This window comes from Somniosus microcephalus, chromosome 7 (genome assembly GCF_052327205.1).
Source record: "Somniosus microcephalus isolate GS21.2 chromosome 7, FLI_Smic_1.0, whole genome shotgun sequence".
NCBI classification, from domain to species: domain Eukaryota; kingdom Metazoa; phylum Chordata; class Chondrichthyes; order Squaliformes; family Somniosidae; genus Somniosus; species Somniosus microcephalus.
This window is the reverse complement of record NC_140993.1, coordinates 140,428,348-140,572,526: the sequence shown is the minus strand read 5'-3', so window position 1 is coordinate 140,572,526 and position 144,179 is coordinate 140,428,348. Positions and strand designations below refer to the sequence as shown.

The following is a 144,179-nucleotide window of genomic DNA, read 5'->3' as shown; positions in this document are numbered from 1 at the left end:
TAGTGAACATAACCTGGCGATCGAAAAAGGTAGACACAGACAGACCCGGCTACCAAGAGAGGACAGGATGTGCTCTCACTGCAGTCAGGGAGTAGTGGAGACAGAGATGCACTTCCTCACAGCTTGTAGAAAATATCAGGGCATAAGGGAGAATTTCTACCCAAAATTCACAAAAATATGCCCGGAATTCAGAAATTTGAATGACGACCAAAAACTCCCATACCTACTAGGGGAAGAGAGAAATTGCGTAACACTAGCGGCACACTATGTTACAGCTTGCCATAAACAGAGGGACAACCACTAAAGATAAGAAAAGAGTATATATAAATAATATGAAAGTATATTTATACACTCAGGGATATATCTGTTTATACACTGTATGGATAGATCTGTATTTTTGTGAACAAACATGAATGTTTTCCGATGCTTTGGCAACATAAGGTGTAACTTGTCATGCCAATAAAGCGATTTGAATTGAATTGAATTGAGAGAGACAGGCAGAGAGAGAGAGAGAGAGAGAGAGAGACAGGCAGAGAGAGAGAGAGAGAGAGAGAGAGAGAGAGAGAGAGAGAGAGAGAGGGAGAGAGAGAGAGACAGGCAGAGAGGCAGAGAGAGAGACAGGCAGAGAGGCAGAGAGAGAGAGAGAGAGGCAGAGAGAGAGAGGCAGAGAGAGAGAGGCAGAGAGAGAGAGAGAGAGAGGCAGAGAGAGAGAGAGAGAGAGAGAGAGGCAGAGAGAGAGAGAGAGAGAGAGGCAGAGAGAGAGAGAGAGAGAGGCAGAGAGAGAGAGAGAGAGGCAGAGAGAGAGAGAGAGAGGCAGAGAGAGAGAGAGAGAGAGGCAGAGAGAGAGAGGCAGAGAGAGAGGCAGAGAGAGAGAGGCAGAGAGAGGCAGAGAGAGAGAGGTCTCCGTCTCCTGGATGGAGAAGTGAAATCCCTGTCCTATGCGGACGACCTGGTTCTGCTGTCTCCCACAGAACAGGGATTACAGCAACAACTAGACCTACTCGACAAATACTGCCAAAATTGGGCTCTAACAGTAAATCTAAAGAAAACCAACATCATGATTTTTCAAAAAAGGCCCAGATGTCAGGAAAACAAATACCAGTTTACCCTCAGTGATACCACTATAGGACACACTATGAGCTACACCTACCTTGGTCTAACTATTACAGCATCAGGGAGCTTCAGCATAGCAGTGAATGCACTAAAGAAAAAGCCCGAAGAGCCCTATATGCAATAAAAAGAAAATTCTACAACATCCAAATCCAATCAAAATCTGGCTCAAAATATTTGACAGCATAATCCTGCCCATTGCACTGTACGGTAGTGAAGTATGGGGCCCGCTAAATCACCAAAGCTACACTAAATGGGAAAAACACACAATAGAAGCCCTACATGCAGAATTCTGCCGAAGCATCCTTCGCACCCAAAGAAAAACGCCAACAAATGCATGCAGAGCCGAACTAGGCAGATACCCACTGATAATAAACATCCAAAAAACGAGCACTAAACTTCCTAATCACCTCAAATCTAGCTCCCCAGACACCCTTCATTTCAAAGCCTTTCAGACCCAAGAGCTAAACCCAGAAAAAGGAGTCCCCTGAGTCAGCTGCTACTGAAACTAAGTACTCAGCCTGACCCGACCAGCCCCAGACCAACACAGCGTCCAAACACCAATCCGAGTGAACCAAATCATTAAAAAATGCAAAGAAACCTACCTGGAACATTGGAACAAAATAACCGAAAGCCAAGCAGATAGAATGTTACCGGGCCTAAAAAGAGAATATAAACTGGCAGACTACCTCACGACCATCAGAGACACAAAACAGAGACAGACCCTCACCAGGTACAGACTAAGCGACCACCAACTGGAAATTGAAAAAGGCAGATACAAGAAATCCTGCAGCCTAGAGAGATAGAATATGCGATCAATGTCTGGCCGGCGAGGTTGAAACAGAAATGCATTTCCTCCTAAAATGCGAAAAATTCAACACATCAAGAAACATATTATTCAACAAGCTAAGCCAAACAACCCCAGATTTCAAGGAATTGGATGATCTGTCAAAATGAGATTAGTCCTAGGAGAAGGAGACAGACCATACCTTGGGGCCAAATATGTAACAACATGTCACAACCTGAGGACTGTTTAAAATTAAGACTTTTTAAAATTTAATATTGAACGTACCAAATGAAGTACAAAGACTGTTTAAAATTAATATTGTTTAAAAGTAATATTGTATGTACCCAACAAATGTCAAATCGATTGACACTACAGAATGTTGGAAAACTGTACCTTTTTGCTATGTAAGCTTTGGCAATATGGTCTCTGTAAACTTTCATGCCAATAAAGCATTTGAATTGAATTGAATTGAATTGAGAGGCAGAGAGAGAGAGAGAGAGGCAGAGAGAGAGAGAGAGAGAGAGAGGCAGAGAGAGAGAGAGAGAGGCAGAGAGAGAGAGAGAGAGAGAGACAGGCAGAGAGAGAGAGAGAGAGAGAGACAGGCAGAGAGAGAGAGAGACAGGCAGAGAGAGAGAGAGAGAGAGAGAGAGACAGGCAGCAGAGAGAGAGAGAGACAGGCAGAGAGAGAGAGAGAGAGACAGGCAGAGAGAGAGAGAGAGAGAGACAGGCAGAGAGAGAGAGAAGAGAGAAGAGAGAGAGAGAGAGAGACAGGCAGAGAGGAGAGAGAGAGAGAGAGAGAGAGACAGGCAGAGAGAGAGAGAGAGAGAGAGACAGCAGAGAGAGAGAGAGAGAGAGAGACAGGCAGAGAGAGAGAGAGAGAGAGAGAGACAGGCAGAGAGAGAGAGAGAGAGAGACAGGCAGAGAGAGAGAGAGAGAGACAGGCAGAGAGAGAGAGACAGGCAGAGAGAGAGAGAGACAGGCAGAGAGAGAGAGAGGCAGGCAGAGAGAGAGAGAGGCAGCAGAGAGAGAGAGGCAGGCAGAGAGAGAGAGGCAGGGCAGAGAGAGAGAGGCAGGCAGAGAGAGAGAGGCAGGCAGATGAGAGAGAGGCAGCAGAGAGAGAGGGGCAGGCAGAGAGAGAGGGGCAGCAGAGAGAGAGGGGCAGGCAGAGAGAGAGGGGCAGGCAGAGAGAGAGGGCAGGCAGAGGAGAGGGGCAGGCAGAGAGAGAGGGGCAGGCAGAGAGAGAGGGCAGGCAGAGAGAGAGAGGCAGGCAGAGAGAGAGCAGGCAGAGAGAGAGAGGCAGGCAGAGAGAGAGAGGCAGGCAGAGAGAGAGAGGCAGGCAGAGAGAGAGAGGCAGGCAGAGAGAGAGGCAGGCAGAGAGAGAGAGACAGGCAGAGAGAGAGAGACAGGCAGAGAGAGAGAGACAGGCAGAGAGAGAGAGACAGGCAGAGAGAGAGAGACAGGCAGAGAGAGAGACAGGCAGAGAGAGAGAGACAGGCAGAGAGAGAGAGACAGGCAGAGAGAGACAGGCAGAGAGAGAGAGACAGGCAGAGAGAGAGAGACAGGCAGAGAGAGAGACAGGCAGAGAGAGGAGAGACAGGCAGAGAGAGAGAGACAGGCAGAGAGAGAGAGACAGAGAGAGAGAGAGACAGAGAGACCGGTTTATATATATATCTATATAGATAGATGATCTAGATGAGGGAATTAGATGTAATATCTCCAAGTTTGCAGACAATACAATGCTGGGCGTGTGTGCTGTGAGGAGGGTGCCGAGAAACTCCAGTATGATTTGGACAGGTTGGGTGATTAGGCAGATGCAGTATAATGTGGATAAATGCGAGGTTATCCACTTTGGTGGCAAAAACAGGAAGACAGATTATCTGAATGGCAATAGATTGGGAGAAGGGGAAGTGCAACGAGACCTGGGTGTCCTTGTGCACCAGTCGCTGAAGGTAAGCATGCAGGTGCAGCAGGCGATTAAGGAGGCAAATGGTATGTTGGCCTTCATAGCGAGAGGATTCAAGCGCAGGAGCAAGGATGTCTTGCTGCAGTTGTACAGGGCCTTGGCGAGCCCAAACCTTGAGTATTGTGTGCAGTTTTAGTCACCTTATCTGAGGAAGGATGTTCTTGCCATGGAGGGAGTGAAGCGAAGATTCACCAGACTGATACCTGGGATGGCAGGAATGACATAGGAGGAGAGATTGGGTCAATTGGGCTTGTACTTGCTGGAGTTTAGAAGAATGAGAGGGGATCTCATTGAAACTTATAAAATTCTAACAGGACTAGACAGACTAGATGCAGGAAGGATGTTCCCGATGGCGGGGGAGTCCAGAACTAGGGGCCACAGTCTAAAGATAAGGGGTAAGCCATTTAGGACAGAGATGAGGAGGAATTTCTTCGCCCAGAGAATGGTGAACCTGTGGAATTCTCTACCACAAAAGGCAGTTGAGGCCAATTCATTAAATATATTCAAGAAGGAGTTAGATATATTCTTAAGGCTAAAGGGATATGGGGAGAAAGCAGGGACAGGGTATTGAATTTGGATGATCAGCCATGATCTCATTAAATGGCGGTGCAGGCTCGAGGGGCCGAATGGCCTACTCCTGCTCCTATCTTCAACGTTTCTATGTTAAGGTGGTAGATGGGGTGCCAATCAAGTAGGCTGCTTTGTCCTGGATGGTGTCGAGCTTCTTCAGTGTTGTTGGAGCTGCACTCATAGTACTCCATCACACTCCTTACTTGTGCCTTGTAGATGGTAGAAAGGCTTTGGGGAGTCAGGAAGTGAGACACTTGCCGCAGAATACCTAGCCTCTGACCTGCTCTTGTGCCAGTTAAGTTTCTGGTCAATGGTGGCCCCCAGGATGTTGACGGGATATAAAGCTTTTAGTTTCCTATTTCCTTACTTGCAACAAAAAAATTCTGTTGTGCTGATGTCAGTGCCTAGTATCAATATTACTTTGCATAAATGCTCAAAGGGGAGCATGTGCTGTGGATTTTGGTTGCCTTTGCCACAAAAAATAATTTGTGTTGCTCCAGTATCATATAACTAGCCAGAGTCGCTGATAGGACAACATATGTTTTACGTCCCTGGAATATGAATTATTTGTGGAGCTGCTTCATTTTTACTTGCAAGGCCTTCCCATAAGCTACTTCAACCTAGAAGGTGAAGGGGTCTGGGCCATGATTCTGCCATGATTCTCTATAATCACTGTTCATGTTCTTCCATGATCATCTGACAGTAAGCAAGCCTGTGACTGGTAATGACTCAGCTTTGCCTTCCAACAAAATAGAGCACTCCATTACTGAACGGTATTTTTAGTTCCGAAATTAATAAAACATATCCTCTCGTCTATGAATCTGAGTAACAGACCACCCCAGTCTCTAACCTGTAACTAGGAAGGAAGCACACTATTTACACAGCCACACTTTGCATATTTGGAACTTTTATAGGCTAAATCCATCTATTACTATATCCCTACAAAGGATTACTCCATAATTTGATAGGAGTGATAATGTTGTTAATGCTTACCTACATAGTAAAGAAAATTGTTCAAATATACATGAAATTAATCACTGCAGTAGGTTTCTTTTAACTAGGTAAAACAGTTACAGTCCCTCTTCCGTCGTCAATATTTTGCTGCTAATAGTTATCCAAGTGTCTGATTTTCATTCATTAATTAGACTTGCTATTCAGTGGCATTCTGGTCATGAATCATGCTTTATATGTAGTTTTATATGTTAATAAAACACTGACAGATGGAAAATGAGAAAATTAGTGTTTGCCTAGAAGTATTTTGTATAGACAGATGGTGGCGCTGTCACGCCACGTGGCTAATTTTTCTGCGTCTAAATAATTCTTTAAAATAAGAAAGAATTAATCTGTATTAAATAAAAACAAAAACAGAAATCCAGGGAGGTGTTAATGCAGTGATTCTCACCCTATTGACCCATTAATCACTTCTCTGTGGCATGTGGAATATGGAGACATCCTGAAGTTATGTACATTCATACAAATCTGTAAGTTCACAAAATAGAGAAAAGCTGAAATGCACTTACGGGTAATACACTGGCTGACATTGTTTTCTTGCTCGTGTGCTCTTCACTTCTTTTGGTTGGTGACACGCTGACCCATGTTGGATTGTAAATTGAAAACTTCTATTTCAATGTATCAATAGCATTTTTAGATATTCTCAGGCTCAAGAGGATTAAAAAGTGGTGTTTTTCTAAAGTGGAAGCTACAGTTATATATGCAATCATCTATTAGTCGTAGTGATCAATTAAATACGTGACATTTATAGAATGTCCTTCTCTTTCACTTTTATCCTCCAACTTACAAATCACTTAAAATGCTCTGTTCCAGAAACCTCCATTAGTTCCCTGTACATCCTTATTAATACTTATAATGAGAAATATATTTTTTATTTCATATGTTTGGCAGAGCAGAAATTTCATGGCCTCCATCCAACCAGCTTGACTTTGAGGTTTATAAATGTAGAGAAATAGAGTAGAGTTAATTAATTCAAATTCAATTGATCCATATACTGATTTAATTTGCTGTGTAAATGAGATTTAAGACTCCAGGCTAATTTTAGAATGATTTCATAATGATGTTTGACATACATCTCACTTAATTACTACCATTTAGCATTTGTTTCAGAAGGAAATTCCTCACAGCTCTTACTCTAATCAGTCATTTCACTGCTACTAACTAATTATTCTGGATTAATTTGCCAATAGTAAGACTGATTAAGTAAGAATTTGATGTAAGACCAAGTGTTTGCTGCACAATAAGAAAATAGTATTTGTGATGCTCATTTTTATTTCTACATTGTGTATTTTTTGTTTTACCCATATATATTCCTATATATATTAGTGTCAGATGCTGAGTATATTTAGGTATTTACACGAGTCCTGAGACTGACATCTCAGGAGTAGTATGCTAACATGTAGACCATCTGGTTGATTATCTGTTTATAGAACACCATTTCAGGCACTCGCTTGTGTTCATCAAAGAATATCATAACATATTCTCAGGACAACCAACATAAAAAAGAGTTTTAATTAGATTACGTCATTGCCTGAAATCACCCACTACATACGCCACAGGTGTTAGGTTTATATTTTAAGGTGAGAATTCCCATAACGACATTAAACACCACAGCAAAGTTTAAACATGAACAGAGTAACACGTGTAAGTGTCAAAAAAGTCACAAGAACCTAAGCAAATACTGTCAGATTTAAGCAAAGCCTACACCTATATACAGCAGGAATAACACTATAGCAAGTTGACCAATTAATCAAAATGTAATTCAAAATAAGGATGTCTGGAGGTAGATTTCAACCTTCTGAGCAGATTTATTCATTTAAAACCTGTGCAATCTGCCTTCTAGTAATAGTGTTATTAGGATACATTGATGTGATTAAGAAAATTACTTTTTGCCAGGTTAAAGTTCCCAGTTTACTGGGCTATGATTGAGTTAATCATAATTACAGTTGTCACTTTAAACCTAAAATAATCTTTCTCCTTATTATCCTGTCAAAACTTTGACAAAGTCCTTACCTCCTATGACTGTAGGTTTGTTTAAAAACTAATGATTTCATTCAAAATCTAAACCCAATCACTGGTCTTTTGAAACATTTAATTTGAACCAATTATTGTAGGAATAGTGGCCACTTCATTGTCAGGCCCAACAGTTTTCTATAACTTAAAAGAAATGTATATTTTCATACATACTTGAAATGTTTAGTTTAAGCAATAAAATTAACAAAGAACTTTCTGGTTGTTTAAACATCCCTCAGCCAGTGAAGTTCAATTCAGGAGCTAAACCACAAATGGGCTATTTACTTTGCGACTAAGCTATAATTACAATTCCCTTGCTCAGTGCCAGGGTTAACAGCTGCCATTCACTAGGAGAGGATGAGGATATGGTCTGGTGGTGCACCATGTTAGTGTATAATCGTGATGCACCGGAGTGATCGGATGTGGATATTTCTATAAATCCCAGTACAAGGTCCTAATCTTGGCTGAGCCGTCAGAAAGAGGTACTAACTAAACCTAGGTGCCTCACCTCAGAAACGGTGGGGAAAAAAGGCATCTTGTTTATTCATTCAGCGCCTAGTGGATAGCTACAAACTAGAATGGTAGCGCATTACCTAGCTGCCTTTACAGCTGTGAAATGGATTGCATCAAGTGGGATTTAATGGAGAAAACCATTCTGGTCAAAAGGGTGGCAGCTACTGCTAAACCTCTCCGAAAAGCTTGGTGGTTAGGAAGATCGTCTCACCTTACTGATTTTCCCTCTGTGGTAATGGAGGTGCTCAAGTTGATCCACTCCCTTTGTTGGCATGGCTCAGATTGGGAACGTATTGTGTGGGGAATTATGGATGTAAATCTAAACCTTACCTCCCTGTGACACACCACACTGGAACATTATACACCATAAAACCAGTTACAACTTTTTTTTGAGTAACTAATGTGAGTCTAAATGCCATGCGGACATCTTTGTTCTACACTTACACTAACTTAGGAACTTCAAAATCCTATTTCCAAATAGTCATTTATCAGGAGTGTAGCCATGGCTATGTGAACTAATAACTAATCCCTAAACTCTGCACTGAATAATTATAAAAAATAAGATATGGACTTCAAGAACTTGAGAGCCAGTGCTCACATTTAGAAGCAAATAATTACTAATTAATCAATGCATTTGATCAGCCAATTACTTATATCCAAAAGAAAAAGGGATTCTTGGTGAAACCCTAAAAAAAACTGTAAACTCCTTTATTGACCTACTTAGCTTGAAAAGGAAAGCTGAAATCTGCTAGGGGGATGACGATAAACCACTAAGTAGAATTCAAAAGGAAAAGTCCGGGAGTAAAAAATGGATGAAATGAGATACGGTAAGTATCAATTGGATATCACAGAATCACAGAAACCCCACAGTGCAGATAGAGGCCATTTCGGCCCATCGAGCCTGCACCGACACATATCCCACCCGATCCCCGTAACCCTACACCAACACATATCCCACCCCGATCCCCGTAACCCCTACACCAACACATATCCCACCCTATCCCTGTAACCCCATGTATTTAATCTCCCCCTAACACTAAGGGTCAATTTATCATAGCCAATCAACCTAACCCGCACATCTTTGGACTATGGGAGGAAACCGGAGCACCCGGAGAAAACCCACGCAAACACGGGGAGAATGTACAAACTCCACACAGAGTATAATTCCCAATTAAACACAAACCGCAAATGTGACATTTCTTTGGATGTATAAATACATTTAATTGAAACCAAATTAACAAAAAGCAATTTTAAAATGTCATTTTTGCTGTATATTCAAATTGACAGCTTGCAACTTTGACTGCTGCAAATGCATAATTGAAAATGGTTCCAAAGTGCACAAGTAAAAAAAAAAATAGACCTTTTATTGAGGAGCTGTAGAGAACAGGCCCAATTTTGGGGACCAATGTCCTGCACCCCAAGGATGCTTGAAAAACATCCAACCAAAAATTGGATTGAGCTATTTTACACCTGTTTCAGGTGGTCGCCTAAAACAGACATTAGATCCCTTAGATATGTAAATGAGGGACCTGATGCCAGTTTTAGGTCCCCTCACAGAAATTGGGCTACAATGGGGTAGATATCAACCAGCCAATTGAACACAGCAAGATCCCACAAAGAGCAATGAGATGAATTGCCAGGTAATAGAGTCATAGAGTAATACAGCACGGATAGAGGCCCTTCGGCCCATCGTGTCCATGCCGGCCATCAAGCCCTGTAATGTTTTTGGTAATGCTGATTGTGGTAAACCACTGTTTGTATTCCACTGTGTACATGCCTGTACATGTACATCACTGATTGAGGGATAAATGTTGGCCGGCACACTGGGAAAACTCTTTGTGCTTCTTTGAGTTATGCCTTGGGATTCTTAGCATCCATCTAAGCAGGCAGTTAGAACCTTGGTTTAACAGTTCATCCAAAATATGGCAATAAAGTACTCCCTTAATTACTGCAATGGTGGGTCTAGATTACATACTCAAGTTTTTTCTCCTATTCAGTTATTAGTGAATTTTTGGAGTGATAAATGAAATAGAAAAACAAAATGTCTCAACTGCTACACAGTTAACACAGATTTAGATGGAGCAGTAATTCTTCCTTTTAAAAAAAATGTTCTTGGGATGAAGGAGAGGCTGAGAAGGCTGCATTTATTATCCATCCCTAGTTACCCTTACGTAATGATGATGGGCCTTCTAATAGAACCACTTAGTCCTTGTACTGATGGTGCTCTCACAACAGATGTTAGGTAGGGAATTCCAGGATTTTTACCCAGCAACGATGAAGGAACAGCCATATATATCCAAGACTGGATGGTGTGTGATTTGGAGGTGTGGGCCATCCCATGATAATGCTGCTATTGTTCTTTTTAGTAGTATGGGGACCCTGGGGCTGGGAGGTGCTGTTGAAGTGAGCTTAGCAAGTTGCTGCAGTACATCCTGTAGATAATAAAAATTTTAAAAGCCTTGCATTTATATAGCACTTTTCACGACCACTGGACAGCCCAAAGTGCTCTACAGCCAATGGAGTACTTTTGAAGTGTAGTCACTGTTGTAATATGGGAAACACGGCAGCCAATTTGCACACAGCAAGATCCCACAAACAGCAATGTGATAATGACCAGATAATCTGTTTTTGTTATGTTGATTGAGGGATATGTAGGATATTCAGGAGACCGGGGATAACTCCCTTGCTCTTCTTCGAAATAGTGCCATGGGATCTTTTACATCCACCTAAGAAAGCAGATGAGGGTCTCGGTTTAAAGTCTCATCCAAAAGACGGCACCTCTATCAGTGCAGCACTCCCTCAGCTCTGCACTGGAGTGTCAGCGTAGATTTTTGCGCTCAAGTCTCTGGAGTGGGACTTGAACCCACAGCCTTCTGACTCAGAGATGAGCATGCTGCCCACTGAGCCATGGCTGACATTGGACACACTGGAGCCACAGTGTAATGATGAAGGGGAGGTGAAAATCTAAAACTGCTTTTCTTGAATATCATCAAGCTTTGAAGTGTTTGTGCAGCTGCACCCATCCTGAAATGAGCCTGGTAGATGGTGGAGAGGTTTTTAAGGAGTCAGAAGATGATGATCCATCCATCGCAGAATACCCAGCCTCTACTCTGCTCTTAGTCATTTTGTGGACATGACTGCTCCAGTTAAGCCTCTGGTTAGTGGAGACCACCCCTCCCCACCCCCGCCAGGATTTTGATAGTGGGAAACTTGATGACGATTGCATCACAGGTCAGGGAGATGGTTCGGCCTCATCTTCAAAACCGTTAATACCTGGCACTTAAGTGGCATGAATGTTACCGAAAACCTGTCAGCTTAAACTGGATATTGTCCAGATACTACTGTAGGCTTACTTGAGCTACTTTGTTAGTGAATGGAACTGAATACTGTGTAATTTTTGATCTCCCAGCCATTTCTAGCTTTTTATAAAATTCTAACAGGACTAAACAGACTAGATGCAGGAAGGATGTTCCCGATGGCCGGGGAGTCCAGAACCAGGGGTCACAGTCTAAGGATAAGGGGTAAGCCATTTAGGACTGAGATGAGGAGGAATTTCTTCACCCAGGGAGTGGTGAACCTGTGGAATTCTCTACCACAGAAGGCAGTTGAGGCCAATTCATTAAATATATTCAAGAAGGAGTTAGACATATTTCTTAAGGCTAAAGGGATCAAGGGATATGGGGAGAAAGCAGGACCAGGGTACTGAATTTGGATGATCAGCCATGATCTCATTAAATGGTGGAACAGGCTCGAGGGGCCGAATGGCCTACTCCTGCTACTATCTTCTATGTTTCTATGTTTTCACACTCTTCAGAAAAGGGAAAGCTGTCCAGCGTCAATAGCATTTTGTACAATGTCATTCACAGTATGCAAAAAGCACACAAGATGACAATTAGCACTGCTTCACCATGTTGAGATATAAAAGTCCTTACAAACCAGATATTTTAACTTGCAAATAAAAACAAATACATATGAAGAACATTGTATCATTAAACAAACAAAAAAGCTAGTGTAGCAGTTGTGGAAATCAGCCACTAATCATTGGTTACAATTAAACTATAAAAGCATTTTACAATTTCTTTTGGGTCAAATTTAATGAGATCAAGGAAAGGTGACTAGAGCAATTCAAAAATGTTGGTAATTTCTCCTGAGAACACTTCGACTGTACATCAATCACGGAGCTCAATTTTATAACATTTATGCTGCCTAAAACACAGCTACTATCATGGAAAGAAACAAAAGCCAATTTTCAAAGACTTCAAATGCTGGCAGAACAAATTTGAATCCAAATGAAATGTGGCTACACAATTTGGGGTGAGATTAGCACTAAATGCTAATTGTGCATCAATGAAAGAAGATTCACTAAGGGGTACAGATGTGGTGGTTTGCCACATTTTAAAAAAGATATTGGAGGGTAACATTCCACTTCAGCGGGGACGAAAAACTGGTAGTACAGGAAACTTTGTTACATCCGGCACCGACGGGACCGAGCTGTTGCCGATCTATCAAAACTGCCGGACATACAAAGTTAATGTTGAAGCATACGGAGGTTTTCATCTCCGTATCTGACAACAAACACTGTTGCTTAGCAACAGTTTGTAAACAGTCGGCCCGTACCTTGGAAGCGTCTCTGTAGCTTAGCAACAGCTTCAGAGAGACTTTCCAGAGCCCGACTGTTGAAAACAAAGCCACGAGAAGAAAAAAAATCTAACAAAACGGCTCCTGATTTCTGCCGGTAGATCGAGGTTTCCGGACATACAACCTCCGGATAAACCAAAGTTTCCTGTATCGGGTTGGCCACCCGTTATACACCCTGCACGATTTTCCTTTTCACTGAAGCTGAAAGTTACCCCTAGAATTTTCACACAAGGTGTTTAACACTGATGGGACAAGATTTGGGAGCAGAAAACATCTCCTTTACAGAAGATAAGGCCAACTTTACAAAATCATACACAATGGACAGGAAGATGTTGGCAGTACATCTAGGATTTCCAGATATGTGTTCCTGGAGGGGCAAGCCTGAGCCTAATGTTGCAAAATGGCTCTTGTATACCAGAAGCAGAGAATGCAATGGTCTCCAACATACAGGTGATGTGTAGATCTAGTCTTCCCCAGCACTGAACATAATAAGCCTCAAAAATCAGCACAGAAGAAAATTCATATTTTTGTGCTGCAGCAGAGTGAATATATCAACGTGACTTTCAAATGATGTACCTAATTTGAATGTACTCAGGAGAACAGTACTCACCTATATTATGTTTTTCACAGCCATAGTTCCCTGACCCCCCCTCCAACCCTACAATAATTTTCCAAACACAGGAATATAAGAAATAGGAGGAGTAGGCCATTCGCACCTTTGAGCCTGCTCCACCATTCAATATCATCCTCCCAGCATCTACCCTATCAAGCCCTTTAAGAACTTTATGTTTCAATGAGATCACCGTTCATTCTTCTAAATTCTATGGAATATCGGCCTAGTCTCCTCAGTCTCTCCTCATAGCACAATCCCCCCATCCTAGGAATCAGTCTGGAGAACCTTTGTTGCATTCCTTCTAAGGCAAGTATATCCTTCCTTCAGTAAGGAGACCAAAACTGTACACAGTACTCCAGGTATGGTCTCACCAAGACCCTATATCATTGCAGTAAGACTTCTTTACTCTTATACGCCAATTCTTTTGTAATATAGGCTAACATACCATTTGCTTTCCTAATTGCTTGCTGTACCTGCATGTTAACTTTCAGTGATTCGTGTACGACACCCATGTCCCTCTGAACACCAACATTTCCTATTTTTCCTACCAAAGTGGATAACTTCACACTTCTTGTTATATTCCATCTGCCATATTCTTGCCCACTCATTTAACCTACCTATATCCTTTTGCAGCCTCTTTGCATCCTCAACTTATTTTCCCACTTAGCTTTGTATCGTCAGCAAGCTTGGATACATTACACTCGGTCCCCTCATCTAAGTCATTGATATAGTCTGTAAATAGCTAAGGGCCAAGCACTGATATTTGCGGCACCCCACTAGTTACAGCCTGCCAACCCGAAAATTACCAGTTTATTTCTACTCTGTTTTCTGTCCGTTAACCAAACCTCAGTCCATGCTAATACATTACCTGCAACCCCATGTGCCCTAAATTGTGTAATAACTCTTGTGTGGCACCTTATCGAATGCTTTCTGAAAATCCAAATTAACCACATCCACTGGTTCCCCTTATCTACCCTGCTAGTTACAACCTCAAAACTCTTGGATTTGTCAAACACTATTTCTCTTTCAGAAATCCGTGTTGACTCTGTCCAATCATATGATTTTCTAACTGCCCTGTTACCAGGCCTCTAATAATAAATTCTAGCATTTTCCCCACTACTGACGTCAGGCTAACTGGTCTATCGTTCCCGGTTTTCTGACTAAAGTAGTAGACAGGGGAATGTCTATGGATGTTATTCATATGGACTTCCAGAAGGCATTTGATGAAGTCCCACATAAGAGACTATTAACTAAGGTAGAAGCCCACGGAATTGAAGGTAAATTATTGACCTGGTTAAGAAATTGGCTGAGCGGCAGGAAACAGAGAGTAGTGATGATGGATAGGTACTCAAATTGGCAGAATGTGACTACTGGTGTCCCGCAGGGATCTCTGTGTTGGGGCCTCAACTATTCACAGTATTTATTAACGACTTATATGATGGCATAGAAAGTCATATATCCAAATTTGCCGATGACACAATCATATGTGGCATTGTAGATGAAAGCATAACATTACAAAGGGATATTGATGGATTAACTGAATGGGAAAAACTGTGGCAAATGGATTTCAATGTAAGCAAATGTGAGGTCATCCACTTTGGACCTAAATAGGATGGAATGGGGTACTTTCCAAATGGTGAATGGCTAAAAGCGGTGGACGTCCAAAGAGGCTTGGGGATCCAGGTACGTAGGTCATTAAAATGTCATGACTAGGTACAGAAAATAATCAAAAAGGCTAATGGGATGCTGGCCTTTATACCTAGAGGACTAGAATACAAGGCGGTAGAAGTTATGCTGCAGCTATACAAAACCCTGATTAGACCTGGAGTACAGGGCTGCCTTGAGGATGAGTTCATTGAGTGTATTAAGGATGGGTTTCTTGAGCAGTATGTAACTGAACCGACCAGGGGGCAAGCAACCTTAGATCTAGTCCTGTGTAACGAGACAGGATTAATTAAAAATGTCCTAGTAAAGGATCCCCTTGGAATGAGTGACCATAACATGGTTGAATTCCATATTCAATTCGAGGGTGAGAAGGTTGGATCTCAAACAAGCGTGCTAAGCTTGAGTAAAGGAGACTATGAAGGTATGAGAGTGGAATTGAGTAAAGTGGATTGGGAAAATAGATTAAAGGGTAAGACGATACATGATCAGTGGTGTACATTTAAGGAGTTATTTTACAACTTCCAAAAAATATATATTCCACTGAGAAGAAAAGGGTGTAAAAGAAAAGACAGCCATCCGTGGCTAAGTAAAGAAATTAAGGATAGTATTCGACTAAAAACAAGGGCATATAAGGTAGCCAAATCTAGTGGGAGGAGAGGATTGGGGAAACTTTAAAAGACAGCAAAAAATAACAAAAAGATTGATTAAGAAAGGGAAGATAGATTATGAAAGTAAATTAGCAAAAAATATAAAAACAGATAGTAAGAGTTTTTATAGTTATATAAAAAGAAAAAGGGTGGCTAAAGTAAATGTTGGTCCCTTAGAGGATGAGACCAGGAAATTAATGGTGGGAAATATGGAGATGGCAAAAACACTGAATGAATATTTTGTATCAGTCTTTACAGTAGAGGACACTAAGAATATCCCAACACTGGACAAACAGGGGGCTAAAGGGGGGGGGGGGGGGAGGAGGTAAACACGATCAAAATCACTAAGGAAGTGGTACTCGGTAAAATGATGGGACTCAAGGCGGATAAATCACCTGGACCTGATGGCTTACATCCTAGGGTCTTGAGGGAAGTGGCGATAGGGATTGTGGATGCATTGGTAATAATTTTCCAAAACTCCCTGGACTCGGCAAAGGTCCCGGCAGACTGGAAAACTGCTAATGTAACACCCTTATTTAAAAAGGGCAGTAGACAGAAGGCTGGAAACTATAGACCGGTCAGCCTAACATCTGTGGTAGGTAAAATTTTGGAGTCCATTATTAAGGAGACAGTAACAAGACATTTGGATAATCATAATTTAATAGGACAAAGTCAGCATGGTTTTATGAAGGGGAAGTCATGTTTGACAAATTTGCTGGAGTTCTTTGAGGAAGTAACATATAGGGTGGATAAAGGGGAACCAATGGACGTAGTGTATTTAGACTTCCAAAAGGCATTTGACAAGGTGCCACACAAAAGATTATTGCTTAAGATAAAAAATCACGGGATTGGGGGTAATATTCTGGCATGGATAGAGGATTGGCTATCTAACAGAAGGCAGAGAGTTGGGATAAATGGTTCATTCTCAGACTGGCAATCAGTAACTAGTGGTGTTCCGCAGGGGTCAGTGCTGGGTCCCCAACTCTTTACAATCTATATTAACGATTTGGAGGAGGGGACCGAGTGTAACATATCAAAGTTTGCAGATGATACTAAGATGGGAGGTGTTGTATCCGTGTGTTAATGGAGACACGGAATGCAGGACTTGGTTTAACAAGTGTTTACTGAACAAAGTCTGGAGGTGAACTAAAAGATACAAGACGCTATACAGGCTTATATACCCGAGTGGTCACTACCGGTATTACAGTACACAGGGGCTCTTAAAGGTACATACACTACAATTCCTCCCCTTTTAGATAATTAGTACATAACATTTTAAGTAATCATTAATTAACATGTTTACAAGAACAATAATCTACACATTTGCTGCAGTTAATCAATTATAAGTCAGTCTCTCTGGAGGCTTCCTGACTCGGTCCGGATAACGCCTCGGTGGTGTAGTAGTTTTCGGTGGTGTAGTAGGTTCTTTTGGCAAGGTCGATTCGGCTTGAATGCCAGTGTCGGGTTCATCTGGTTCCAGTATCACCGGATCGGAGGTAGATACTATGGGTATCTCTGCTTCATCATTAGGAGTATAGAGTTGTGGTGTAGGTTGTCCCTTTTCGGATGATTCTATGATCTGGTCAGTATGGCGCCTTATTATGCTTTCTCCAATGTCCACGGTATACATCAGCGGTCCTAGTCGTGTGCAAATAGTTCCAGGCTGCCATTTCTCGATACGGTAGTCCCGGGCCAAAACTTGTTGACCTATCTGGAAGGTTCTAGTTGGCCTTTCATTCATGCCTTGAAATTGCCGGTTCTCTACGTCCCTTCTGATGTTTGGCTTGATCAAATCCAGCCGGCATCTTGGTCTTCTATTGAAAAACATCATGGCGGGAGTTTGGTTTGTAACCACGTGTTGCATTCCTGTACGCAAACAAGAAGTTATCTACCTTATGTTGTAGATTTATGTCTTCATTACCCATGGCCTTTATGGCCTTCTTGAAGGTCTGGACAAACCTTTCAGCTAATCCATTGATGGCGGGATGGTATGGGGCGGACGTGTAGTGCTTAACCCCATTGTTTTTTTAAGAACTTCCTGAATTCTTCGGACACAAATTGCGGTCCATTATCAGAACAGATCTGTTCAGGCAGCCCATTCCTGGCAAATATGGGCCTTAATACTGTGATGGTTTTTTCCGTGGTGGTGGAGGACATCTTTATTACCTCCGGCCACTTGGAGTGTGCATCAACCGCGATTAAGAACATTGAGTCCATAAATGGACCAGCAAAGTCGATGTGTACCCTTTGCCATGGAGATGAGGGCCACTCCCATGGATGTAGAGGGGCTTGTGGTGGGGCGTTTTGGACCTTCTGGCATCCTAGGCAGCTCTTGGTCATTTCTTCGATGTCTCCATCGATACCTGGCCACCACACAAACGCTCTGGCTAGGTTCTTCATTTTCACTCCACCCAGATGCCCCTCGTGAAGCTCCTTTAGCACTTTATCCTGGAGTTTGGGTGGAATCACCACTCTGGATCCACACATCAAGGTTCCTCGGCACACTGACAGCTGTTCTCTTCTTTGCGAGAATGCTGGCAACAGTGGTTCGCCATGTGCTGGCCATCCCTTCACCGTTAAATCGTAGACTCGAGAGAGAGTCGGGTCATTTCTCGTTTCCTTTTCAATGGTAGAATTTGTTACTGGTAGACATTCCACTATGGTTGAGTGGAACATCGCCACTGGGTCCACTGTAGGTGCCTCTTCTACCGTTGGCAACGGTAGGCGCGATAAACCGTCAGCATTCCCATGCTGTTTTGATCCTTTGTATTCTATGTCATATTGGGGTGCCCCTAGGAAAAGGGAACACCTCTGTAGCCTTTGCGCTGTCATAATGGGAACGCCCTTTTTAGGGTTGAATATGGAGACGAGGGGTTGATGGTCAGTCAACAAGGTAAATTTTTGTCCGTGTAGGTAATGGTTGAATTTCTTCACTCCCCATACCAGGCTGAGTGCTTCCCTGTCGATCTGGGCATAGTTACGCTCAGCTGAGTTCAATGAGCGTGACGCAAAAGCTATCGGCCGCTCCGAGCCATCAGGGAATCTATGCGATAATACCGCTCCTACGCCATAAGGGGATGCATCGCACGCCAGTCTGATTGGCAGCGATGGGTTGTAATGAGCCAACACTTCCTTGGACGTGATCAAGCCTTTGCATTTATGGAAGGCACGTTTACAGTCTTCGCTCCATTTCCAAATTACTCCCGTTTGTAGCAGTGCGTTAAGAGGGTGCAGAACAGTTGACAAGTTCGGTAAAAATTTATGATAGTAATTTATCAATCCCAGGAACGACCTTAATTGTGAGACATTTTCAGGTGCTGGGGCTTTTATGACCGCTTCAATTTTTTCAGGTGACTTATACAACCCTTCTTCGTTAATTATATGGCCACAATATATTTGTTTCTGGAAAAATTCGCACTTGGGGCGATTTGCTCGTAGGCCCCGTTCTCTCAGCCTAGTGAGCACCTGCTCCAAATTGGCAAGGTGCTCGTTGTCATTTTCTCCTGTTACAAGGATGTCGTCTAGGTAGCATTGAGTCCCCGGAATCCCTTGCAGGACTTGCTCCATAGCTCTTTGCCAGATAGCTGGAGCTGATGCTACTCCGAAAACCAGTCGATTGTACTGGTACAGGCCTTTGTGTGTGTTTATCGTGAGATACTTTTTAGAGGCCTCCTCAACCTCCATCTGTAGATATGCCTGTGCCAAGTCAATTTTGGTGAAACGTTTCCCTCCGGATAGTGAGGCGAAAATATCTTCTATCCTCAGAAGAGGATACTGTACCATGTGAAGGACCGGGTTTACAGTCACCTTGAAGTCCCCACAGATGCGAATTTTTCTCTGTTCTTCAGATTTATCATTATTCAACGTTTTCTTCATGACCGGGACGATGGGTGTTGCCCACTCGCTCCAATCTACCTTGGATAACACGCCTGCCTTTTCCAAATTCTCCAGCTCTGCCTCGACTGCTGGACAAATTGCGTATGGCACCGGCCTTGCCTTAAAAAACTTGGGAATTGCCGCATCTTCCACTTTTATTGAGGCGGTGACGCCTTTCAAGGTTCCTAGTTCCTGTTGAAACACTTCCTTGGCGTTGGCCAAGATGTCTTTTAATCGTTCAGGTATGACGTCATCATCATTTTTTTTCTTACTGGTCACCGTCAGTGCCTGAATGGAGTGCCAGTCTAAACGTATCTTCCTGATCCATTCACATCCCAACAGCAGTGGACCACCATCTTGCAGAACGTATAAATAAAACTTCTGTATTTCCTTGCCGTTGTATACAACAGGCACCCTTATTTTCCCTCTGGGGTATACTTTCTGCCCCGTATATGTCTTCAAGATAATAGATGTGTCTTTCAAAAGGTATATGCGGAAGTAGCCGCTCGTAATCCCGTCGACTTATGACGGTCAGAGCTGATCCTGTATCTAGCTCCATTTTAACTGGGGATCCCGCTATCGTGAGGGTAACGCAAATGGTCTGGTAATCTTCTTTGGCAATTACATTATGTAATTTGAGACAGCTTAGTCTCTTGTTTCCGGAGTCGCTATCGCTCTTCTGGTCTTCGGAGCTACTGTCCGTCATCATTTGTACCTTTCTGTACTTTTCCTTATTGATTTTTTTTTCTGTCAGTGGATTTTTTGTTTCCAGATCGGCATACACGTGCAATGTGTCCCATCTTTCCGCATTGCCTGCATGCTTTGTCCTTGAACCAGCAGTCCCTCTGGTCATGGGTGGATCTGCCACAGCGATAACATCTCTCGAAACCCCATGTCATTTCATGGGTGCCGAAGTCCTGTGGCTTTTGCTGTATCTCTGCAGCTCCTCTTGCTGCTGCTTCGTATGATACAGCCACACTGAAAGCCTTGTCCAGTGTCAAATCTTCCTCAGAAAGTAGCCTTTTCTGTGTTCCTTCACTTAGGAGACCACAGACTAATTTGTCTCGTAGAGAATCTGCCAGTCCTGCCCCGAATTGGCAGTGCTTTGACAGCTTTCTTAATTCGGTGAGGTAATCAGCGTTACTTTCGTTCTTGTGCTGATTCCTCCTGAAGAATTTGAATCATTCCGCTATCAGCGGCGGTGTTGGGTTTAAGTGCTCCTGTAGGGTATCAACAATCTCCTTAAAATTCTTGTCCATCGGTTTGGCTGGAGTGATTAAGTTTCGTAACAGCCCATATGTCCTTGTGCCCATCAGATTTAGAAGTACTGATGCCTTATCATCCTCTACTTCATTCGCTGTGCAATATACCTCCACTCTTTCCACATATGTGGTCCAATCCTCTATATCACTATCGAAAGCAGTAATATTGCCAGTCTTTGGCATCCTGAAAAACAAAAATGGCGCCTCCCGCGCTTTCCTTTCTTCCCTGCCGAGAAAAAAATGGCGCCTCCCGCGCTTTCCCGCCGCTGCCGACAACGCTGTTCTCCGCGGTTTTTATTTACAGATATTTTTAATAGTTGGAGACTCGTTCCCGCCGGACTCTCTGGGACTTTTCCCTCCCTCTGCTTGGTCCGAACGCCGACCTGCTTTGCAGCGCCGGCCGTCTCCCAAATGCTCCACCCTCCGTCTCTGTTTGCCTCCGCCTTCCGACTCGCTGCTCGGCCCCGCTGCAGAGCCACCCGATCGAGCCCCAGCCCGCCGCCCAGGAAGAATTAGTGCAGTACCTGCCACCAGCCCAGCCAGCTGTTCAAACCAGTTTTTTTTTTCTTCGACCTTCGTCTGAGGAATCGATCTTCTTGAGGTGCTGCCGAATTGCAGGTAAGTCCGTTTCCAATTCGTCGCCACTGTTGTATCCGTGTGTTAATGGAGACACGGAATGCAGGAGTTGGTTTAACAGGTGTTTACTGAACAAAGTCTGGAGGTGAACTAAAAGATACAAGACACTATACAGTACACAGGGGCTCTTAAAGGTACATACACTACAGGAGGGAAAGTAGTGAGTGAGGAGGACATAAAAAACCTGCAAGGGGACATAGACAGGCTAAGTAAGTGGGCAGAGATTTGGCAGATGGAATACAATACTGGAAAGTGTGAGGTTATGCACTTTGGCAGGAAAAATCATAGAGCAAGTTATTATCTTAATGGCAAGAAACTGGAAAGTACTGAAGTACAAAGGGATCTGGGGGTCCTGGTGCACGAAACTCAAAAGGTTAGTATGCAGGTGCAGCAAATGATTAAGGCGGCCAATGGAATGTTGGCTTTCATTGCTAGGGGGATAAAATATAAAAATAGGGAGGTATTGCTTCAGTTGTACAAGGTATTGGTGAGACCGCACCTGGAATACTGCATACAGTTTTGGTGTCCATACTTAAGAAAGGACATACTTGCTCTCGAGTCAGTACAAAGAAGGTTCACTCGGTTAATCCCGGGGATGAGGGGATGGACATATGAGGAGAGGTTGAGTAGATTGGGACTCTACTCATTGGAGTTCAGAAGAATGAGAGGCGATCTTATTGAAACATATAAGATTGTGAAGGGGTTGGATCGGGTGGATGCGGGGAGGATGTTCCCGGTGATGGGTGAAACTAGAACTAGGGGGCATAGTCTTAGAATAAGGGGCTGCTCTTTCAAAACTGAGATGAGGAGGAACTACTTCACTCAGAGGGTGGTAGGTCCATGGAATATGCTGCCCCAAAAAGCTGTAGAAGCTACATCATTACATAAATTTAAAACAGAAATAGACAGTTTCCTAGAAGTAAAGGGAATTAAGGGTTACGGGGAGCGGGCAGGAATTTGGACATGAGTCTAGGTTCGGATCGGTCATGGCCCTGTGGGTAGCGGAGCGGGCCCAGGGGCCGTGTAGCCTGATTCTGCTCCTATTTTGTGTGTCTAATTCTGTTAGATTCAGGAGATAGTTCTGTGATAGTAGATTGGCGGTTAGGATCAGATCAGCCATGATCTTATTGAATGGCGGAGCAGGCTCGAGGGGCCGATTGGCCTACTCCTGCTCCTATTTCTTATGTTCTTATGTTCTGGGCACCACTCCTTAGGAAGAATATATTGGCCTTGGAGGGAGTGCAGCGTAGGTTTACCAGAATGATACCCGGACTTCAAGGGTTATGTTACGAAGAGAGGTTACACAAATTAGGGTTGTATTCCCTAGAATTTAGAAGGTTAAGGGTTGATCTGATCGAAGTTTACAAGATATTAAGGGGGACAGATAGAGTAGAGAGAGAGAAACTATTTCCGCTGGTTGGGGATTCTAGGGCTAGGGGGCAGAGTCTAAAAATTAGAGCCAGACCTTTCAGGAGTGAAATTAGGATACACTTCTACACACAAAGGGTGGTAGAAGTTTGGAACTCTCTTCCATAAACAGCAATTGATGCTAGATCAATTGTTAATTTTAGATCAGAGATTGATATTTTTTTGTTAACCAAAGGCATTAAGGGATATGGGCCAAAGGCAGGTATATGGAGTTAGGTCGCAGATCAGCCATAATCTCACTGAATGGAGAAATGTGCTCAAGGAGCTGAATGGCCTACTCCTGTTCCTATGTTCCTCTCTCTCTCCTTTCTTGAATAGCGGGTTATATTTGCTGGGACATATGCTGACTACACCCAGCTATACCTCTCCACCGCCTCTCTTGACCACTCCACTGCCTCTGTGCTGTCAGACTGCTTGTCCAGTCTTGGATAAGCTGCAATTTCCTCCAGTTAAACATTGTAAAAACTGAAGCCATCGTCTTCATCCCCCACCACAAACTCTATACCCTGAATTCTATTCTCCTCCTCAGCCACCATCTCGGGTTGAACCAGGCTCTTTACAACCTCAGCATCCTGAACTTCTGGACGCATATCCTCTCCATCACCTCCTGCCAACTCTGCTTCAGCTCTTCTGCTGCTGTAACTCTCATTCATACCTTTGTCACTGCTAGACTTAACAATTCCAACAATCACCTGGTTGGCCTCCCATCCTCCACCCTTCATAAACTACAGCTCATCCAACACTTTGCTGCCCATATCTTCTCCCACATCAAGTCCCGCTTAATCCTGCAGTCGCTGACTCCCGGTCCTCCAAATTAAACTTGTGTTTAAATCCCTTCGTGGCCTCACCCCTTACAATCATTCTAACCTCCTCCAGCCCTAGAGCTCTGCGCTCCTCCATATTTGGTCTCTTGTGCATCACTCCCTCTCTTTGCCCTACCATTGGCAGCTATGCCTTCAGCGGTCTAGGCTCTGCACTCTGGAACTCTCCCTCTCCACTTACCCCTCCTCCTTTAAGACCCTCCTTAAGATCCATCTCTTTGACCAAGCTTTTGGTCAGCCTCTAAATATCTCCTCCTTTGACTGGGCATCCATTTTTGTCCGAGTTTGCCTCTAAAGTGCCTTGGGATATTTTTCTACGTTAAAGGTGCTATATAAATTCAAGTTGTTATTGTTATGCTAGTTTATAATTAGATATTGGGCAGTACAGTCACACTCCTGAAAGTAAGACACTTGGGGCGCTTACAGAAGTGACCAGTACTGCTGAATTTGAGAGAATATCTAAGGCAGATTTAAAATTTCTAATAGAGAAAAATGGCCATGAGAAATGTCAAGATTTGTTCAGCATGACAGCAGCATCAACACTGCATTAAAAACTTTCTTTACAAATATATTTATTAGTAAAACTGCTGCTTACAATCTAAAACAGGAAATCTGTCAGTAAGTAGGATCAATGCCAATAGCATGATTAAAACATAGTCCATTATCTGAACCTCAACTTCGTGCTACCACCTTAATTGTTTAACCACTAGTTGATCTGATATTTTTGTCCATTGGTAATCTGGGTTTCGTGCACGATTATATTGCTTAGCATGGTGCCATTTGTACCCGAGTGTGGAGCACATTAGGGAACTGGAGAGTAGAGCATGTCGGGGGGGGGGGGAGGGGGAAAGAGATGGGGATGGCACTGGGACACATGGTACACAATTTCAAAATTAAAACCGCTGAACTGAATTTCGTTCAGATAACTATTACATTTAAAACCAACTCATAACTCACCAGAGCAGCAAGAAACTTAGGGCTAGATTTTCAGTATAGACAGTTTTGGGGCGCTAACCTTAGCGCCCGCCCCAAAGTAGCGCCCCGTTGCCGGAAATTCAGTGGCTTCGCCCTAAGAGGTTGGTGGAGCGCTAAAAGAGGCGTTCCACTACTATCTTTAGGCGCTAAGTCGGCGGTGCAGAGCGCAACACCCAAGCTCGGGCGCAGCGCACGGCAGACAGTCTGGTGCCAGTGAGCTCTTAAAGGGGAAGGGTGCATGTGTGTTTTTCAAAGGCAGAGTCTGGGGGAAATGAGGAGGAGGATGAGGATGAGGATGAGGACGGAAACATAAATACACCGTTCACAACAGCACACTGGATCCTTCCACACAACACATGCAGACTGCCTTATATAGTGCAGGAGGAGTGCCCTTTAATTTGCGCTCCCCAGGGTGTGTTGCGTTCCATTTTACAAACGCTCTGGACGCCAGCCGCACAATGGGGCGGTCCTACTGAAGTTTGGATTCGGGGCGGCCAAAGGGCGTTGCACGAGGATGTGACGTCATTTTCTGCGCGCGCATCCGGGCGGCCGCTAAACTTTGCGCCGGCGCTAACGGGCAACTTAATTTGGGGCGGGGCGCAAACTGCGCTGCGCCCGGGCGCTACACGCATAGCGCCCGAAAATCACTTCTCTTAAGGCGCTAACTGCTGGCGCAAGCAACTGAAAATCTAGCCCTTACAGTTTATTCAGTGCAGTTCCACAATCTCCAATACAGTTGCTACCCAGAATGCTCCAAAAGCCTCGATAGTAAAATAATCATTACTCGTTAGGCAACTAGTGCTAGTCCGCTTTACTACAGGACTTACCTTTTAATAATGTCAGGGAGACAGCAAATAGTGATGGCAGCTGATTTTGAATCAGAAGACTGTATCTAGGAGAAAAGGATTTGGTTTGTCTAATCAGAAAATTGGGATGCATCATTAAAGCACCAATTTTTGTAATATATGATTAAAGTTCACACAGCATGCCACTACTTCCTGTTCTGGGATTGGTGGTCCAGCAGAGTAACACTTGTACATTCTAGGATTTGTGGCTTGCTACCTGACTGAGCCTCCATATCGGCAGAAAAGTCATTGCAAGTTCCAGAAACAACAGAATTTAAGTTCCAGGCCCCATACAGATAGTCAGGTCTGCGGAGAGAAATGTTTCCGAAATTTCAAACACCGAAAAGGTAATTCATGATTTTGTTGGGAATTTTTATTTATGGGTTTATGTTCAAAATGCTATCTGCAGTACTATATCCTTGGGTTACCAAGAAAGCAAGATGACAATAGTAGACATTTTGAAAAAAAATTCAGCGATTTTGTGGGTTTCCAGTCTCCAGGCTGGAAATCTGTCAGTAAGTAGGATCAATGCCAACAGCATGATTAAAACATAGTCCATTATCTGAGGTATTCATTATTTAGTGGTAGCTTATTTTTGTTGTTTTCTGATTCTTCACTAGTGGCAGTCCAACCTGGTTGACAATCCGTTAACAGTGATTTTTTTTACTTTTTTTTGAAGAGACAAGCACTTTCAAAAAGTGACACCTTCCCACGCATCACATTTGCATGCTGGATGCAAGACTCTTAATTATCTAGGTATGTAATTTGCATGTTTAGTAGGTATGTAAGAATCTGCAACAAAGCAGAAGTGCATGACATGAATCATGTGACTGGTGCAAGATGTGTCTAGGTTCTTTTTGCACTGATACCAAGTTACTGACTCCCTTGCACATGTTTAACTAAACAAAACCGTGGAGTCAGATGCATGTCTCCTGAGATCGGATTATAGGTACTAATGATAAAAACACCAAGATATTATTGAGGGAAGAAAGTTACTGTTTTAAGAGTTTTAATTAAAAATGTAAAATATAAATTATATATTCACAGCAAGGATAACATCCACAAGTTATAGAAGCTGTACTGTAATTGTTACATTAATGTGGAGAACAAACCAGCTTTTAATAAATGTATTTATGAAAGCTGGTTAAGTCTCATTTGATAATCTTAACTGTCGCTACACAGGATCCAATTCAGGCAAAGAATGTTACTGAATATGTAGGGTACATCATATAAGTTCGTTGAAAGAGGATTGTCTGACTGAGTATGCACTACAAATTACATTTAAAATGTACAGGAAACTCTCGTTTAAACGGCACCTAAATATCCAGAATTCTCTAATAACCGGCAAAATTCTCACTCCGAAAACTACAGTATACAGTCGTTTATAAATGTTGTTTTACTGTTAAGTAATTAAAGAGTTATGGATTGCCCTCAACTGGCAGTACTGTACTTAATCAAGCATCTTCCACCATCCATTTAACCCAATTATACTGCACATTTCTTGATTTTATTTTTGTTTATTAAAAATAGCCTTGGTAGATATACCTCTCCGTTATCCGGAATTTTTAATCAACCGGCACCATCCCAGTCCCGTCGGTGCCGGATACGAAAGAGTTTCCTGTAACACAAATATAATGTCAAAAACTCAATTATAGCGCAGGACTTTTCACAGATTTTTTTAGGCAAGGAAAGATTTCCAGTCATGGAGTCCAGAGACAGGAAATGTTTAATTGTGTTCACATCAAGGACAATTATTTATTTTACAGTTTTGGAAATACTCCCAAAAGGTTAGATTTTGGATATTGTCTTCACTGTATATCTTATTACATTACAAAAATTTGCACTATAAATACAGAACTGAAGGACATCAATTCTAGAGATAATGGCACCAACATTATTTTCTTTATATAGTGCTAAGAATTAAAATCCAAACAATTTTGCTTGAAGTTACTCAGACATAACAATGAAGATGTGATTCTGACTTTAGCCCTCACTTCCTTTAAAAACAATGTCAGTTGCATCATACATTTGAGTCGATCACTGCCTTCAGTAAGGCCATAAATTTACTTCATGTTGCTGTTTGTAGTTTTGTACTCAGACAGAAGCACTCGCAATGAAGAACTAAGCAAACTCTAAGAGTAATTAATGTAATGTAATCTCTAAGAAACCAGGTACTGTAATCTACAGATCCTCCAAATATTTTAAATGTTGCCTTTAAAACTCCTCAATCTTGATGCAAATGGTGTTAGTACTTCTGCATGGGTAGAAAATAGATTCAACGGATAAGAAGAAAATATACAAATGCTAAAAGAAACAGACTGTGTTCGTGGAATTGTCTGTTCCAAAAACATTCATGAAATGCTGCCATGTTAGCTATTGGAATATATAAAACTGAACCCTAAACACCCTGTTAATAGTTGATTTTTAACATTTATAGCAGATGTGATCAGCTAAAGATTAGTTATTATTGTTTCACTGGTTGCATTATGCACTCCTCCACCATTTAAACCTGGTAGAGGTATCCTGCAGATATTTTACTAGAACACAATATCCAGCCTGTGACTTTCAGTATTAATCAACTGTGAGGCATTACCAAACTTGAAGCTTTTTCACAATATAGGAAATAGAGGCCTAGAAATTGGGTATAGCCCCGCTTGAGGCGTTAGAACTGGCGATGCGCAAAGTTTATAGCCAGACGAAACGTATCGTCGCCTGGCGCGATATTGGGTTGCATCGCCCCCAAAGGGGATTGAGGCGCTAAATCAGCCGTTGCACGGTGCTCTTAAGGCACAAAAGGTCAGGCGCTACTCAATATCGACACGGACGGGTGCAGCGCAGGTGAACTCAATTACGGGAAAGCACAAGACCTCCAGGCGCCGGCCGGCTCTTAAAGGGGTGGGTCAGTCAGCCTGAGCTTCAACACCCAACGCCCTGTAGGTCTCAGATTCGGCACTCGCCCTTGTCTGGCGGTACAAACTTGTTCATCATGGAGAAGGTTAGACAGAGAGCAGAGCGCTTCAGCACTGAGGCTCTGGACCACTTGGTGGCTGCAGTTGAACACCGTCGAGAGGTCCTGTATCCGGATAATGGCAAGAGGCCGAATCAGAAGGCTTACCGACGATCTTGGAGGGAGGTTGCTGTGAGGGTCAACTCCAGCAGCATGGCGACCAGGACCCCTGTTCAGTGCAGGAAGAAATTCAATGACCTCACACGGATCGTTAGGGTGAGTGATGGTTTACCAAACTTGTGCTTCCCTCCATCTGCAGCTGACTTCGGGCACCCTGCTGCAATGATGCGCCAATGGCCATCTGTCAGTATGCACCCATGGCCCTTTCTGGGCACACACATGGACAGATGTCTCAAGGCCTCATGTAAGGGCTCTTGCACCATGGGGGGCATGCGATGAGGTCTCAAGGCATCATGTAACAGAACCTCCCCTTCTTTCCCCTGCAGTCCAAGCTGGCGATGATTCGAAAAGAGCAGCGTCGAACCGGTGGCGGACCTGCACAAGTGGTCGCTCTCATGGATCTGGAGGAGAGAGTGCACCAGATACTTGGAGGACGTCTGTCTGGTCCTGTGACCACTGCATCTGCCGACCCCATTGCCGACAGCGAGGGTAAGACTCATCTTTTTCACCTGTTGCCTTCCACTTGGTCCCTCCGCCAGCATGCATCCTCAGTGTGCAGCCATGTCAGAGACTTGCCGCAATCTGGCATGCCTTTCAGCAAAGCTGTCCTTTTGCTAAAGCCACTCTTCCACCTCCCACTTTCAGATGAAGCAGCACCAACTCGGGCTCAACGCGCTGAAGCTGCCAGTGCCACCGGAGGCAAGGACCAGGAGGAATCCGGACCAGCCGTTGCAGAATCCGCGGAGCTGAGACATCTGCTGACTGGGGATAGCAGTCCCCTGGAGGGGAGGGGGGGTGGGCTCGGAAGATGAACCAGTTGCCGGACCAAGTGGCATGCAGCAACACACGGGGGATAGGCAAGTTCGGCCACCGTCTCCCCGCAGGGCAAGGCAGGTCATCATGACTGCTGCACAGAGTGCAGATGAGGTCCGTCGCCTGGCTGAGATGAGCAAACAGGCCCGGGTCAGACACACGGAGCTGATGGCTGCAGTGGAGAAGATGGCTGAGTCAATAGATTCATTGGCTAGGAGTATGTTGGACTTCGGGGCAACAATGGAGAGGACTCTGCAGGGCTTTGGGGCAATGGACAGGACTCTCCAGGTGTTCGGGGAAACAATGGACAGGGCTATCCAGGGAACAATGGACAGGACTATCCAGGGCTTCGGCCCAACAATGGAGAGGACTGTCCACGGCTTTGAGTCGGCTATGGAAAGGACTGTTCAGGGCTTCGGACAATCCCTGGAAAGGTCTGTGCAAGGCTTGTCCGAGGCAGTGGAGCGGTCGGCACCTGCCTTGTCCGAAGCAATGGGAAGAACTGTCCAGGCCTTCTCCGAAGCACTGGCACCTGGCACACAGGTCCTCACTGTTGCCACGCAGTCACTTGCTGGGCTCCTCCACAGCCAGATTGACGCAACGCGATCTCTCACTGTAGCCACCCTCTCTCCATCAGTTAGGACCACCCCGGGCCCTTCCAGTCCCATACAAGGCCAGGAATCAGTGGAGCATGCGATTGTGGCGGATGAGCCGAGCCGCTCCCTTCAGATAGCCAGTGTGTCGTCCGACCATGGTGCAGGTGTCCTCTCTCGGCAGGAGACCATTGCATATGCCAGCGCTGGGACGCCTGCATTGCAGCTGCCACCACCTGCAGGCCACACTGCTTCCAGCCATGGTCACATCAAGCATCCTGCGTCCGCATCCTCCAAGCCCAGAGGTCGGCCAGGCCGTCCCTCAGGGGCTTCTGCGCTTCTAGACAGTCAGCAGGCATCCCCCAGCCTTGAGCCCGCCACTGGGGTCCAATTACGTCGGAGCAGCAGGGAGGGAAGGGGCCGGCCGCGAAAGAGAAGTCGTTCTCCCTCAAGGGGCCAGTTGTAGAGGGAGGTGCTGAGACGTTTTTGTCCAAATTCAAGGACACCCTCACCTGTTGTTATATTTGCAGAAGGTTTGTTGAGTTTTGCGGCTTTGCCTAACAGTTCACAGTTATTTTGAAAGTTATGGTTTCTGTTGACATTACATTGTTTAGCTGTAATGAAAGAGTTTTGTGCCAATAAACAGAAGTTTCAATGTGGCATGGTGCATGTGACTACTTTCAGTGATGCTGGCATTCAGAGGCCCTCAAACATCCAAAGTGCGCATGAGTTAAGACTCTCATCATTCCGCCACAGGGGTGTCGACAGGAGTCCAGATGAGCCTCTGACGTATGGACCTTCCACTTTCAGCAGCCCTTCCATCTTCCTCCTCCGCCTCCGCCTCCTGCTTGTGCAGGGTCCGAGGGAAGGTAATGAATTGACGCCTTCACCTATAAAGTGCATCTGTCACTTGCCAGATGCAACAGTGGACTGCAGCCTGAGCGACAGTCGCATTGTCCCCAATGGCTGACTGAAAGGATCCGTTGGCATAAAAATGGAGGCCATCAGTCAGTTTAGCCATCACGGACAGAGGTTCTGCAGCGTTCACGCGGCTGCAGATCCTGACCAAGCAGGTGGCACAGATCAGTAACAATGTCCCTCCAGAATCGGAGCCTTCTCTAACACTGCTCCTCCGACATGTCAAGGCTTGTCACCTGCTGCCTAAAGACCCTCGCAGCATCCCTTCGGATTGGCCGACTTCCATTGCCCCTCCTCCTTCTGGCCAATCCCGGCCCTCTCTCCCGCCGTCTCTCTGCCCCTTCACAGTGTTGGGCGATGAGCCCGTCGCCCTCCAACCAAGCTCCCATTCCGATGCCAGTTGGTCAAAAGGCTTTTAGGTGTAGTGCTGAAAGTGCTTCGGACAGGGTTGAAGGTCCCAAGTACCGTAAAGCTAAATTACCAGAAATCCACTCCACATTAGCTCGCCAACTCTCTCTAGCAACGATCGCAATGAGCAGGCCAAGTGGCAGAAGATTCTGCAGTAGAGCTGTCCCCTTTAAATAGCGCCCCCCTACTCCGAGAAGGTCCTGTTAGCCCTCCCTCGAACTGTCACTAATAGCGCTGGGCGCTAAGGCTCCGGGCGCCACCCAATATGCGCTCAGGCGCTCCTAAAAGGCGTTGCACACTGAAATGACGTCATGAGCTGCTTGCGCTCGCGGGCGCGCGCAAACACTTAGCGCAGGCGCTAAATGTATAGTCAATATCCGAGTTGCGCTATCTTCATAGCGTCTGCCCCAACGTAGGGCTTCGCCCCAATTCTAGGTCTCTTTAGGCGCTCAGCGCCGGCGCTACCAACCCAATTTCTAGGCCAGAATATTTCCAATTTATAGGAAATGTTGAAAACAAATTAAACAAGGATTTCCAGTTTATTATGAAAATAAATAAGAATTTCCACTGACTCTGATAAATTGCTCAGGTCTTCAACTAACTTGGTTTGGTTTGTAGTTTTGAACCAATTGACCCTACACACTTTCTCACAGCAAGCACTCTCTCAGCAAGATTAGCAATTTATGCCTATCACAGCCCAATGGAAAGGAGAGAGAAAAAAAAACTTTGAAATAAAAATAAAGTGGCACTCAAACGAAACACAAAACAGGAAATGCAAATAAGGGAGAAATAATAATTATGGTCTGTGTTGTGGACCCATTACATTTTCAAAAGTTTGAATTCACCACTTTACAAAGAAACTTCATTGATACGATAGTTCTTACATTAACTTTAACGAGTCGTATATGACGAGTTGTCAGCAAAAGTTTCAGTGATTAGTCTTAAATTTTCTTGAGCTTTTTACTTCAATTTTTCTTCACATTTGTCATGTTTCCTCCCCCCAACATATTCAGAATGAAGTTGCATTAAAAATGATTGGACTTGGCACATTGAACGTACTTACGTATTCCAAATGTACATCCAGTTGAGGCTAAGCAAGGTTCCACTGCTAGTTTAATAATACAAATAATCAAAGCTTACTGAAACTATGCATTAGAGAGAAAGTTTGGCTTATTACCCCTCTAACCTGGTTCAGCAACATTTACTTCAAAACATATGCTTGAAAGAACAGACAACATCACAGTCAAGCAGGGCATATTTGCAATTACTAAATTAGTGCATTATTCAGGAGCAGACTGGTTTAATATACAAGACTTTTCAAACTGATTTTAGCTTCTCAAAACCAGAAGCAAAATCTACATATTACAAGCTTATTCATTGCAGAAGCTCTCTCTTGTAAAAAAAATAAATAAATGCAGGATATAGCTCTTCCTTCCAGGTAGACATTCAATCTACAGTAACTTCAGTTTATGAAGCTCACCAGAAAATGTCAAAATATAACATGCTCAGAATTGGCCAAATTAAATTGTTGCCTTTGTAAACAAAGTAAACCAACTGGCTACTGAAATCTTTGTAAGGACTGGCAAGTTTTTTATCCCCTTGCATTCAATGCAGTTTTGTTCAGTCATGCAGGTAACCCTCGTCACATTGGTTTTGTCCAAGAGCAAACTTCTTTTCTTTTTAATACCGCTAAACCACAGTATGCAAAGTCTTATTTTTCCAAGCAGCAAAGAGCTAGCAAACACTTTTCAAATTTCAAACTCAAACTTCAGAAATACATCACTATTTAAATTATATTAAATATATGACAGAATTTTTGCACCAATAAAATGTTTAACAAATAACCTTTTACAAAATACAAGTGCATAAACAGCCTACAAAAACAATTATATGAAGCATGGGGGCACCTAAAATGAACTCTTGTTCTTGCGCATCAGCTCTTTTTTCTGGAATATTTAACAGGACTATGAGAACAAGCCAACTGCCACAGCTGCTTTTCAGGACTGCATTAATTATAGAAGGCAACACAAAACAAGCTTTGTATTTTGAAGGAGCAGCAGCTTCAGAAAGATCCATTTCTCATACAGTGGGATACTGTGGGTTCATTGTCTTCACCCTGTTAAAAGAGAATGGCACATTCATGCCTGAGAAATTCCTTAGTGGAAGGTTCACCCTATTCATTTGACTGATCAGACAGATGGAATAACAAGAAAACAGTTCTAATATATCAGTGGCGTCTACCACTGTACAATTCTTGTCTTACAAATTACTCAATAGAATAATTTTATCTATGTGCTATTCAACTGGGTTTGAAACAATCACTGTGCTGCATATATTTCTTATAGCTTTCAGAGTTATGCATCACATGGTGTGTCAGCACTTCCCATCAGGTATGTATAAAATGCTGGTGTTGAAGTAGCCACTCCACTTTAATCTCTTACTTCAGTACAATAAAAATTCCAAAACTTCCTTCTGGCTTCAAGAACATAAAATCAGGGGCAAGAAATAGGTTAAAACGTTATTTATTTGGTTTAAAGCAGACCAACTCAAACCAATTAAACCAACACCACTTCTGCTGTACAAAAGGGCATTGAACAAATTAATATATAAATTTGGACAAATGTGGTGTTTGTTTCAGGGCAAAAATGATCAACCCCCTGAATTGGCTCAAATTTTTAATCTGAGTTCTGGATAAATTTAGAGGGAAGCAAAGAAAACACGTTACCACGAACCTCACTCCCAGATCCAGCACACACTCAAAAAAGACTGGTGCTGCTTCCTAACCAGCTGCCCTGCCTCACAATCAAGAAAAAAATATGTATTTTACTTTGCTGTGCACAAGTTGGCTACTGCATTTCCTAGATTACCACAGTGATTACACTTCAAAAGTACTTCATTGGCTGTAAAGCGCTATGGGACGTCCTGAGGTCATGAAAGACACTATATAAATGCAAGACTTTCTTTTTATTTGGAGCTTTTTCTTCTGGGACCCCTGCAGCAAAGAAAGTAAAGGGTGGGATGCTATACAAGAGAGATTGTTACTTCAGGAGCGCTGAAGCGGTTGTTTATTTTTCTATCTGCTATTTGCACATTATAGTATAAACAAGGTGGCTTCATGAAGCAATGGGAAAAGGATGTTACACTCAAATGTACATTTAAGTGAATCTGATGTCCATTTATATAGTAAACACGTTGTTCCAAGGTTATACGCTACAACGCTTCCTTTTGACATCAGGATAGCTTTCCTGTGGCTTTGTTTCAAGTTTGGAACAATCAAGTTAAAAGTTACTTTTAAACAAATGCAATACTCCTATCTGTGCCTACATTTCCCGCCCCCCCTCCCCCACCATGAGATATAAACCAAATATACAAGAGGGGTGGTTCCACACACAGTAGGGAGCGTAGACCAGAGAATCAGGGCTACAATGTTATCTCTAATCGTTTTTTCTACAAGCGTTGCTCTTTACTGACGGAGCAGGAAAATGAAATTACCCCTAACGAGTAAACTTTGTGATAAGGAGGAAGAGGTTTTCTTTCATGGGGGAAACAAACTACATAGAGTAACTTTTCCTCTCTAATATGAAATTTGTCCATGAGGAGGTAGTTACCCATAGTTTTCTTCCATGCCAGCCATTTGCAAGGCCCAGGGAAACTCCAGAGACTGGGCCTTGCACCAAAAAAGACAGAAGCAAATCTGAGCAAAGCTGCTGGAGCCTCTCAGGCCTGTAGCTGTGTCTCAAGCCAATGAAATTGTAGCCAACTGGATGCATTTTATTTTAAATATTTGTTCTCAGAATGTGGGCAACGCTGGCAAGGCTACATTTTTGGCCATCATTAGTTGCCCTGAAAAGGTGGTGGTGGGCCTTCTCCTTGAACTGCTGCAGTCCTCGTCAAAGTGCTCCCATCACAAGGGGATGCCAGAATATTAACCCAGTGATGATGAGGAACATCAGTATATGTCCAAGTCAGGATGCCATGTAACTTGGAGGGGAACTTGAAGGTATCGTTTAATACCTTTGTTAAAGTTTTAACCTGAAAACCTCAGACTGTCTTAAGAACCTGTGATTCAGTTGGATAATTTTTATTAAACTCACAACAGTTGGACAAAACTTTCAACCACATCCGTGTGTTGTGAGCAAGTGCAGTTTCAAAACTTTACCAGCATGCAATCTGTGCCTTCCTAGCCTGTGGAGTATGCAGAAGTGTCCAGCATGCAATATGTGCATCAGCAGAACTTGACAGGCATAAGGGTGTGCTCCCTCATCCTGTGGGGGATTGAGTTTCCTTTTTTGTAAAATAAGCTAGAGATTGAATTCTCAAAGCTTTATTTCAGGCAATTTTGTCATTAGTCAATGCTTTCTTTTCTATTAGGAACTGCTCACAGACAAACACCACCTGTGATTGGAGCAGGTGTGGTTCCTTTCTTAACAATAAAAGAGACTGTTTATCAAGAATGGGTTTTTTTTGTCAGTAGTTGCGTCAATTATTGTTGAAAAGTCAGTAACAAAAAATTCTCTTCTAAACCATTTTTGAGCTTTTAGGAATTTTAAATATATAAACTTGGAAACTAATAAACAATTACATTTGAGTGCTTTGAGTTTATTTTTGTTTTTTTAATGCAAATTTTGCTTTATTAAAGTATGTGTAAGTTGACAAGGTCGCTACTAGTGTACAAAAGGTAGTTTTCTGGTTGCACAGTAATAGGCTCAGGCCTTCAAGTAAAAACTTCATTCAAGGTATTAAAATACCTTCTTCATCTGAACAATCTTATGGGTATACTGATTTTTAGATTTGCTGTTTGTTGTTTACAATGATGTGCACAATGTTAGTTATTTGAGTATCCAACACACCACCACTGAGATTACGTTTGATGAGATTCTTTGCTAATCTTAAGGACAACTGTTATGGATGAAACAATTTAAAGTACTAAAAATCTAGGGATATCTAAAAAGTTGGTGAGAGATACAAAGCCCAATTTTAACTGGGAACGGAAATCAGGCTAATGGGGGGGGGGGGGGGGGGCGGGTGGTGATGAGGTAAGCAGCAAACCCACCCCACTGACCTCGGCTGCGAGAGGCCTGGCTGATTTTAATTGCTGGATTTCATCAGCATCCCGAAATGGGTGGGAAGTGGTAACTGGCTGGCAGGCAGGAGCAGAATTTTGGGCACAGGAGGCCCCCAGCCGGCAGCAAAAATCACGATTTGCAGGTTTCTAGAGGGTCTCTCAAGAAGGAAGGGAGGTAGCCCTGGGCAGGAGAGGCCTAAACTTTCCTCATGGGGCCAGAGAGCATTCCTGCTCCTCCTAGCTCCACAAGTAAAAAAAAAATACCTGTTTGGGTCTCTTCTGGTTCCAGATCCTCTTCCCGCTGTCTTCGCCTGATGGGAAAGCGAGAATGCTTCCCTGCTCAGGCCATAGGTAAAAGTGCAGTTGGAGCCTGATGACCCCAATCTGCAAATTTAAAAAAGGTCCCCACCTGCTTCAGGTGGATTAAAATTGAAGAAGTCAGTGGGTGAGTCACCCAGACGATTTTAACCTGGTTTCAGCCAGGCGCGTAGGGTTAAACTCATCCCTGCAATTTTTATGGGAGAATAAATAGAAAATTGTGTAGGATTGCAAAGAAGATCTGGACACAATTTTCTGGTTATAATTACCACTAAAATTATAAATTTCAAATCAAAATTTTCTATTTCACATGTAAAACCATTATTTAAGCACTAATTGATTGCTACACTTGTGCCGTTATGCAGCAGTAGTTGCATGCTTCTGCCCAAAATTTCTCTGAGTTTGAGCTCCAGTTCCACAGTAAGTTTCATCTGACTCTCAATATAAATGTTATTTAATAAAATTGTGCTGTCCTTAGCTAATGTTTTCTTCTATTTTCACTGGCAAGGACATATGATTGTATGATTTTAGTGGAAATAAGCAATTCGGTAATGAGAAATAATATTCATGCAGACAAAATCATGCACCTGATAACTTCTGATTTTACTTATTTAGTGATTTGGAAATCTGTGCTGCTCTATTGCTATGGATATCAGTCATTATGTTTGTAACACAGAAACAGCCTTGAAGCAAATAAATGGACTGACCTCCAATGGAAGGTCAAAACTTGGCAAGTCGTGCACTGCTGAATGAAATCAGTTTAACATCTCATCTATTTACAGCCTATTACATCCTGGTATATGGGTAAAGAATAGTAGATACATAGAAGACATATCTTTGGACAACTCAAACAAAATACATGCTGTGATTGTTAAAAATGCAAGAGTAAAAAAATCATAGTTACTGTGCCAAAGTAAAACATTTTAAAATGTTTCTTTTAGATTACCACCACTGCCAAATTATCCCTATGCTTCCTTCTTCAGATAGAAAATCTGGATGTGCTTCTGAATAGATGTATTTCTAATGAGCGAGACCAGTTCCTCCTACATCTTGCAGTTTGGACATGAAGTGTCATAAAAGTTATTTAGGTCTCCTATGTTTGCTCTTTAGTACAAAGGGACTGTGGCCTGTGCACAGCTCCCCTGTCTTCATTACCACCAGGTCTTCATCAATGCCAGCTTTATCAGTACATTTCAACTAGTCCCATCAGTATTAAGATGACACCACATCGATATTCTCAGCGTTTTCTGTGATCCTTGCATGGTGTGCTGCTGCACAATAACAAAGGCTGGGACGTGCTGTTGGCAATACTAACGGAAGGCTGGTTAATGCATTCCCATGATATTCCGCTGGCCATTACTTTAATGTAGACATTATCACATTTAAAATAAACTGATTGATGCTTCCATTAAAATAGTGGGCATTAATCCGTTGTTCTTGTTCTGTGCCTGAATATCATGCAGCAGAACTTCATGTATTTCAGGTGGTTGAACTTGACCATGCCTGAAGGGCACAATATAAGTTAATGTCAGAGACATGTGCACTCAGATTTCCTGCTCTAGTGCCAGGTGCCTTTCAGGGGCAAACTATTTATCTGGCGCTATAGCTTCTAGGGCTGTTATTTTAGTACTACGTGTCTTAAGGGACAGACTGGTATTGTCCACATATTTACATTTGGCTTTTTGACTACAAATTGGTTTTTCTGCTTCTACCACTAACAGGCAATTCCCCAGCACAGTAGAAAATCCCCCTCGCCCTGAGTATACACCTGTTCCATGTCACCTACAGTAATGAGAAGCCTCCCAATCAAACCAGCACCATTATTATTCATTCCTACTCTTGATTTCCTTGTCTCTCTACCTACTACTTGGTGCTGCCCTGTTACAAGTTCCCTTCAAGGCAGACTGCAGAAGTGCCCAGACTGGGGTTCTGCTGCCAACCCACCCATAGCACAGCAGCACAAATTCATTCAGAGCAGACAAGTCTTTAAATTAACATAAAGATCAACATTACAGCTTCTAGCGCACGTAAACTAAATTAGAAACTTACCACAAATCATCTTCGTGTCTAGATAAAAATCTTGTCTTCATATCTGGCTCTCCCATGGGACTTTAACTGTACCTGCCCTTTAACAGTAGTTCCATTCCTTCTATCCCTGTGCCCAATACAACACTTCCAGCAGGGCCGAATGTCCACCCCCAACATGTTAATGAGGACAACCAGGAAATACAGGTGCTCCAGTGCATCTTGGTACACTGTGATTACCTGAGGACCCACCCAGGACAATCGCCACTATAATTTTAAGTGGATGTTAAATATAAACAAATAGCTCAAACATATTGAAAACCAAAGGAATTGTTGCTGAAGACCAAGTCTGTGTGAGGACGTCATTTTATAGAACCCAACACCATATTTACTCATCTCACATGTTCTTGCTAAATTCCATAAACTGCCCACTATGTAAGAGAAAGGACAGGTTTAAGTTATACTAACTATTCCCGAGAGAACTGACTCTAATGTAGCTCACTGGGGGCAGTTTGATGCTGTTTACTTTTGGAAATTAAAGAAAGTTACTATTAACACACCAGCTGTCACAGGAAGTCAAACACAGCAGATGTATAAAGCTCTCCTAATGGCTACACAAAGTAAACATGCAACAATGTTACTAGAGTCTTTCGCACATTACCAACTTCAAACAAGAATGTTATTTTTCTAAGGTTATTAAAAATGTATCTATTTATATTATTATATTAGTAGATCTCCCATGGTGTTGTTCACACTGATTATGTCTTATAACTCATGGGGTGTTATGCCACGTATTATCAGAGGCACTGACTTACTGTGAAAGAAAAAAAGACTTGCATTTATATAGCACCTTTCACGACCACCAGACATGTCAAAGCGCTATACAGCCAACTAAGTACTTTTGAAGTGGAGTCACTGTTGTAATGTGGGGAAACACGACAGCACAGCGAACTCCCACAAACAGCAATGTGACAATGACCAGATAATGTGGGGTTTTTTTGTTATGTTGGTTGAGGGAGAAATATTGGCCGGGACACCGGGGATAACTCCTCTACTCTTCTTCGAAATAGTGCCATGGGATCTTTTACGTCCACCTGGGAGAGCAGATGGGGCCTCTGACAGTGCAGCATTCCCTCAGTACTGCACTGGAGTCAGCCTAGCTTTATGTGCTCAAGTCATTGGAGTGGGGCTTGAACCCACAACCTTCTGACTCAGAAGTGAGAGAGTGCTACCCACTGAGCCACAGCTGACACTTGTGAAAGAGTAAATCAAAATTCCATTTTTATTACAATGTAATCTTTTACTGGTGCTTTGTGGGTTGAATTCCATGACTGTCTATTTTTGCATGAAAACAGTAAATAAGTGGCCTCAATTATCATTGCATTGTTCTTTTACTTTTGTATTTGATTTAATGGGCCATAATTTGCGGCCGCTACGGGTGCATACGAGGTGCACATGCGCCCATAGGGGCAGCGCAAGTTCCGGGTTTAGGCGAAGAATTCTCTTGACAGATCATCCGCATCCCCGGGAGAAGGGCCTCCGTGGGCAGAGAGTCGCGGGAGGAGAGTTGCGAAAGGCCTGCTTTTACCAGCGTAAGACTTTTAAAAACTGGAAAAATAAAATGTTATCACTCATTTATACATTAAAAACCCTGTCCAATAATTTTAGCACCGTTAAAACAAATTTTTTTTCCCAAAAAATTAGATTTGTTTAAAATATGTAATTAAATGGCATTTTAATTCATTTTAAATATATATTTAAAAATTTATTTCATGTGTTCATGTATTTTTTTTTTTTTTTTTAAAGTGATCCCCATTCATACTTATGGGCGTTCTGTACATATAGCATCATAAGTATGAATGGGGATTCCCCTTCTTTCATTGGTTGGGCCGGCCCATGTGATCCCAGGGGCACTTACAAACCGCATGCACCCCTGGGATACATGGGCCTCTACCCGCAGGTACCCGGAGAGGCCTAGGAGCGCGAATCTACGAACCTCCCGGACCACCTGGTAAATTCGTAGATTTTTTGCATGTCTGAGACATCCGCCCGCGAATTTCGGGCCTTAATCTCTTACTCTTTTTTAAAGCCCAGGATACACAGGAAGAAGGTAGGCAACATGCAGCAGATTGGAGTGGAGGGGACTATGAGCTTTTAAAACAACGAAAAGGATGTTGGGCACTGATTAGCTTTGGGGATGGTTCTAGGGTATGGCAGTACTGTGGAGGAGGAACTGCAGTTTGATAGGGGTGCTGGAATGTGGGGTCTGATTTACTGGATGATTCTCTGGGTCTGACAAAAGCATTGGTGTTTTGGGGGGGGGGGGGGTGGTTACAGAGTTTGGCAGTGGGGGAGAGGAACAGGTTCCATGGTATGGCTGAACTGTAGAGGGTCCAGCTATTTGGCAGGTTGGTGGAAGGTACATGGGTCAGTCAATATTGGCTGGGGGTGGGCAACACAGCAGTCACAGGAGGTAGAAGCACTGGAGAAGGTTCTAATGTGTGAACTACTGAGATGACCCTTAGGATAGCATAATAGGGATAAGGGGGAGGGGGGGCGGAGGCGGCAAGATCTAGCAACACTGGGGGATCATAGCAGTACAGCTACACTGGGCAAGGTCTCCAGATCTGGTAGAACTAGGGGAGATGTCAGTGTCTGGAAGCACAGGGAGCAGGTTACTTTATTAAATATGCAGCTAGGACTTTAAACGGAGGCCTGCGCAGGGAAGCCAGTTGTTGTTTCCCCACTAGGCGCACCTGGCAACATGAGGAGCCCAAAATGGTAACTTAAAATAAAACTCCTTGTGCGACCAGGAGTAGCAGTAGTGCACCTCTGGGAACCACAAGGAAACCTAGGGCTCCCTGGCCTAGGCTTCCCTCCCTCCAAAGCTTTCTAAAATCCCCTCCAACCATTTACCAGAGCGTCAGGGGCCATTCCTTTGGGTCCCTGGCAGCCACCTCCTGCTGCTTGATATCTCACTCCCACCCAATGAGTTCAGGTAGGAGGTTAATGGCACCTATGCAGATGATAACCAGCAGTTAAAATCTTTACCATCCGCCTCTGCCCACACGACTCACTGGCCCAGAGTTAAAATCGGAGATTCTAAGTAAACAGTTATATTGGGAATCCCTATATAAACATCCATAGCAATATAAAAGCCCCATCTGCCAGTCAAGCTGGTCCAGATTTTGCAATCAGCAGCAAAGGCCCGGCACTTGCCTTTCACCTCGCTGACAGCTTCCCACAATGTTTTTGTGGGATTTTGAGTGCAGACTTGTTCAAATCCAGTGTGGCACCCTCTACAGAGCTTCTTTGGCGTCTGTGAGCTGGACAGGAAACAGTGAAGCTCTTCAACCAACCAGATTGAAGAATCCTCAAAGACACACGGGGTGATTTTGCCAATGGGGGGCGCGTTGGAGGTGGGACTGCTGCTTGGCGAGTCGATGTCCCGCCTCCATCGATTTGTGGCCAACCCACGCTATTTTCCCTTGATTTACATTGTTAAGCCCGCCCAGCGTGATTAGCAGGCCAATTAAGGGAAAGCCGATTGCAGAGAACGTTAAAAATCTGTGAAGCTATCAAACAGTGACATTCTCTGTAGTTTGAGGCGGTCTTGAATTCAAGACCTCCTCAAACTTCTTTCTTTTATAGAAATGAGCTTGTTGCATCGGAGAATGCAACGGCCATCTCTCATCTCCAACACAGAGGTCCGAGACTCTCCGCATACACACCAAATGAAGCCTGCAGCAAGAAACAAAGGTAAGTACACTTTTAATAACACTTTGCACTTACCTCAGATACTCACCTCTCCATTCTTGCACCCATCAATTACCTTCACACCACACTTTTGCGCACCACCCCCCCCCCCCCCCCGATCCCCGCAGGCCTGGTACTCGCCTTGCTGACCTAGCGGGTTTCGGAGCCTTCGGGAAGCCCGCACTTGAGGGCAAAAAGGGGATAATCCTATTTTCTGCCTGTTTAAAGCCTATTAACAGGCAGTTAATAGGCTTTAATCCCTTCCCACCTCCAAGGAGACGGGACCTGGCGCGTGACGGCTACCCACCTCCTAAGAAGATGGCATGGAGGCAGGTTGGGGGCGGGTTGGGCACCCGCCCCCAAATTCTGCTATTTTCCCGGCAGTCCCGCCTCCATAGTGCTGGCAAAATCGCCCCCGCAGAGTCTAAACTATGAAGTAAAATTAGATTTAAATCATGTACAGAAAGTCGAGTAAAGATTGGGAAAGACAGATGGGATTGAGAAAGAGAGAGATAAGAGAGACAGACAGAAAAAGTAAAAAAAAAACTCCAACACTAATCAACTACTGAAGGAATGAGACTCCACACTTGTAAAATTACATTTTCAGGGCCAGAGAGGTTTTTTGGCAGTAATTATCAATTATCACGGCGTTAAAAATTCACTTACTCTGAATGCACCAGCCCTAACTTTTTCTGGCATCTTCAGTGGGGAATAATGGGCAAATACCCAAAGTTCACGGCATTGCATTGATTTCAGTGCCGAGTCGATCGGCGAGGACCATTACAGCGCTCCCTGTGGAGAAGCAACTTCCGAATTTACGTGTTTAAATGCACATGTGCGGCCGCTGGAAATTGCTGTTCTGTTTTCTCCACAATAATGGTGAGCGCTGATAGCCTCACCGTTATTCTCCACCCAAAATCCAAGCCACTGTAGTTGCAGGCTTTCCACCAATGGTGGTGCTATGGCACAATGTGTCTAGGTGGTCTCCTGATTTCACTCATGCCCATGTCACTCCTAAATATCACACCTCTTGCTCAGACTATAAATTAGTTTTCAGTCTCTTTTACAAACATTTTAAAATACCAACTTGGCCTATTCTTCCCATGTGTCAAAGTGCCTCCTTACTGCTCCTACATCTGTCTCCCAACTCTATTCAAAGCTGAAAACAATTTTGCCAGCCAGTTCTTTTCCCCCTCAGTAAACTGAAATTTATAAAAGCAAGTTGAGGACTTCCACATCTATTTTCTGTGTAGGTGGGAATGTGGAGACCATCTTCCAGCCTTAGGTGAGATTTATTTTAATTTTTTTTTTTTTTTTTACAAAGCAAGCCATTTTTAATGGGGCCTCTCAATAATCTCACCACTGCTGGGTTCCCACTGGTTCCGAAGTCATATATTCTCTGGTTTCCTGGTTCTTATACTTAATGCACTCTATAGTTGTAGAGTCAGTAAATATACTGTAAAGCACAGCAATTGCTCTTAAAGAACCAGTTTCTCAGTTTAGGGTTGGGAAATGAGTGAAGGCAAGGAGGAAAACAAGGGCAGGTGGTGGGATGTGGGAGAGGGGAAACGATCAAATTTTTATAGCACTTAAACATAAAGCCATTCCTGGACAAAAGCTGGCTTTTATCCTTCTTCTTAGGCAGTCCCTCGGAACCGAGGATGACTTGCTTCCACATTAAAAGTGAGTTCTCAGGTGACTGATGAGTCCAATGCGGGACCTACAGTCTCTGTCACAGGTGGGGCAGACGGAGGTTGAAGGGCGAGTGGGTGGGGTGCTTGGGTTGATGTGCACTCCTTGCACTGCCTGCGCTCGGCTTCCGCGTGCTCCCGGCGAAGAGACTCTAGGTGTTCGGCGCCTTCCCGGATGCTTCTCCTCCACTTTGTGCGGTCTTGGGCCAGGGATTCCCAGGTGTCGGTGGGGATGTTACACTTTTTCAAGGAGGCTTTGAGGGTGTCCTTGAAGCGTTTCCTCTGCCCACCTAGGGCTCTCGCGCCGTGCCGGAGCTCCGAGTACTGCGCTTGTTTTGGGAGTCTCGTATCGGGCATGTGGACAATGTGACCCGTCTATCGGAGCTGATTGAGCGTGGTCAGAACTTCGATGCTGGGGATGTTGGCCTGAGCAAGAACACGGACGTTGGTGCGCCTATCCTGCCAATGGATTTCCAGGATCTTGCGGAGGCAGCGTTGGTGGTACCTCTCCAGTGCTTTGAGGTGCCTGCTGTACATGGTCCATGTCTGAGTCATACAGCAGGCTTTTATCCAGACCGCTGATATCCAGACCGAGGGTCGATCCAGGGAAGGTGATGGGGTTGAACAAAATGCGGTCAACGTTTAGTGAGGGCTCATGGCAGCTCAAGGTCCAAACAGGGGTAGGAGACTGAAAACAGCTGGTGGAGATCAGAGTCCTCGCACACCTAGGTGCCACAATGGAGTTATTTTAACTATAAAAAGGTGTCTGTGCTGACTATTGTACTTGCCTTTCATTTGTCCCAACACTAGGTGGAGCTGCTGTACCTCCAAGCTCTGACTCGCAGGTCCATTCATGTAGGTGGCACTGCAGATAAGTTTTATTTATATTTATTTAACTCCTCTGCAAGTAAATTTTTTTTTTTACTTTTATTTCTTACTGCCACAAGTCAAGCTTGATTTTAATTTATTAAATATATTTATGCTGCCACCACTCCATGATCCTTGAGCCTCTTAATTTCCTGCATGCTTTCTTGCCATAATAGGGCTTCAGGACTCAGGCCACCCACCCACTCGGCACCACCCATTCTCTATGTACCATTGCCCTGCTTGGGTCGAGGAGTCTGAGCTCCAATTAGCAATGCTTGCCCTCCTGTCCTGCCCCCCACACCCACCCCTCCCCAGGTCTCTAATGACTACATCATCATATACTTTAAGCTGAATTTGTGTTTCTAACTAATTTGTTGTACTTCATATGCTACGTGCATTCGTGAACAAACTTTTATTTGGGTAACTATCCCCACCCTGCCCACGTGCCCTGTTGGTGTTTTTCCTCTCACTTTGACATTGCTATACAGGAAATTTAATGTTTTTAGTTTTCATCACTCCGGTTTTATTTTTAACGGGTATTTTATTATTACTTCCTACAACATTTTATGTTCCGAGAGTATGTGTTATTTTTATGACTTTTTGTATTCTGACCTTTGCTGCTATCACTTTTTCTTGTCTACTATTTCCACTCGGATCCTCTTCCTCCTCCTTCCTGCCCGCCCCGCCCCTCACCCCTTTTTAAAAAAAACTGTTTTAAATGGGGAAAGAAGGTCTGGGTGGAAATAATAGTAACCTAAAGATAAGAAAAAAGGGACAAGAGCAACTAGGGGTTGGCACTAAACGTGGTTTTGTCAGCATTACCCACATTCAGAGAATACATTTAAAAGCTCTCCATTCAGAGCAGTTTCATTTGTGATTAATCATATTTGGTCTGAATTAAAATAGAAAATGCTAGAAATTACAGTAGGGCTGTCTGTGCCTGGAAAAATAAAATGTTTGTCTCTTTTCAGATGTTGATAGATCCCCTGTATATTCCAGCATTTTCTCTCGATTTCAGATTTTTGTAGTTTTTCTTTTTTTAAATCTCTACTATTGTCCTAAAATTGTGTTTGACCAAAATGTATGTAAATGCTGAGCTCTGTCAGTAATTCATCATAACTGCAATTCCTTGCAATGGTGGATGACATTTTGCAGATATGAAACTTTTAAGTAACAGCATATAGATACTGATTTCAAACACTTCCAAATTAATAGTCATACTGATGTCCCATAAAAAAACTGCAGCTGGGGTACATTTCTGAAAAGTTCTGGTTTGTGTATATGCTTCCACAGAAATGTTGCAAAAAATATATACTTTTAGAATAATCTTAGAAATATACTCTTTTGCTGATTTGTAATACATCTGGAGAATAGAATTGGGATTACTGTAGTTTGTCTAAAAGTGGGGCAATATCAGAGTTCCTAGGTTATTTACGTACGCTTATTCCTTTTGTAAAAAAGAACGGGTTCATGATCTTCAAATGTAACTTTCATTTTATGTTTCAGAGGGACATGGACAAATGAAAATTCTGTTTTAAATACAATGTTTAGATTAACTCTTATATAGGTCATCCTGTTGTGGACCCAAGTACACATCTGCATACGCACGTACAAAAAGAGAAACAAACAAACATATGAACCGAGACTTCTACTGCCATCTTATCATAGAAATTACAACACGATATGCCCATGCCAGTGCTAACTCTTCAACTGCAGTTATCCATTCTATCTTTTTCCATGCCCTATATTTCCTATATCCTTTAAATTCTTCCTTTTCAAATACTTATCAAATTTCCTTTTAAATGACATTATAGCCGCCACCTCAATCGACACTTGTCGTAAAGCAGTCCATGCTCCAATAATTATCTGTGTGAAATATTTTTTCCCCAATATCCTCCTTTCATGTTTCTAATGATAATTCTGAATCTATAGCCCCTTGTTGCTGATTCACCAGCCAGTGGCAACAACGTTTCACTCTTCACCCATTTAAATTCTTTTGAATTTTGAAAATGTTAAGGCCCTGTTAATCTTCTCTGTTCCAATGAATAATGCTCCAATTTTTCCATGCCTTTCTTCATAGCTATAGCTACTGATTCCTAATAAAATGTTAGTTGTTTTCGCAGTATGCCTTTTCATTGCTCTAATACCCTTCCTATAATGGGTGCTCAGAACTGTATATAATACTCCCAATAGTGGCCTAATCAGTATCATGTACTAATTCAACATCACTTTCTTTTAGTTAATACCCTAATATGCGTTTGCTAGTGCTGTTGGGAAGGGTTTAAACTAAAATGGCAGGGGGTTGGGAACCTCTGCAGGGAGACAGAGGAAAGGGAAGCAAGGATAGAAGCAAAAGACAGGAAGGAGAAACGCAAATGGCAGTCAGAGAACTCAAGGGTGTAAATCAAACAGGGCCACAGTAAATAATAATTCTAAAAGGACTAAGTGTTAAAAAAACAAGTCTGAAGGCTTTGTGCCTTAATGCGAGGAGCATTCGTAATAAGGTGGATGAATTAGCTGCGCAAATGGATGTAAACGGATATGATATAATTGGGATTACGGAGACATGGCCCCAGGGTGAACAAGGCTGGGAAATCAACATCCAGGGGTATTCAATAATCAGGAAGGACAGGCAAAAAGAGAAAGGAGGTGGGGTAGCATTGCTGGTTAAAGAGGAGATTAACACAATAGTAAGGAAGGATATTAGCTCTGATGTGGAATCTGTATGGGTAGAGCTGAAAAGTACCATGGGGCAGAAAACGTTAGTGGGAGTTGTATACAGACCCCCAAACAGTAATGCTGAGGTTAGGGATGGCATTAAACGGGAAATTAGAGACGCGTGCGATAAGGGCACAGCAGTTATCATAGGTGACTTCAATCTACATATAGATTGGGCTAACCAAATTAATAACAATAGTGTGGAGGAGGAATTCCTAGAGTGTATACAGGATGGTTTCCTGGACCAATATGTCGAGGGACCAACTAGCGAACAGGCCATCTTACACTGGGTATTATGTAATGAGAAAGGATTAATTAGCAATCTTGTTGTGCGAGGCCCCTTGGTTGGGGGGGGGGGGGGCGGGGGGGGCGATCATAATATGATAGAATTCTTCATTAAGATGGAGTGTGAAGTAGTTGACTCAGAGACTAGGGTCCTGAATTTAAATAAAGGAAACTACGATGGTACGAGGCGCGAGTTGGTTAGGATGGATTGGGGAACGTTACTTAGTGTTGACGGTGGATAGGCAACGGCAAACATTTAAAGATCGCATGGCTGAACTACAGAATTTGTTCATCCCTGTCTGGCATAAAAATAAAACAAAAAAGGTGGCTCAACGGGGGATAACACGGGAAATTAGGGATAGCATAAGATCCAAGACGAGGACATATAAATTGGCCAGAAAAAGCAGCAAACCTGAGGATTGGGAGCAGTTTAGGATTCAGCAAAGGAGGACAAAAGGATTAATTAAGAGGGGGAAAATGGAGTATGAGTGTATGCTTGCAGGGATCATAAAAACTGACTGTAAAAGCTTCTATAGATGTGTGAAGAGAAAAAGATTGGTGAAGTCAAGCGTAGGTCCCTTGCAGTCAGAATCAGGGAAATTTATAATGGGGAACAACAAAATGGCTGACCAATTAAATACATACTTTGGTTCTATCTTCACAAAGGAGAACACAAATAACCTCCCAGAGATGTCAGGGAACATAGGGTCTAATGAGAGGGAGGAACTGAATGAAATCAGTATTTGTAGGGAAATGGTGTTAGAGAAATTCACGGGATTGAAGGCCGATAAATCCCAGGGCCTGATAATCTACATCCTAGGGTACTTAAGGAAGTGGCCCTAGAAATAGTAGATGCATTGCTGGTCATCTTCAAAATTCTATAGACTCTGGCATAGTTCCCATGGATTGGAGGGTAGCTAATGTAACCCCACCATTTAAAAAAGGTGGGAGAGAGAAAACGGGGAATTTTAGACCGGGAAGCCTGACATCAGTAATGGGAAAAATGCTAGAGTCCATTATAAAAGATGTAATAGCAGAGCACTTGGAAAACAGTGACAGGATCGGACAAAGTCAATGTGGATTTACAAAAGGTACATCATGCTTGACTAATCTACTGGAAATTTTTGAGGATGTAACTGGTAGAATAGATAAGGGAGAACCAGTGGATGTAGTGTATTTGGACTTTCAGAAGGCTTTCGATAAGGTCCCACATAAGAGATTAGCGTGCAAAGTTAAAGCACATGGGATTGGGGGCAAGGTACTGACTTGGATAGAGAACTGGTTGGCAGACAGAAAGCAAAGAGTTGGAATAAACGGGTCTTTTTCCGACTGGCAGGCAGTGACTTGTCGGTGCTAGGACCCCAGCTATTCACAATATATATTAATGATCTAGATCAGGGAACTAGATGTAATATCTCCAAGTTTGCAGACGACACAAAGCTGGGTGGGCGTGTGTGCTGTGAGGAGGATGCAGAGAAACTCCAGTATGATTTGGACAGGTTAGGTGATTGGGCAGATGCAGTATAATGTGGATAAATGTGAGGTTATCCACTTTGGTGGCAAAAGCATGGGAGAAGGGGAAGTGCAATGAGACCTGGGTGTCCTTGTGCACCAGTCGCTACGGTAAGCATGCAGGTGCAGCAGGCGGTTAAGGAGGCAAATGGTATGCTGGCCTTCATAGCGAGAGGATTCGAGTACAGGAGCAAGGATGTCTTGCTGCAGTTGTACAGGGCCTTGGTGAGACCACACCTTGAGTATTGTGTGCAGTTTTGGTCACCTTATCTGAGGAAGGAGGTTCTTCCCATGGAGGGAGTGCAGCGAAGATTCACCAGACTTATACCTGGGATGGCAGGAATGACATATGGAGAGAGATTGGGTCGATTAGGCTTATATTCGCCAGAGTTTAGAAGAATGTGAGGGGATCTCATTGAAACTTATAAAATTCTAACAGGACTAGACAGACTAGATGCAGGAAGGATGTTCCTGATGGCAGGGGAGTCCAGAACCAGGGGTCACAGTCTAAGGATAAGGGGTAAGCCATTTAGGACAGAGATGAAGAGGAATTTCTTCACCCAGAGAGTGATGAACCTGTGGAATTCTCTACCACAGAAGGCAGTTGAGGCCAATTCATTAAATATATTCAAGAAGGAGTTAGATATATTTCTTAAGGCTAAAGGGATCAAGGGATATGGGGAGAAAGCAGGGACAGGGTATTGAATTTGGATGATCAGCCATGATCTCATTAAATGGTGGAGCAGGCTCGAGGGGCCGAATGGCCTACTCCTGCTCCTATCTTCTATGTTTCTATTTATAAATTCCAGAGTCCCATTTTCCTTTTTATGGCCTTTTCTACCTGCGCTCCCACCTTTAACTTTAATTCGCTCCAACCGGGATAAATGGAGCAGTAGCGGCCCAAAAATGGCGTTGCGTCACTTACTCCCCATTTATGCTGGGGCTCCAGCCACTACCATCTTGGGTAGGGTCCGGAGATGGGTGGCTAGAGCTCCTGTCTGTTTCAGGCGGGAGGCAAATCAGGGTCCTATGCCATACATCGGGATCCTTAAACTGGAGCGGAGGCTGCTCAAACAATGTGTAAATTTATGGTTTGATGGGGCCAGAAGGAGGAAGACACAAAAAACTCGAGCTCACTGCCAGCCCATCCATGCCTGCCCCCCCCCCCCCCCCTCACTGCAAGCCCATCCATGACCGCCGATCCCCCCAAAGACTCCAACTATCAGCTGGCTCAGTGTGGGAGCCAGCCTGCTCTCTAGATGCATGTAATAGAGTCATAGAATAGTACAGCACAGAAGGTGTGTGCTGAAAAAGTCAGCCCTTGTGTATCTCCACCCCTAGATCTCCCTGTTCATCCACTGTGTTTAAGAATTTTACTATTTCCCACCCTCCCACAACTGGCGAGCTGCAGTAGGTTGCCCACTTGTTGCCTGCAGCTTGCTGGTGGCATGTAAACAAATTAAAAGCTCCAAATCACTGCTCAGCTCTATATTTCATTCTTCCTCATGGGAAATCAAAAATCAAAAGGTTTGGAATGTTTAAATACATTACAAATACAGGAAAGTCCAGAACAAACCAAGAAATATAAAGAACCCACAACCTCCAACACCTGGAAGGACAAGGGCAGCAGGTGCATAGGAACACCATCATCTCCAAGTTCCCTCCAAGTCACACACCATCCTGACTTAGACATATATCATTGTTCCTTCTAGCTAGCAATGCCCATATCCTAAGAATGAATTAAAACATAAAAGTGCAAGTTTCCCCAAAACATTACAAAGTGCTATGTGTACAATGGATTACTTTGAAGTGGAGTGACTAATTTAAAATTAAATTTCAATACAAAATACACAAGCAGACAATGTACTTACTAGTTTAAATACCCGGAGGTTACTTACACATAAAAGCATAAATATTTTGATTCTCATGATAAAGATTTATACGCTAATCTTTCAGATTTCTGACGATTACAGTTCTTTTTCTTTTCATCTGTAAAATCAACATTATTGCAGTTGCGTCCTGATTAACCATGTTGCTGTCAGTTGGCATCATAAAGTTAACAAAATTCTACAGGAGCAAACTCTCCCAGTAGAAAACTAAAGTAATTGGTATTTCGATTCATTACCATTAAAATAAAAAATATTAATGTCCTGCTTTCTAAAATTGGATAACATTCCCTCAGGACTGAACTACCTATTTAGGAGGTGCAGGCAAAGTAATAAAACCAGTATGAAATTTACCTGCTCTATATAAAATGTTCCTGCAGAATTTATATTGCCATGGGCATAAATTTAACATGAAAAACTTTGTATAAAAGGGACATTAATGTTACAAAAGAGGTACCCCTGCTCGAGCGTTCAACAAAGATGACGACATTTTCCTTAATTTCAATTTATTCATACCATTTTAGTAAAAGAAAAATGGATTGCAACAACAAATAAAATGTACTGCTGCTCAAGTTAAAGACAATCACATCTGTGTATACATCAAACATGTCTAGAAGTGAAAGGGTTTTCAAAAATTTTAATAAACCGAGAGCACGGCAGCTTGACATTAGACTCTTGACATATCTTTATGATCACACATTTTATTATTAAAGTATGTTTGTAGAGCAGATAGAAACATTTTGTTTTATGATTACCTGAAATTGATTCTATTCATTATTACTGTTTCTTATTGGAATGCAGCTCTGATGATTCGATCACTGAGAGGCTGAGTTGGCCTAAAATTGTCTCCTAAAATCCCATCACATCCTTCAGGTAGTTCTGCTCCTTTTATGTGGGACCGTACCCTTCTAAACTCTTCTATCTAGGATGAAAAATGATATCAGTATGCAATTTTATAAAGCACCATTTTATAACTGACGAGATTATTTTATGCAAGTGCTATATCTATATATCACAAATATATTTCAATCTCAGTGTATTATAAGGGGAATGATTTACTACAGCAATTTAATTTGTTCAGATGTGTAAATACAATCAGTGTAATCTTCGTCAAAAAACTACTCTTGCATCATAACTACTTTGGCATTGATTCAATACACCCAAACAATTGCTGAGCTATTTTAATGCCTTGTGCTACACTTCAATCTCCTTTCTTACACTAAAGAACACATTTATTAAATATTAATGAACAGTAAAATGGGGCGACATTTATGCAGTATAAGCTGAAGGTTAATGATCAATTTTGAATCAACTATTAAAAAAAGAAAATAAAGCCTCTAAAGATTGCATTATCCACAAAGATAGAAAAGACAAGAGTATGCAAACATGTGCCTGCACCTCTAAATTTAAAATGCTTCAAAAGGCAAACCTCAAGATTATTGTACCAAAAATTAGGCAAGTACTTTATTATACAATTTGTTGCCAAGTTACAACAATATGCAAAACTTATCCATATATTGACTTTTTTTAAATGTAATTCCTACATTGAGCGCTCAGCCAGATATTCACTTCTGAGTAATAAATAATAAAGGCTCACTGTAAAGAGAAATCACAAGTGCAAACATGGTTTCTAACTGTACTTGACAGTGTTTTAAGCTGCAATTCATTGTGCCAAGTATTCAATTTAATTCCATTTACTCATTTTTAAAGCAAGGAACTGCCTCTTAATCGCATCACCAATTATTATAGTTCATAGAATCTCATTAGCAGAAACAACAAAGCTAATTACTCACATTACTTGCACTAGATTTTAGAATCTAGGAGAGGGCGGATGATTAGGGACACGATGACCTTTTTAAAAACTTTTAGTGCAGAAGTATATGATTCTCCCATTTCTACACTATGTAAAGAAGCTCCATTTAGTCACATCAAGTTCCCGTCAACTGGCGGGGGTCTTTTGAGATAAGCAAAGCACCTCAAAGGATCTGATACTTCATTGCTGAAGGGCGAATAAAAACTAAAGAAAATACACAGGTCATTCAAAATCTGAAAAAGAAATATAGGCTAAGATTTCAGGTTCTTCCAGCAGTCTTTCAGATGTTAGCTGAGGTGCTATGTAATTCAGCATTGTCCCTTTTAATTTCAGATTTCTAAACAAAAGTTAAAGAATATCATTAAATTGAGTATTGAAATGCACCATTAATTTAGCACCTTGCAAGTAAATAGATAATTACCAGTCTAGATGGATGCTGGGAGGGAAGTTTAGTATGAGCAGTTTATTTTAACTGAAGAATATACCTAAAGTTGAGCAATTGCATTACTTTTTTTTATTAATTCATTCTTGGGATGTGGACATCGCTGGCAAGGCTCCAATTTATTGCCCATCCCCAGTTGCCCTTGAGAAGGTGGTGGTGAGCCTTCATCTTGAACCGCTGCAGTCTGTGTGGTGAAGGTTCTCCCACAATGCTATTAGGCAGAGAGTTCCAAGATTTTGACCCAGCTTCAATGCTTATATTCCACATCGTTAGCAACATATACCACAATACAGATTGCTAGGAAGCAGAATGACCTAATTGATGAGTTCTGAAGAATGAAGTGAAGTTTGCCCTGCTAAACTGTGCATCATTTGTGGCAGTATATCAAAGCTGCCATGGTTATTGAAGAGTCTTTGGCCGCAATTTTATTGGCAGAGAGGGCGGGTTTGGAGGCGAGTCAAAGGTTAAAATCGCTTTGATTGACGGTGGGTTCTGATCCCGCCGTCAACCCGCCTCCAAACAATTTTCCCAAGTGTCAGGTCCCCGATTTGTGCATGGACCCAACACCTAGCGGCGGGATGAGAATTAATGCCAATTACCTGCCTGTTAAAAGGTAGTTGATATTAGTTGACAGGCTATTTTTTAATTTTGCCGCTTCTACCTCGGGTTTCCCGACATCCGGGCACCACGCCAGGTAAGTGTGGCGTGTTGAGTCTGCTGTAATGTTTCTGGATTGATGACAGCTGCAGAAGTGGTGTGAAGGATCCAATGGTGCACTGGTGAGTCTCAGAAGTAAGAAAATGTTGGGAAATTCATTTTTAATGCATTTATACATTTCTTTAGGTAACAAGTTTTGAAATCCATGTCCAGTGCCACCTCATTGGGAGAACCCCTCTCACCAGTGACAGATCGCTTCTGTCACCTCACCTGCAGCTGCCATCGATTCCAGCCGATGGAGGGAATGACTGGAGAGCCTGGGTGCAAGAGCTCATCTTTGTGCAGTGATTGTCAGTGTTTGCAGCACCTCAATGCTGTGAAACAATAAGAAATCAACTGTCAAAAAAAAAGAAAACCGGCAGATGACACGTCATCAAATGAAGTAATCTGACTGGCTTCTTCCTAATTGGCCGGCAAGCCCGCAAGACGGGCTTAACAAGGTCAATCAACGTAAAATCACATCTGTGGGCTGGATGCAGTTGGAGGCGGGACTGGAAGCCAGAAACCACCTGACACACACCCAACCCGCCTCCAATGAAAAAATCGAGGCCTTAGAGTCCATAAATTTGTCTGCTATGCAGTTACCCTTCAAAACTAAATGGGACAATTTACTCCAAGAGAAGGCTACTGTTCTGCTGGTCATAGAGGGCTATATTTCTCACTAATTTGGAAATTGCTACGAAGAATGGAGAATTCCATAGTACAGAAACTGTGAAACTTTCGCATCAATGCCAAGGATCCCAATGTCCACATTAGGGGAGTAGCTTTTCCTTGCCAGACCTACATGAGAGGAGGAACAATTACCTCATGGGTTGGATAAAATTCTGGCATCAGAATGGACACAGGACTATCCTGTCTATGCCACATAAGACAGTGGACATCCAGAACTAAGGATTGGAGTTCATCAACTGTTGGCTGAAGCCACAGCTCAAAAAAAATGAATGGTGAAAATTTTCTACACCAAAGTCCTGCTAGCCACGCTCCAGAATTCTCTCTCCAGCTCTCCACCTCCCTCTCCTCCTTTAAGACCATCCTTAAAATGTCTCCCAATATCTCCTTCTTTGGCTTGACATCCATTTTTGTGTGATTACGATTCTGTGAAGCACCTTAGGACATTTTTCTATGTTAAAGGCACTATATAAATGCAAGTTGTTGTTGTAGCATTACTTTAAGACAGGAGTTAACTAATTAAATCTATAGAAGAACAAGGCCCCTTTGTCAGCTGGGAAGGGTTCGTTTCCACCGACAGGTAAAGGGAAAAAAATTGTTGTCATGCTTATCTGGCGGAACTGGAGTGAAGTCTTGTATCCAAATGTTCCTGGTTACTTGGCAACCCTTGGGGTCCAATTGTTTATTCACACACCAGTTCACAAAATGTTAACATTGGCAATTCTAACATTTCTGTGCACTGCAAATAATGACATTTAGATGAAATTTAATGCAGAAAAGTGCAAAGTGATACATTTTGGTAGGAAGAATGAGGAGAGGCAATATAAACTAAAGGGTACAATTCTAAAGGGGGTGCATGAACAGAGAGACCTGGGGGTATATGTGCACAAATCGTCGAAGGTGGGAGGGCAGGTTGAGAAAGCAGTTAAAAAAGCATACGGGATCCTGGGCTTTATAAATAGAGGCATAGAGTACAAAAGCAAGGAAGTTATGATGAACCTTTATAAAACACTGGTCCAACCTCAACTGGAGTATTGTGTCCAATTCTGGGAACCACACTTTAGAAAGGATGTCAAGGCCTTAGAGAAGGTGCAGAAAAGATTTACAAGAATGGTTCCAGGGATGAAGGACTTCAGTTACGTGGATAGACTGGAGATGCTGGGGTTGTTCTCCTTAGAGCAGAGAAGGTTTAGAGGAGATTTGACAGAGGTGCTCAAAATCATGAGTGGATAGAGTAGATATAGAGAAACTGTTCCCATTGGCGGAAGGGTCGAGAACCGGAGGACACAGATTTAAGGTGATTGGCAGAAGAACCAAAGGCGCCACGAGAAAAAAACTTCTTTACGCAGCAAGTGGTTAGGATCTGGAAAGCACTGCCTGAGGGGGTGGTGGAGGCAGATTCAATCGTAGCTTTCAAAAGTGAATTGGAAAAGTACCTGAAGGAAAAAAATTGCAGGGCTATGGGGAAAGGGCAGGGGGAGTGGGACGAGTGGAAGTGCTCTTACAGGAAGCTGGCACGGGCTTAATGGGCCAAATGGCCTCCTTCTGTGTTGTAACCATTCTATGATTCTAATGAAATAAGTATGTCCCAAATTTAAGAGCACTGTGTTCCATAACTTTTCAACGGTGCCATAGGGCAAAATTTTAAAAGAGGTGCAACATCTATTGTATTCCAGGACCATCAAGAAAACCACTTAAAAACGCTTATTTATTCTTACTCTTTCACGGTTTTCAAGAGGACGGGAGGAAAGTCAAACTTTATTTCAAATTATTTATTTTTTGACACTCGGGGCTGTTCATGCCATTAACATTTCCAAACACTGCCAATACCACTCATTGACAAGCCTCTAGGTTGTGGCTCATCAAGACTTGCATTTACTCCCTACTTTTGGTGAGGGGGGTGTAATGTATGTACCTTTAAGGGGGAGAACTACTTTTTACAGCTCCTGTATCCTGTAGTACCGGCAGTGACCACACCTGTATATAAACCCTGAGTAGTGATCTGCACCTTATGCGATCCGCCCAGCCGTCGAAGGAGAGCTGGAAGGTTTGGAACGTTCAGGAGTACTGTCCAAAGTGGACTGGAGCGAGTGGGCTACACCCATCATTCCTGTAATGAAGAGGTCATTGAGTAATACGCCTGGGGAACCAAAGAAGGTTCACATCTGTGGGGACTTTAAGGTGACAGTGAACCCAGTCCTTCACACTGTACAATATCCGCTTCCGCGGATTGAAGATATTTTCGCCTCACTATCTGGAGGGAAACGCTTCACTAAGATTGATCTGGCCCAGGCGTATCTGCAAATGAAGGTAGAAGAAGCCTCGAAACAGTACCTCACGATCAACACTCAAAGGTCTCTACCAATACAACCGGTTGGTGTTCGGGGTAGCATCAGCTCGGCTATTTGGCAAAGGGCAATGGAACAAGTCCTGCAAGGGATTCCAGGGACCCAGTGTTACTTGGACGACATCCTGGTCACAGGCGAAAATGACAGTGATCACCTCGCCAACCTGGAGCAGGTGCTCACTAGGTTGAAGGAATATGGGCTCCGAGCTAATTGCCACAAATGCGAGTTTTTCCAGAAGCAGATCTCGTATTGTGGCCACGTTATTGATGAAGAGGGGTTACATAAGTCCCCTGAAAAGATTGAGGCAGTAGTCAAGGCTCCAGCACCGGAAAATGTGTCACAACTGAGGTCGTTCCTCGGGCTGGTGAACTACTACCATAAGTTCTTGCCGAATTTGTCTACCGTACTACACCCACTGAACACCCTACTGCAAACAGGGGTACCATGGAAGGGGAGTGACAAATGTAAACGAGCTTTCCAGAAGAGCAAAGCATTGATCACATCAAGAGGTGTTGGCTCATTTCAACCCAGCACTACCAATTCGGTTGGCGTGTGATGCATCACCCTATGGCATTGGAGCGGTGCTGTCGCACAAATTCCCGGACGGCTCGGAGAGGCCAGTAGCCTTTGCGTCTCGGTCACTAACCTCAGCATATTGATTTTGCTGGTCCATTCATGGACTCAATGTTTTTAATAGCCGTGGATGCGCACTCGAAATGGCCTGAGGTGATCAAAATGTCCTCCACCACCACGGAGAAAACTATTGCAGTCCTACGGACCATTTTTGCCAGGAACGGCTTGCCAGAGCAGATTTGCTCCGATAACGGACCACAGTTTGTGTCCGAAGAGTTTCGAAGATTTATGAAAAGGAATGGGGTAAGGCATTACACATCCGCCCCATATCAGCCAGCCACAAATGGATTGGCTGAGAGGTTCGTACAAACCTTTAAAAAGCAGTAAAGGCCATGTGCGATGACGACATTCCACTGCAGCATAAGGTGGACAATTTCCTGTTAGCCTACAGAAATGTGACACATGCAGTCACCAACCAGGCCCCGGCCATGATGTTCTTTAACCGAAGGTTGAGATCTCGTCTGGATTTGCTCAGACCAAATGTACGAAGAGATGTTGAGAGTAAGCAATTCCAGCACATCAATGAGAAGCCGACAAGGAGCTTCAATGTCAGGCAACCAGTCTTGGCCCGCAACTACCGAACAGAGAAATGGCAACGGCCACTAATGTACAGAGTGGATGTTGGGGAGAACATTGTGAGACGCCATGCTGACCAGATCCTAGAGTCACAGGAACGAGTCAACCCCATGTCTCGGCCATACGTACCTGGTGAGGAACCCGACGTACAGGTCGCATCTACCTCAGAAACAATAGCATTGGAAGCTGATGAATCAACTGACGACAGGGTGTTAGAATCGCCTCCGCACCAAGAGCGAGACACTCGGGAAAGGAGTTATCCAGAAAGAATCAGGAAGCCTCCCCAAAGACTGAATTTATAAATAGACTATTTTCAGTTAATGTTGCATGTTAAAAGTGTTAATTGTAATTAGTTTGATATTTAATTGTTAAATGAGTGTTATGGTACGGTTAATCTAAAAGGGGAGGAATTGTAATGTATGTACCTTTAAGGGGGAGAACTACTTTTTACAGCTCCTGTATCCTGTAGTACCGGCAGTGACCACACCTGTACATAAACCCTGAGTAGTGATCTGTACAGTCAGTTGCAGTTTGAATCACGTTGAGTAAACACCTGTTGTACCATTCTCTGCAGTCCTTTTCTTATTACACGAACGTAACAGGGGGGGGGGGCGGGGGGTGGTGGAGAAAAGTCACCTGCACTTGCCCCAGCAGAGCATTCAACTCGTAAAAGTAGTAGCAAAGGTCATTAAGGCAGTTGTGGCCCAAAGCATTAGTTAAAAATATGCCTAATCAGTGAATTCGCTAAGCCTGCTTCACTGCCACAGTCACTGAAATGACAGTCGATCGTGCAGTGGAGAGAAAGAAAGATCTGCATTTATATCGCGCCTTTCACGGCCACTGGACGTCTCAAAGCTCTTTACAGCCAATGAAATACTTTTGGAGTGTAGTCGCTATTGTAATGTAGGAAATGCGGCAGCCAATTCACGCACAGCAAGCTCACACAAACAGCAATGTGCTAATGACCAGATAATCTGTCTGTTATGTTTGTTAGGGATAAATATTGGCCAGGACACCAAGGATAACTCCCGTGCTTTTCTTCGAAATAGTGCCGTGGGATCTTTTACGGCCACCTGAGAGAGCAGACGGGGCCTCAGTTTAACGTCTCATCCGAAGACGCCACCTCTGACAGTGCAGCACTACATTGGAGTGTCAACCTAGCTTTATGTGCACAAGTCCCTGGGACATGAACCCACAACCTTCTGACTCAGAGGCGAGTGTGCTACCAAGTGAGCCACAGCTGACACTTCGGAGAAGGAATAATCTTTAGAAACAGACGGTTAAAGTACGTAGCAAAATGTTTGGGGCTGGGTAAACTCTCAACAACAATCTCAACCTGAAAGGAGGTCTGGAAAAATCTTGAGGAACTCAACAATAACTCTAAAGCCAATGACATAACCAAATCTAGCAAAAGGCAAACATGCAAGGAATACTTATATAGAAGTTAGATTATTTTTTTCTACACAGACTATAACAGTTAAAAACAGAATTTGATAAATCTCTGAAAAAGAATGTACTGTACAAGGTTATATATAGGGAAGGGAATTGGGATTAGTGTAGATAACTCCAGTTTAAGAGCTAAATACGGTGGAATGAAAGGCTTCTATCTGTGCTGCAATTTCTTTGATTCTATAAAGGCAAACAAATTATGAATAAATCTTCGATTGTTACAGCATTCTTTCAATATTCTTGCAAGCCATACATGGAAACAAGTTGAAGCACTTACTTTCCCAGTTTTTCTGTGTTGAAAGGGCACGTAAATAGTGACCTAACATCTCTGTTCTTGAAGCTCAACAGTGGGAACTGCCGGGCCTTTCGGGCAGATTCATGTTACAGTGTCAGATGTACTGGCTTGTATCTGTAATTGCAATATAACTCCAAACAACAGCATCTTGTAATAGAGCTATAGTTTGTGGCTGGTTGAATAGGCTGTTTTATCTGAGATTCGCTTTAACTCCCAAGGTGAATTTCAGTGTAAGGTTTCTTGCCTTTGTCCCTGGAAAAATACTGGGAGAACTAATATTCTCTAGTGGTTGGAACCCTTCAATAAATTCTAGTTTTAAACTATCTATGCTCAAAAATGAAGAACAGCCTTTTAAACTTTTTCATTTCATGGCTGTTCATGCAACTCTTGCTTATCTAGAGACTAGCACCAGAGTCGATGTAGTTGGCGGTCTGAAATGGAGAAGCGTTTTTTTCAGATTCATAACTTAAAGTTCAGCTTAGAAATATTGAAAATAAATTAAAATCTACCAAAACAGTGAGGAAAAGTAGTACCGCACCATACAAAATGATTGTTTTATGCAGCACATGCAATGATTGGTTATGATGGCAGAGAAAAATAACTAAAATTAGCCACTGGGAACAACCTTCCATGCTGCAGTAAGGGGAAGATGGGACGGTTCCACCCAAAGTCTCCTTAAGGTACAGGCTTCCCCTCATTCTTGTAATTGGATTGGGGGGGCTACATATATGTGGAAAATTACATTTTCAATTCTTGATTTAATTATAAACTAAAAAAAAAGTGATATAGAATATCAAATGGGTGTAATATGATGAACAATTCTATTTGTGATATCTCAGCAGATTTATTTAATTGCAAAATTACACCACTCTGCTCTATTCCTAATCTACCTTCTCTAGTTGGGAACCTGTGGTTTCGTGTGTTGGAGCTTCCGAATCAATAAAAAATCAATTTTCTAACCAATTAACAGTGAATATCAATACTACAGAATTATAATTTCCTGCACGGTTGCAAGTACCAGCACTGTATTTATGTGTTTATTCTATTTCTTATATTATCCAGTATTGCACCACTTAAAAAAAGTAAGCTTCTAATAATTAGAAATGTATATTTCACTTGACTTAATCTCTTAACTTTCTCTCAGTCGTTCAGATCCAGTGATTCTGCTCTGTATTTAAAGAGAACACTGACTTCCATTCTACCATTGCCATGTCACTGCTGCTGGAAATGGGAGGCAGAGCAGGAACAAAAAAACAATGTTGTTGTATCACATGCACACAGGTGCATCAACATACTCAGTTTTCACTAAGAATGGATGAAATCTGTTTTAAAAATAACTTTAAAAATTAAATTAATGGTAAACTCAACCAACTTTTCATTCCTAAAAAAATGGAATTTGTTGTCCCTGGTTTCTTTTATTTTTGCTTAGTCCAAATAGTAGTTTTAAAACATCATGCTTAAAATGGAGGTCACACTATGGGCAAGATATCTGGGTTACTGCCATAGTACCTCTTAATAGGACAAAGTGTGTTAACGTGATCATGTATTGAATAGGACCAGCTGTGAGAAGAGAGCTACTGTACTTGCTTTTGATGAGAAATAAATCAATTAAGTTAAAAGATGATTTGAACCAAGCATGAATGGAACACAAACATCTATTGTTGGTTTGCATTGAGTTAAAAGATTATCCATCTTCTGAAGTGCTGCGATGTACTGACGAGAAGGATATGAGAAGAGAGCAGGGCAAGTGGAATTAATTTTGGACTGCACTAGCAAAGAGTCGGCATAGACACGATGGACCAAATAGCCTCCTTCTCTGCTGTAAACTTTTATGGTTCTAATGGCAAATTCATTGACGTACACTAAGTTAATGAGGGAATCTAGTGACATTAATTTAATGTGTTCTTTCTGTTAGATTTCAGAACTCTTCACTAACAATGTCTTTAATGGAAGTCATCAATGTTCACTATTAAGAATTTTAAAAACCTGGTGTAAGTCAGGTGGACGTATTATGGCACTATTCAAAGAAGAGCAAGAGAGTTACCCCCTGGTGTCCTGGCCAATATTTATTCCTCAACCAACATCACAAACATTATCTGGTCATCATCTCATTGCTGTTTATGGGACTTTGCTGTGTTTCCTACATTACAAGTGTCTACAAACTATTTACAGGAAACTTTGGTTTATCCGGAGGTTGTATGTCTGGAAACCTCGATCTAACGGCAGAAATCAGCAGCCGTTTTGGTTAGGTTTTTTTTCTTCTCCTAGCATTTTTTTTTTTTTTATAAAAACACAGGCTCTGGAAAGCGTCTCTGTAGCTTAGCAACAGCTTCAGAGACGCTTCCAAGGTACGGGCCGAGTGTTTACAAGCTGTTGCTAAGCAACAGTGTTTGTTGTCAGATACGGAGATGAAAACCTCTGTATCCTTCAACATTAGCGCTGGTCTATCCGGAAGTTTTGATAGATCGGCAGCAGCTCGGTCCCGTCGGTGCCGGATATTGCGAAGTTTCCTGCAATTGACTGTAAAGCATTTGGGATATCCTGAGGTTGTGAAAGATGCTATATTAATGCAAGTTCTTTCTTTCTAATCGGGATAAATTTTACAGGTGAACTATTTACATAATATTACATAGTTAAGTAAACTGTATTGAATTAATATTCAAATTAACCTGGGTAAAATTAAGAAAAACAATGACCATATGGCTCTTTCTAGCTCACATATCCAATTTTGTGTTTAAAAAGTTCAGGCTAAGCCGTTTTTCTTTTTATCAAACATCACTACACAACAACTTCAAATGGTGACATTTAACAGCTAAACCAAAGTGGAAATACACAACATGGTACGTTTATTCTCTTATTGATTGATTGATTGATCTCTATGGTTACCCGACTCCTGTTGACCTGTTTAGCAAAAATGTGATAAAAAGCCAACTATCATTTCATCTTTGACCTTTGCTCGGGATTCTGTTGCCTATATGAATTCCAAGGCTTTAACCTTTACTTAAAAGACAAAGAAACTTTAGAAAAGTGGTTTTCCAAGTTTTCTCTACAGAGGCAAGCTTTGTGAAGTTCATTATGTACCTGCAACTGAGAGATTGTTAAAGGGTATCGGAATAATACCCAGGTCACATTTTCACAGCACGGAGGGATGGTCAGAGAGCCTTCATATACCCAGTAATCTCGAAGGAGCGGATCTAAAACATTGACAAAATGTGAGGAAATTAGAAACATTTTTTAAAAGGTTGCAAATTGTCCTATTGAATGGTTTATTAATAATACTGTGAATGTCATCAAGGAGAAAATAATACTTACCAGGAAGTAGGGTATTAGGATTGAAACATGGTATGGTTTTCAATTTCCCCTAAAAAGATACACAATTTTTTAAACAAAGAAAAGCTTTATATCCATGAAGAATAATTACACAGTACAATTAAGTGAAGAAAATTATAGATATGGTCTTGTATCATGCCACAACCTTGACCTATTCTTCTCAAACCAATAAAACTGACCTTCTAACATTGATATCCTAACATTGTTCCTGATTCACAACCAATATTTTGAAGTTAATCCAAGTAATTTCATATGCATTTTCTTCATTAAACTACATTTTAAATTTTTTAAATATATACCATTTTCACATATCGTTGCCTAATTCTGATAACCAGTGTATTTTTTCAACCAATTTTCACCCCTTTCTCTCCTGAAGATGTCAATGCCATGCACAGTATGGTCAATCTTCATGTGTGACCTTCGAGATAAGCGAGTGTCCGCAGGATATTTGACTGGAGCGGCATCATTGCCAAGCCCCTATCCTCATCCTCACCGGACGTCCACACATACACACTTCTAGTTGAAGTCGGTTATGATTATCTAATAATTAATGTTACATGGTTTAATTTACTGTCACTCACATTTACTTTATTTTTTTCCTCACAATAAGAAAGATGATTGATCACAGGGCTAAAGAAGAGGAAAGAGGGGAAATTAGCCTAATTGCTACACAGTGACCCCGCTAGAAAGTGTGCATTTGTGGAAAACAAGGCAAGAGTTTTGTTGTGACATTTTCTGTGATTAAACGGTCAATGGGGCCAGTCTTCTAACCAGCAGGATTATTTTCTTCAGTGCAGTTCAGACGAGCAAAGGATGTAAAACAGTGCAAATTTAAATTTCACCAGTTTCCCACTGGACTTGCATGGTGTGTTATTTTATGATTGGCATTTTGCCACTGTGCACTTTGCTCTTCCATATAAAATTGATGTTAAATTCTCTCGCCTTTCTGGACCGGTTTCTGGAGGATTTTTCCCCTAATTAGCCTGGGTATTTATCTGTTTTCTCGCCTCTCCCAGGAGAGTACATGGTTTTTGGGTGGGAAGTGTATATATTGTGATGACAAGGCATTACAGTTGTGGGGGACAGGCTGGATGGACCAGGAGGTCTTTTCTTGTCCATCATTGTCATATGTTTGTATGCAAGTAGCATCTTAAAGCTGAATGGCTGGAATTGAGATTGCTGCAATTAACATTGTAAAAATGGGTTTAACATTCAGTGCTCCAATATCACAATGTTTTGGAAATGAAAGAAGAGGATAAACAAAAGGGATACAACCAGGGACAAACTGCCCGCACCTATCCTTAACCACTAAACTGTGTTTACAGTCCCAGGTGCAGCTTCCCGAGATTGTCAGAAGAGAACGGTTTTCACAGCCTAAGGTTCATCAAGGAGAAAGTGACAGAGCTGGGTATCTGCTGCAAGCTGATCTGCAGGCAATCTCAAGCAGAAAGACAGCTCTGCCAGGTCACAACTGCCCCCAACTTCTATGCCGCCTTCTAAACTACCACAGAGAACATCTATAATAATATCAAGCAATCTGCAATATACAGATTCATCCACTGATGTTTTGGTTACCAGGTAAATACCTTAATCATTTTCACCCTGGAAAGCAACAGTGAAATGAAACATAGAAAATAGGAGCAGTAGGCCATTCGGCCCCTCGAGCCTGCTCCGCCATTTAATGAGATCATGGCGGATCATCCAAATTCAGTACCCTGTCCCTGCTTTCTCCCCATATCCCTTGATCCCTTTAGCCTCAAGGAATATATCTAACTCCCTTCTTGAATATATTTCATGAATTGGCCTCAACTGCCTTGTGTGGTAGAGAATTCCACTGGTTCACCACTCTCTGGGTGAAGAAATTCCTCCTCATCTCTGTCCTAAATGGCTTACCCCTTATCCTTAGACTGTGACCCCTGGTTCTGGACTCCCCCTCCATCGGGAACATCCTTCCTGCATCTATTCTGTCTAATCCTGTTAGAATTTTATAAGTTTCAATGAGATCCCCTCATTCTTCTAAACTCCAATGAATATTAAGCCCAATTGATCCAATCTCTCCTCATACGTCATTCCTGCCATCCCAGGTATCAGTCTGGTGAATTTTCGCTGCACTCCCTCCATGGCAAGAACATCCTTCCTCAGATAAGGCGACCAAGACTGCACACAATACTCAAGGTGTGGTCTCACCAAGGCCCTGTACAACTGCAGCAAGACAGCCTTGCTCCTGCACTCGAATCCTCTCGCTACGAAGGCCAACATACCATTTGCCTTCTTAACTGCCTGCTGCACCTGCATGCTTACCTTCAACGACTGGTGCACAAGGACACCCAGGTCTCGTTGCACTTCCGCTTCTCCCAATCTATTGCTGTTCAGATAATAATCTGCCTTCCTGTTTTTGCCACCAAAGTGGATAACTTCGCATTTATCCACATTATACAGCATCTGCCACGCATCTGCCCAATCATCCAAACTGTCCATATCATACTGGAGTTTCTCGGCATCCTCCTCATAACACACAGGCTCACCCAGCTTTGTGTTGTCTGCAAACTTGGAGATATTACATCTAGTCCCCTCGTCTAGATCATTAATATATATTGTGAATAGTTGGGGTCCTAGCACCGATCCCTGCGGTACCCCACTAGTCACTGCCTGCCACTCGGAAAAAGACCCGTTTATTCCAACTCTTTGCTTCCTGTCTGCCAACCGGTTCTCTATCCAAGTCAGTACCTTACCCCCAATCCCATGTGCTTTAACTTTGCACGCTAATCTCTTATGCGGGACCTTATCGAAAGTCTTCTGAAAGTCCAAATACACCACATCCACTGGTTCTCCCTTATCAGTTACATCCTCAAAAAATTCCAGTAGATTAGTGAAGCATGATTTACCTTTTGTGAATCCATGTTGACTTTGTCCGATCCGGTCACTGTTTTTCAACTGCTCTGCTATTACATCTTTTATAATGGACTCTAGCATTTTCCCCACTGCCGATGTCAGGCTTACCAGTCTATAATTCCCCATTTTCTATCACCCTTTTTTAAACAGTGGGGTTACATTAGCTACCCTCCATTCCATGGGAATTGTGCCAGAGTCTATAGAATTTTAAAGATGACCAGCAATGCATCTACTATTTCTAGGGCCACTTCCTTAAGTACCCTAGGATGTAGATTATCAGGCCCTGGGGATTTATCGGCATTCAATCCCGTGAATTTCCCTAACACCATTTCCCTACAAATACTGATTTCATTCAGTTCCTCCCTCTCATTAGACCCTATGTTCCCCGACATCTCTGGGAGGTTATTTGAGTCCTCCTTTGTGAAGACAGAACCAAAGTATGTATTTAATTGGTAAGCCATTTCTTTGTTCCCCAGTGTAAATTCCCCCGATTCTGACTGCAAGGGACCTACGTTTGACTTCACCAATCTTTTTCTCGTCACATATCTATAGAAGCTTTTAGTCAGTTTTTATCTTCCCTGCAAGCTTACTCTCATACTCTATTTTCCCCCTCTTAATTAATCCCTTTGTCTTCCTTTGCTGAATCCTAAACTGCTCCCAATCTTCAGGTTTTCTGCTTTTTCTGGCCAATTTATATGTCCTCTCCTTGGATCTTATGCTATCCCTAATTTCCCTTGTTAGCCATGGTTGTGCCACCTTTTTTGTTTTATTTTTATGCCAGACAGGGATGAACAAATTCTGTAGTTCATCCATGCGATCTTTAAATGTTTGCCATTGCCTATCCACCATCAACCCTTTAAGTAACGTTCCCCAATCCATCCTAGCCAACTCGCGCCTCATACCATCATCGTTTCCTTTATTTAAATTCAGGACCCTAGTCTCCGAGTCAACTACTTCACTCTCCATCTTAATGAAGAATTCTATCATATTATGATCGCTCCTCCCCAAGGGGCCTCGCACAACAAGACTGCTAATCAATCTTTTTCTCATTACATAATACCCAGTCAGATGGCCTGATCTCTAGTTGGTTCCTCGACATGTTGGTCCAGGAAACCATCCCGTATACGCTCTAGGAATTCCTCCTCCACAGTATTGTTACTAATTTGGTTAGCCCAATCTATATGTAGATTAAAGTCACCCATGATAACTGCTGTGCCCTTATTGCACGCATCTCTAATTTCCCATTTAATGCCATCCCCAACCTCAGCATTACTGTTTGGGGGTCTGTATATAACTCCTACTAATGTTTTCTGCCCCTTGGTATTATTCAGCTCTACCCATACAGATTCCAGATCATCAGAGCTAATATCCTTCCTTACTATTGTGTTAATCTCCTCTTTAACCAGCAATGCTACCCCACCTCCTTTTCCTTTTTGCCTGTCCTTCCTGAATATTGAATACCCCTGGATGTTGAATTCCCAGCCTTGTTCATCCTGGGGCCATGTCTCCGTAATCCCAATTATATCATATCCTTTTACATCCATTTGCGCAGCTAATTCATCCACCTTATTACGTAAAAGATCCCATGGCACTCTTTTGAAGAGGAGCATGGGAATTATCTGGTCATCATCACATTGCTGTTTGCGGGACTTTGCTGTGCACAAATTGGCTGCTGCCTTTCCTACATTAAAACAGTAACTACACTTCAAAAGTACTTAATTTACTGAAAAGTGCTTTGGAACATCCTGAGGTCATGAAAGGCATTACATAAATGGAAGAAATTATGAAATGGGCTTGCAACAGATTCTGCCACATCAGGTGCTGCTGAGGTCTTTCTTTCTTTCTGGCACATCTTCTGTCATTTGAGTAGTGGAGGCTAGATGGCCCAAATGTAGTGCTGCCTGAGAAACAGCAACCTTATCTGTTCCTACTCTGGCCATGCCCCTGCTGCTGGCACTCCTTCATGGTGTCTACTGATCTGTGTGGGGACAGGCCACTGAACAAGAGAGCTTGCTATTATGTACATTAGGTACATCAGCAACCAAGACCTTCACTTAAGCAGTGTCAACAATTATGAGACGCTCCCTCTCTGTCACTGGGGGCTGTGCTACACAAGCGAGTGATAAGCTTTGTAACGTAAATGACGTGAGTTGAACTTACTCGAAGCATTAGTGTGTCAATCTCTTTTGTATTATTTTTATACCACCAAGTGCTGCTTCCCTCTTCCCTATTTCTGAATACAAACATATGTAAAGCCAGTTGGCTGCGTTAACTTCCTTTATCTTATTTACATTATAAGGATGTTGAGTCACCATAAGGGAGGCAGGTATTGTTTGTTCTACAGGAAAAATGATTTATCGCTTACCTTGTACTGAATTTCCTGAAGGATTTCAGTAACAGCCTTTAGACCCAAATGCTCCTTTCCTATCTGTGACAAACAAAAATAGGCATTTATTTATCTTTACCATTTTGTCATCCAGTGTGTGAAAATAAGAGGTATTAAAAACTTAACAATCAATCACTCACCCAGCAACAAATGGGTAGCCCTGTACTTAAATATTGCTTTGGTTAAGAATACTTGAACATGTTACACAAAATGACCTTGAATCTTGTCTGAAACTTGTACTATCTACAGTAAGTCATCATATATCAGAGCTGCAGAACAGTAGGTCACTGAACAAAACTGAAATTTTTTTTTGAAGCTGCCACACAGATCCTTTTATAAAATTTAAAACATTTGTATTATATTTAGGAATGATTCAAAAAAATGTAAATGGGGATCAGATTCAGTAGAATAGGAATATGTTCAACCTCTTATATTTTTAGAGTTGGTAGGAGAGAAAACACCCCTGCCTCTCTTGACCATTCCCAAATCATTTACGCTGGTGACTACATAGGAAACAGATGAAGGGCTAGGTAAACTTCTGCAACTTCAGTTTACTCCAGGCAATGGTGGATTTAGGGGAGGAGAATATATAATTGCTTTCCAGAAGTGTCCCGACCATGGGAGGACGAGTGAGATTGTGGGAAGCTGCAACTATTTTTTTTAGGCATGGCAGATTTGATGGTGGAGCAGGCATGGCTATTTTACTAGGATTGAGTAGGATTCTGACCAACATCTGAAGTGGCTCTGTAGTAACTGGCAGTCATCATGGAGTTCAGAACATTTAGTGTTCCATACAGCTACACGATTCAGGAGAATAAGCACATACTTTTAGTTTAGTGAACAGGTATGGCAAGAGGTGGCACAACATGTGAATGCGAGCAGCATTTTCTCCAGGACCTGGCTGAAGGACAGAAGGAAATGTAAATATTTCACCAGGGGTGCCAAGGTAAGACTCCCCTTTACATCTCTCATCCTTTATGCACAGACCTGCAAGACTCAATACTTCCCTTCCCCACTTCCCATGGTTGGTCACAAGTCAGCAGAGAAAACTACACTACCTCCTTTCTGCTTACACTCTCACCCTCAAAAGCTGTTACTACCCTCACAACTATTTCTCCCTTTGGCCACACTTGCTGCTTCTTCCCATCATCATATACACTATGGTAACCAGGCTCACACATGAAGGTTGAAACCCTTTATCCAGAGTACATATTAACCCACCTCCTAACCCTAGTCCCACCGTCCTTTTTTCAGGTCAATCAGAAAACTAAGACACTAGTAATAGACAGACTGATGACAAAAATCTCAACAATGCACCTTTACTCATTCTTACCCTGCCTAGCACCATGATCCATGGTTGACTGCAAAGTGTCAGTGCCATGCATCAGTACCCTATTTGTGAGTGGTGAACTTCAACATACTGTCCAACATGTTTTGGACCTTCCTTTGTTAATTAGTATTGCACAGAAGTCACTTTAAAATAAAATTGATGAAGACTGCAGGGGAACAATTGGGTTGGATAGCCTATGGGGCGCTAACTTCTACAGGGCGCTACCGAAATTGAATGGTAGCGTCCCAAGCAGGAGGCGGGGCGCTACTGGAAGCGCTCCCCCTCCCTCTTGGGGCCGCCCATTGAATATCGCGGCGCTACATGCAGCAGCGCCAGGATCGTCGGCACGTCGTGCCACGGTACTACAGGCCTCCCTCCCGATTAAAGGGGAGGGGCCTAGCACAGCACACAACAGGGTCCTGCTGGACCACCGGGGAGCACAGTATCGGCAAGAGAGCCCGGCATTCAACAGGAGTGCCAGGCTGACCAATCGTGGCCGGCACCCCACAGGGGGAGGTGAGAGCAGGCAGGTGCCCAAAAAAAGGCGCCCGGCATCTATCTGCCCTTTAATTTGCGCCGCCCTGGCCACAAAAACACTACCCTGACCCTGTCGGACATAGCGAGCCAAGTTTGCGGCCAGGGTGCTGCACACGGTGATGATGTTATCGCCGGAGGCGCAGTGCCACAGGGCACTAGCAGCTACCACCGCTGGTAACCTCCCGCTGAATTTCATGAGAGGCGTTAGCGAGGCTGCGCCCGGGCGCTAGGTGCTTTTCACCGTTAGCGCCCTAAGGGCGGGGGGGGGGGAAGGAGGGGCGCTAACGGGAGGTGCAAAGCAACCAAATTTTTCCCCCTGTATCTCTGTCCTGTTCAGCACTAGGACGAGAGCTGGCCACAGAAATCGGTAACCAAGTGACTTGAGGGGACTGAACTGAAGGACTCATCAAGCATAGGTGAGCAGGAACAGCTAGCAAGGAAGGCTAAATTGAGAGTTAACTGGAGGGCCAGCTCTCGTCTTGCAGTTCAGGCGAAGGGGTTTATTAATGAAATAAGTGCAATTGCATCACTAATGACAGGAGAGTATAATTCATGTGATAGGTTTATTTAGACAGCTCCATTATATTTAGACAGCTCCATTATAAATGTAAGCACATGATTTTGTAATGGAAAAAGTTGACAAAGAGTGAGGCAAAATGTGACAGTATTAAAGGTTTTGTATGCAGATGCAAAACCTTTAACCTATTACATAGATATGTTCTACACACTTTAAGGGAGCGAGTAACATTTCTGTGTTTCTCTAACTCGAGGATGTCGGTGCTACTGAATAGAACATTTTCCACATCTTACACCCACTGTCAGCATTGAACACTTCTCAACTTCATACTGCACATTTCCACTTCCCTCACTATCCCTTTAAGAATGCCAACTCCATGACAAATATCAAGAACAGTGACTATTTCCACTCAGGACCTCTGTAGTCAGTGAAGAGGAAACTTTAATTCCATCAGCCTGGGCTGGGCACACATTTAAAAAAAAAAAAGATATATAGTCATCAATTATTTATATCTCCTTCCTTATTCTCTTAAGATTTTCTGTACCACACTTTGCTACTATGCCTATGCCAATGTCATTCTTGCTCTGGTCACTAGAACCTGAAAGTGACCTGAGGATCCTTCACCCTTTTTTTGTCCATTCCTGAGCCAACATTATTTGATATTCCAATGATCTAGTTCAAGTCCACTCAGTTATAATCTCAATTGTTCATTTTTTTTTTTTTATAAATAGTGCAGTATAAAAATAATGTGTGTCTGTTATTTCCATGTAGGGCTGGAACTGCCCAATTTCTTCATTCATATATCCAGTAAAACCAAGCCCACATACCTGGGACTTAAAGTTTTTCAATCTAAACTAATTGACCTTCATATTGAACCAGGAACTAGATGCCAATTACAACAACAAAAGCTACTTTCCAGTTGTAATTACTTGAAGTGGAAAACAAGCTTCTGCTACTCATTATCAACTCCCCTGTGTAAATCCTTAAAGATAAAGATCCTCAAATGTCCAATAAGGCTACTATTTTCATCTACTAATAGAGGAGAAGCTTTTTCAGGAGGAAACAGCATTAATCCTGGTGATGCATCTTCTTCCTTTTTGAAATATTCAGGCCATTATTGTTAGTTAAGTTACATGGCTTGCTCCTTTGTAAAATGCAAATAAGACAGTTCACTTATTTTCTATTTTGTTCCTTTTATTCTCCAGGATCTCCCTGTGCCACATACCAGGCCCTAAATAAGAGGTTGAGCAGGCATTCTGCAGGCAGACATCTAGCAATGGAAGCTTGATTCAGTTGCTAGCTGGTGAATGAGTGTGGGCATAGCGCTTTTCATAGAATGGTTACAGCACAGAAGGAGGCCATTTGGCCCATCTAACCCATGCCAGCTCTCTGCAAGAGCACTTCAGCTAGTCCCACTCCCCTGCCCTTTTCCTTCAGGTACTTATCCAATTCCCTTTTGAAAGCCAGGATTGAATCTGCCTCCACCACCCTCAGGCATTGTATTCCAGATCCTAACCACTCGCTGTGTAAAAAAGTTTTTCCTCCTGTCGCCTTTGGTTCTTCTGCCAATCGCCTTAAATCTGTGTCCTCTGGTTCTCGACCCTTCTGCCAATGGGAACAGTTTCTCTCTATCTACTCTGTCTGGACCCATGATTTTGAGCAACTCCATCAAATCTCCTCTCAACCTTTCCCAGTGACTTTTCCTTTCCTGCAAATTCCCTCAGCTCTACTGGTTCAGGTCCAAGGCAGTGGGCCTGTTAAAGGAGCATCTAGTGGGTTTTTTTTTTGGGGGGGGGGGGGGGGGTTTAAAGCTTTTATTAGTAGAGTTAATACTTAAAATGTGCTTGAAATAAAATTTCCCCATTACTAATTTTTAAAAAATTATTTTGGCATAACTCCTATGGTATAGAATTATAGAATGATACAGCACAGGAGGGCATTCGGCTCATCATGCCTATGCCAGCACTTTGGTACAGTTATCAAATTAGTCCCTGCTTGTCCCACATAGCCCTTTAAATATTTCCCCTTATAATATTTATCCAAAGTTATGACTGAATCTGCTTCCACCATCCTTTCAGGCAGTGTATTCCAGATCACAACAACTCGCTGCGTAAAAATGTTTTACCTCATGTTGCCACTGGTTCTTTTGCCACTCACCTTAAATCTGTGCCCTCTGGTTACTGACCCTTCTGCCACTGGTTTCTCCTTATTTACTCCATCAAAACCCTTCATGATTTTGAACACCTTTATCAAATCTCCCCTCAACCTTCTCAGCTCTAAGGAGAACAGCCCCAGCTTTTCCAGTCTCTACATAACTGAAGTCCCTCATCCCTAGTATCATTCTAGTAAATCTCTTCAGCACACTCAATGGCCTTGACATCCTTCCTAAAGTGTGGTGTCCAGAGTTGAACGCAATACTCTAGCTGAGGTCTAACTAGTGTTTTATAAAGGTTTAGCATAACTTCCTTGTTTATTTATAAAGCCATGGATCCCATATGCTTTTTAACTGCCTTCTCAACTTGTCCTGCCACCTTCAAAGATTTGTGTACATACACCCAAAGGTGTCTGTGTTTTTGCACCCCCTTTAAAATTGTACCATTTAGTTCACATTGCCTCTCCTCATTCTTCCTACCAAAACGTAGCACTTCACACTTCTCTGTTAAATTTAATCTGCCATGTGTCTGCCCATTTCACGAGTCTGTCATGTTCTCCTGAAGTCTGTTACAATCCTCCTCATTGTTTACTACATTTGAGTTTTGTGTCATCTGCAAACTTTGAAATTATGCCCTGTATACCCAAGCCCAGACCATTAATATATATCGAAAAAAGTATAGGACAGTTTTATTTATATTTCTACATTAGTTAATCATCTGTGGTGTTGCGCTTGGGTGATGAAGACCAAGTGCTGTATTTGGGTCAAGCATGGCTAGAGAGCAGGGGATAATTGAAATAGGAAAGGGAAAGGAGGTGGAGGGGGAAAGGGAAAGGAAGGTGGCTCCAATCAGCTATGTGATACTCAGGGTAGAAGTGGAAAGATGTTCAGATGAGAAGGCTATGTTCAGTCACCAAAACAATGCTCAGTAAGTGGGGTGTTGTCCAGCTGAGGACAGTGGGGTCCAACCACCGAAGTGATGATCAGTGGAAAGATGTGCTTAAGTGAGGTTTTTGGGAGCCAATCACCAAAATAATGGTCAGTTTGAGAGGGGGAGTTACTTGACTTAGAGGGTGGGTGCCAAATCATGTAAATAGTGATAGGGGTGTTCTCTATATTACTGCTCAGTTTAGGGAGCTGCCAAATTTGGATTGGAGGGTTCCTTCCACATATCTGTATCCAATGGCAGAGGGAGTACGGGGGTAAGCACACTCCCTCTGCTCAGTGGGGCGGGGAAATCCTAAAGAAAAGTTCGGATCTGACCCCAAAATTTATGCTCAGTGCATGGGACCATTGAGCACAGATTTATGGCCTGATCCATGAATTGCTGCTCAGTGTGGGTGGGGTAGTTGAATGTGGGTTTGTTGTTTGATCTCTGGTCTTGTTGCATGGCGATTTATAGCTTGTGGAAGGGGCTCAAGTCCTGATTTCAGTGTGGGATGGGGGGGGGGGTAAGGAGTGGGTGTGACTGCAATTTGTGCAGAGTTTGATGTATGAGAAACACACTTTCTGCTTGTTACATTGTACCGTACCAGCTTCAATTATATTTCATTTTGCTAAAATTTCATCTCTTGCTCAATTGTAGGAGTTGCTCGGGAGCTAATTCCGATTACGCACATACATTCTTCCACTATTTTCAAAGGGCCATCTGTTTTTCCACTGTGTACCACAAAGTTGCATTCTTGTCCCACTGTGCACACCCTGACAGATGTGTATTTGTTTATACGGTTAGCTCACGGTATTTTATTGTAAAACTCTTAATTACTCCCTTTTTTGGGCCATTGGTGATCATTCCTGAAACTCCTGCTATTTCACTACTTTGACTCTCTAAGCATTTGCACTTTTGTTTCTCTGGCGGCAGGCTCCAATCCCCACTGCTCCACAGCTTCAGGTCCGACTACCTGACTACAGGCCCTGTTCCGTATAAATCACATACACCTCTGAAATGCAGCATGGCCTACAAGAAATTGGTACAAAGAACCAAATTCAGGGATACCTTCAGACTGTCTAAACCCAAATTTTCACAGCTCTGCAGCACAGAAATTTGCCTTTAAACCTGTTGTTTTTTTGTAAGGAATTAGTCATGTTATTTCTCTACAGCAAATTTGATGTAATTGTGGTGCCTTCTTGGGTGCAACAAGAAAAAAGTGCTCTACAGAATGGGCAAATGTTACCAGTCCATTGTAGTGAAGCTACCTGGCAGAATTGAATTTAGTACAGAAATAGCTGGTGCAAAAGTGCCAGACTTCAATAATGTCACTTTGTAAGTGACCACAAGAAGATAAACAAGAGCAGCCAAGCAACCCGTTCTATAATACAGCTTCCCCCCACCACCACCCCCGCAGCCCCCACCCCTGTCCCAGGCGAGGGTGAATAATATACTTGTCTATAATTGAATAATTACCTGGACAAACAAAGCAATGATAGCTATCCCATTTTTCTTCCCCAAAGCTTCATCAATATTGTTGAACAAGGTAGCATTCCAATGGATAAGATGAAGCTGAAAATATAAATATTGCAAATATTAGAAAAAACAATTTCATTATAACAGAGACCACTTAATAATCATGGTTTGCTCTTTGAACCTGGAATGCCCAATAAGTTACTAAAAATAAAGCCTTTTCAAAAGTATTGTCTACTGATTCTTATGAAAAATCAGATTCTTTAATCTTGCATTTGAATGTTTTAAAAATCAAAGCAGAACAAAACAACACAATAGCCTAGGTTTCCCTCTGTGTCACAATTGCTGCTAGAATGCAGCCGGGTCGGACTTCGGCCTCCCAATCACACTGGTGCTGACCCCATTGAAATTAGTGGCAGAAAGTGACCTGCTGCAGCAGCTCAAAAGGTCAGGCATCAGCAAATAATTTAGTCAAAAGTAGTAGTTAGATTCTTTGGGGCAAGATAGAGGTCTGCTGCAGGGCAGAGAGTCCCCATGTTTTCAAAGGCAGCAGTGGAAATGATGCAGGCCCAAGTAAGGCAGAGTAAGCAGGCCCTGTTTGAGACCAAGCGACGAAGGCCATCCAAAAGTCCACTGGAAGGATATGGCCAAGGCAACCAGTGCCAACCCAATGACCCCATGTACGGCAATTTACTGCCAAATGAAGTTTAACTACTCTATTATGTCAGGAAATACAAGGAAAGTCAGCCACAACTTCCAAGAATGCACTACACTAAACATGTCAACTACCTCCCACTCGCTGTGTTCAAGTGTTTTAAGAGCTTAGCATTAATATCTATGAGGAGACATAGGTCCTTTACACCCCCAGTCTTCACATGCAAGGGTTTCTTCACACTCAGCCTCGTATGTATGCAGACCCCTGAAAGCCATGGTTCATGCACCCGTCATCAACCCCATCATGATCTAACTACTGACATGTGGGTTTGACTGCATCTCATGGTAATCAGAGGGCAGTCTCACATTTTGAATTCTTCTTAAAAGACTGCCCATTACTAGTGTCTCGCTTATGTGTGACTCCAGTCCCACACCAACGTGGTTGACTCGTAACTGCACTCTGCAATCTTTTGGGATTATTGTGGTATAGCCACAAGAGGTCTTGTGTTCCTACCACAAACATGGAACTTGAGATACACATCATGGGGCTTATCATAGTCTACTTTGACTACCACTTTCTCAAAGAAGTTGAAGAGTTTGTTCAGGATCTTCCCCGTCTGAATCCATGTTAACTAGGTTATTGTACAGATAATTCTCAAGTTTACTCCATATAATTAATTCCATTATTTTACATGAAATAGAAGATTAATGGGGTTGTCGTTGCCCGTGTCTATTTTATCACCTTTTTAGATATAGGTATCACATTCACCCGTTTCCTATCTACTGGTGCTTCACAGCATCCAATGACTCCCTCATAATGGTCGTCAGTGCCTCACGGTCCTCCTTCCTAGTCCCTCAGCACGCTGTGATAAATACTATCTATCCTTGAGGATTTGTTTGTTTTCAGAATATGTATTGGCTAAAAAAATTCTGCTGAATGTATTTTAAGAATTCTGCTCCCTCTATACCGTTCACACTAATTTTATCCGAGTGAGTGAGTGAGGAAGGGAGGAAGGCAGACTTGCATTTCTATAGCGCCGTTCGCAACCACCGGACGTCTCAAAGCGCTTTACAGCCAATGAAATACTTTTGAAGTGCAGTCACTGTTGTAATGTGGGAAACGCGGCAGCCAATTTGCGCACAGCAAGGTCCCACAAACAGCAATGTGATAATGACCAGATAACCTGTTTCAGTGATGTTGGTTGAGGGATAAATATTGGCCAGGACACCGGGGATAACTTCCCCTGCTCTTCTTCGAAATAGTGCCATGGGATCCTTTACACCCACCTTAGAGCGCAGACGGGGCCTCGGTTTAACGTCTCATCTGAAAGACGGCACCTCCGACAGTGCAGCACTCCCAGTTGAAATCTCCTACTATTACTGCCCTATTTTTGCACGTCCCAAAAACGTGCCTACATATATTTGCTCTTCAATCTCCCTCTGACTGTTTGGGGGTCTATAGTACACTCCCAGCAGTGCGATCGCCCCTTTTTTACTTTTCAGTTCAACCTATATGTCCTCATTGGATGATCCTTCTAAGATATCCTCTCTCCTCACAGCTGTAATTGTTTCTTTAATCAATATTGCGACCTCCCCTCCTTTTTTATCTCCCTTTCTATCTCGTCTGAAAACCCTGTAACCAGGAATGTTGAGCTGCCATTCCTGCCCTTCTTTCAGCCATGTCTCAGTAATAGCTATAATATCATCCTCCCATGTGTCTATCTGTGCCCTCAGCTCATTTGCTTTATTCCCTAGACTCCTTGCATTGAAGTATATACCATTTATCACTGCCAAACTCCCTTGTTGTCTATTTTCTAGCCTTCATTTCCTCTGCCTTCCAAACTCGCTTACTAATTTTCTGCCTTCCATTTCCAGCTTTGCTTCTCTCCCTCCTGAATCTACTCAGATTCCCATCCCCCTGCCAAGCTAATTTAAACCCTCCCGAACATCTCCAGCAAAACCCCCACGAGGATATTGTTCCCGGTCCTGTTGAGGTGCAAACCGCCCGGCTTGTACAGGTCCCACCTCCCCCAGAAATGGTCCCAATGCCTCAGGAATCTAAAGTCCTCCCTCCTGCACCATCGCTACAGCCACACATTCATCTGCTCTATCCTCCTATTTCTATACTCATTAGCACGTGGCACCAGGAGTAATCTGGAGATTAGAACATTAGAACTAGGAGTAGGAGCAGGCCATTTGGCCCCTCGAGCCTGCTCCACCATTTAATGAGACCATGGCTGATTTGATCTTGGGCTCAGTTCCATTTCCCTGCCCGCTCCCCATAACCCATCACTCCCTTATTGTTCAAAAATCTGTCTATCTCCACCTTAAATATATTCAATGACCCAGCCTCCGCAGCTCTCCGGGGTAGAGAATTTCACAGATTTACGACCCTATGAAAGAAGAAATTCCTCCTCATCTCAGTTTTAAATGGGCGACCCTTTATTGTGGAAACTATGCCCCCTAGTTCTAGATTCCCCCATGAGGGGAAACATCATCTCTGCATCTACCTTGTCGAGCCCCCTCAGTATCTTCTATGTTTCAATAAGATCACCTCTCATTCTTCTAAACTCCAATGAGTATAGGCCCAAACTGCTCAATCTTTCTTCATAAGTCAACCCCTTCATCTCAGGAATCAACCTCATGAACCTTCTCTGAACTGCCTCCAATGCAAGTATATCCCTCCTTAAATAAGGAGACCAAAACGATACACAGTACTCCAGGTATGGTCTCACCAATACCCTGTACAGTTGTAGCAGGACTTCCCTGCTTTTATACTTCGACCCCCCTTGCAATAAAGGCCAACATTCAATTTGCCTTCCTGATTACTTGCTGTACCCGCATGCTAACTTTTTGTGTTTCATGCACAAGGACCCCCAGGTCTCTCTGTACTGCAGCATTTTGTAATCTTTCTCCATTTAAATAATAATAAACTTTTTTATTTTTCTTACCAAAAGTGGATAACCTCACACTTTCCCACATTATACTCCATCTGCCAAATGTTTGCCCACTCAATTAGCCTGTCTATATCCCTTTGCAGATTCTTTGTGTCCTCTTCACAACTTGCTTTCCCACCTGTCTTTGTATCAACAACAAACTTGGTTACATTACACTCGGTCCCTACAGCTAAGTCATTAATATAGATTGTAAATAGTTGAGGCCCCAACACGGATCCCTGTGGCACCCCACTAGTTACCGTTTGCCAACCTGAAAATTACCCATTTATCCCAACTCTGTTTTCCGTTAGGTAGCCAATCCTCTATCCATGTTAATATATTACCCCCAACCCAGTGAGCTCTTATCTTGTGCAGTAACCTTTTATGTGGCACCTTATCGAATGCCTTCTGGAAATCCAAATACACATCAACTGGTTTCCCTTTATCCACCCTGCTCGTTACATCCGCAAAAAACTCCAGCAAATTTGTCAAACATGATTTCCCTTTCATAAAACCATGCTGACTCTGCTTGACTATTATGATTTTCTAAATGTTCTGCTATTGCTTCCTTAATAATGGACTCCAGCATTTTCCTAATGACAGATGTTAGGCTAACTGGTCTATAGTTTCCTGCTTTCTGCCTTCCTCCCTTCTTAAATAGGGGTGTTACATTTGTGATTTTCCAATCCGCTGGGACCTTTCCAGAATCCAGGGAATTTTGGTAGTTTGCAACCAATGCATCCACTTCTTTTAAGACCATCTTACTACCTTTGAGGTTCTGCTTTTTAATCTCTTTCCTAGCTCCCTAAACTCTGCCTGCAGGACCTCATCCCTCTTTCTGCCTATGTCGTTGGTACCAATATGGACCATGACCTCTGGCTGTTCACCCTCCCCACTCAGAATGTCCTGCAGCCGTTCAGTGACATCCTTGACGCTGGCACCAGAGAGGCAACATAGCATCCTGGAGTCACGTCTGCGGCCGCAGAAACACCTATCTGCTCCCCTAACTATCGAATCCCCTATGATGATTGCTCTTCCACTCTTCTTCCTCCCCTCTTGTGCAGCTGAGCCATCCATGGTGCCGTGGACTTGGCTCTGGCTGCACTCCCCAGAGGAACCATCGCCCTCACCGGTATTCAGAACTGAAAACTGGTTAGCGAGCTCAGGGGATTCCTGCCCTACCTGCCTGGTCCTCCTCTTCTGTCTGGCGGTCACCCAGCCCCTCTCTGCCTGCACATTCTTAAGCTGCGGGGTGACCACCTCCTGAAACATGCTATCCACGAAGTTCTCAGCCTCGAGGATGCACTGCAGTGACTCCAGCCGTCACTCAAGCTCCGAAACCCGAGCTTGAGCTGCTGTAGCTGGCGACACTTCCCGCACACGTGGTCATCCAGGACACGGGAAGCGTCCAGGATTTCCCACATGGCACAGAATGTGCATTCCACGGTGCTGAGCTGCCCTGCCATGCCTTTACTTTGTAGACTATTAACTAGAAACACTTACCAGCTACTCACCAATCGCTCCTTCCCTGGTTGTGACATCACTATAACTGTTTTGCAGTGGTTGCTTTTGTGTACTGCCACCACTGATGACGAACACCGACCTAATTGGAGGCGGTAAGAGTCGTAATCAGTGAGGGAAAGTGAGTTTTGCCCGCAATCCGATTAAGATCAGAGGGTGGGAAAGAATAAAGGGGAATCCTAACCTGAGAGTCCACAGATCCGGGCCCCAAGCGGAGCTTCTTCAGTACCGAAGTCTGAAGCCACAGCTAATAGACTGGCCCAGAGGAGTATGACCACCCTCCTCCTTCGATATGGAGAGGCACAAAATTTACTATTTATTTTAGAAAGTTTCGCAAACCCTGGGATCTTGTCATCAGTGTCAGATATTCCAACTAAGCCACTCATTACCCTGATTTAAAAAAAGGAGCTTAATTGAGATGTTCCCAATTTAAAAGTTGGTCTAGTGAACAAGTGGCCCTGTTTAAAAGGGAACCTAATTAAGTGACTGACTCCAAAGTCAAAGTGATCTTATTAGTGTTCCATGAATGCAGAACAAATTACGACTTCCAGCTGCCAGATCAAAGAAGTACAAAATCAAGGCTGCAATATCAAGGACAGTCAGAAACATAATTTGTTCTTTACTTGCACTTTATTAACAAAAAAAATTAATGTTTGTCCATTTGAAAAGGAAATATGTTCAAAATCTTCTGGCCTTCAAGTTGTGATACCGAGTGCAAGGACCCCACAACTCTTTGGAGACCTCCCCTTTCCCTTGCTCCAGGCAAAGAGTCCAGTGAATGAACAGGCTGAAGAACTGAACTAATGCTCAAGAATCCAAGAACATTTTTAGGGGGTGGGGTGGGGTAGGAGGAGGAGGCAGCCCAAAAAAGTTACAGCACAATACAAAGCTACCCAGGATTCAGCATCTAATTCCTCACTACGAACTCAGAAATACAGTACCTGTGTAGAGAATGCTAAACAGGATATTATTCCGAGAAGCTTTTTGAGCTACTTGAACAGGACAGCATAATGAGTGTTCAACACTAGTAAAAACCAAAAAGACGACAGATTACTGACACTCCACAATACATCAAGATACCTTTTGGGGTTTGATATTTTTCTTATTTTCAGCTGGGAAAACAATACAATTTTCAAAGGGATCTTCTCAAACTTCCTGCACAACACTAACCATTCACAAATATCTACTTTGGTCTGGCACTTACCTCCATGGGAAATGCTTTAAAATTAACAGTATGTTCAGAGCCACGCTGGTTCTCTTTACCCCAGTGAAATCGAACTTCATGCAATTCATATTCATGATTGCCAAGCAACGGGCCACCAGTTAAAACTGCAATAGAACAAAATAATTTTACAAATTTTATAAATTAAGAGTAATGTAGAATTTAAGTTGTCTGTACACATTAGATTTTTCACAAAATATGTTTACTTTACTGCATTTTCATTTACAGTGCAGCCATCCTTGGTGAACACAGGTTGATATGTAACCCCACTATTTAAGAAAGGGAGAGAGAAAACGGGGAATTCGCTAGAGTTTAGAAGAATGAGAGGTGATCTCATTGAAACATACAAAATTCTTACAGGGCTGGACAGGGTAGATGCAGGGAGGATCTTTCCCCTGGCTGGGGAGTCTAGAACCATGGGTCAGTCTCAGAATAAGGGGTCGGCCATTTAGGACTGAGATGAGGAGAAATTTCTTCACTCAGCGGGTGGTGAATCTTTGGAATTCTCTACCCCAGAGGGCTGTGGAGGCTCAGTCAGAGTATATTCAAGACAGAGATCGATAGATTTTTGGATATTAAGGGAATCAAGGGATATGGGGTTAGTTCAGGAAAGTGGAGTTGAGGTACAAAGTCAGCCATGATCTTATTGAATGGTGGAGCAGGCTCAATGGGCCGAATGGCCTACTCCTGCTCCTATTTCTTATATTATGATATACTTCACGTTCATTAATTTGAACTGAATTCATCAAAAGCAACATACCAAGAATAGAAGCAACACAAAAAAACTCAAAGAAGCTGCCTTTTTTACATCATAGTGGCCTAGAAACAAAGCTCTCATACTAGCATTACGCCGAAAAATTAAATCTCTGCACTCATCAGCATTAAATAGAGTTAAAAATAGTGCATTAATTAAGTGCTTTAAAATCAAAATGTGACAAAAGTAGACCAGGTAATTAATTAATTACAGATTTTAAATCTAAATTATATACCACTCTTCTCATTAAGTATATAGAATTTTATAAAAGCCAGAACAAATTATCCTCTGGTTTGTCATGCCCTACTTGAATAGACGTAGTTCCTCCTTTTAAACACACCACATAGAAATGAGAATTCTTGTGGGATAACTCAATCTGGATCATGAAATAGGTGAATTTTTTTTGTTCCACTTGGAGCACACCAGCATGACTGCTTATCTGCCCCTTACCACAATTAATCTTCTTCTGATGGGTTTAGTGGGTGGTGCTCAAAGTACTTGATGCTCCTTCAAGAGGCACTGCATTGTCAGAAGTGTACTCTTTTGAATGAGACATTAAACCAAGGCACCGTATGCCTGCTCAGGTGGACTTAAAAGAAACCACAGCACTATTCAAAGAAAAGCAGGGGAAGTGTCCTGGCCAACAGTTATCCCTCAACCAACATTACCAAGAAGTGTAACTGGTCTGTTGTCTTAATGCTGTTTTTGAGACCTTGCTATGCGCAAACTGGCTGCCATGTTTGCCTCCAAAGCAACAGTGATCACTCTACAAAAGTAATTAATTGGTTGTAAAGTGCTTTGGGCATCCTGACAAGGTGCAACAGAATAGGTTATTTAATACAATGGAGTCCTGTGGGATTAGTAGGGAGGTTTTGGGTTTAATAAGGAATTGTTCCATTCTCATAGATAAAAGGTTAATATTAATGGTAGTGGTTCTGCATAGAGACTATTTACTAGTGAAGTCCCACGGGAATTGGTGTTAGGGTTATTGGTCCTCACATTCATTTGAATGAAGACATCTGGGAAACTGTTGTAGAAGATACAGGAAACTCTTTTTTAACCGGCACCGACGGGACCGGCGTGGTGCCAGTTTAATCAAAAAGTCCGGATTACAGAGAGATATTGTAAAAGGTACGAGAGCCACAGATCCAGGCGTCCCTGTTGTTATGCAACAGGTGCAGGAACCCCGGCCACAAGATCCAGGCGTCCCTGTTGCTATGCAACTGGTGCAGGAACCCCAGCCACAAGATCCAGGCATTCCTTTTGCTATGCAACTGGTGCAGGAACCCCAGCCACAAGATCCAGGCGTCCCTGTTGCTATGCAGGGTTACAGGGCCACAGATCCAGGAACAGCCACTGATATGAAGTAAAACTTACCTGAATCTACTCCTGAATTTTGCCAGTTAACAGAGATTTCCGGTTATTTAGGTGCCGGTAAATCGAGAGTTTCCTGTACAAACATTTATGCGGGTTAGGACCTAGATGAGAAAAATAGATTACAGGTGGGTGTAGATGCAATGGTGGAAATTGGCCCGGGTATTGCAAATGTCATTTAACATGTATGCAGTGTTATCCACATGGGTCGGGCCAACTCCAAGCATGTGTACACCATTAATCTTGCAAGGTTGTGCGCTCAAGGCTATTGAGCAGGAGAAAGACCTGGGTGGTGTCGTACATTAAATCGCTGAAGGTTCATAACTAGTGTCAAGAAACTAATACAAAAATATATATTCGGATGTATTGCCAGAACAATTGAATACAAAACAAAACTATACTGTATTTGTACAAAGCCATGATTAAGCTTTATTTAGAATATGGTGTTCAGTTTTAGTCTCCTCACATGGTAAGCTATTAGAGAGGCCCTGAGAAAGGCTCGGAAGAGAGTTACAAGATTAATACCTAGTTCAAAGGCCTTTAGTTACCACAATAGAGTTAGAGAGCTGGGGCTCTTTACTTTAAAAAAAAGTGTAGTCATCGAGGAGATTTGAATGAGGTCTTTCAAATAATGAAAGAACAAGATTAGATTCAGTTCATGTGAATTAGCTATTTGAGTTAGGGAGGTTAGTGAGGACCATGGAGCACGAGTATAAGTCCTTAAACATGGAATTAGGTTAAATATTAGTTCTTTTCACAGAGAGTTGTCGACCTATAGAACAAGTTACCAGCTCGTGCAGTAAATTCAGATTTGCTGCAAACATTCAATAGGAAGCTGGACAAGTTTTCTGTGTGGCTGACAGAACTATGTATAGAAGGTAGGTAGGCAGGCTTTGGGAGTCACCAGGGTTTCCTGGAATTTGTTTGATCTTCTTCGGGGGGGGGGGGGGGGGGTGGTCAAGGAGTAATTTCCCAAAGTTTTTTTCCCCCCCTTAATTGGCCCAAGGTTTTTTTCCTGATATTTTGCTGCTCCCAGAAGTTTACATAGCTGGTTGGTGGGGAGGGGGGAGTATGGTTAGGGTCATGGTGTACATAAATTGCAGCATGACAGTATGGGACCAGCTGGTCTTTTCTTGTGCTTCATTTTCATATGTTTGAAAGGCCTATATATAAGTTCATGTTCTTTCTTTCTTGACTGTTGCTTGTGCTGCTCAATGAACAGCCACCAGGTGCTGTGATTCAAGTGGATTTTCCAGCTTTTTGCTATTTCGGGCTGCTTTGTTTTGCAAACAAGCTGATAATTAGTCCAAGTCATCTAAGTTAATCTAAGTAGAGGCACCTTTAACACATTGGTTGAAATCAAATAAATACTTACTCACCCATGGGTCAGTAATTTATTCAGTGAATAGTTGAGCCATTGTAGCAAGAAGGTCCCAGATCCTATCCCTGATCTGTGCTGATATAAGGCAGGACAGCAGCAGATTATTAGCCTCAATGCTCCCGGGTTAGTTTGTCTTTGTGTGTCACATAGGCATGTACTATGGAGCCTCAGGGCCCACATTCAATTTAAATACACGTTCCTATTAATTTGCATATATCTCAAGTTGCTGATACCAGCAGATCCTGGTATTACACTTGGGTTTATTCACCAGTGAGGCAACAGTAGGAGACAGATCTCTCAAAATTGCAGGTCCTTTAAACTCAAACAGGACAAACCAACAAATAAGAAAAAGAATCAGCTCAAGCTGCCTAGGTTTCAAAGGGGTTAGGGCTCAGAGGAGTCATGTTGGACATCCAAACATAAGTTAGGGTTTCCACTCATTTGTTATTCAGTGATCCTTGCTGGAAAAGAATATTAGGTAATGTCATAATTGAGCATAGTTATGAAGTGTCAGTGACTCCAGAAGAGACAGGGAAGATAGAAAGCTGGGAAGAAAAAAAATTGCCATGGAAATCATGTAATTTGAGCAGTGGGGAAGTTTACAGCAGAACCCCATTCCACCCCTTTCTAACCTAAATACAGATGTCACTATTAAGAGGGGAAAACCAAAGGGATCATGCACCTTTGCCTCACTGGCGAATAAACCCAAATGGAACACCTGCCAGTTCCACCTAACATCCAGCTGACATACAGTATACCTGCATGATGCAGGCATGCTTGCCATACAACAGGCATAAGTCGGGCCCACATCATTTCCCAACAGCAGTCAACCTCAGAGAGATAAACCAATGTTAAGAAAATAGCAACTACACCAATGGTGACTGCAGCACAGAAAATTTGTTCTCAGGCCAGACCAGCCCATCCATTTGCTCCCCCACCCACCCCTCCCTACAGAGCTGCAAGAAATTCCAGGCTCCTCGTGGGGTGGGTACACAGGAAGTACCATAAATGGTGTGGCCACCAGCCCCTTTTATGTTAATGATGCTGTCTCAGGAATTTGGATGAAGTCAACGCCAGAGCAGACTAGCAGGTGGAAGTCCCACCTTGCCACAATTCTTGTGGTGCATCTGCTCGAGGAAGTTTCAGGCCTATTTCTTGAGATTGGTAACTACTGCACCTTTATTTTTATATTTCTTTTATTCAGTCATTACATAAAAACTGGTGTCACCAGTGAAGTGATGTTGCGTACCTACCACCTATATTGTTTGTGAACTCTACTACCCAACAGCTAAAGATGAATACCACCAACATAAATGGCAACTAGTACTGCTAAGGAAACATAGAAACATAAAAGATAGGAGCAGTAGGCCATTCGGCCCCTCGAGCCTGTTCTGCCATTTAATATGAGATCATGGCTGATCATCCAAACTCAGTACCCTGTCCCTGCTTTCTCCCCATATCCCTTGATCCCTTTAGCCTTAAGAAATATATCTAACTCCTTCTTGAATATATTTAATGAATTAGCCTCAACTGCCTTGTGTGGTAGAGAATTCCACAGGTTCACCACTCTCTGGGTGAAGAAATTCCTCCTCATCCCAGTCCTAAATGGCTTACCCCTTATCCTTAGACTGTGACCCCTGGTTCTGGACTCCCCCGCCATCGGGAATATCCTTCCTGCATCTAGTCTGTCTAGTCCTGTTAGAATTTTATGTTTCAATGAGATCCCCTCTCATTCTTCTAAACTCTAGCGAATATACGCCTAATCGACCCAATCTCTCCTCATATGTCATTCCTGCCATCGCAGGTATCAATCTGGTGAATCTTCGCTGCACTCTCTCCACGGCAAGAACATCCTTCCTCAGATAAGGCGACCAAAACTGCACACAATACTCAAGGTGTGGTCTCACCAAGGCCCTGTACAACTGCAGCAAGACATCCTTGCTTCTGTACTCGAATCCTCTCACTATGAAAGCCAACATACCATTTGCCTTCTTAACCGCCTGCTGCACCTGCATGCTTACCTTCAGCGACTGGTGCACAAGGACACCCAGGTCTCGTTGCACTTCCCCTTTTCCCAATCTATTGCCGTTCAGATAATAATCTTGTCTTCCTGTTTTTGCCACCGAAGTGGATAACCTCGCATTTATCCACATTATACTGCATTTGCCATGCATTTGCCCAATCACTCAACCTGTCCAAATCATACTGGAGTTTCTCTGCATCCTCCTCACAACACACACGCCCACCCAGCTTTGTGTCGTCTGCAAACTTGGAGATATTACATCTAGTTCCCTCGTCTAGATCATTTATATATATTGTGAATAGCTGGGGTCCTAGCACCAATCCCTGCGGTACCCCACTAGTCACTGCCTGCCACTCGGAAAAAGACCCATTTATTCCAACTCTTTGCTTCCTGTCTGCCAACCAGTTCTCTATCCAAGACAGTACCTTACCCCCAATCCCGTGTGCTTTAACTTTGCACGCTAATCTCTTATGCGGGAACTTAACAAAATTTGGCAGTAACTAGAAGGGGTAATCTTAAATAGAAGGCGGCATAAAAGCCTTGCTGTGAGCATGAATTGAAGAATCTGCTGCAAAGGTCAATGTGCCCAATTCACAGTGCTTCTGATTTTCCAATCATTAATATTAGTGACAGCAAAGTCAGGAGGACTGACCTCTGATCTGTGCGCCAAGTGAGTGAGGCTCCAAGCTAGGAGCCAGATTGTAAAATTATCCCAATCTATTCTATCTGATGTGTATACAGTATATTGCTAAAGATGCAAAGCAGTAAGTGAACAGGGTTCCATTAATGCTGAAAATCTGAGATTCAATTTTTGTCTTGGACCTTAGCAACAGCCACAGATTATCCTAGCTATTATCAATTTCCTCTCAGAGCAACTTACTAGTTATACTTTTAATCCGTTTCATTTCCTGCCTTTTTTCTCAGTTCTGATGAAGGGTCTTCGACCTGAAACGTTGACTCTATTTCTCTCTCCACGGATCTTGCCTGGCCTGCTGAGTTTTTCCAGCGTTTTCGGTTGTTATTTCTGATTTCCAGCATCCGCAGTACTTTGCTATCTTACTAGTTATACATCTCGTTTATATTTTCTGCATTTATGAAACCAGATAATAGATACTGAAAAGCCACAAAACACTCTACAAGAGGACTGTAAACATTGTACCATTGTTTAAAAAGGGTGAATGGGATAGATAAAGTAATAACATGCCAGTCAGCCCAACCTCAATGGTGGGAAAGTTATTGGAAAAAATTCTGAGGGACAATATTAATCGGCATTTAGAAACACACAGATTAATCAAGGACAGTCAGTGGATTTCTTAAGGGAAGGTTGTGTCCGACTAACTTGATTGAATTTTTTGAGGTAGTAACAAGGAGGATCGATGAGGGTAGTGCGTTTGATGTAGTCTACATGGATTTTAGCAAGGCTTTTGACAAGGTCCCACATGGCAGGCTGGTCAGAAAAGTAAAAGCCCATGGGATCCAAGGGAAAGTGGCAAGTTGGATCCAAAATTGGCTCAGTGGCAGGAGGCAAAGGGTAATGGTCGACAGATATTTTTGTGACTGGAAGGCTGTTTCCAGTGGGGTTCCGCAGGGCTCAGTACTAGATCTCTTTCTTTTTGTGGTATACATCAATGATTTAGACTTCAATGTAGGGGGCATGATTATGAAGCTTGCAGATGAAATAAAAATTGGCCGTGTGGTTGAAAATGAAGAAGGCGCTGCAGACTGCAGGAAGATATTAATGGACTGGTCAGGTGGGAAGAAAAGTGGCAAATGGAATTCAATCTGGAGAAGTGTGAGGTAATGCATTTGTGGAGGGCTAACAAGGAAAGGGAATACACATTAAATGGTAGGATACAGAGAAGTGTAGAGGAGCAAAGGGACCTTGGAGTGCATGTCCACAGATCCCTGAAGGTAGCAAGACAGGTAGATAAGGTGGTTAAGGTGGCATACGGGATACTTTCCTTTATTAGCCAATGCATAGAATGTAAGAGCAGGGAGGTTATGCTTGAACTGTATAAAACACTAGTTAGGCCACAGCTAGAGTACTGCATGCCGTTCTGGTCACATTACAGGAAAGATGTGATTGCACTGGAGAAGGTACAGAGGAGATTTACAAGAATATGGCCAGGACTGGAGAATTTTAGCTATGAGGAAAGATTGGATAGGCTGAGGTTGTTTTCTTTGGAACAGAGGAGGCTTAGGGGAAATTTAATTGAGGTGTATAAAATTATGAGGAGCCTAGATAGAGTAGATAGGAAGGACCTATTTCCCTTAGCAGAAAGGTCAATAACCAGGGGGCATAGATTTAAAGTAATTGGTAGAAGGATTAGAGGGGAGTTGAGGAGAACTTTTTTCCACCCAGAGTGTGGTGGGGGTCTGGAACTTACTGTCTGAAAGGGTGGTAGAGGCAGAAACCCTCATCACATTTAAAAAGTACTTGGATATGCACTTGAAGTGCCGTAACCTACAAGGCTACGGACCAAGAGCTGGAAAGTGGGATTCGACTGGCACAGTCAGAATGGGCTGAATGGCCTCCTTCTGGTGTCATAAATTTCTATGATTCTTTGATTCTAGGAAGCCATGGCAATAACCACCAGGCCTAAATCTTACAAAAGCTCATACCATTTCATCATCAAATCAGTCCTGAAATCTGATATTCACTTGACAGTGCAAAATTGGATGAATTGTGTGTGCTGAATCAGTGCCATCTTACAACCGGAACACTTTAGGCTAAGATTCAAACCCGTGCCCATTCAGATCAATTTTAGTATAAGCTAGATAAAGAAAGACTTGCATTTATATAGCACCTTTCATGACCACCGGACATCTCAAAGCGCTTTACAGGCAATGAAGTACTTTTGGAGTGTAGTCACTGTTGTAATGTAGGAAATGCAGCAGCCAATTCGCACACAGCAAGCTCCCACAAACAACAATGTGATAATGATCAGATAATCTGCTTTTGTTATGTTGAGGGATAAATATTGGCCAGCACACCAGGAATAACTCCCCTGCTCTCTGAAATAGTGCCATGGGATCTTTTACGTTCAAATGAGAGAGCAGATGGGACCTCGGTTTAATGTCTCATCCAAAAGACAGCACCCCCAACAGTGCAGCACTCCTCAGCACTGCACTGGAGTCAGCCTAGATTTTTGTGCTCAAGTGCCTGGAGTCGGACTTAAACCCACAACCTTCTGACTCAGAGGCAATCCACTGAGCCACAGCTGATCTAGACTATCAATTTAGCACCCTCTCCAAAAGACATACCAATAAACTGTTGTTCGATCAGAGTGAGATTCTTATTTTATAAAATTGGGGGGGGGGGGGGGGGGGGGGAAATGTCCCACAGACATACATACCTTTGTGCTCTATGTGCGGCAAAATAGTAAATGTGTTCATGACCTCACTACAGATAGCACACAGAAGGAATCCTCTGTCTATGCTGTGTGCCATAAGCAGTATTACGCTGTTGAGCTTTCTGCTGAAAGCCAGTACTGTAAACTGTGCAGATCTATTCAATCTACACAGGCCATCTACCACACATTATGGCAATTGTTCTAGGAATAAACAATGCATTAGAACGAGATACATAAATGTAAAAAAGAGTACATTTCATAATCAAATGCACAAGTTAAACTATTGGCGCATTTGTTTTACATACCCGATTTGGACTTCAGCAGTAACTGAATGGTATGGCCATCATTAATTACTTCAGAATCCCGACAAACGACATAATTTGGTGATAAACGTACTTCCAATAGTGAAGGGTCATACTTCGCCTCCCTGGAGTTCAAATTTATAGGAGATTGATACTCTCCATTAGCTTCAGGAAACAACAGTCCCCATTCCACTCCTAAAATAAAACAATTGAATTGTTTATGTGTCTGTTTTCAGCTAAACACTACATTATACCACAACGCTTACTTCTAAGGATTTTTCAAACACGGCAAAATTAAAGTCAGATTCAAAAATCAAATGGATGTAGTTTTTGCAGGTTGAATTTGGAGCAGAAGGTTACCGGTGACACTTAGAAGAGCTTAACAACTTACAAGTTGCCGTATTATAAAGATACACAAATAATTATTTCTTACATTAGTTGAGCTTTTCGGAGAGTTTTGGACTTCATGACGAAAAATCGGCAGAATGACCCAAACTTCCCAAATGGAGTTTACCGTATACCTACCGTCAGCGTGGCGGGGTTGGCTGCCAAAGGCGAATTAATACTTTTAAGGACAAGCATACCTGTCGGCAATAAATCCCTCGCCAAAGAAACAACGCTAAGGATAAAAATATCTTCCAAGTTTATGAAAATTTTAATTTTGATACGATTTCTTTAAAAAGTGAAGCAGTAACATTTATGCGAAAATACCATGTTTCATTTGCACAGTTTTAAAAAAAAGTTGTTCAAAAGCTTACCTTCTTCATAGCCCCATTCCAGTCCTTCCTTATCCCCGTAAGGGTCGTTTTCCTCAATGAAAGCACTGTCAGCCATTGAAGACGCTGCCGGGGACTGAGCTGCGGGCCGCTCGCGCGCGTGCTGCTCCCAACAATACTCCCCGTGCGGCCCTGCACTGATTGACAGGCGCGCGCAGGAAACGCTCGCCAGCCCACAAGCTGCACTTTCCAGGCTGCTCCAAGGCTCCGTGCTGTGCCCTAACCCAAACATTATTATTATATATATGGATATATAAACGGACGTTCAATCTTGACTTTAAACAAAAATACACAAATAAACAACTCACCAACTCAGCGGAAACGGCAATCAGACTAGATGCAAAACAAACAGTGCCACACATTATCTGTCACTTGGAGAAGTAGAAATGTTATACTTCCAATTTCTGTTCCAATAATATCTGTAGCTAAATGCACTGATACAAGTCTAGAAATATTTAAGCACTTTGCAATTTAAAGTAAAGTGCAGTTTTATATTCTGAAACTGTAAACCATTAAGCCACGTAACAGGCACAGCTGTTGGATTTTTTCACTTTTTTCCCCAAGTTTTACTCAAAGTGGCAGGATATGTGCAACCACTCAAATCTGTCAGGTGCGTTAACTCTTCCAACCGGTTCACGGGTTAAAGCTTGAGAGTTGTTAGGGCGATGTTGGTGTTACAGGAATGGTCTCACTCAACCGATTTCAGGCCGCTGGCATGAAACAAAAAATGCACTGAATTACGGTCGCTGATCAGAATGACCCATTTAGTTGACAGATTCGGATTACAGCAGTAAATTTGCCTGGTATGCAGCTGAATGTCGAGAATCTTCAAGCGAAGGTTTTTGCAGCGATGCAACCAGAAATCAGTATCACTCTCCCTCAAGTATTAACCCCGATACCAGCACACTTTGTAATTCAGCCTTGTGGATTATTAAGGAACAAAAATTGTTTAATAATTATTTTCAGTGGATTTCGAGTCGAATTGCAGAGAAAATTTGTACAATTTTAGAACAGCACTTGGAACCATTCACCTCTGCCCTACCTTCAGAAGACTTCCTCCACTCTGCAAAGCGTTCGATGAACAGTTCAGACCCACGACAGGAAGTCTGGCAACCACATTATCAACCAGAACCAGGAGTATATGCCTCCCAGTGTTTTTAAAAGGTTATGTTTTAAAACAAAAGTACTGGTAATGTATTTACTGAGATTTTCCCATAACATACTGTAAATTAGCACTCAATAAAATAGCAAATAAATCCCAGTTGTTAATCCTTCATCCACTGTCATACTTTGCTACTTGCATTTATTTTACACAGCATCATAAATTCTGAAAGTTACAGCGTTGAGCAGCCAAATGTCTTTCTGATTAAACTATATATACCCCACGTCAGTCGGTGGTTAAGCTCAAGAATTGCTGCTCCCAACAACTGGAGTCAAAAGAGCTCCCAGAATCCAAATGTGCCAGAATATCATAAAATTCATTGCAAATACCCTACTTACCAGTCAAGTCCAACTACTCAGACTGGTAGAGCATGATGGCAATGGTTTTTTTTATTCATTTATGGGATATTGGCGTCACTGACAAGGCCAGCATTTATTGCCCATCCCTAATTGCCCTTGAGAAGGTAGTGGTGAGCCACTTTCTTGAACCGCTGCAGTCAGTGTGGTGAAGGTACTCCCACAGTGCTGTTAGGGAGGGAGTTCCAGGATTTTGACTCAGCAACGATGAAGGATCAGCGATATACTTCTAAGTCAGGATGGTGTTTGACTTGGAGGGGAACTTGGAGGTGGTGGTGTTCCCATGCACCTGCTGCCCTTGTCATTTTAGGTGGAAAAGGTCGCGGGTTTGGGAGGTGCAGCTGAAGAAGCCTTGGCAAGTTGCTGCAATGCATCTTGTAGATGATACACACTGCAGCCACGGCACGCCGGTGGTGGAGGGAGTGAATGTTTAAGGTGGCGGAGCCACTAATGAGGTTTATAAACCAACTGTCACTCTATATTGGTTTATGTTTTTAAAAAAATAGCAACTCATGATTTCTATACCAAATCTCATGATTTTTAAGAGTTTGTCTCCTGATTTATGAGGCAGTGGGGTTGGCAATACTGCATTGATCCCGTTACTCAGAAGATTGACTATTTTATAACAAAAGGGGATAACCTCTTGATGCTGATTTACAGTAACTGAATAAATCAAATTCTATTTTTATTAAATGGTACTTTGGGATTTTCCTGGTGCTTTGGGGCTTGAATTCCATAACTATTTCCATTATTCTGTGAAAACTGTAAATGAGTAGCATTTATCTTATTGTATTCTTTCAGCTATGTGTTTAATTTTTATCCCTTGCCATTTTTAAAGCTGAGAATGCACAACAAGATGGCATGTAAAATGCATCAATTGAAGTTAGATTTATTGTATTTAGCAATACTGGGGAGGACAGTGGGGCATAGCGGCACTTGGCAGCAGTCTGCTGCTTTGGTAGCACTGAGGATTAACCTGGGCTTTGGTTGCACTGGGGAATGGTCCTGGGCTTTAGCAGAACTGCTCGGGGAATCCTGAAGTTTGACAGTACTACAGTGTGGCTTCTGGAGTTTGGCAGCATGGGTGAGTCCCTTAATCTGGTATCACTGTGATGAGGGGACCTGGGATCTGGCAGAACTGTGGAAGGCACACCTGAGATTTGGCACAGCTAGGGGTGGAATATAAGATTTGGCTCACTGGTAAATTCCTGGTGTCTGTTAACAGTGAATGGAGAGGTGGGGAACGGGCCTGACAGCAGTGGGTGTTTGGCAGCACTGGTTTGTGACTTTTTAAGGGATCTATGTGACCATTGAATTTGATGTTTTGTGATTGGTTTCTGCATGTGTATCTCTCTTTCCCACACACACACAGCTGTAAGAAAATATAAACCGTCTATTTATCACTAAAACACAGGTGATAATTAGCGCTTTTTATCTACACTACCCTGCCACACCCCTGTCCCATTTTACTAAGTCAGGGATGATTATGGTTGCAGAGCTTGCACCCAGCAGATTCCAGGCAACAATTGGGGACCTAAAGCTGTAAGACAGGAACATTTTGACAATGCTGTAGCGAGACCATCACTGCAGCACCTGAAAAAACAGAGGCAAGTTAATGGGGCACAAGAAAAGGAAAGGTGGGAATTTGCTTTCAGGCCCCACCAAGATAATTCTAAAAAGGTAAGTTTTTTGGGCCTGCATGAAAGAAGAGGAGACCACTACTTGGTACTCTCCCTCCATTTGTGGAAATTGGTGCCATTACCGTCTCTCCCCAGGCCCACCATCAGCTTCCACCAGGCTGTAATAGGGCAGGGAGTCTGGGCTTTACCTTTCACTGGCATTTGCATGCAATGGACAGGAAGGGAACGGCCAGCAGTGAGTTAGCAGAGGAAAATTCAGCTCTAGTTATCCAAAATCAAAAAACTTCTATTTTTAGAACTAACATCCCTCATCTTGATTAACACAAAAGTCCGCACAGGAAAACATATTGTTAGTCTTATTTCCAACTGTGATTCTGACAATGGTATTATTATAATTCATGCTTTGTTTCTATGTAAAAGGTGCTATATAAATGCAAGTTGTGTGTGTGAAATTATCATTTGAAGGGAATTGTTCATCTTTGTGTGAAATATTTATGTCTAACTGAGCTGCATGTGTGGTAGATATTTTGCTATGAAAAATGTTTTTGTAATTTAAGGTATTTCCAGATCATGAGCTAAGTTTATAATTTCTAATAATCAATTGGTTTCCTCAAAAGGGAAAGAGGGGTCATAAAACAGATGAAAGTATCTCATACATGTAAGAGAAATATAAAATCCAGTCAGTAAATTTAATTAGTATTTGCTAATCCAGGTGTAACTCTTCTGTTTACCAGTTAGGTGTGTACGTAAGCAAGGAATGCAGAAGGCACAATTGAGTGGAACAGTGAGCTATCACCTCAATTTTGTGCAATGTCAATTCTTACTGGTTTTGCCCCAGCATCAGTTTTACGTTGCCTGGCACACCAACAATTGTTACATACACAGTGCAAATCTAAAATTATAAAAGGGTTAAAAATACTATGATAACTAATCTGAGCCAGTAGTTCAGATCCTTCTTGTGTTCAGCCTTAAAGGCCTCCTGCTCCCCTGCAGGTAGAGGACCTTACAGCATCTTTGGACCCCCAGGACCAAGGCCTCCAGTGCTGCAAATGCACAACAATCTGTGGCCTAGAAATTGGATAAGGCACGAAATGGGTGGGGGCATCACCCAGCGCTATTTGCCTGTGCCCATTCAAAGTGGTGCAGGCAGCACACAAAATTTGTGCTGCCTGCTCATTTACATGATTGCACGCTGAGCTCAGCACTAAATGTGCTGCTGATTGGCTTAATGCTCAACAGGAGGGCCAATATCGGGTGCAGTCCACTGGCCAATAAAATGTGACCATGTCACTCTGCACTATTTAAAGGGGAGGTGCTTTGTTGCAGAAGCACCTTATTGTCAGTCTAAACAAAGCCATCGCCCAACAGCTGAGGGAAAGGGCTAGAAGAATTTCTGATGCGGCACTGGAGGTCTTGGTCCTGGGGGTCCAAAGATGCTGTAAGGTCTCCTACCTGCAGGGGGGGCACGAGGCCTTTAAGGCTGAACACAAGAAGGATCTGGGAGGAGATTGCTCAAGCCGTCACTGCGAAGAGTGTTGTCCCCACAACCTGGATCCAGTGCCGCAAAAAGTTTAATGACCTCACACGAGTGGTCAAGGTGAGTGAATGCATCATCAAATGCCATACTCCACCATTTGCATCACAAGCCTCACACACTGCTCAATTCACCACACCCCCCAGCACTCACCTACCAACAACCTCCACCTATCACCACTCATACCTCACAATCATGGCTTCACTTTAGCCTCACACACTTACCACTGCTGTAAGACTCACACTCACATCTCACATCTTGCACACACTGTCAACTATTCAACCATGGCAGGACCATTACCCAAACACATTGTACCACACTCACTGACACACTTCCCTTTGTCTTGCAGGCCAAGGTGGTGCACAACTGCCGGGAGCACCAGCAGACGTGTGGAAGGGAAGCCAGAGTTGAGAACCTCATGGAACTGGAGGAAGCAGTGCTTGCAATAATTGGAGGGGCAGTGACGGAGTCCGTGGAAAGTGGAGAAGTGGAAAGCATTGCTGATGATGACGGTATGCTCATACCTAATCCTTGTTCTCACATCCCACTTCCCCCTCATCCCACAATCTCTTCTCAATTACAAGCTGCTGATAGTGTATACATGGATATCTTGCTTCCTCCACCCTCCTGTCACAACAAGACCCTTGTGCATTTCTCCTTTCAGATACCTAAGAACTGCCAGCAGCTCAGCCTGTCCCCGGCCAAATAGAGGAGAAGAGTGAAGGAGAAGAAGAGGCACCATCACTTGATCTGACACTCGCAGACATCAAATCAAATCAAATCAACTTTTTATTGTCATTGTTAGTGCACAAGTGCAGTACAACGAAACGTAGGCTTGCGGCTCCCGAGAGTGTACAATTTGGATTAGGACACTTAAACATTTCAACATACATTAGTACATATATATTAGCATAAATATGACCATAATAAAGTGCATCGGCAGATGTGCAGGCTTTAGTGTTTATTTGTGGAGTTCAGTAGGATGACAGCCCTGGGAAAGAAGCTGCTCCTAAATCTGGTCGTACAGGTGCGAATGCATCTGTAGCGTCTTCCAGATGGTAGGAGGGCGAACAGACTGTGGCTGGGGTGGGTAGGGTCTTTGATGATGGACCGTGCCCTCCGTAGGCAGCGTTTCTGATATATATGTTCTATGGTCGGTAGCCGGGTGCCGGTAATGTGTTGGGCAGTTTTGACTACCCGCTGCAGGGCTTTCCGGTCATGGGAGCTACAGCTGCCGTACCATACCGTGATACAGTTTGTCAGGATGCTCTCTATAGTGTAGCGGTAGAAGTTAGAGAGGATCGGGGGTGACAGATTACATCCCTTCAGCCTCCTCAAGAAATATAGGCGCTGCTGGGCCTTCTTCACCAGAGAGGAGGTGTTGAGGGACCAGGAGAGGTCTTCCGTGATGTGGACTCCGAGGAACTTAAAGCTGGCCACCCTTTCCACCTCCGCCCCATTGATGTGGATGGGGGTGTGACTTCCGCCTTTGGACTTCCTGAAGTCCACGATTATTTCCTTTGTTTTCTTGGTGTTAAGGGCCAGGTTGTTGTCGGCGCACCACTTCACGAGATGCTGGACCTCCTCCCTGTAGGCTGACTCATCGTTGTTGGTGATCTGGCCTACTACCGTGGTGTCATCTGCAAACTGGATGATGGTGTTGGAACCATTAACAGCCACACAGTCGTGGGTGAAGAGGGAGTAGAGGAGGGGGCTCAGCACACATCCTTGTGGGGCCCCCATGTTCAGGGTCAGGGGGGGGGGAGGTGTGGTTACCTAATCAGAGTGGCACTGCGGGTAATTTAGAGGATAGTATAGAGGCAGGATCTACATAGGGTGAGTCACCGGGCATGAGTGGCTTGCAGCCAGGCCAGGGGGAAAGGATAGCTCGGGTGCCAGCTCCTCGGAGGGTGTGTTCATGCACAAGTCCTGCTCTACAGGACTCAGATGAGGGCCACGATGGGACGGCCTTCAGAAGAAGGGCGATGGGCATGCACACAGAAATGCTTGATGCAATGGCAAGCCTGCCAGAGAGCCTCATGTCAAGGAGCATGGAGGAGTCCAGCACCAACATTGTACGGGGTTTTGCGCAGAGATTGGAGCCCATATATTCCAGGATGGAAATGATTGGCAACTCCATTAGGGAACTTGTGGACCCAAACATGATGCTGGGTGTGATGGGCGATCTCACAGCTTCCATTCCAGCACAAGTGGAAGCGACCCAAAGTCTCCGTGCTGCAATAGAAGCACAGCTGCTCTCCTGCAGTCTCAGCTTGCTAACATGCAAGCTCAGACTGCTGGCATCATGGCTGGTTTACAAGTGTGGATAGTGTATTGATTTGTATGTGGGTTCAATGACGACACATTCATGAAAGAGATGTCTTTTTATCTAAAGTATGTTCAACTCAGTTAACAGCATTACAGGAGACACCATCTTAGAGGTCCATCTAAAACGAAACTAAAACTAAAAACTAAACTCTGCCTCTGTCACATGCCCTCTGCTGGTCAGGCATAAATAATCAATCAGGCAAATATGCTGGTAAGGCATAAATAATCAAACAGGCAAATACCATCACTATTTGCTGATATCATTACATCTCCCTTTCTTAAAAGAGAAGTATTTTACTTTTATCTAACAACATGTTTTCTTTGTATTACTCTGCATTTTAACTGTAACACTTAATGAACTTACATTGTCATTATCATTATCAAGGTTTTTTAACCTTGCTTTGTGTGTTCACATGAAATATGTAAATACACTAGAACTTGAAGAAAGAATAAGATAACATTACTTCCTTCTATAACAAGAGTCCTTAAACTTGCTCAATGAGTCTCTCAGGAGGCTTCGCGCGTCTTGAAGATTTTCTGATTGATTGTCCTTGAATCTGAGTTGTTGCCTCAGATGATAGTTTCTCAGCTGTGTGATCAGGTTGTTCAACAGTATCAGTCTTTTGACCTGCTGTGTGATCAGGTTGTTCAACAGTATCAGTCTTTTGACCTGCTGTGGCTGGTCCCATGAGAAGATCTCGACGATTTCTTCTCAGAACAGCACCCTCATCTGTCTGAATGAAGTTCAACCAAGATCATACACCAATCAGGACAGTTCCCTTCTGAGTCCATATGTTTGTTTTGTCTTTGAACCTTACTTGGTCACCAGTGTGGAGTTCAGGTAGGTTTTGTGTTCCTCTGTCATAGTAGTACTTTTGCTTTTCTTTCTGTTGTTCTTTGAACTTCCTCACTTTCTCCCCCTCTTTTGTTTTCAGGAGGTTCTCCGGGATGGGTAGGTTTGACCTTAGCAGACGTCCCATAAGGAGTTGGGCTGGTGACATACCACACTCGAGTGGCATTGTGCGGTATAAAAGCATGCTCTGGTAGAAGTCAGTTCCACTGTCTTTTGCCTTGTACATCAGTCTTTTCACTGTCTGGACCGATTTTTCCACTAGTCCATTGGACTGTGGAAAGTGAGGACTTGACGTTGTGTGGACAAAGTCCCACTCTTTGGCAAAGTGTCGGAAACTTGCATTGTAAAACTGGGGTCCGTTGTCTGTGAAGACCTCGCTTGCCACGCCATGTCTGGAGAATATGGCTTTCATACATGTTATCACAGCATCTGCAGTGGTGGTGTACAGTCTACACACCTCTGGATACAGGGAGTAATAGTCTGTGACTACAAGATAGTCCTTCCCTTGACATACGAATAGGTCAGCGCCTACCTTCTGGTAAGGTCTGTCTGGCGCTGGGTGTGGCTTTAGTGGTTCTACCGGATTGCTTGCTCGATATTTCAGGCATATTGTGCAGTTTGACACCTCATTTGTCACATCTTGGTTGATTTGTGGCCAGTACATCACCTCTCGTGCTCTTTTCTTACACTTTTCGATTCCCAGATGTCCTCCATGGATCCTTTTTAGCATCTCTTTTCTCAGAATCTTTGGGATAACTATTTTACTTCCTTTGTAGATGATGTCTTCGACCACTGATAGTTCCGCCCTGCAGTTCCAGTACTCTGCTATGTCAGGTGAGCAGTCTTGCTTCATGTTGGGCCATCCATCCAAGATGCTTTTTCTCAGTCGTCTCATTGTTTCATCTTTGTTTGTCTCAGTCTTTATGAGCTCCATTTTTGCATCTGCTATGGGCAGTGCACTTGTGATCATGTCCACGTAGGCGTTCACTTTTTCATCCATTTTGGTGTTTGCGGGCTCTCCTGGGTCAACAGCTCTGGACAATGTGTCTGCTGTATACATCAGCTTACCCGGTATGTACGCAACATTCAGTGTATAGCGTTGCAGCCTGATCATCATTCTTTGTATTCTAAGCGGACAGCTATTTAGTGGCTTTTGGAACAATGCAATCAAGGGCTTATGGTCAGCCTCTACACTGCTTGTCCTGCCACAAACTGGTGAAATCTTTCACAGGCGTATGTGATGCTGAGCAGCTCCTTTTCTATTTGAGCATATCGCGTCTCCGCGTCTGTCATTGAGCACGATGCATATGCAATAGGTTGCCAGTAGTCATATTTTTGCAGAAGAACGGCACCGAGCCCACTCTGTGATGCATCTGATGATATCTTGATGGGTCTCGCTGGGTCATAAAACCTCAGAACTGGTTCCTCCGTGAGCAGTTTCTTTAGATCGCTCCATGACTTCTCATGCTCATGATTCCATTCCCATTCTATGTTCTTTTCAGTTAGTCTTCTCAGTGGCGCCATCTTTTCTGAGAGGTTGGATATGAATTTACCCATGTAGTTGATCATTCCATTAAACCTCTGCACGTCCTTTTTGCATTGTGGCTTTGGCATATTCTCAATGGCGGACACCTTTCTGGGATCTGGTCTGATGCCCTCACTGCTAAGGATATCTCCCACGAATGTCAGTTCTGTCACCCCGAGCTGGCATTTCTCTCTATTCAGCTTCAGGTTTGTTTTCCTTGTTGCTTCCAGCACTTTTTGCAGTCTCTCGTCATGCTCAGTTCTCGTGGTTCCCCATACTATGATGTCATCCATTGATGTATCAACTCCCTCCAGGTGCTCATAGATCATATGGATAGTTTTGTGATACACTTCAGGAGCTGAGGCAATGCCAAATGGTAACCTTAGGAATCTGTATCTGCCAAATGGACTGTTGAACGTGCACAGTCTTGAACTTGCCTCATCCAGTTTCATCTGCCAAAATCCTGATGATGCATCTAACTTGCTGAAATACTTTGCATTTGCAAACTGTGACATGATTTCCTCACGTGTAGGAAGCTTGAAGTGCTCTCTCTTTTTTGCTCTGTTTAGATCTCTTGGATCCAGGCAAATTCTGAGCTTTCCATTCTTTTTGTCCACAACAACGAGGGAACTCACCCACTCAGTTGGCTCATCTATCTTCTGAATCACGTTCAGGCTTTCCATTCTGTCCAACTCTGCCTTCAGTTGCTTTTGAAGAGCAAACGGAACTTTTCTGCATGGATGTATGACCGTTGGCATACTTTTATCTACTCTGATCGTGTGTTCTCCTGGAAGGCAGCCTAGACCCTTAAATAGGTCATTGTACTCTTTCATGAGTTCATCATAGACTGTCTCTCCTTCGCTTTCCACAACGAGGACTCTCTTTACCAGGTTCAGTCTCTCACAGGCTATTAAGCCTAGTATGGCTTGCACATCCTTTGGCACCACGATTAATGCTAGCGTGTGCTCTCTGTCCTTGTGTGTCACTTTGACAATGCATCTTCCTTTCACTGGTATATCAGTACCTGAGTATCCTGTCACTTTCACTTTGATTCCATGTATCTTTGGTCTGGGTCTAATTTTCTTAAAATCAGTCTCTGATATCACATTAACTTGTGCTCCAGTATCCAATTTAAATGGAATGTGTATGTCATTCACTTTTAGTGTCAACATCCAGTCTCTTTTTTCTTTTTTGTTTTCAGACACAACATCTACATAGAACTCCTCTATCTCGCTTTCATCTACTGCATGGACCTTGCTTTGTTGCGCTCTTGCAGCAATGGGTATAATGGTTGTTTTTGTTGCAACTATTGCATGTTTTACCATATGCTGGACACTTTTTTGGTGGATGCTGTGTACCGCATCGACTACATGACTTTCGATTGTCCCTTTCATTTTTGTTCGCTGGCCACGCCTCTTTTTTCACATTGGCGCTCTTCTTTTTGTTAAACGGTTTGTGTCCGTTCTTTCTCACTGCATCCACGTTGCAGCTATTGTCACTGAACAGCTCCTTTGCCTGCAACTTCACAGTCTCTGCAGCCCTACACAGTGCTATGGCTTTTCCCAGGTCTAGATCTTGCTCTCTTAGCAGTCTTTCCCTTAGACCATTATCTGGAATACCACACACCAGTCTGTCTTTTATCAGCGAGTCTGTCAGTCCCCCAAATTCACATGTTTTGCTTCGGTTTCTCAGTTCAGTCACATACTGATCAATAGTCTCTCCCGTTTTCTGTACACATATGAAAAATCTGTGCCTCTCAAACGTCATGTTACGTTTAGGTATGCAGTAGGCCTCAAACTGTTCCATTATTTTATCTAGCTTCATTTTGTCTCCATCAGCAGCGAATGTGAAGTTATTATACACCTCCAGCGCTTCATCACCCACAACATGTAAGAACACTGACGCTTTCATTTTATCACTTTTCTCGTCGGCTCCAATTGCTGATAAATACAACTCCAAATGTTGTTTGAACCTCCTCCAATTTTCAGCCACATTACCTGTCAACTGAAGCTTCGCCAGTGGGTGTAAACCTTCCATTTTTTCACTTCGTTAGCTATTCTTCAATGGTAAGTAACGATGTTCTCTTTTGGCTTGCTAATATGTGGAGAGCTGATTTAACTTCAGATTTTTCCTCTTCATCTCTTTCAATCACTTCTGACACCATGTATTGATTTGTATGTGGGTTCAATGACGACACATTCATGAAAGAGATGTCTTTTTATCTAAAGTATGTTCAACTCAGTTAACAGCATTACAGGAGACACCACCTTAGAGATCCATCTAAAACGAAACTAAAACTAAAAACTAAACTCTGCCTCTGTCACATGCCCTCTGCTGGTCAGGCATAAATAATCAATCAGGCAAATATGCTGGTAAGGCATAAATAATCAAACCGGCAAATACCATCACTATTTGCTGATATCATTACAGATAGGTGCTTGCAGGGTCTCACAGCAGTCCAGCAATCTGTCCTCCAACAGATGGCTAGGAATGCTGGGGCGCCGCCCCGGGGAGTGGCAGTGGCTCCGTGGAGCAAGAACCTGCTATCCTCTCTCAGCATGACAACATTCCTACTCCCAGCACTGCCACACCGCCATTGTCCTTGCCGCTGCCTGTCATCCAACCAGCCCAGACTGCTGCCGCCCTTGCCGAGGTGCTGCAGTCTAGAGCCGGGCCTTCGAGGGCCAGAGTTGCTCGAGGTCATCCTGCAAGGCCATCTTTAGTCTCCCCCCACTGAAAGTCAGCAGCCTTCCAGCCTTGCTGCAGCCACTGGGGGAGCACTTTGTAGGTGCATGAGAGTAGGAAAAGGCACACGAAAGACAGACACCTAGGGAATGCACAAGGGCAATTAGTTGACTTTGTTCCTTTGATTTGAATTTGATAAATTTATAAATTATGTTTGTAATGTGTGTTTTGTGGTGGCTCTCATTTCGGCTTTGTGCCCAGGTAGACGCTGTGATGTTCCATGACAGAGGGATGGTAAGTTGGGGAAGTGGTGAGCAATGGGGATCTGGAGCTTTATTCACTGGAACCGGAGTCTGATGAGGTGCTCATGGATAGCCTGCTGTAGGGGGTTTTGCTCTGCCCAATTACAGGGGTCTTTAGTGCCTGTTAATGTATTGGGCCTCTGTCTCCTTTATACCCTTGCAGCTTATGTTAGCCTGCAGGTCGGGTGTCACTAAACACCCTCTAAGGAGATAGAGAACAACAGCTTATAGAGGAGGACTAGAATACGGTGACGACCCGCACAGTTTATACCTAATCTGCGGGGTACTCCTGAGCCCAAGGGCTCCTATAGTCCTCTCTCTTTTTCCCCAGCCTGCTGTTCCCTTGTTTGGCGGGTTCGAAGCGCCCTAATGCCCCTATCTGGCTCTAACTCCAGAATTTGGATGGAGAATGATGCACTTTAAATAGACACTCGGAGACAAGTAGTCCTTGGAAAAAACAGGTGACAACCAATTTTATTTGGTTCTACCACAAACGTAATAAACACACACACATAAATAAAATATGGGAGAGAACGGACATAACGAAAATGTTTTACACTGTTTTAACTTTACCAAGTCCAATCCCACCAACCCACTTTCCTACCTAGACTAGACTGACAGTTGCAGGCCCTTAGATTATACTCACAGCCTACTTTGAGTGCGGTTGTTGGGTTGTTGCTGTTGTTGGTTGGTTTGTGCTTGATGGAAAAGGCTCCCGAAATAGTGGGAGTGAATGCCGTCTTCCACAGCCACTTCGGTCGTTGGTGTCTTCTTGTTGATGTCCCCGGGACGGGAGTCGGTATATGGTGCGGTTTCTTGCGGTGATGTTGCGCCGTCTGGTAGCGGAGTAAAGTTTCAGTATGCCGATTGAGTCTGGGGCCTGATGGTGGATCTTCTCATCAGCGTGGTTGGAGTTCTTTAGATGGTAGTTCGCCCCAGCTCGTCTCTCCCTCAGCTTCTTAACTCGCTCCCCTGCTCTTTCTTCTGGTCACCTAATAATCTCTTGGTTCTGTATTTTATACCCAATTCCATTTCGGCCTCTTTGCGCCCATTTAAATTGGTGCTTACAAGTTCGAGGGCAGGGGTATTGTTTTGAGTGCACAGCGGCTCCTCCAAGTCTGCTGTCCCATTGTGTCAGTCCTGGGACTTGATTATTTTGGGTCACCTCTTAACTAGTGATCCCAAAACTATTGTCCCTAGTCCGAGTTGATTAAGGTGATGATGGCCTGTACTCATAGCTCGATTAGGGGTGAGTCACATATCCTTGCTTCAGGCCCGACTCAGTCCCCTGATTGGCCTTTGAGAATGCACTTTGTTTCGATTGGCTGACATCTATGGCTCGCTTCTGAGCCACAGTCCCCTGTAATCAGATATCCCAGCCTGCTTTTCGGGACCACTGCATTGGCCGAAAATGTTGGTTTTAAACTGTATGGGGCAATCCAATTTTGGTCACCTTGCCCTTAGAGGGCTCCAATAAAACGTGGTTGTGGATTTTCAAACCCTACAGTCCCCCATCTTGACACAACCAGATATAGCTGGGATGTGTCAATTGACATGTAAGAAAATCCAAAGGCCTACCAAGTGTCAGTCATCCCCGTTGTTTACTCTAACTAATAACCCTTACAAAGTTAGTGTGTACAAAACAATATCATTTTCCTCAAAGAAAAAGGTACAATAATCATATCCCCTTTCAGGTATACATCAAAACAAGGTACTACATTTTTCCATTACATAGAGCATAACAAATACACCATGCTGCGTGTGTTCCTTGCGTCCTTTCCTGCAAAGTTGTACAGCTTTCACCCTATCCATCCGTGAAGGTGTAAGTTCGTACAACTTTGCCGTATATAAGTTTTGACAGCTTACGTAGCGTATGGTATTAGCCAGCTTCCGGGTGCGAGTAGTGCTGCGATACAGTGCATCAGAATGGTCCTTTGTTTCCGACGAGGAAAGAATACCTGGAAACAAAAGGGCATTCTTCTCATGGTTATACTGGGCTGTCCTTCTGTTGCTGCTTGTTGAATAATTTCAGATACCGGTGTGCTTTGAGGGCTCTTCTGGCTTTGCAGGTGTTTATAATGAGATACACTACAATGACCAGTTGTACAATTACCAGCGTGTTGGAGGCCACGCGAAGCCAGACAGGGATATCTACCCTCGTTCCCCATTCCCACCACGCGGGTGAATGTATGCCTGCGATCCCAAGAGCTATGTCTTTGTTTTTCTGTTCAAGGGTGAAGTAATGTTTTTGACTGAGGTCCACTGCCTTCAATAAGGCAGTGAGTTTCTCAGGTAAGAGTGGTATAGAGTACCCAAACCGGGCAACATAGTTCTGCAAGTCACTTACATTGTGCTGTACCGTGAGGTGAATTGTGGAGGGTTCCGGGATTGGAATGATCCTTTCCTGGGCCACTTGAACTCCTGCCCTAGGTTTAAAGCAAAAGCTGCCGTCCGGTATATCACACCACTCACTCGGGCCGTGCCTATACCGGTGGGCAGTCGTGGCGACACAATATGTCCCACCACCTACATATGCTATCTGTGGAGGTACATGGCCAGGTGCCATTACCTCCATCGTGCAATTTAGAGGTTCTGCCCCAGCAGTGCTAAACCCGCATTGTGACCTCCTGAAGGCGTTCAAGTGCTGGGGACACAGTATCACCTGTGCTCCCCGGCTACGGCAACCAGACAGGTCAGTACCCGTCACTGTGTGCTCCCGCACAATGACATAGGGTGGGACTGTTGTGAAACGGATGTGTACCCCCCCCCCCACGAATGACCCCGACATTCTCCACACGATACAGGGGTGCTGGTTTGGCGGATGACCCCATCACTGGCATTCGCACAACCACACCCATAATAGTGTGGTTGGATTTCCCACAGTCAACCGGGACAGGATAGGCCTCCGAGGGTGTGGCTATAGGGGTGCAGTGCCTCCAGGTGCTGGTTGCTGATCCAGGAGGGGACCCGACCTTGCCTAAGGTCTTCCAAGTTACTGCGGCCCTCTCCCAGCAACCAGGCCCCATAGAGCACACACACCTCAATCTGTGCCGCCTGATCGGAGGCCAGCCGGTCCTCCTTAATCAAGGTGTTTATTGTCCGAGCATGAGCCTCTAGCTGGGCGACAATCTCCTTCAGGTGCACTGTCATAGCCACCCCCTCGTGGAGCGTGGAGCCCAAAACATCATTCTCCTTCCCTAGGATGCTGCGCAGCTGAGACTTTAGCCCATTAATCTGTAGGGCCAGCTGCACATCATCCAGGCTGTTCATAACTGAGGCCCCAGTATTAAACCCAGTGAAAACATCGTTCAAAACCCCCCTGCACTGTCTGCCCCTCTCGGTCGTGTCTTCTTTTGTGTACAGGTCTGCCACACTGATGTCCCCGAAGTCCAGCTCACAGAAGCTTCGGAACATCTCCCTCAGCAGAGCCTGATACAGCAACTCGGTTTTCCGGGGGCAGAACGCAGGTAGGCGAACTTCTGTTAGGTTAAGGACCACAGATGCAACTGCATAATGCACTCCCTGGTACACTAACTTACCCGTCGGTACTAATACCAACCCATTCCCAGGTCCCCTAGTGGTGGTCGGACATCCGTGGGCGTCAGTGTGTTTGGGCGTGGGTAGGGGTTTCCTCACCTGAGCCAGGAGCTCGGTGGCATTGATGGGCACTCGGATGCGAGGGGTGACGCAAGCTTCCCCGCTTCTATCCCACTCCAACCCGTACCCTGTGTCCTGCCACCACCTGACAAAGGCGATGGACAGCCCCGCTGGGCATACTTGGGCTGATCCCCATAGGCATACGTACATCCCTTCGTCGTAGGCCCACCATTTTTCCCAACACACTGACTTCCCCCGGTGACCCCGTGATGGTCCGGTAGGTATCGTTGCTCAGACGTTCCCAGTCTGAGCTCCTGTCCTCGATGTCCGTGCTCAATTTCCTGAGCCACCACCAGCGTCCTAAAGGTATGTCCCCCTTACACGTCAAACACACCCTTTTCCCCTCTGTCACCCTAACCCGGGAAGTGGCCACCTCGATGTTCGGACAGGGGATGGAGGCCTCTCCATAAGTAAAGCTCTTGTGGCTCGAATACCGGGTGGAATTCGAGCCCAACCACCCAGGCCATCTTCCCTCGTGGAAGTAGGTGGCCTGGTCTTCTGCCTCCATGATCCCTTCTCCCGTGGTTACGGTTGGCGCCCTGCCCTCGGAACACCCGTACACCAGGGACTCCTCGCTGTCCCCTCGGCGTCCGGCGCAGGTCCCCAGGTAGGTGAGTATCATCACGATGGGCCGGAGCATCTTTTCGAACACAAATTGAAAAACACAGTCTTGCCTGAGACTTCTTCAGGCTCGACTGGAGTAGCACCAAGTTTTGTTTCCTTGCTTAACCAAAACACTGTGAAATCACCCCAACCATCTTTCAAAAAAAAAAACAGTGCTATGTACAACGCCACCCGTCTCCGGGTGGCCAGGTCAGTCTCTGTAACTGCCTCCCCTTTCCTGGTCATCCTGTCGACCTTGCCCAGGGGATCGAGATACCCCCTTTTGTAGGGCTTGCAGGAGGACCTCCTTCAACTGTCCCCCTGTGTCTGGTGCTCGTTCTGGGGATTGTGACGGGGACTTACCCCTCACAGTACAGAGTTTACCCTTCCGGCGCTTCCTCTGCTTTTGAACCCTTGTATTCGGGGAAGGATACACGGGGGACCAAGTCACCCTGGGTCGGACTGCCCGGGAACTACGCCTCACAGGCGGTACAAAGTCCCACATCATGGGCCGTATCCCTTCGTCCTCCCACTGATCCTCCCCTTCCTTTGCTTTTCCGGTTACTATGCTTAACACAATTCCCTTCTCTGCTGCGTGCCGTAGGGCTTCCTTCGGCTGCACGTTGGTTTCACACTGAGCTCCAGCCTCCCTGTGACCTTGACTTTGAACTTCCTGTCCTGTCTGTTGTGTATGTACCTTTAAGAGAATAACTGGTCTCAGACTGCAGTACCGGCAGTGACCACCCCTGTATAAAAGGCGCTAGGGAGCCTCTGTTGTTTTCAGTTTCACTATTGACTTCCATCAGTAAAGACGTGTTTTGTTCAACTCCTGCTGTCCGTGTCTCAATCATTCACGGACGTAATACTGGCGACGAGCAGATACGAACCTACATACAGTCTGCACCACCTCCTGGGATCCATTCCTACAGCGAAGTGAGCAGAGGTCGAGGCCAGAAAGAAAAGAAAGTAAGAGGCAGTAGAAACGGGCGTCGACTGTGGGCATCCGCCCCTGTGATAGCGGAGTTGAAGATTGCTGGAGAAGCTGTCGGAAGCGGGGCCTGGTTCCTGTCGACGGTGCTTCAGCTAATCGGGCTGGTGGCAGGGAGTGCACTGATCCTTCCTGGGCTGCGGCGGTCGCGAACTTGAGCGGGTGGTTTGCAACGGGGCCGAGCAGCGTTGTCGGGAAGAAGAGAGAGAGAGGGTGGAGCACACAGGGCGCGGCCGGTGCTACGAAGCCGGGCTGCGTATAGACCCGCGAAGAGGGAGGCAAGAGTCCCACAGGGTTGTTCCACGACGGGAAAAGAATAAAAAAAGAAATATTAAACGCGCAAGAAACCGCGAGGAGCTGCAGGTTGCAACAGGAACCGCGGAAAGCAGCGCTAGCAACAGCGGGGAAGAAGGCAAAGTGCGGGAGGCGCCATTTTGTTAAATCGGGGAAGAAGGCAAAGTGCGGGAGGCGCCATTTTAGATTTGCAAGATGCCGAAGACTGGCTGTATCACTGCTTTTGATAATACAATAGAGGACTGGACCACGTATGTGGAAAGAGTCGAGGTATATTTCGAGGCAAACGAAATAGCGGAGGAGAAAAAGGCATCGATATTGCTAAACTTAATGGGCGCTAGAATGTACAGCCTATTGCAGGACCTGATTACTCCAGCCAAACCGAAGGCGAAGAGTTTTAACGAAATTGTTGCTGTCCTACAGGAACACCTAAACCCTGTTGATAGCAGAAAGATGTAAGTTCCACAGGAGAAGTCAGCATAAAGATGAGAGCAATGCTGAGTACCTTACGGAACTACGCAAGCTATCAAAGCACTGCCAGTTCGGAGCAGGACTGGCAGATACCCTACGGGACAAATTTGTCTGTGGACTCCTGAGTGAAGGAACACAGAAGAAGTTACACTCAGAGAAAGAGCTGACGCTAGATAAGGCTTTCAGCGTGGCAGTATCGTATGAAGCAGCAGCCAGGGGAGCTGCAGAAATTCAACAAAAACCACAGGAATACGGCACCCACGAAATGACACGGGGATTTGCAAAATGTTATCGCTGCGGCAGAACTAACCATGACCAGAAGGACTGCTGGTCCAAAGACAAAATATGCAGGCAATGCGGGAAGATGGGACACATTGCACGAGTTTGCAGGTCTGGGAAGAAGACTAGCGATAACAAAAAGGCTACTAAGGAACCGTACAAGAAAGTACAAAAGATGACGGACAGTAATTCCGAAGACCAGATGAGCGATAGTGAATCCGGGAACAGGAGACTAAGCTGTCGCAAACTTCACAATGTAATCGCAAAAGAGGATCACCGAACCATTTGGGGCACCCTCACGATAGCAGGGTCCCAAGTTAAAATGGAATTGGATACAGGATCAGCTCTAACCGTCATGAATCGACGAGACTATGAGCGGCTATTTTCACACATACCCTTGAGAGAGACATCCATCGTCTTGACGACGTATACGGGGCAAAAAGTATACCCCAGAGGAAAAATAAGTGTGCCTGTCGAATACAACGGCAAGAAAATACGGAAATTGTATCTCTACATACTGCCAAATGGTGGACCACCGTTATTGGGACGGGAATGGGTCAGGAAGATAAACTTAGATTGGCACTCCATTCATGCAATGACGGTGGACGGTAAAAAAGATGAAGACGTCACTCCTGGACGATTGTCAACAATCTTAGCTAACGCCAAAGAGGTATTTCAACAAGAACTGGGCACGCTTAAAGGCATAACCGCCTCGATAAAAATAGAAGAGAATGCAGTTCCCAAGTTTTTCAAAGCAAGACCGGTACCATATGCGATTCGCCCAGCCGTCGAAGCAGAGCTGGAGAATCTGGAGAAGGCAGGCGTGTTGTCTAAGGTCGACTGGAGCGAGTGGGCGACACCCATCGTTCCTGTCATGAAGAAAACGTTAAGCAATAAGTCCGGGGAGCCAAGGAAGATTCGCATCTGTGGGGATTTCAAGGTGACGGTGAACCCAGTCCTTCACACAGTACAATATCCTCTTCCAAGGAAAGAAGACATCTTTGCCTCACTGCCTGGAGGGAAGCGTTTTACAAAAATTGACCAAGCACAAGCATATTTGCAGATGGAGGTTGAAGAGTCCTCTAGGAAGTATCTCACGATAAACACTCACAAAGGTCTTTACCAGTATCATCGATTGGTCTTCGGAGTAGCATCGGCTCCGGCGATATGGCAAAGAGCGATGGAACAAGTCCTGCAAGGGATTCCGGGGACTCAGTGTTACTTGGATGACATCCTTGTGACAGGTGAAGATGACAGTGAACACCTTAACAACCTTGAACAGGTGCTCACTAGACTACGGGAACATGGGCTGCGAGCCAACCGCCCCAAGTGCGAATTTTTTAAGAAACAGATATCGTATTCTGGCCACGTGATTGATGAAGAGGGTTTACATAAGTCCCCTGACAAAATTGAAGCAGTTGTTAAGGCCCCAGTGCCTGAATGTGTCGCAACTGAGGTCATTCCTCGGATTGGTGAATTACTACCATAAGTTTTTGCCGAATTTGTCGACAATTCTGCACCCACTGAACGCCCTGCTACGAACGGGGGTAGCATGGAAATGGAGCGATGATTGTAAGCGGGCCTTTCAGAAGAATAAGGACTTAATCACTTCAAGGGAAGTATTGGCTCACTACAACCCAGCACTGCCGATCAGACTGGCGTGTGATGCGTCTCCCTACGGCATTGGGGCGGCACTGTCACATTCAAGAAGGCTATCAAGGCAATGTGTAATGAAGATATACCTCTACAACACAAGGTGGACAACTTCTTGTTTGCCTACTGGAATGCGACACATGCGGTTACCAACCAAACTCCAGCCATGATGTTCTTCAATCGAAGACTACGATGCCGCTTGGATTTGGTTAAGCCAAACGTCCGAAGAGATGTGGAGAACAGGCAGTTTCAGAATATGAATGAAAGGCCGACCAGGAGTTTTAAGATAGGTCAACCAGTTTTGGCCCGGGAATACCGCACTGAGAAATGGCAGCCAGGAACGATTTGTACACGGCAAGGACCTCTCATGTATACCGTGGACGTTGGGGAGAGCATCCACACCACGATCTGATACACCTGGTAATGAAGTTGACGTTCCAATTGCAGCTACCGCAGAACCGGTAATATTGGAAGCAGATGAACCAAACAACGACATTGATCCCGACTCAACATTGCCAGAACAACCTGATACCCCAAAGAGGCGTTATCCAGACAGAATCAGGAAGCCTCCTCAAAGACTGAACTTATAATTGCTTAAACTTAACCAATGTATCTAGCAACCGTAATTGTGATTGTAATTAGTTATCATTTAGTTGTTAAATGAATGTTATGTACTGTTTATCTAAAAGGGGAGGAATTGTTGTGTATGTACCTTTAAGAGAATAACTGGTCTCAGACTGCAGTACCGGCAGTGACCACCCCTGTATAAAAGGCGCTAGGGAGCCTCTGTTGTTTTCAGTTTCATTATTGACTTCCATCAGTAAAGACGTATTTTGTTCAACTCCTGCTGTCCGTGTCTCAATCATTCACGGACGTAATACTATCCTTCCTGCCTGTCTGTCAAGTGGTATGATGTCTCCGCAGTGGCAGAGGACCATCCCGGGTGGCACAGCCTTCGGGCCGACATCGACCTCTGTCAAAGCTGCCACCTCCACCGGGGCGTCCCCTGTCACTTCTGGGGGTTCTCTGGGTTTGCGGACCTTCTTGCTTCCTGCCCTAGTGGGGTCAAACTGCTTACATTGGTTAATGTGGTACCACTTCACCCGGCGGGGTAATTGGACCGCATAAACCATTGGGCTGGCCTTATCAACGATACTATAAGGACCCATGTACAGTGGTTCAAACACCCCAACTCTGCATCACCTGGCCAGTGAAGTGCCTCCCCTGGTCGGACTCCACAAACTGTGGCAGTCCCCACCCTGAAAACACCTCCCTGACCAGGATCCTGGCCGTCCCTATTGCGGTGGCTGTTCGGCAAGGGAAGGCCTCCACCCACTTGGAGAATACGTCTACCAACACCAGGCAGTACTTGTATCCTCCCTGGGCAGTCGGTAGGGGTCCTATGTAGTCGACCTGGATCGACTGCCATGGTCCCTCTACCCGCCTTATGTGCCCCATGGATGCCTTTCTTTTCTGGGGGTCTGGGTTGTTTGCTGCACACACCAGGCAGGCTGCACAGAAGTCGCGGACGTCGGTCCGGAGATCTGGCCACCACGCTGCCTGTTCCACCTTCTGCCAGGTGGACTCTGGCCCGGGATGTCCTGCACCCGGGCCCTCATGGGCCAGTTGTAGGAACTCCCGCTGGTGTTGCACTGGGACCACCCACTTGTCCCCCTTAAACAGCATCCCTTCCTTCACAGCTACGTCCACAGTATCATACGGGCCCTCTGCTTTTCCTCCACCGAGGATGGTTGTTATGGCCGCCTTGAGGATGGGATCCTGCGCCTGGACCATTCTCAGGTCCGGGGCCAATCCTACCCCTGCGCTCCCTGGTGTCCTCGGCTGGCCTCTGACAGCTACTACACTGCCTTTCTCGTACGGGTCCCAGAAGCGACCGGTCTGTGCTCCCTCGCTGGCCAGCAAGTCGGCTCGCTGGTTACCCTCTGCCCGTGGCTCGGTCTTAGAGTGGGCTTTTACTTTATGGATGTAGACGTCCCTACTACTCTCTAGGGCTGCCACTATCCTCACTAGCAGGGGCTTGGTGACCAGGGGTCTCCCATCTGCGGAGGTGTACCCCCTGCGGGACCAAATCGCCAGATACTCCATACACGAATTGCATGTGAACATACTGTCCGAGCAAATGGTGTACGGGGTGGTGAATTTCTCGGGGTGAGTGACCACGTACGTCACCGCCGAGAGTTCAGCCTGCTGGGCGCTCAAGGAGCTGTGGAGTTTAAGTGCCAAGGCTATGCCTGCCTTGGGGTCCCAAACTCCACAGCCCGTGAGTCTTGTACCCGCGGACACTGAACTTGACCCATCGACGTAGATCTCGCGGCCTGTGGGATGTATCCCTGCCCGAAATCCAAAGTCGATGTCCCACACCCCCTCTACTGAGCATCTGTGCGGTTCCCCTGCATAAGTAAGGTTGGCTGTGAGCTTTGGCTCACAGAGGCCTCTGACCCTGATCGCCATCTGGGAGAGGAGGAGGGTCCAGCGAGTGATCCTTGCACTGCTGACCGTCCCATCTTTTATCCTCCCATCAAGCAGCATCTGGGTCGGGGTATGATGGGTGAGGAGTGTGATAGGGGATACTCCTGTGAAGACCTGTGAACTCCACTGCCCAGTGAGTAGCCAACAGATGTCTCTCACAGTTCGAGTACCCCTTCTCCACATCCATGAGGACCCTAGAGGAGTACACCACCGGCCTCAGCCGTCCGTGCCTTTCCTGTAAAAGCACGGCACTCAGGCTGTCCCCGCTGGCTGCCACCTCCAAAAAGAAATCCTCACCCCCCATCAATTGCCCCCAGTGCAGGTGCTTTTTGCAAATCTTGCTTCAATCGAAGGAATGCAGCCTGACAGCCATCGTCCCATTGCCACTCAACCCCCTTGTGGAGGAGCCTGAGCAGGGGGGCTGCCGTGGCTGCATAATCCTCGATGAAGTCCCTGCAATAGCCCGTGATCCCCAGAAAGGATCGAACTCCGGACACGTTGGTCGGTACCGGGAGTTCCTGCACTGTCCGCCTTCGGGCCTCATCATTGCCCCTTTCTCCTGCCCTTAAGGTTAAACCCAGGAACTTGACTTCCCTCAACCCTATCTGGGCCTTCTTGGGGTTTATTTTAAACCCGCTGTCTTTCAGCATAGCCAACAGCTCAGCCAGCAGTGGGCCGTGTTGTTCCCTGCTCTCTGTGAAGAGCAGCAGGTCGTCCACGTACTGCACTAGCTGTCCTGGCTGGCTGAAACCCATTAGACAATTGGCCATGCACTGGTGGAAGATGCTAGGGCTATTGTGGAATCCCTGTGGGAGGCAGGTCCAAGTATACTGTTGCTCCTTGAACGTGAAAGCAAACTTGTATTGGTCTTCTCTCCTCACAGGGATCGACCAGAATCCGTTTGAAATGTCTAGCACCGTAAACGTGGTGGCGGAAGCAGGGATCTCTCGGATCAGGTCTGCAACCGCCGCCACTGTGGGAGCGCAAGCTGGGATGTTCTTATTGAGCACCCGATAGTCCACCGTGGCTCTCCACGAGTTGTCCTGTTTCCTGACCGGCCAAAGGGGGAGTTTACGTGGGTGTCTATGGGCCTCAGAACACCCTGCTCGACTAGCGAACGCTGCGCCACCTCTAAATCGGCTTCCGCCTCTCTCGGGAAGTTGTATTGTCTTTGGGGCCTAGACATGGGATCCCCATCTATTCTAACCTCCACCCCTGTGACTCTCCCACAGTCGTGCTTGTGGGTGGCAAATGCTGCGAGATTGGCTCGCACATAGGCCCTGTACTCGGCTGGGGTGCCACTGGCCAGAAGCTCCAGGTCATAGCCCCCCTTTGGCTTCACTGTACAGAGAGTCCCCTTATCCTGCACCTTGTCAATCATCATAACTCCCTTCTTGGTCCCCGGGTCTACGGTTCCCCACAGACAATGGTTCCGCAAGTCCACCGGGATCTGGTGGGCGATTACAAAGTCAGCCCCCAGTATCCTCTTGTCAGCCTGCTCCCACTTCATCAGGACACACTTCCACTTCGCAGTAAGTGCGCCTAACTGAAGCGTAAGTGGGAGTGAGAAGTACCCTGTCTTCTCATTCCCCGTGAATCCCACTAGTTCATAGGGCACCCCGCTGGATAGAGGTGAAGCCCCCGGATCCTCCGCATGGACGATAGTGCTGGAGGCACCTGTGTCCAACAGGTAGGTACCCCGTGCTCCCTCTACCTCCATCTTCACCCACGGTCTACCCCATGAGTCATAATCTAGTGGGCACAAGTAAGCAGGCTGCGTGGGCTGTAGTCATTGTTCCCGTGGTTGTGGAGCCGTGGGGATTTCCTTTCCTACGGCTACATCTATGCGTCCCGTCCCTGCCATCAGCTGTCAGAGTGCTACCACTGCGTTTTCAAAAACTTCGTTTGCCTGTCCTTTCTTTCCTCCGGACTGGGCAGTCGCGGGAGGGTTCCTTCCTCCCTGCGCCTGGGGTGGATTGTTCCTACAACTACTTCGGTAGTAACCGGGCTTCCCACACCCGTAACACACTCCCCTCTTAATGGACGGGTGCTTGCCCTCCTGATACCATTCCCTTTTTGGATCAGGGTTTGAGTGCACTTCGTGCACTCGCCCCTTTGTGGGTTTATCCAGCTTTTCATCTGGGGTTTCCCCGTTACGCTGGGTAACCGACATCCTTTCCGCCACCGCCTCTTCGGTGAGATTAGGGTCTCTGGGGTTGAACCAGAGATCTGCCCAGGTCTTAATACAGGGCAGACTGTTTGCGATAATCATCCGGAACCACGCTTCACGCTGGTCCGCTGTAAGAGCCCTTCTATCCAGGATATTGCCACAGGCTGCACGGTACACCGTCCACAGCCTGTCCACGTATACCTGCGGGGCTTCCCCAGGTAACTGGCTGGTCTTGTTGAGCCTGTCAAGGGGGTTCCCATCGTTACACCCCAGGGCTTCTAAGATGTCCCGTTGTAACGGCTCTGGGGTAACCTGCCCCGTTCTACAGGCTGTTGGGAGGGCCTGGTACACCCTCCCCTCTATTGAGAATAGCAGCATCTTTACTGCTTCTTGGTCGTCACAATTGTTCATTTCTACCGCCTGTGCGATGTTAGAGAAATGTACAGATGGATCTCCCCCCCCCTCTGGTGAGCGTGGGGATATGTGCAATCATGGCCTTCAGAGCTGGAGCTGCGTGCGGGACTACAAACTCACTGTCCAGTGGCCCACGGGCCTGGGCACCTTGTGGAGGCCCGTACTTTTTCTGGACCACTGGACACATAGGTCCCGCCGCAGACTCCGTAGCTGGGGTCCCTATTTCCTCTACCTCCTCTTCCTCTGCCTCGGATTCCGATCCTACAGACCCAACTCCTTCTGTGGGTGACCCATACCCCTTGGGCTGGACCGGATCTACCTATCCGGTCCCATACCCCTTGGGCTGGGCCGGACCTCCCTGTCCGGTCCCCCGCCCTGTGGGCTCCCTGGTCTACACCCTTGTATCCCCCCGTGGCTCGACCGGACCTACCGGTGCTTCGGGAAGCGGTTGGCTGTCCTTTGCAGCCGGGTCCTCTACTATTCCCCAATACTCCGATCTGTTGTCAGCCCTCTTTGGCTCTAACAAACAGATCGTGCCCTTCGCCTGGGCAAGAGATTGGAGCAGCGACTGAACCCATTCTCTGCAAGGCCCGTGATCTGTTTTCTCAAAACCCTCCTTGCAGCTAACTCTATATGCCGCCTGCAAATCTTTCAGCTGGCCTTCCAGCTCTTCGATTTTCTGCGCATAAGTCACGTTCAACTTCTTAACCTTGTGCTCCCCAGCCTTAGCCTCGGTCACCTGCCCCTGCAGGTACTGTTGCTGGCTGCGGGAGGCTTCCTCCTCTTTGGCCCTTATTTCCCTTTCCTCAAACAGCTCTAACATGATCCTCTGCCCTGTAGCCTCCCTAGCTTCTGAGGTGAGCAGCGCCTCTCGCAGCTCTTCACTAAGCCTGGCTATCTCGCAGTCCGATGCCAGGACCTGCCTTGTCAGACATATGAGCCAAATTGCCTTTTCTATCTTCTTATTATGCTTTGATCCTGCCGTCCACTGGGCTGCCGCGTCCACGGGACGTGGTGCCCTGCTTAGGCTCTGTACCCATTCCTTTGTGAAGTTTACCTTGGAAATAGCATAGGCGGAGATTCTCTTCTCCATCTTAGATTTACCAAAAACCACTGTTTCCGAGGTCATGCATTCATTCACCCACTGGAGTCCTGCCGCAGTCTCCATTGTGTAGGGGGTTTTGCTCTGCCCAATTACAGGGGTCTTTAGTGCCTCTTTAGTGCCTGTTAATGTATTGGGCCTCTGTCTCCTTTATACCCTTGCAGCTTATGTTAGCCTGCAGGTCGGGTGTCACTAAACACCCTCTAAGGAGATAGAGAACAACAGCTTATAGAGGAGGACTAGAATACGGTGACGACCCGCACAGTTTATACCTAATCTGCGGGGTACTCCTGAGCCCAAGGGCTCCTATAGTCCTCTCTCTTTTTCCCTAGCCTGCTGTTCCCTTGTTTGGCGGGTTCGAAGCGCCCTAATGCCCCTATCTGGCTCTAACTCCAGAATTTGGATGGAGAATGATGCACTTTAAATAGACACTCGGAGACAAGTAGTCCTTGGAAAAAACAGGTGACAACCTTTTTTATTTGGTTCTACCACAAACGTAATAAACACACACACTCTATAACTATAAATAAAATATGGGAGAGAACAGACATGACAAAAATGTTTTACACTGTTTTAACTTTACCAAGTCCAATCCCACCAACCCACTTTCCTACGTAGACTAGACTGACAGTTGCAGGCCCTTAGATTATACTCACAACCTACTTTGAGTGCGGTTGTTGGGTTGTTGCTGTTGTTGGTTGGTTTGTGCTTGATGGAAAAGGCTCCCGAAATAGCGGGAGTGAATGCCGTCTTCCACAGCCACTTCGGTCGTTGGTGTCTTCTTGTTGATGTCCCCGGGATGGGAGTCGGTATACGGTGCGGTTTCTTGCGGTGATGTTGCACCGTCTGGTAGCGGAGTAAACTTTCAGTATGCCGATTGAGTCTGGGGCCTGATGGTGGATCTTCTCATCGGCGTGGTTGGAGTTCTTTAGATGGTAGTTCGCCCCAGCTTGTCTCTCCCTCAGCTTCTTAACTCGCTCTCCTGCTCTTTCTTCTGGTCACCTAATAATCTCTTGGTTCTGTATTTTATACACAATTCCATTTCGGCCTCTTCGCGCCCAATTAAATTGGTGCTTACAAGTTCGAGGGCAGGGGTATTGTTTTGAGTGCACAGCGGCTCCTCCAAGTCTGCTGTCCCATTGTGTCAGTCCTGGGACTTGATTATTTTGGGTCACCTCTTAGCTAGTGATCCCAAAACTATTGTCCCTAGTCCGAGTTGATTAAGGTGATGATGGCCTGTACTCATAGCTCGATTAGGGGTGAGTCACATATCCTTGCTTCAGGCCCGACTCAGTCCCCTGATTGGCCTTTGAGAATGCACTTTGTTTCAATTGGCCGACATCTATGGCTCGCTTCTGAGCCACAGTCCCCTGTAATCAGATATCCCAGCCTGCTTTTCGGGACCAGTGCATTGGTCGAAAATGTTGGTTTTAAACTGTATAGGGCAATCCAATTTTGGTCACTTTGCCCTTAGAGGGCTCCAATAAAACGTGGCTGTGGATTTTCAAACCCTACACTGCCTTCTCCCTTCCTCCTATTCCTATTCCTCATCCTCTTCCTATTCCCCTTCCTGTTCTTCCTCTTCCTCCTCCTCCTTTTCCTCCTCCTGAAGTGGTCCCGGAACCCATGGTGGCAAGGGCTGCACGTTCATGATGGCCAAGTTGTGGAGCATGCAGCAGACCACCACGAAATGGGACACCTGCTCTGGCGAGTACTGGAGGGCTCCTCTCGAGCGGTCAAAGCAGCGCAACTGTTGCTTGAGCACCCCGATGGTCTGCTCGATGACGTTCTTCATGGCAGCATGGCTGATATTGTATGAGTGCTGGCCACGAGTGATGGGGTTGAGGAGGGGAGTCATCAGCCAGGTGCAGAGCGGATAGCCCTTATCTCCAAGCAGCCACCCTCGGGATTGACGTGGCGGCTGAAAGATTGCTGGCACACCGGATTGGCGCAGGATGAAGGCATCATAACTGCTGCCAGGATACCGGGCATTCACCATCATGATGCATTGTATGTGGTCGCACAACAAGTGAGTGGTAGCCATTGCGGTTACGGAACATCTCAGGATTGGTATGTGGTGCCCGCAAAGCCACGTGTGTGCATTCAGTGGTGCCCTGCACCATGGGGAAGCCCACTATCCTGGCAAAGCCACATGCGCTCTTGTCCTGCTTCTCTCTGTTCAGAGAGAAGATAATGAAGTCCCTTCTCCTGGAGTACAGAGCCTCTGTGAACTTCTGGATGCAGCGATGGACGGCGAACTGGGAGATGTTAGCTATGTCACCTGCTCCAGACTGGGAGGATCTGGTGGCGAAAAGATTGAGGGCAACGGTGACCTTGAGGGCCACTGGGAGAGCCGTCGTCACCCTGCTCTGAGGCTGCAGGTCTGATTTCAGGAGGTGGCAGACTTCTGTGACCACCTCCTTGGTGAAGCGGAGCCTCCTAATACACTGCTCCTGGCTTAGATGCAGGTAGGAGAAGTGCTCCTTGAAGACTGTAGGTGGGTAAGGCCTCCTGCTGAGAGCTCTCCTGCCCCTTCTCCCTCTGTGAGCATCTTGTCCTCTTCTTTGCTGCCTCTGCTCCATCTCCCTGTCATACTCGAGCGTGAGGGGGACTGCAAGTAAAGCCCCCATGACTGGGAGCAAGTGGTGTGAGCAGAAGCCGTTAAATGAGAAGCAAGGTGTTCTCCACTTGCAGCAACACTTCCTGTCATCTCAGCAACTTTAATTAACTTTAGAAAGCTCCAAACAGTTGCAAAAATGTTGACAGAGCCAGTAGAACTGAAGTTAGCTGCAAGTTGTTGTTGATGATGATCCCTTTAAATAGTGTTGCTGGGGGCTCCTTCCTGCTGCTGATTGAATGGTCAGCTGGTCATGATTAGGAGAGAGCATTAAATGGAGTGGTGATGTCAAAAATGGCAGATCGTGCATCAAATCAGCGTTGCACACTCATTGACGTCACGATCTGCCTCATCTAAATATCTGGAGTGAGCGCAGGCAACGGCAGCGCTAGCGTACTCCCAAAAATGGCAGCTGCCGCGGGACCTACCAGTAGCAGGCGGAAGCAAGGCAGCCGCCATTTTTTCAGCAAATCCGGCCTTAACGGCCGGTGCTAAACCTCCGAATTTCACAGCCTATGTGTATAAATTTATTTTGCAGAAATATGTGACGTACTTTTTAAAAAAAGAGCTTTTTTACATCATTACCAAGGTGACCATACCAATGCTAACAGGTCTCTCCATGCAATGCTAATTTTAGAAGGGCTGACCCCAGTAGAGGAGACAACTAGTGCAATGTTTAATGAAGAGCAGGTACCTCGAGTTGTTGGACAAAACATGGATACTGCTGATCAACATTCAGCCAATACTAGTAGCAAATCAATTGCTTTTGTTAATGTCAATACATATATCTGCCAATTAAAGCTCAGACGTTTTCCTGGGCATAAGAATTAGGAGCAGGGGAAGGCCTCACGGCCCTTCGAGCCTGCTTCAATAAGATTATGGCTGATCTTCAACCTCAGTTCCACTTTCCTGTCTGATCCCCATATCCCTTGATACCCCTACAATCCAAAATCTATCTCTCTCGCCTTGAATATACTCAACGATTCAGCATCCACAGCCCTTTGGGGTGGAGAATTCCAAAGATTCACAACCCTCTGAGTGAAGAAATTCCTCCTCTTCTCAGTCTTAAATGGCCAACCCTATCCTGAGACTATGCCCCCTAGTTCTAGACATGCGAGCCAGGGGAAACAACCTCTCAGCATCTACCCTGTCAATCCCCCTCAGAATCTTATATATTTCAATGAGATCACCTCTCATTCTTCTACACTCCAGAGAGAATAAGGAAAATCATAGGAGTCCTCCTTGGGATGCTATTGGAAGAGTCCCAGCAGTCAGCTCCATTGTGATTTTGGCAGATCACCTGCCTACCTTCGCAACCACAGTTGCATCATTGCACAGTAGCGGTGCTCTCCTGTTAGAATGGGCTAAAAATTTGTGGCCACCATGTGAGTTGCCGGTGTCACCGCAGCCTCGAGTTAACAGCCGCTGAAAATGGATGAAGTGCTAAAATGAAGATTTTAAGCCCAACGCTAACTTACAGTGTAATGCCCCCTTGGTGGCGTTAGTGCAGGAATCAGAGGCGAAGTTGTCGTCCAGAAGTGGCGTTCGATCTTCCGACAGCCTCTGGAAGCAAGGTAATGGAGTTCGCTAGGCATTGTGGGACATTAAAAGGGCAATGTATTAAAAGGGCAATGCCTTCTGAACTAATAAAAATTAAAATGAAGTAAAAAAATGCAGTTTTCAGTCCTTACTGCCTTTAAAAAAAAAAAAAATTTACATTAAAAAGAAGTCCCAAACGGGAGTCTTCAGGTCTTAAAGCTGAATTGCCTTCCGCGCCTCAAAAAATGAGAAAAGTGCTTCAGCAAATGGCTCAGCAAGCCAGGGAAGGGGCACCCAGGGTCTCGCACTCAGCACTCCAGCTTTGTGCAGGGGGTCAACACTGCAAGAAACGTCCTCTACCCACAGGGGCCAGGAGCCCTCCAGAAAGAAGGATGTGGGACCAGATCTCCGAGGCTGTCACTGCCAGCAGTGTGTACCCCCCCGCCCCCCCACAGCCTGGTTCCAGTGCCCAAAGAAGCTTCATGACCTCAGACCACTGGTCAAGGTCAGTGAATGCATCTTCAAAAGCCGTCACCTACCAACTGCACCACTAGCATCACACACTTCTCAATTCTGGGCAGTACACTTCAGGAAGGATGCCAAGGCCTGAGTGAGTGCAGAGCAGATTTACTAGAATGGTACCAGGGATGAAAGACTTCAGTTACGTGGAGAAACTAGAGAAACTGGGGTTGTTATTCCTAGAGCAGAGAAGGTTCAGGAGAGATTTGATAGATGTTCAAAATCTTGAAGGGTTTTGATAGAGCAAATAAGGAGAACCTGCTTCCAGTGACAGAAGGGTCAGTAACCAGCGGACACAGATTTAAGGTAATTGGCAAAAGAACCAGTGGCGATATGAGGGAAACGCAGCGAGTTGTTATGATCTGGAATGCACTGCCTGAAAAGATAGTGGAAGCTGATTCAATGATAACGTACAAAAGGGAATTGGATAACTACTTGAAAAGGAAAAATTAGCTTGGCTATGGGGAAATAGCAGGGGGGTGGGACTAATTGGACAGCTCTTTCAAAGAGTCAGCACAGACATGATGAGCCGAATGGCCTCCTTCTGTGCTATAATAATCTATGATTCTGTGAAACCTGAATTGGAAATTCACCATTCCTTAGGGATGTGCTTTAAAACAATGTGTACAACCATTCTCCTTTTGCACGCATTCTTTAATTGTGTCCAAGCTGCATGACACTTTCTTGCAGGTTGAGTTGGTGGATGTGGAACTGCAAATGCAACCTCAGATACACCTCCTACAGCGGTATCAAACAGAACTGCATTGCCCACATGTCTCCACTGTGCCATTATGATGCTCAAGCTTCCAGCCTCTTCTGCAGTTAGGGAGTTTCTCAGTGGGGTCAGCAGCAATGGTTGCAGAGGATAGCATGGTTCTCCTAAAAGCCACCCACCCAGAGTTTCTCCCCCATCAGAGCATGTGGACATCGTGAGAAATCAAGTGTGCTGGAGGCCATGCGCCTGTATTTCTGCTGGTCCAGAGTAGCTTGAGAGGGACACAGACAATATTCTGCAGAATAATGCTTCTGTAGTCAGATACCATCTGAAGATTAAGTGCAACCCCTTTCTCTGCAAGAAAGCTATGCATTGATATGAGTTCACTTATGTGGCACTCTTTGCACTCAAGAGAACTCTGCAGTCCAATGTAAAATTGTGTGTCATGTCCAGCTGATGCCTCCCTTCCACAGGAAAGGTAATGACGGTGTCAACATAGCATTTATCACTTCCCTGATAGATGTGTGCAGTGCAAACTGTCTGAATTTGTTTGGAAGGATGTGGTGACTTAGAAGCTTCACGCTGTGATGACCTACATATCTACCAGAAGAGTCATCCCTGAACTAGATGTGTGCAGATCAGTGGTCAGTAATTGGCACAACTCTGGCTGCCTGTCTTGTGAAGTGGAAGATGTAACATTTCCAGGTGCAGATTCCAGGATAGTGACAGTTGGTAGCTGGAATGCCTTGGAATCGTTGCACTTGCATTTGTCATCATTTCATGAGCTCCTCTTCCTAATTGCAAATAGGCAGCATATTCAAGATTCCCAAAGGCTATCCATCCTCACCGCTTAATTTGGTGTCACATCAAAGAAAAAAACAGATAAAAGCAGGAGAACTGGCGACAGTGAGAGCGGAGAGAGCGAGCCTGAGGGGAAACAGTGCGAAAGGACAACAGAGAAAAGCAGGAGCAAGCCTGAGGAGAAACCGTGCGAGAGGCTAATTCAGAGTCAGAGCACGAGCTAAAAGCAGAAATCTGAGAAAGAAATTCAAAAGTGACATCACTGCCACGGAGCGAGCGGATTGGTGAGTAACAGACAAGTGTTAGTATGTTCATTTGTTTTATTAAATTGTTAATTTTTCACTGTTGAAATTCACTTGATCGTAGTTTCCATTGTGTTTTTAGATTGATAGATATAATTTCCAGTGCCTTTACCATTTAACTTTTTGCCAATTTAGTATCTCAGGGCGTGAAATTCGGTTACGCCCATTTGGGGGCGGTAACCAAGTTAAGGCCAGATATTTAGCGTCCGGCGCAGAAGTATCGCCCCAGCCGCTAAATTTGGCTTACTGCCCTGCATGGGAAGTGGAGCACAATCTCGGGCAACCACTTCCTGGTGGGCTAGTAACCGAGGCAATGTCAGGGTGCGATCGGCAGCGCTTGGTGGAGGCTCCGCGGAGCGCTGCCATGTTTCAATGCCCATTCCCATCAGTTAAAGGGGAGGGCCATTGCGCACTCAGCAGGGCCTCCGATGGCCCACACTAGGCCACCAGGGCGGCGTGGTGCCGCGGCCGCAGCCCGGCACTGAGCCGCGGTGCTGGGCTGCACAATGGCAGCCAAGGCCACCACAGAGGGCTGACCTGGAGGATGGCCAAAAAAAGAAAATGGCGGCACGTTCACGGCCGCCCCTCCCCTGTAAATACCGCCCCGCGAGCAGAGGTCGGCCTGGTTTGTGACCCGCAAGGCTGGCATCGCCCACAGCAGCCTCGCAAGGTGCAGCTGAATTTCTGCCACAGGGCGGTATGGGGTCGCAGCGCACGGCGATGACGTCATCGCCGGCGGCGCAGCGGTCCAGGGCACTACCGGCGGGGATGCGGAGCTATCCGTAGCGCCTTAGCAATGCCCCACCAAATTTCTCAAGTGCTTTTATTGCCCCCCCCCGCTTCTCCCCCAAGGCGATAAGCCCTTTGTGCCCCATTAGCGCCCCCCGGAGGAGCTAACGGCTGTTAAGGCTGTGTGTTATATTGAGAATTACTACACAGACCACAAGAGTAAAATTTAACAGGTCTTTACTGGTTGAAGGTCAGGGCGGAACTGCCCAATAAATCATTACACAGCACTTATATACCGGTGTGGTCACCACCGGTATTACAGTATACAGCAGCCAAGATAAAGTAGTGCAACTTTTAAAATAGTTCTCTTAAAGGTGGAACGGTTCTCTTAAAGGTGGAACGGTTACATACACTACAATCCTCCCTTTTTAGCTTAACAATAAATATTTCCCATTAAACATAACATCATAACATATATACACAACTTCATGTAAAAACAGTTCACAGATTCAGTCTCTGAGACGGCGCCTCCTGCGCCTCCTGACTCGGTCCGGATAGCGCCTCGGTGGTGTAGTAGTTTTCGGTGGTGTAGTAGGTTTTCGTTGCTGGGGTGACTTATCTAATAGTCCTTCACTGGACTTAACAGCTTGAATTTTCGTAACTTCAGAACCAGCATTGTTGACTTCTAAAGGCTCGAGTACCTTGGGAAGTTTTTCTGCTTCCAGACTGATTTGGCTCAGTTCGGAGGGACCACGTGCGTGACCTGGTAGGGGTGATAATGGTTCAGATGAGTCATCATCTTCATCATCATGGGACAACTCACATGAATATACTAGATTGCTGTCCTCCTCAGTATCTATGTCCTCCAAATGTTTTATTATTTCTATTTTTGGAGCTTCAACTGTGAGTGTGGCTGTGGTCTGTGCATTACTTGATTTGCAGCTATATTCACCAGAGTCTTTGGGTGTGAGATTTGTAATGGTAAGTTCTATCACATTCTTATTTTGTTTAAATTTGTATCGGTCAGAAGATTCGATTAAGCTCTGGTCTTTGTACCATCTGACCATCTTGGAAGTAGGTGTAAACTCACAGCTCAAAGTAGCAGAATGCTTCTCTTCCACTGTAATGTTCTGTAGTTCTTTGACTACCTTTGACGGAGGCTCTTTAATAGTCAGCCTCGCCTCAGATTTTGATTTCCCTGCGATAAACTGCAGCCAGCCGGTCATCTTACAAGTTGTTTTTTTCAGAGTGAGACGATGAATAGTGCCACGATGCTCAATGTCCACATCTTCAGAAGCATGAAGAATTTCACTATTTAGTATCCATTTTGGAGGCTTCACGTCAGCAACTGAAAGCTCACACTCAAGAATGGCGTCACTTGGCTCTGTCACTTCCACATCACATATGGGTTTAATGATGGCAATTGGTTGCTCTTCTACATATAACTTTGCTGTGCTTTGGTCATCTATGGCATCGCACATGTAGTTGCCTTCATCTTCAAAAGCGACATTATTAATAACGAGCTTTCTGTACACATCTTCACTCACAATCTCATATTTATTACTGGGATGAATCTCTTTGTCTTTGTAATACCACTTGACAGCAGCATTTGGCCTGGAAACCTTGCATTCGAAAATGACACGATGTTTCTCCATGCCAATCTTCTCTCTTAAGGGTTTCACAAATTTAACTGGCAATTCTTTAATTCGAAGCAAAGCTCTGGAAGTAGCGCTTTCAGCAACAAACTTGATCTCTGCAGCATCTTCAGTTTTGCCTCTGCCACCAATTCCCTGAGTGGCTTATTACTGCTGACACTGCTCACAAAAGGGTGCTCTTTCTTCTTAGCTTTCAACTGATCGATGAATTTGACATATTCCCTTTCTTGCTCAGCTTTGATTCGTTTGGCCTCATCGCGCAGACGGTTTGTGTGTTCCTGTTCCATTTCCTCAATCAGCTGCTTCTGCTGTCTTTCCAGATTCTCCCACTCTGTGTCAAAGAACTTTTTCTTTGCATTCATCTCTTGCTCAAAACGGCGAATCATTTGTTCTAATTGCTGTTGTAGTTTGAAATTGAGTTGAGTTCGAGCCCGGTGTTCCTCAGAAATGTGCATGTCTGTAGACTGGACAGACTCAGAATTCTCTGTCAAACTATGTTGTTGTTGTTCAGTGGAATTCTGTTCTGATACTTTGTTCTCTTCTGAAGCATTTATGCACTCCTTCGTTTTTCCATCATTAGTCTGCAAGTCCATTTTAGACTTGTCTTTTGCACATGGGCTGGTCTTACCATCATCAGTTCCAGAGTCTGAGCTGATTATCTTCACCGAGTTCTCACTCTCTGCTTTGTCACTGTCACTGCTGCATATGCCCTCATCCAATATTCTGGACAATTGTGCAGGTTTGACATCTTTGTTTTTTCCGGAAACTACCGTTATTGCTTTTAGGGAGTGCCAGTCCATATTTATTTTCCTGATCCACTCCCGTCCCAGAAGTGGTGGACCTCCCTCAGGTAGTACATATATGTCCATTCCTTGGTGTTCTTTACCCTGGTGTACCACCTTGACTTTTATCTTTCCGATGGGGTATACTCTTTGCCCCGTGTATGTCTGCAATACTATCTTCGTATCCCGTAGGGGAATATGTTTGAATAACCTTTTGTAATCTTGCTTATTCATGACCGTCAACGCCGATCCGGTGTCCAATTCCATCTTCACGTGGACTCCTGCTATCTGCAGTGTGGCCCAGATAGTTTGTCAGTCAGCTTCCTTGCTCACATTGTGAATTCTCAGACTACCCAGTTCCTTGCTGTTGGAGTCTGAATCCGAATTCTGTTCATCCGAACTCTTCTCAGCCACCTTATGTACCTTTCTGCACTTTTCCTGCGGTGACTTTTTGTTGCTGGTCTTCTTTCCTGACCGGCATACTTTAGCTATGTGACCAAGCTTGCCACATTTTCTACATTCCTGGTTTTTAAACCAGCATTGGTTCTGATCGTGTGTTGTCTTTCCACAACGATAACATTTCGTTGTACCCAAAGCCATTTGATCTACGCTGAGTACCGCTGCCTTCAGCTGCATTTCTGCAGTGCCTCTCGCTGCGGCTTCGTGCGATGCTGCAATAGTGACAGCCTTATCAAGTGTAAGATCATTCTCTTCAAGCAGCCGCTTTTGTGTTCCTTCTTTCGACAATCCACACACGAATTTGTCTCTCAGTGCCTCTGTCAGGCTTTCCCCAAACTGGCAGTATTTCGCTAGCTTACGCAGTTCAATTAAATACTCCGCGTTGCTTTCCTCTTTCAGTTGCGTTCTCGCATAAAATTTAAATCGTTCCGCTAACATCAGCGGTGTGGGGTTCAAATGATTCTTCAGGACAGCAACAATATTAGCGAAAGTCTGATCCGCCGGTTTAGCTGGTGATAGAAGATGCTTCAATAGCCCGTATGTCTTCGCACCCATTGAGTTTAGTAAGGTTAGTGCTTTATCTTCATTTGATATTTTATTTGCCTTACAATATATCTCTATGCGTTCTACATACGTGGCCCAATCTTCAACATCGGGATCGAAATCGTTGATGTTACCACGCTTAGGCATCCTCGCGATCTTCTTGAGAAACAAAAAGAGTTATTTAAAAAAAAAAAAAAATTTAAATGGCGGTTTCCCGCGCTCGTCTTCTTCCCCCGCCTACGAAAATGGCGGCTTCCCGCGCTCGTCTTCTTCCCCCGCCTATGAAAATGGCGGCTTCCCGCGTTTGCCTTTCTCCCCCGTTGGCTGTAATGGCGATTGCCGTATTACTGCATTCGCCCTCCCCAGCGGTTTTCAAATCGTGCCTCCCAGCCCCTCTTGCAGTCCGGTCCTTTCCCCCCCGGCTGCGGCTGAGTTCTCCGCGGTTTTTTTATTTATTTTCTCCCGCGCTTACGCTGTCCCGGTCGCTGCGCCTCGTGGCCTCGGTAGCTGCCCAGCCTTTTTCACCGGTCGCGGTCGAGCTCTCTCTCGACGCTGTTGCGTCTCCCAGCCCACTTGTAGCCCGGTCTCTCACACCGGCTGCGTTTGTATTCACCGCGGCTTCCGTGCCTTACGCTGCCCCAGTCTCAGCGCCTCTGGCCCCGACTTCTGTCCGGCTCTTTTCCCCGGCCGTGGTCGAGTTCTCCGCCCTTATATCCTCCGTTTTTCCCTCCCCTACTTCACAGCAACCGTGGCCGACTGGCTGCTCGTCGCTGATCGGCTTACCCACCACCGTGATAGAAGGGATGATCACTGCCTGTTGCTGATGGAAGGCTTCGTGTCAGAATTCTTCCTGTGCTCTGCAGACCCGAGTCTTTTCTCAGCAGAATGATGAGGGCGGATGTCTCTTCTTGACGCCCGTTAAACTGCCTTGGATGTATCTCTGCCGCAGGGTAAGATTGTACTCGTCGCCGCTGTTAAGTCTGTGTGTTATATTGAGAATTACTACACAGACCACAAGAGTAAAATTTAACAGGTCTTTACTGGTTGAAGGTCAGGGCGGAACTGCCCAATAAATCATTACACAGCACTTATATACCGGTGTGGTCACCACCGGTATTACAGTATACAGCAGCCAAGATAAAGTAGTGCAACTCTTAAAATAGTTCTCTTAAAGGTGGAACGGTTCTCTTAAAGGTGGAACGGTTACATACACTACAACGGCAGACACAAAGGAGCCAAATTTATAGCCCTAAATTTGAGTTTAGTGTCAAGTGTTTTAGTGGTCAGGGTTTCAGAGATTTAGCAGTCATTGGATTGACTACCATGGCAGGCCAACTGGTTGCATACGCATTCTGTTCTATTTGGGAACTCCAGGACATTTCATGCGACCTGGAAAACCACGTGTGCCAGAAGTTCCACCAGTTACTCGAGCTCAAGCTCCGGGTTTCGGAGTTTGGGGAGCGGGAGTCACTGCAGCGCATCCAGGAGTCTGAAAGTTTCCTTGAACATATATTCATGGACATGGTCACCCCACAGCTACAGAAGGTGGAGGAGGTGAGGGAATGAGTGACCACCAGACGGGGTAGGAGGAAGATGCAGGTAGTGCAGGAATCCCCCACGCCAGTGGCACACACTAACCGGTTTTCAGTTTTGTATACCTGGGAGGGTGATGACTCCTTAGAGGAATGCAGAATGAATCAAACCCCACACCATGGAAGATTTGACTGCACACAGGGGAAAAAGAAAGAGTAGAAATGCAGTAGTCATAGGGGATTCGATATTTAGGAGCATTCTGTAACTGCAAACGTGATTCCCGAATGGTATGTTGCCACCCTGGTGCCAAGGTAAAGGATATCACCCAGAGGGTTCGTTTTTATTTGTTCCTGGGATGTGGGCATCACTGGCAAGGCCAGCAGTTATTGCCCATCCCTAAGTGCCCTTGAGAAGGTGGTGGTGAGACGCCTTCTTAAACCTCTGCAGTCCATGTGGTGATGGTGCTCCCACAGTGCTGTTAGGGAAGGCGTTCCAGGATTTTGAGCCAGCGATGATGAAGGAACGGCGAGATATTTACAAGTCAGAATGGTGTGTGACTTGGAGGAGAACTTGGAGGTGATGGTGTTCCCATACGCCTGCTGCCCTTGTCCTTTTGGGTGGTAGAGGTTGCAGGTTTGGGAGGTGCTGTCGAAAAAGCCTTGGCAAGTTGCTGCAGTGCACCTTGTAAATGGTACACAATGCAGACACTGTGCACCGGTGGTGGAGGGAATGAATGCTTAAGGTGGTGGATGGGGTGCCAATCAAGCGGGCTGCTTTGTCCTAAATAGTGTCAAGCTTCTTGAGTGTTGTTTCTGACACGATGATGGAGGGAAGGTCATTGATGAAGCAGCTGAAGATGGTTGGACCTAGGACAATGCCCTGAGGAACTCCTGCAGTGATGTCCTGAGGCTGAGATGATTGGCCTCCAACAAACATAACAGCCCGATCTCCCAACTTCATTATAGCCAATGAACTTACCGGCTGAAGAAAGCAATGGCAGGTAGAGGTGGCATGCAGCAGCAGGAAGCCGGCTCCATTGACGCTATTTAAAGGGATCATCACCCATCAATCGCACCTGACAAGTTTGTGAAGTTTGAGTGGCTGTATGCTACTTCCTGCTACTGCAAGAGTTTTCTTCAGTAAGTTTAAGGTTCTTTGGTATCAGGGAGCATTCTGGCAAGTACTAAACTCCATAATTATTTCTGAAAAGTTTCAACCTACAACACTTGCTAAAAGTCAAGGGGGCTGTCCTGGCAGTGGACCTTACCTTCCAGGATCTACGGCGGAGGGAGAGGAGGTAGCGAGAAAGACGGGAACATGTGCGCAGAGAGAGGAGGAGGGCCATTAGGGCTCTCAACAGGAGGCCTTACCCACCTGGGGTCTTCCGACATCATTTCTCCTACCTTCAATTAAGCGAGGAGCAGTGTATTAGGAGGCTCCACTTCACCAAGGAGGTGGTCACAGAACTCTGCCACCTCCTGCAAGCAGATCTCCAGCCTCAGAGCAGGGCAACCACGGCTCTCCCAGTGGTCCTCAAGGTCACCGTTATTATGTCCGTGTATAATTGAGACACTGACTGCAGGAGTTGATTATAACAAGTCTTTACTGAATGGAGACAACCTGGAAACTGAAACTACAGAAGCCTGCTAGGGCCTTTTATACAGAGGTGGTCACTGCCGGTACTGCAGTCTGAGACCAGTTATTCCCTTAAAGGTACATACACAACAATTCCTCCCCTTTTAGATAAACAGTACATAACAATCATTTAACAACTAAATAATAACTAATTACAATTACGGTTGCTAGATACATTGGTTGAAGTTAAGCAATTATAAGTTCAGTCTTTGAGGAGGCTTCCTGATTCTGTCTGGATAACGCCTCTTTGGGATATCAGGTTCTTCTGGCAAGGTTGAGTTGGAATCAATGTCGTTGTTTGGTTCGTCTGCTTCCAATATCACCGATTCTGCGGTAGATGCAATTGGTACTTCGGTTTCATCGCCAGCTGTATCAGATTGTGGTGTGGAGTTGACGTTTTCCAGTGACTCTAGAATCTGGTCAGCATGGCGTCTTACAATGCTCTCTCCAACGTCCATGGTATACATTAGAGGTCCTTGCCGTGTACAAATTGTTCCTGGCTGCCATTTCTCTGTGTGGTAGTCCCGGGCCAAAACTGGTTGACCTATCTTAAAACTCCTGGTCGGCCTTTCATTCATATTCTGAAACTGCCTGTTCTCCACATCTCTTCTGACGTTTGGCTTAACCAAATCCAAGCGGCATCGTAGTCTTCGATTGAAGAACATCATGGCTGGAGTTTGGTTGGTAACCGCATGTGTCGCATTCCGGTAGGCAAACAAGAAGTTATCCACCTTGTGTTGTAGGGGTATATCTTCATTACACATTGCCTTGATAGCCTTCTTGAATGTTTGAACAAACCTCTCGGTCAATCCATTAGTGGCTGGATGATATGGGGCGGATGTGTAATGCTTAACACCATTGTTCTTTAAGAACCTCCGGAACTCTTCAGACACAAACTGTGGTCCATTGTCAGAGCAAATCTGTTCAGGCAGCCCATTTCTGGCGAATATGGTTCGTAAGACTGTGATAGTTTTTTCCGTGGTGGTTGAGGACATTTTTATTACCTCTGGCCACTTTGAATGTGCATCCACCGCAATGAAAAACATCGAGTCCATAAAGGGACCAGCAAAATCAATGTGCACCCTTTGCCATGGAGATGAGGGCCACTCCCATGGATGTAGAGGGGCTTGTGGTGGGGCGTTTTGGACCTTCTGGCATCCTGTACAGCTCTTGGTCATCTCTTCGATTTCTCTATCGATTCCCGGCCACCACACAAACGCTCTGGCTAAGTTCTTCATTTTTACCCCTCCCAGATGACCCTCATGAAGCTCATTGAGCACTCTATCCTTCAATTTGGGTGGAATTACTACTCTGGATCCACACATCAAGGTTCCTCTGCACACTGACAGCTGTTCTCTTCTCGGCGAGAATGCTGGCAGCAGTGGTTCGCCATGTGCTGGCCATCCCTTCACCGTTAAATCATAGACCCAGGAGAGTGTCGGGTCATTTCGTGTTTCCTTTTCTATATTTGCATTCGTCACAGGGAGACATTCGACTATAGTCGAGTGGAATAACTCCACTGGATCCACTGCCAGTTCTTCTTCCACCGTCGGCAACGGTAGGTGCGACAATCCATCAGCATTCCCATGCTGTTTAGTTCCTTTGTACTCGATGTCATATTGGTGTGCCCCTAGGAAAAGGGACCACCTCTGTAGCTGTTGTGCCGTCATTATCGGTACGCCCTTCTGAGGGTTGAAAATGGAGACGAGAGGTTGATGATCAGTTAGTAGAGTAAATTTCTGACCGTGCAGGTAGTGATTGAACTTCTTCACCCCCCACACCAGGCTGAGGGCCTCTCTGTCAATCTGGGCATAGTTACGCTCGGCTGAAGTTAACGAGCGCGACGCAAAAGCTATCGGCCTCTCTGAACCATCAAGGAATTTATGTGACAGTACCGCCCAACACCGTAGGGAGACGCATCACACGCCAGTCTTATCGGTAGTGATGGGTTGTAGTGAGCCAATACTTCTCTTGAAGTGATTAGGTCCTTACTCTTCTGAAAGGCCTGCTTACATTCATCGCTCCATTTCCATGCTACTCCCGTTCGTAGTAGGGCGTTCAGTGGATGCAGAATTGTGGACAATTTCGGCAAAAACTTATGGTAGTAATTCACCAATCCGAGGAATGACCTCAGTTGCGACACATTTTCAGGCGCTGGAGCCTTGACTACCGCTTCAATTTTGTCAGGGGACTTATGCAACCCCTCTTCATCAATCACGTGGCCACAATACAATATCTGTTTCTTTAAAAACTCGCACTTAGGGCGATTGGCTCGTAGCCCATGTTCACGTAGTCTAGTGAGCACCTGCTCTAGGTTGGCAAGGTGTTCACTGTCATCTTCACCTGTCACTAGGATGTCGTCCAAGTAACACTGAGTCCCTGGAATCCCTTGCAGGACTTGTTCCATCGCTCTTTGCCATATCGCCGGGGCTGATGCTACTCCGAATACCAGTCGATTATACTGGTAAAGACCTTTGTGAGTGTTTATCGTGAGATACTTCCTAGAGGATTCTTCAACCTCCATCTGCAAATATGCTTGTGCTAGGTCAATTTTTGTAAAACGCTTCCCTCCAGATAGTGAGGCGAAGATATCTTCTATCCTTGGAAGAGGATATTGTACTGTGTGAAGGACTGGGTTCACCGTCACCTTGAAGTACCCACAGATGCGAACCTTCCTTGGCTCCTCAGATTTATTGTTTAACGTTTTCTTCATGACAGGAACGATGGGTGTCGCCCACTCGCTCCAGTCTACCTTAGATAACACGCCTGCCTACTCCAGATTCTCCAGCTCTGCCTCGACGGCTGGGCGAATTGCATATGGTACCGGTCTTGCTTTGAAAAACTTGGGAATTGCATTCTCCTCTATTTTTATCGAGGCGGTTACGCCTTTAAGAGTGCCCAGTTCTTGTTGAAATACCTCTTTGGCGTCAGCTAAGATTGTTGACAATCGTCCAGGAGTGACGTCGTCATCCTTTTTACCAGCCACCGTCAGTGCCTGAATGGAGTGCCAGTCTAAACTTATCTTTCTGATCCATTCACGTCCCAATAACGGTGGTCCACCATCTTGCAGAATGTAGAGATACAATTTCCGTATTTTCTTGCCGTTGTATTCGACAGGCACCCTTATTTTTCCTCTGAGGTATACTTTTTGCCCCGTATACGTCCTCAAGACAATGGATGTCTCTCTCAAGGGTATGTGTGAGAATAGCCGCTCGTAGTCTCGTCGATTCATGACGGTTAGAGCTGATCCTGTATCCAATTCCATTTTGACTTGGGACCCTGCTATCGTGAGGGTGACCCAAATGGTTCGGTGATCCTCTTTTGCAATTACGTTGTGAAGTTTGAGACAGCTTAGTCTCTTGTTCCCGGATACACTATCGCTCATCTGGTCTTCGGAACTACTGTCCGTCATCTTTTGTACTTTCCTGTACGGTTCCTTATTAGCCTTTTTGTTATCGTTGGTCTTCTTCCCAGACCTGCAAACTCGTGCAATGTGTCCCATCTTTCCGCATTGCCTGCATATTTTGTCCTTGGACCAGCAGTCCTTCTGGTCATGGTTTGTTCTGCCGCAGTGATAACATTTTGCAAATCCCCGTGTCATTTCGTGGGTGCCGTATTCCTGTGGCTTTTGTTGTATTTCCGCAGCTCCCCTTGCTGCTGCTTCATACGATACTGCCACGCTGAAAGCCTTATCTAGCGTCAGCTCTTTCTCTGAGAGTAACCTCTTCTGGGTTCCTTCACTCAGGAGTCCACAGACAAATTTGTCCCGTAAGGTATCTGCCAGTCCTGCTCCGAACTGGCAGTGCTTTGATAGCTTGCGTAGTTCCGTAAGGTAATCAGCATTGCTCTCATTTTTATGCTGATTTCTCCTGTGGAATTTAAATCTTTCTGCTATCAGCAGCGGTGTAGGATTTAGGTGTTCCTGTAGGATAGCAACAATTTCGTTAAAACTCTTCGCCTTCGGTTTGGCTGGAGTAATCAGGTCTCGCAATAGGCCGTACGTTCTTGCGCCCATTAAATTTAGCAATACCGATGCCTTTTTCTCATCGGCTATTTCGTTTGCCTCGCAATATACCTCGACTCTTTCCACATGCGTGGTCCAGTCTTCTATTGCATTAACGAAGGCAGTGATATCGCCAGTCTTTGGCATCTTGAAAATCTAAGATGGCGCCTCCCGCGCTTTGCCTTCGTCCCCGATGGATCAAAATGGCGCCTCCCGCGCTTTTCCTTCTTCCCCGCCGAGTTAAGATGGTGCCTCCCGTGCTTTCCCACCGCTGCCGCTGGTGCCAACGCTGTTGCTGGCAATTATATTTATTTTACTATCCTGTAATTGCGACGCCCTATGGTCTTCGCGTCTCCCCGATCGCTGCTGCCAACGCCGCTCTCCGCGGTATTTTTATTTTTCTATCGCGCTTCAATATTTGCTCCGTTAATTGAAGAGCCGTTCCCGCCATGGAGCGGACCCTCTGGGACACTTCCCTCCCTCTTCTTAGGTCCGAACGCTGCCCGGCTGCGAAGCACCGGCCGCGCCCTGTGTGCTCCACCCTCTCTCTCTCTTTGCTTCCCGACTCGCTGCCCGGCCCCGTTGCAGAGCCACCTGATCGAGCGCTAGCCCGCCGCAGCCCAGGAAGGATCAGTGCACTACCTGCCACCAGCTCAATTAGCTGGGAAACCACAGACTGGAGACCAAGCCTGGCTCTCGACAGTCTCTCCTGCACTTTTCAATTCGATGATTTGGAGGGCGGTTGCCCACGGTTGACGCCCGTTTCTCGAGTTTCTTTGGATTATTTTTTTTTTCTTTCTTCTGGCTTCGACCTTCAATAACGTCGTCTGAGGTGCTGCCGAGTTGCAGGTAAGTTCGTTTCTTACTCGTCGCCAGTATTATGCCCGTGTATAATTGAGACATGGACTGCAGGAGTTGATTATAACAAGTCTTTACTGAATGGAGACAACCTGGAAACTGAAACTACAGAAGCCTGCTAGGGCCTTTTATACAGGGGTGGTCACTGCCGGTACTGCAGTCTGAGACCAGTTATTCCCTTAAAGGTACATACACAACAACCGTGGCCCTCAATTTCTTCGTCAGCAGATCCTTCCAGTCTGCAGCAGGAGACATAGCTAACATCTCACAATTTGCCGTCCATCGCTGCATCCAGGAGGTCACTGAGGCTCTCTACAGCAGGAGAAGGGACTACATTGGCTTCCCGATCACCAGAACGTGCATGTGGCTTTGCCAGGATAGCGGGCTTCCAAAGCTAACTGTTATAAATAACAATTCACATCTCCTTTAGGATAGGTTGTAAAGATGGACTCTGAAAACACTACTACATTGGAACAGGGACAGGAGTAAAAATTAAAATAACATGCTGGATTTAGGAACAGTCTAATCCTGCAGTGGAAAAGAGCACATTGTGAAAAACAAATTTATTAGACACTTCCAAAATTGCCTTCTCTAATCTGATTCAGCTAGCACTTAATGTGGTTAAGTTTATAACATTTGGAGAATATATGTAGCAAGACCTTACGATTGTCCAATGTGTTTAATCCAATTCAACCACTGTTGCAAGTAGGAAGTTATTACTCTGGTGGAGTAACCCTGACGTCAAGTGGACAGATCTTACCATGCAAAAAATATGCTAAAATGAGCTTGCAATTCCTCTGTTCTGGGGCTGGCAAGGTTACATTATATGGGTGGGTGGGGGGAAGAATTTGGGCCCGTTATGCCAGGCCTTGGCCCTGATGTGGGCACCAGCCCAAATTATGCTAATTACCTGGACCTTACGATTTGGGATGGGCATGGCATGCTTCCACCTCATCCAGATGTGCCTCCAGGAGATGAGAAGAAGAATATCTAGCTTAAGCACTCTCGTCAACTTTTACACCATGGTCCTGAATTTCTAGAGGTTGTCACGATCTGCCGTAACCTTGACAGAAAATCTGGGAGAAATGGTGGGAGTGGTTGAAAATGGCCATTAACATTATTTTCTGGGGGTTCTGCCGATATTCCTATCAAAGTTACAGCAGAAAATCAGGGCAATCCTCATGGAAACCCAGGGCCCACAAGTTTAACAGCAGTACCAAGTAGTTTTCACTTTGTGCCGTAGCTGAACTTTTATAGTGCAAAAACAGAGTTAAGGACTGAGCAGACTCTGAAACAAAATGGTCTAAGACTCACTCTGCTTCACTTTAGTGTCAGGTCGGGAATTGGCTTTGAAATTTGGCTGCATTTGCACGAAGACATTGTAGAGGCACTGGCACCTTGGATGCTCTGCCTGCCCATAATACAGTGAGCTGATCTTGCCCTATATTGTGTGGTCAGTTCACTTAACATTTATCTCTTCCAGTGCACAGTGCTGATGTACTGAGAGCTTGCAGGATTCAAAGGATGGAATATCAAGTGTCAGCAGCTCTTAAAGACAATGGGCTAAATATTCAGGTGGTTTGCACCACCCATGAACACCATGAAATGTCAAAAAAACGATGGCTGGCACTTTTCCGCCAGCTGGTGGTCGTTCCCACGGTGGGCGCCTTTTTGCAAGGGCTGGTAGCACCGCCAGTAAATGCGATTGCTGGAGGGATTTAAATGAATGAGATCGTGATGTCAGTGAGTGTGCAATGTTCACTTGATGCCCAATCTGCAGCGTTCATTTTCGCTGTTCAACTTACTGGTATATCTAGACAAAGACAGGGAGAGCAGGCGACCAACAGCAGGAAGCAGGCTCCAGCAATGGTATTTAAAGTGATAATCAGCAATCAGTTGCACCTGACATGTTTGTTCAGGTTTGACTGGCTGTGTGCTACTTTCTGCAACTCCAACAGCTTTCTTTACTTATTTCAAGGTTCTTTGGTAACAGGGAGTGTTGTTGCAGGTGAAGAACTACCTCATTATTTTTTGAAGGCTTCTGCTCACAACACTTGCTCATAGTCATGGGGGCTGTACTGGCAATTGACATTGCGCTCCAAGATCTACAGCAGAGGGAGTGGAAAGCAGCGAGAAAGACGGAAGATCCACGCAGAGGGAGGAGGTAGAGGGCCATGAGGGTTCTCAACAGCAGGCCTTACCCACCAAGGTCATCCGACAGCACTTCTCCTACCTCCACTTAAGCAAGGAGCAGGCTATGCTTTACCAAGGAGGTGGTCACAGAACTCTGCCACCTCCTGCAACCAGACCTACAGCTCAGAGCAGAGCAACCACGTCTCTCCCAGTGGCAGTCAAGGTCACCGTGGACCTCAATTTCTTCACCAGCGGATCCTTCCAGTCTGCAGCAGGAGCTAACATCTCACAGTTCGCTGTCCATTGCTGCATCCAGAGGTCACGGAGGCTCGCTACCCTAGGTGAAGGGATTATGTTGGCTTCTCTATCAGCAGAGAGAAGCAGGACGAGCGCAGATGTGGCTTTGCCAGAATAGCAGGCTTCCCCATCGTGCAGGGTGCCATTGACTGTACACACAGCTTTGCGGGCACCACATAACAATCCTGAGATAGAAACATTGAAACATAGAAGATAGGAGCAGGAGTAGGCCATTCGGCCCCTCGAGCCCGCTCTGCCATTTAATGAGATCATGGCGGATCATTCAAATTCGGTACACTGTCCCTGCTTTCTCCCCATATCCCTTTAGCCTCAAGAAATATATCCAACTCCTTCTTGAATATATTTAATGAATTGGCCTCAACTGCCTTGTGTGGCAGAGAATTCCACAGGTTCACTACTCTCTGGGTGAAGAAATTCCTCCTCATCTCAGTCCTAAATGGCTTACCCCTCATCCTTAGACTGTGACCCCTGGTTCTGGACTCCACCGCCATCGGGAACATCCTTCCTGCATCTAGTCTGTCTAGTCCTGTTAGAATTTTAGAAGTTTCAATGAGATCCCCTCTCATTCTTCTAAACTCCAGTGAATATACGCCCAATCGACCCAATCTCTCCTCATACGTCATTCCTGCCATCCCAGCTATCAGTCTGGTGAATCTTCATTGCACTCTCTCCATGGCAAGAACATCCTTCCTCAGATAAGGTGACCAAAACTGCACACAATACTCAAGGTGTGGTCTCACCAAGGCCCTGTACAACTGCAGCAAGACATCCTTGCTCCTGTACTCGAATCCTCTCGCTATGAAGGCCAACATACCATTTGCCTTCTTAACCGCCTGCTGCACTTGCTTACTTTCAGCGACTGGTGCACAAGGACACCCAGATCTCGTTGCACTTCCCCTTTTCCCAATCTATCTTCCGTAACTGCAAAGGCTACCACTCACTTAATGTGCCGTTAGTGTGCGACCACACACAGCGAATCCTCACCAATGCCCATTATCCTGGCAGCAGCCATGATGCCTTCATCCTGCACCAGTCCAGTGTGCCAGCAATATTCCATCCGCCATACCAAACTTGAGGATGACTGCTTGGAGACAAGGGCGATCCGCTCTGCACCTGGCTCATGACACCCCTCCGCAACCCCAGCACTCGATCCCAGCACTCATATAATGAGAGCCATGCTTCCACCAGGAACTTCACTGAGCAGACCATCAAGCTACTGAAGCAATGGTTCTGCTGCCTTAACCGCTCGGGAGGAGCCCTCCAGTACTCGGCGGATCTGTTACCCCATTTCATGCTGGTCTGCTGCATGCTTCATAACTTGGCCATCATGCAAGCACAGCCCTTGCCTCTAGGGATTGCGCCAACACCTCAGGAGGAGGAAGAGGGAGAGGAGGAGGAGGAAGAGGAACAGGAGGAAAAGGAGGAAGGGAGGAGGCAGGCAGCCAATTGTTCATCTGGACCAGGCTGTCTGTGAACGATTCATCAGACTCTAATTCAAATGAATGAAACCCCAGATCCCTGTTGCTCATCACATCCCCATCATACCATCCCTGTCTCACGGGATATCAAAGCATCCTCCAGGACACAAAGCTGAAATGAAAGACACCACAAAAGATTCCAAACCAAATAAATAAATTTATCAATAATCACATCACACATATTTACAATAATACTATTAACTAATCATCCTTGTGCAATCCCTTAGTGTCTGTCTTTGGTGTTGGTTTTCCTAACCTAGTACTCCTACGAAGTGCTCCCCTAGTGGCTGCAGCATGGCTGGTGGAAGGCTGCTGAGCTTCCATACGGAGACTTCAGATGGCCTTGCAGGATGACCTCGGGCAGCTCTGGACCTAGAAGGCCCAGCTGTAGACTGCACCACCTCGGCATGGGCGGCAGCAGTCTGGGCTGGCTGGCTATCAGGCAGCGGCAAGGGCACTGGTGGAGTGGCAGTGGTGGGAACAGGAATGCGGTCATCCTGAGAGAGGACAGCAGGATCCTGCTCCACTGACACACTGCCACTCCCCCAGGGCGGCGCCTCAGCATTCCTAGCAATCTGTTGGAGCACAGATTGCTGTCCTGCTGCGACACCTAGAAAGCCCCGGTCAACGGTGGTAAACCCAGCCATGATGGCAGCAGTCAGAGCTTGGGTGGCTTCAAGTTGACTGCATGACTGCAGTCTGAGCTTCTGCTGCAGCACTAAGATGCTGGGTCGGTTCCACCTGTGCTGCAATGGAAGCTATGACATCACGCATCATGCGCTCCATCACGTCTGGGTCGCCAGGGTCTCTTTGGGAGTGTACCATCATTTCCAGGCTGGAAACCCTGGGCTCCTTGCTCTGCATGTCCCGTGCAATGTTGGAGACGGACTCCTCAACGCTCCTTGACATTGCCGAGAGGCGCTCTGGCAGCTTTGCCATTGCACCCATCAATTCGGTGTGTATGCCCATCACCCTTCTTCTGGCGGCCTCCTATCAAGGTCCTCATCTGAGTCCTGTGCAGCAGAACTCACCCGTGAATTCACCCTCCGGGGAGCTGACCCCCGAGCTATCCTTTCCCCCTGACCTTGCTGCAGCCCACTCATGCCCAGTGCCTGACCTTGTGCTGATACCGCTTCTACACTAACCTCTAAAGTTCGTAGAGTGCCAGTTTCTGAGCTGGTGTCTGCGAGTGACAGATGCAGTGACTTGGTGTCTTCTTCCTCCTCTTCTTCTGCCCCCTCGCCCTGCAGTGCCCTCGGGGACAGGCTGCTCAGGTGCTTGTTGATTACCTGAAAGCAAAAAGGCACTGGAGTTGGGTTTTGGTGAGGGGGGGTTTGTGGGGGAAGCCAGAAAAGCACGCATATAGCATGAGTAGCTTGAAAGTGAGAAAGGATTATGGGCTGAGAGGAAGTGGGATGTGAGAAGAAAGATTAGGAATGAACATACCCTTGTTGTCCCCAAGGAATTCAACCTTGCTGGTTGTCACGGCATCAATGACATGGCACCCAATTATCTGCAGCACTCGCCCCTCAAACTGGCTTAGCTGTTGACTGTCCGCCTGGCCCCTGCTTGCCTGCTCTTGCTCGCAGTGATTATGTGCCAGCTTGGCCTGCAAGAGAAACAGAAGTGTTGAGTGTGTTTAGTGCAATGTTTTGGGTGATGTGACTGCCATAGTTGAATAGCTGTCAGTGTGTGCAAGGTGTGAGATGTGGCGATAGGTAGAGATTGTTGGTAGGTGAGTGATGAGGTTATGGTGCATTGAGCAGTGTGTGAGGCTTGTGGTGCAGATGGTGGGATATGGCATTTGCTGAAGCCTTCACTCACCTTGACCTGCCATATGAGGTTATTAAACTTCTTCCTGTACTGAGTGTGACACCGGGATGTGTATGGCGAGGGCCTACTGCCAGTTTGCGGGTATAGGACCAGCCGCTTCCTCTGCACCACAAATACCAGTGCCCGTAGGGCTTCATCCGAGAACCTCCAGGCTCTCTTCCTCAGTCTAGGATCTGCCATGATGATTTCTAAATATCTCTTGCTTGTCGTTAACCTTGTTCAGTTTGCTGTTGGGGCAGCTAAAGACACAACCTCCCTGACAATGAGGTGCTGCAGCATTAATGCACCTCCCCTTTAAGTAGTGGAAAAAGCCTGTGGCAAGCATGACTGTGAATGACTGGTCCTAATATTGGCCCACCTGTTGAATGTTAAGCCAATGAGCATTAGGTTTAGCACTGAAATCATGACTATAATCATGATAATAAAGAGTGAACACAAATTTTGCGTGCTACCTAGACCATTTTCAGGTGGCGCAGCTTAACGTCATTTCATCTTAACACTGCCCATTTCTTGGCTATATGCAATTTTTAGCCCAAGATGCTTGCAGGTTTTCAACATTACAGAAGCAAGGTGCAGAGGCAGAACAGCATCATTTCAAGATGTTACTTTGGAGGAGCTACAGGACTTTTTGGAGCAAAGAAGGCTCCCTCCAGTCAAAAGTATTGCCAGAGCAGCTTGCATGGAAGTAGCTTAACAATTTAATGCTCTCTCAGCAGTATCCTGAACCTGGGAACAGGTGATGAAAAAGTTTTCTGGTTTATGCAAGGTTGTCAAGATAAGTGTGCTCACACATAATTTAACAATGTTGCCTTATAAGGCATCTCAGTGGCACTTTACAGTAAACTTGGTGCAGCATAACATGGGGAGTATGCATTGCACTCTGGCAGCTGTTCACCAACTTTTCAAATGCAAAGTCATAACCATGGTTTATCAGGGCTGATGATTGCTGTATTGCTGCTAGCACAAAGGGGTAGATTTTCATAAAGCTGTCGGGAAGGAGGCGGGACTACAACTTTTGGGTTTTAGTCCTGCCTACATCGACGTTCGGCCAATCCACGCGATTTTCCCTTGATTGACCTTGTT

The 144,179-nt window shown here is 44.8% G+C and overlaps 1 protein-coding gene across 2 annotated transcripts; it reads right to left on the bottom strand.

The window, feature by feature from the left end:
* Positions 1-26,365: 26,365 nt before the first annotated feature.
* On the bottom strand, positions 26,366-92,358 carry ca8 (carbonic anhydrase 8 (inactive)). 2 transcript variants are annotated; one of them, XM_085993013.1, is made up of 9 exons: positions 92,121-92,358; positions 91,366-91,557; positions 82,158-82,282; positions 75,846-75,941; positions 68,885-68,947; positions 63,610-63,658; positions 63,379-63,491; positions 52,111-52,277; positions 26,366-33,348 (listed from the first exon to the last, which is right to left on the bottom strand). In XM_085993013.1, exons 1-8 carry the CDS (start codon positions 92,194-92,196, stop codon positions 52,143-52,145), a joined length of 849 nt encoding a protein of 282 aa, XP_085849139.1. In that variant the 5' UTR covers positions 92,197-92,358; the 3' UTR covers positions 26,366-33,348; positions 52,111-52,142. The 2 variants fall into 2 exon arrangements, with proteins under 2 accessions (XP_085849139.1, XP_085849138.1); XM_085993012.1 differs by lacking the exon at positions 26,366-33,348 and having other exon boundaries at positions 51,978-52,277; positions 92,121-92,357.
* Between the last annotated feature and the right edge of the window lie 51,821 nt (positions 92,359-144,179).

Coding starts and splice junctions, on each gene's coding strand:
- ca8 (XM_085993013.1), bottom strand. CDS start 92,196: ATGGCTGACAGTGCTTTCATTGAGGAAAACGACCCTTACGGGGATAAG. Junction 63,492..63,609: donor TCCTAATACCCTACTTCCTG/GTAAGTATTATT, acceptor TCAATGTTTTAG/ATCCGCTCCTTCGAGATTAC. Junction 52,278..63,378: donor TAACAATCTCTCAGTTGCAG/GTACATAATGAA, acceptor TTTTCATCCTAG/ATAGAAGAGTTTAGAAGGGT.